This window comes from Myxocyprinus asiaticus, chromosome 11, assembly GCF_019703515.2.
Source record: "Myxocyprinus asiaticus isolate MX2 ecotype Aquarium Trade chromosome 11, UBuf_Myxa_2, whole genome shotgun sequence".
NCBI lineage: Eukaryota > Metazoa > Chordata > Actinopteri > Cypriniformes > Catostomidae > Myxocyprinus > Myxocyprinus asiaticus.
The window spans coordinates 24,446,810-24,556,202 of NC_059354.1; the positions used below are offsets into that span (position 1 = coordinate 24,446,810).

At 37.2% G+C, this 109,393-nt stretch overlaps 5 protein-coding genes, 1 non-coding gene and 1 pseudogene across 7 annotated transcripts; 2 read left to right on the forward strand and 5 right to left on the reverse strand.

The window, feature by feature from the left end:
• Positions 1-31,652: 31,652 nt before the first annotated feature.
• ndufa10 (NADH:ubiquinone oxidoreductase subunit A10) lies at positions 31,653-36,993 on the reverse strand. Its single transcript, XM_051709945.1, has 10 exons — positions 36,826-36,993; positions 36,296-36,464; positions 35,583-35,798; positions 35,347-35,433; positions 34,989-35,110; positions 34,463-34,542; positions 34,310-34,364; positions 34,144-34,229; positions 33,805-33,913; positions 31,653-31,894 (listed from the first exon to the last, which is right to left on the reverse strand). Exons 1-10 carry the CDS (start codon positions 36,898-36,900, stop codon positions 31,826-31,828), a joined length of 1,068 nt encoding a protein of 355 aa, XP_051565905.1. The 5' UTR covers positions 36,901-36,993; the 3' UTR covers positions 31,653-31,825.
• An 8,184-nt stretch (positions 36,994-45,177) lies between these two features.
• Positions 45,178-52,451, forward strand: LOC127447850 (fas apoptotic inhibitory molecule 1-like). Its single transcript, XM_051709951.1, has 5 exons — positions 45,178-45,318; positions 45,941-46,071; positions 46,571-46,799; positions 49,860-49,909; positions 50,231-52,451. The coding sequence occupies exons 2-5, from the start codon at positions 45,955-45,957 to the stop codon at positions 50,378-50,380; spliced, it is 546 nt and encodes a 181-aa protein (XP_051565911.1). The 5' UTR covers positions 45,178-45,318; positions 45,941-45,954; the 3' UTR covers positions 50,381-52,451.
• Positions 52,452-53,656: 1,205 nt separating this feature from the next.
• On the reverse strand, positions 53,657-55,715 carry LOC127448001 (protein mono-ADP-ribosyltransferase PARP9-like; annotated as a pseudogene).
• Positions 55,716-61,515: 5,800 nt separating this feature from the next.
• Positions 61,516-81,868, reverse strand: LOC127448446 (extended synaptotagmin-3-like). Its single transcript, XM_051710966.1, has 23 exons — positions 81,269-81,868; positions 80,015-80,056; positions 79,737-79,871; positions 79,540-79,616; positions 79,094-79,163; positions 78,798-78,887; positions 78,642-78,697; positions 76,159-76,279; positions 75,699-75,875; positions 75,100-75,182; positions 74,910-74,958; positions 72,516-72,605; positions 69,718-69,780; positions 69,559-69,618; positions 66,409-66,480; positions 66,199-66,285; positions 65,717-65,866; positions 64,303-64,703; positions 63,062-63,160; positions 62,820-62,951; positions 62,625-62,730; positions 62,406-62,455; positions 61,516-62,192 (listed from the first exon to the last, which is right to left on the reverse strand). Exons 1-23 carry the CDS (start codon positions 81,605-81,607, stop codon positions 62,153-62,155), a joined length of 2,589 nt encoding a protein of 862 aa, XP_051566926.1. The 5' UTR covers positions 81,608-81,868; the 3' UTR covers positions 61,516-62,152.
• Positions 81,869-87,762: 5,894 nt separating this feature from the next.
• trnal-caa (transfer RNA leucine (anticodon CAA)) lies at positions 87,763-87,875 on the reverse strand. The gene is made up of 2 exons: positions 87,838-87,875; positions 87,763-87,808 (listed from the first exon to the last, which is right to left on the reverse strand). It is a non-coding gene; the product is annotated as a tRNA-Leu (tRNA).
• A 218-nt stretch (positions 87,876-88,093) lies between these two features.
• Positions 88,094-93,866, forward strand: LOC127447948 (dehydrogenase/reductase SDR family member 12-like). Its single transcript, XM_051710199.1, has 10 exons — positions 88,094-88,252; positions 88,465-88,598; positions 88,845-88,927; positions 89,157-89,249; positions 89,351-89,432; positions 90,198-90,259; positions 91,194-91,298; positions 91,734-91,824; positions 91,954-92,091; positions 92,281-93,866. The coding sequence occupies exons 1-10, from the start codon at positions 88,197-88,199 to the stop codon at positions 92,391-92,393; spliced, it is 957 nt and encodes a 318-aa protein (XP_051566159.1). The 5' UTR covers positions 88,094-88,196; the 3' UTR covers positions 92,394-93,866.
• Positions 93,867-94,748: 882 nt separating this feature from the next.
• On the reverse strand, positions 94,749-109,021 carry LOC127447947 (WD repeat and FYVE domain-containing protein 2-like). Of its 2 annotated transcripts, none has more exons than XR_007898440.1 (12): positions 108,738-109,021; positions 102,863-102,930; positions 102,444-102,517; positions 102,203-102,257; positions 99,199-99,349; positions 98,660-98,772; positions 97,410-97,536; positions 97,204-97,309; positions 96,954-97,055; positions 95,516-95,602; positions 95,276-95,384; positions 94,749-95,182 (listed from the first exon to the last, which is right to left on the reverse strand). XR_007898440.1 is itself a non-coding variant. In XM_051710198.1 (12 exons), exons 1-12 carry the CDS (start codon positions 108,872-108,874, stop codon positions 95,153-95,155), a joined length of 1,203 nt encoding a protein of 400 aa, XP_051566158.1. In that variant the 5' UTR covers positions 108,875-109,011; the 3' UTR covers positions 94,749-95,152. The 2 variants fall into 2 exon arrangements, 1 of the variants encoding a protein (XP_051566158.1); XM_051710198.1 differs by having other exon boundaries at positions 95,472-95,602; positions 108,738-109,011.
• Positions 109,022-109,393: the final 372 nt, after the last annotated feature.

A 109,393-nucleotide genomic window follows, 5' to 3' on the forward strand; every position in this document is an offset into this window, starting at 1 on the left:
TGCAGACTTTTGAACAGGGGTCATTTCATTTTTTTTCTTTGTTGCCATGTTTTGTTTTATGATTGTGCCATTGTTATAACCTACAGCTGAATATGAATCCCATAAGAAATAAAAGAAATGTGTTTTGCCTGCTCACTCATGTTTTCTTAAAAAAATGGTACATATATTACCAATTCTCCGAAGGTATGCAAACTTTTGAGCACAACTGTAAATCCAGCCATCTCAAGGATAAAAACATACATCAGTATCACACATTTCCATTTCAGTATAAAAGTACACAATCATCAGTATACTCACTTTTATAACATAGGCTTCACCCCACACATGTTGGTTCTACATGTGGATATATATTCTCTCTGTAGAACAAACGTTCCACTTAAATCACCCCTATTGACATAATAAAACAAACGGCATCCTATCTTTAATCAAATACAAAATATTAAAATAACAACATCCTCAAATCTCATAGTTTACCCTCAACCACTAAAATAAGCTACTGACCTGCTATTTTTCCCACACAGACCCAGCAAGTCGCTCTCCCACCGTGCTGTATCAGCCCGCGCTGTTTGTTTGGCCGCACGTGTTTGTGATTGAACTCAAACAACAGATCACTACCACTTGATCTTTCCAGTAAATATCGGCCTCCGTACCTGCCGATGTCATTACGTTCAGATTGGGGTCTTAAAGGGCCATCACTCTTAAAGAAATAAGCTCAAAATCAGGTCATCCCACACACAGTAATCACCTTAAAGTAACACACACGCCGTTTTATGGACCCACCTACTTCCACCCCATTACACTTAAAATGAATTTTATGCATTTTATGCTATTCCAGTGAGTCAATTTCTACTAAAAGCAAATACTTATCTGATACAGCCCTATATAAACTTTTTTTTTAGGAATGTCAAGAATAAAATTGAAAAATATCAAGGTGCATATCATTTGCATGCCTTTCAACATCTGGCTCAGGAGGTGGAAAAAAAATATTTGGTACATTTATTGTGTATTTCACAGCACAAGTGAAAGCCAGTGGTGTACTGGAAGACATGACACTTCACATGCTTTAACACACCTGCCTGTCAGTTTCAAGTGAACCGTAACACCTGCTCTTAAAGGTTGAGGTGTGTAGATAGATCTCCCAGAGCAGGAATGATCACTTCTCTTCAGGATGTATTTCTTCCTAAGATTAGTGCCATGTAATGGTCATATGTTACAAATGCACAAAGCCTGTGACATTAACACCTGATATATATTTTAGACGTGATACAAATGTCTTTTTGCAAATGTTACTGCCAAATGAGTCCTACATAAATAATGGATTCATTGGTGAGAGAGTTAAGCATACTGGAAATAAGACATGGATGTATCATACAATACAAACCTTTCCGAAACTGAAAACTGCAGCTACATCAAGCAAACACAAAGAACTCTTTAGTTCATCAGTTTTACACAGATTTTCCACTTTGGAAGCAGAATGCTCCCTTGTGATATTTCTGATAACTTGAGTATTCACAACCTCTCTCCCGACGAAGTGCAGTGGCTCTTGCCAAAGACAAATGACTTTCTTGAAACATTTTGATGCTTTCAAGCCATCCACCTACTAAAATAACACAAAGCATAGTACTAGAGAGGAATAAAGACAAAAGATTTTCCCAGACTGAATTTAAAGCTTGACAGGCTGTTTAATTCACACATGCATTGTATATCAAAGCTACAGCTTAAATTGAGAGGCCCCTGTTGTTAGCACTTGTTTTCCCACTTCATCTTTGTCATAAGCTAGAAAAGTTAAATACTCTGCTTGTTAACCAAAGAGGAAGATCAAAATGTTCACTTTGGTATTTTCGGAGACTGTTTATTTTTTATTTTAATTTTAGATGTTGTTTTACTCACGTAGAACTGTAGAGTTTTGTAGAACTTTTAGACTGCAAATGATATTGGTTAAGTAAAAAAATTATAATATAAAAAATAAGCATATACTGTATATTATATATAGTATTATAATATTTTATGTAAACTTATTAAATAATAATACAGTATTAATGTTGTGTCTAAATGACAAATTAAAGCTGCACTACTGAAGATTATTTTTATTTAAACAAAAAAATGCCTTTATTGATTAAGCGCATGAAAAAACAGTGTTCAAAACAATGTCCATACCTTACCCCAATTCACTACGGTAAGCCTACAAAATGATTTGTATTTTGAGTTGTCGTGCCTGAATTTTTAGCACAAATTCACAGGCTTATGTCGTTCATCCTTAAATTATTAAGTCATGTCTGTAAACACAGAAAAGGTATAACTACTGTTGCATGTTCCGGCTAGAGAAACAATGCTGTTCAGTTCAGTCAGTCACTGTCATACAGTTCAGGACAGCATCGCTGCATTCTGAATGGATGTTTATCTGTTAACTGTTTGGTGAAGTTGTTTACTTACTATAATGCTTGGATATGTTGTCTGGTAGGGCTGTTAAAGCTTATATTGCCTGTCATGCTCGTATGAATCGAAAAATACTCGTGTGTTAACCAATCGTGATGTATCACATTGTTAGGTGAAGTTACTGTAACATGTTTACTAATATTCATGACTTCTGAGTATTTTATAACATTGCTGTAGTTTCCAGGTTCCCTAAGAGTGTGTGCCACTGTTTTCTCATTTCTTTTGCCCCAGCAACAGAAATGCACAAGCTACTGTGTCACTTATTATCCTTTTAGCAGTCTTTATTTACAATGTAAAATCTTCTCAAGTTATTTAAAATGTACTGATTTCATAGCACAGTAATGTACATATTAATTTGTTTATTGTGTTAACATCTATTATACATTTACTGCTAAATAAATCATTAATTAAAATTATTATTACATTTTAATACATTAACACAGAAGACACTGGAGATCGGGTAGGATCCATGTGCAGAGAATTTTATTGGAAGGAGCAAACTCAAACTCAATCAAGGCAGGCAAGAGTCAAAACCACAGGAGGCAAATATACTCTAGGCAGAACAAATCCAATGGGCTAGACAGATATCAAGGTCCAAAGAGAGAGCAAGTGGTCTAGATAACTGGACAGATAATGTACACAAGTAACACTCAGAACTGCAGCTATGAGAGGCAAATACTTTGTAGAGAGTAACTGAAGGAACCGGGCATTTATATTCTCAGGGAAACAAGCATTAGATTGGGCACAGATGTGGTGAGTATTGATTAGTATTTGAGCGATGAGGACCTCTGGTGGTGAATGGGTGTATTAGCTGGTGTTGATGTGACAGTATTTCCCCTCCTACAAGCGGCTCTTGATGCAGATCTGGGCTGCGTTTCCCAAAAGCATCGTAAGCTAAGTAGATCATAGAAACTATTGGTGCCAGTGGTCTCTACAATCAACTTAAGCTTGCAATACTTTTGGGAAACGCATCCCTGGGCTGTTTCTTTGGTCTCCGCTTAGTCCGGGGGACAACCCGACTAGGATTACACCTGTGAAAATCTGCTATTAAAGAGGGGTCAAGTATGTCATCTGCTGGCAGCCAGGAATGTTCCTCCGGCCTGTAACCCTCCCAGTCAAACAGGTAGAATAGCTGTCTACCTCATCTGTGAGAATCTAATCCGGTCCATACCAGGTATGCAGGGCTGCCATCGGCTTCCAGAGGAGGAGGAGGTATGGGCCCCTGCTTGGTGATCTGTGTCGGGGACTCAGCAGGATTGAGGAAAGAGAAATGAAAGGTGGGAGCAATGCAATAATGGAGTATAATTGTAACAGGTGAGGGAGAGGGTTAATCTGTTTGTCAATTTTGAATGGACCCACATACATAGGACTGAATTTCTTATAGGGCATTTTAAGGCAAATATCTTGTGTTGATAACCAGACATGCTGTCCTGGATGTAGGGGTGGAGCAGGTCGGCTACAGCGATCGGCTTGAATCTTCTACCTTCTAAACGCTCTCTGTAGGTGTACATGAGCTCTGTTCCAGACTTGTTCACTGTGCTTTAACCAGTTATCCACAGCCGGGACATCTGAGGTCTCTCCCGACCAAGGGACCCATGGTGGTTGGAACCCTAGCACACATTGGGAGTAATTCCAGTAGTGGAATTGATCAGAGAATTTTGGGCATACTCTGCCCAGGGAACAAATCTACTCCATTCATGTTGCTCCTTACTGCAATAGGACTGTAGGAACCATGCCAGCTCCTGGTTTAGTTGCTAAACCTGGCCGTTCGACTGATGGTGGAACCCTGAGGTAAGACTCACATTGATCTGAAGCTGGTTGCAGAAAGCTCTCCAAACTCTAAAGATGAACTGAGGTCCACGATCAGACACACTATCTTCTAGGAGGCCTGTGGCAGCGGGGGCATGGTCGAGCGTCCATCGAGAGAGAGAGAGAGCAGTAAGGGTGCATATACCTGAGCCAAATTATGACTAACACCTGTCTCTAATTGTAGTGAGATTGGGGAGAGTGGCATAAAAGTACCATGCCAGCGCCAGATCAAGAGAGAGAGACTGGGTCGAGAACTTTACTGTGAAGCTGATGAGTTATTATGAAGCTGTAAACCAGAGAAGTCGTCAATAAAAAGTTCCTTACCTGTGTTCGAAGAATCCAGTTCCCAGTGTCCTTCCTTGTTACAAAGCCATTGAAGCAAAACACAATATGAAAAATGGCCTCAGCCGTTTCAAAGTCCATAGGCAGACCTTTCATAGGAATTAGACATCAGGCCTTGGAAAATCGGTCAATAACTACTAGAATGGCAGTATTACCTTGAGACCGTGGGAGGACAATAAAGAAGTCCACAGAGAGGTGTGACCAGGGACATTGTGGAATGGCCAGAGGCTCCAGAAGACCAGCTGGGAGCTGCTTTGAGGGCTTGGATTGAGCACAGAGAGTATCATTTTTAACAAAGGTTGTCATGTCTCATGAATTTTTGCTGTGTTAACTGGACTGTTCTTTGGATCCCTGGGTGCCCAGAACTGAGAGAAGAGTGTACCTAGTGAATAAGTTGTGGACGTACCCATGCTGGAACATATGTTTTTTTTTCCAGGAGACAGGCAGAAGGAGGAGGATCTGCTAATTATGCTTCCTGGATGGTATCCATGATTTCCCAATGCACAGGAGCGATTACAACTGAGGGGGAGATGATGGCCTCCTCCTGATGGTACCCACAGCTAGGCTCATGTAACCTGGAAAGGGCATCTGCTTTGAATTTTTTTGACCCAGACCTGTAAGTGACAGAGAAATCAAAGTGGCTGAAGAACAATGCCTAACGAGCTTGTTGTGCATTTCATCTTTTTGTTGCTCGGATGAATTCCAGGTTTCGATGGCCTGTTAACACTAGTAATGGATGCTGTTCCCCTTCCAGCCTGTGCCTCCAGTCCTCAAATGCCGCTTTCATGGCCAAGAGTTCACGGTTGCCAACATCATAGTTCTACTCTGGGGCATTGAGTTTACAGGAATAAAATGCACAGGGATGTAGTTTGGGTGGAGAGCCTTGCTGCTGAGAGGGTATTGCCCCTATTCCAGACTCCGAAGCATCCACTTCCACTACTAAAGGGACAAAGGGGTTTGGGTGTTTGAGAATAGGGGTACTAGTGAATCGGGTCTTGAGATCTTTGAAGGCTTGGGAGGCATATTCTGTCCATTGAAGTTTACTAGGCCACCCTTTTAACAAGGAAGTAAGGAGAGCTGCAATCATGCTGAATCCTCAGAAAAAAAACATCTGTAAAAATGTGCAAAGCCAAGGAATCTTTGGAGCTGTTTCGATGGTTCGATGGTCATGGGTTGTGGTAAATTTGTGACGGCATGGACCTTGGAATCATCCATGGATACTCCCTGTTGAGAGAGAATGTAATCCAGGAGAGACACTGCGGTCTGGTGAAAGACACATTTCTCTGCCTTGACATACATTTGGTGTTGCAGGAGACATTGAAGTACTTGTCTGACATGAACTATGTGGCGCTCCAAGGAGGGTGAGTAGTTTAAGATGTCATCGATGTAAAAAAACCTCATTGACCAATGCCTGGTACACAGAAGGTGAGTTAGCAAGACCATACGACATAACCAAGTATTCAAAGTGCCCTGAGTTGCTGTGGAAGGCGGGTTTCCATTATTCACCCTCTCTGATCTGAATCAGGTTGTAAGCACTTGGTAGGTCTAGCTTGGTGAAAATCTTGGCATTTCTGACTTGCTCAATGGCAGTGGGAACTAAAGGAAGGGGGAAACAGCATTTCACAGTGCATTGAGGCCCTAGTAGTCAATGCAGGACTGGAGCCCACCATCTTTCTTTTCCACAAAAAAGAACCCTGCAGCAGCGGGTGAGGTTGAGGGGCGAATAAATCCTAAGCTTAATGCCTCCTCAATGTAGTCCTCCATGGCCTTGGTTTCAGGTTTGGACAATGGGTATACCATGCTCCTTGGTGGAATCGTACCAGGCAACAAGACTATGGCACAGTCCCAGGGCCTGTGAGGTGGTAACTGTGTGGCTTTGGTCTTACTAAATACCTCTGTTAAATCTCTGTACTGTTGGGGAATGTATGTTGGTTCCCTCACCTCTGGGATTTCTATGGTAGTGGCTCTACAAGACAGCAGGGGGGTTTGTTGGAGGCCGTTTTTGATGCATCTGGGGCTCCATTTCACCATCTGACATCCGCTCCAACAGATTTCACGGTCATGTTGAGCCAGCCAAGGGAAACCTAAGACTTGGGAATTCTTAGGTGAGGTGATTACCAAGATGTTTATGGTTTCTGTGTAAATGTAAGAGGCCAATTTGAAGACAGATGGGAACAGTATATCCTGTACAAGCCTAGAGCCCAGAGAGCAGCCATCCAAGGCAGCAACTGAAATGGGTGAAGAGCAGGGGATGGTTTATATGCTGAGTTTCCTGGTCATTGAAGTTTCCAGCAGCCCCAGAATCAGTTAACGCTGAAACAGGGAATTACAGGGATTGTCAATTAATAAGAGTATGTACTGTAAGCTGTCTATTTTCTAGATTCAAATAAGCCACTGTACTCACCTGGAAGGAGGGAGTGGAATTTTGTTCTGGGCGGGCAGGGCATGTGGCTCAGAGGTGACCTGACTCTCCATATTACAGGCATAACCAAACAATACCAGCCATATCACGAGTTTCAATTGATAAGTGTAGTACAATAAAAATATTATGTATAGATAAAACACTTGAATAATCATATTAAAATATACTGGTAACTGGTGGTGCTTGAGGAGAGTCCCCTGTTCTCTATGTAAAAGTGCTTTAAGTGTAGTGTCAGAAAAGCACTAAGTGTAAAATTCATTTATTCAAAATATGTAAATAAGAGTGTTGTTTATCTTTGTCAAAGAAAGACATTTTCAGTTTTAAATGTTTAATAGAATAATAGAATTGGGGCAGTGGTAGCTCAGCGGTTAAGGCTCTGGGTTACTGATCAGAAGGTCAGGGATTCAAGCCCCAGCACCACCAAAATGCCACTGTTGGGCCCTTGAGCAAGGCCCTTGACCCTATCTGCTCCAGGGGTGCTGTATCATGGCTGACCCTGCACTCTGACCCCAGCCTAGCTGGGATATGTGAAAAAGAAGAATTTCACTGTATATGTGCAAATGTATAATGTGTGATAAATAAAGATAATTATTAATTATAATTATAGAATAACATAATATCAGCATAAAAACAGAACAAATCACTCTGAATATCTCCCGGTCATGATCATACACAGGCGATGTCCAGGTAAGCTCATATCATGAGATTCATCACGCAGAAGAGCAGTGCAGAAATACAGCTCACGTAAAGTGTTCTTCTGCAAGTTGTTTGCAATTTTAAGTTTTAACAACACATGTCGTGGGAGAGCACAAATTTCTGTAGTGAAGCTTTAACATTCTTGAGTTATAAATCAAGAGTTTTAATTTAGTTCACCATGACTTTGTCCGAAACCTTGAAAAAGTATGTCTTCACAGACAGCATACAAAGGTAGGAAGACATCAAGGCATGTCCATATTTAATAGGGTAATATTTTGTCAACTAAGTTGCTTACATCTGGTTGGTATATGTATCATTTTATTTGTTTGAATGTTAAGTCTAAATGTATAGCCAAAATGAACACTATATGCCTAAAACTACTGTACATTAAATCATTCTGCACTGACTTCCCACACTGTATAAAGCTAATGTTAATGCAAAGAGAAGTTGAGAGGAACAGTACATTTTGATTTCCATTAACCCACATTCCCCTCCTAATTTTGAATTCATCCACATGTGCACTGGGATCACACTCTTTCTGGCATAATGCTCAAAACAACATAGCATCTCCAGCCACAGCAATTCAGAGTTTGCTCCAGTACTGCTCACTCTCTCCAGATGTGAGTGTCACTGGCAGGGTCAGAGCATGTGGCACAGAAGGCTGACATCTGTCCTTGGTGGGGTGGCTTGAGGGAGCTGGTCTGCACAACTGGAAATCCAGCACATATATTTAGACCATGAGGACAAGCTTGTTCATCTTGAAAATGACTGTGATTCTAAGCAACCTTGGTGCCCTCTGCAGCTCCACAGGACAGCGTGGCTTGACTCTGTTCACTGAACCCATTTAAATCCACTGCCAAGGTGCTCTGATTCCCCCTTTTTTTTTTTTTTTTTTTTTTTTTTTTTGCTTCTTTAACTCAAGATGATTAAATGAATACAGAGATGAACTAAAAGGCATTTCACTTTGATATTAAAGGTTACTAACACCAGATGATTTTGAGGGTATAGGTTTAGTTTGAACTTTTTTGCAGACAGAAATGTAATTATATATCCATAATTATTGCTGGAATTTATTAAAGCTGAAGTGTGTAATTTTGTAATATGCAGAGATAAGTATAAGTAAGCAATAAGTAGGTTTATTTCCCCACAAAGCGTGAACATTGTAGCCTTGTGGCACTATCAAAACGTTCTATTTTTTAAGCAGCCCGACCAGACTGACATAGCAACATTGGTATACCAGTGGCATGATTTTGGGCAGGGACTATCTGTTTCAGTAAACAATTACAGACAGGGGATGTTTGGGAAACCTGTTTGAAAACAGTTATTTTTGCAATTTCATTGATGCTATAGGGGTGCAGAAATTACACACGAGACTCCTCTACACATACTGGGTGTGTGCATTTTTTTTTTCTTTTGGCTGACAGAAGGCGTGTATTCTTCGAGCCTTGAAAGACAGGATTACATCAATTAAATTTGCACTTCTGATCCTTGCTAGTGGAAACAATCTGCTACAAGTGACTCTCATCCTGAGTGTGCTGATTTATTTGTCCAAATCACAGCAGTGATGTTACCCTGTCAGTGGCGGTGCTTATCTGGCAGTGTTTTAGTGCCTTTAGAAACATATTGTGACAGGAATTACTTCGAAATGACCAATGTAGAGGTCAACCGATGTAACGGTTTTGCCGATTAATTGGCACCAATAACAGATTTCTAGAACTATCGATTATCTGCAAAAATCCACACCGTTTTTTTCCCCATTGCATCCAGTGCTGGAGCGGCTGGGAAGGGTCCGCTGACATTATACAGTATGAGAGCGGCCTCTAGAGGCGAAATAAAATCACTTCACTGATGCCTTGTGGTGTTTGTTTTGACACATGAGCCTATACTCTGCATGGAGCGGAACACTTTAGATGCAGATTTAAAACATCAACAAAGAAAAGGTATGTATACAGTACACTACAGTACACGTTGTCATATCATTATAAAGTAATTAATTTGTTGACTAGATGCTGCATTTGTAGAGAACAGCAGTATGTTTGCCGACAAGGCTGAGAGGATGTTAACATTAAAGCTAACCTCAAGCGGTTAGAACAATGTAACAAAAATACACGCAAGTCCTACCCAAATGTTTAGATGTCACGATTGTCACAATCTATTACCATCTATTTGCATTAGTTTATATCCAGCTGGTCACGTTTATGCATTCATAGCCAGCTAAGATGCATATTTAAAGCTAGTGACGTGAGAAAGCAAAAGAATATCTTCATGCATCCGAGAGAAATGTATAAACAAATCAGAAGCGCTTCTGATTTCAGTTAAAAAAAATGTATCCTCACTGTAATACGATGACTTCAGATTGATCACATTCTTGTGCTAAAAAAGGCTAGACACAGCGCAACAAATACAGTTTAACAGAAAGCAGGTGTCTCAATATGCTTTTAAAGCGCTTTTTAATTAGACACATCGACTAAAATTCAGCGCTCCTGCACGAGACGCAGAATAAACAAAAACAAAGGGAAACAAAGACGTTCGTCTAACATGCGTTTACATAGAAAAACAAATGGATGGTTGTAAAAGCGTTCGGTGTGAACAGCCCCTTACTGTGGGTGGAGGTCTTTGGCTGTTGCATCTTGCTCTCTTGTAAGCATTTCTCAGATTAAGCAATGAGTTGTTTAAATGCTTTGTCAGGAAAGATGTTCAACTTGGAAATCTGTGTCTCGAGATCCTTACGTTCTGTTCCATTCTGTTGTGTTCCGTCTGTTTGAACTGCCCCTGGCCTGGGCTCATAGTCTGAGCCACTTCACCACCGAGTTCAGCTGAATACCACTGCTATCTGTGAATATTGCTACTCTACATACAACTGTACTGAATAAAAAAAAAAAGTTGTATTTCACTGTTATTATGAAGCTTGAGTCTGGAGTAGTAGGAATCAGTGCAAGTGTAACACCATGTGAACTGTCTATTGAAGCACCCCCCCCCCCCCCCCCATTTTACTTTTGAATTAACATTTGAGAATATGGACCGACTAAATCTTTTTATTTATTTATTTTATGCACATTAGTTGAAAATGAAATGCTCTTTTTTAACAGCCAGGATAGGAATGTTCTATGCAATAATATAATGGTGCTGAATGGTTTATGTATTTATTGCGCCCTCTTGTGGACTAAGGAATCAACGTCAATTAAAAAATCAGCTGACTTTAAAATTTGAATATTAGTTCATACATATTAATATTTATATATTTATTTCATTAAAAAAATTACAATACATTTTCATTGTTCAGTCAGTACTGTTTATTTTTGTAATAAAGTTCAGCACTATTTTACTTTGAGTGTTGTTTTTTCATTCAGTATCAGTTTTAAAAACTATTGGTTGATTAATCGGCAGGTGCTGCCCAACTTAGTTATCGGTATCTGTAAAATCCAATATCGGTCGACCTCTAGACCAATGGTCCTTAAAGGACACTCTAACAAATGGTACAGTGCCACATTTTTAAAAGCCTGATGAAATGTCCATATTATGTCAGCATTCTAGGACAGTATTAACTCTCCTGTGGGAACAAACGGCACACCTCAGATCATTAGACAGTACAGAGGATGTATGGAATAACAAACACAATATGGAAAAGAAAACCACTAGTAACCAAGTCTCCCACACTGTTTCCTACATCCAGGCAGGTTTATGCCTGGAGAAAGGATGTCAGCTGTTAAATGTGGTGGGGGATCTGTACTGGTGTGGGCAGTCATTACATGCGATAATTGCTCTGTGTAACAGCTAAGTAATATGAGGTTTGTACAGGATCAGGTGTATCCTACACTGTTCCCTCGTGATATTTTTGTATTTGAATATTCATGACACCATTGAGGTGCAACACTCTGCCCAATCATAGGATCTGAGCATCATTGAACCTCTAATGGAAGTTGTAAAGCAGATTTCCACCATAAAGTGGAAACAGGAGGCATTTCTGGTGCTATATCACATTACCACAAAGTTCAGGACTTGTATGACATAATTCTATGTACTGAAGCTGTCCTTTAAGGGATAGTTCACTCAAAAATGAGAATTCAGCCATCATTTATTCAACCATGCTGAAAGACTAAAGTTGTTACAAACCAAATATTATTTTTTTATATTATTTTTCTCCAAATAAAGTGAATGGTCATTGAGGCTAACATTCTGCTTTGGGATGTAAAGCCATCATATAGATTCAAGCAGAGGATAAATTCTGAGAAAGAAAATGTCTATAGAGTTGGCCCAAACCTGATGAGTCAGCCATGGTCATCTTATTCGGTGTGTTTAAGAGGGCCATTACACAGAGGCTGCAAATCCCCATAAGGCAAAATTACCTTCAGAATGATCTGATTTATCTCCACTCATCACAGTCTATTATTCCATGGAACCAAGAGTGCTGGCAGGCCAAGACAGCCTGCTCATGGAAAAGAGCAGGCGATTTGTTTGTTTATCTGGAAAGTGTTACTGTTTTTGTCTTGGTGTAATGGGTAGATGCTGCCACCCTGCACTGAAAAAAAATTATTTTGTGGTATAGTAAAATATATTAAATTAACTGTCATAATTTCTACATTGTAATATTAAGATTCAGTGAGAACTAGAATTTCTTAAGTAAAAATTGAAATATATACACATTTTATTCATGTAAGAAATGAACTGTGTGGGAAGAGTAAGTTTTATTATATATTTACTCATATGTTTTATAGTCACTGCACTTAAACCTAGAAATACTAAGTACATTTTTATCTAAAAGTATAGCATGTTTGAATCCGTGCATGCGCCTTTGGACAAGACCAGCTACCCACGCTTTGGATCAGAGATGGTTGGGGTTGTCACGGAGTTGCTGCATGGCTGGATAATCTCATGTGTAAGGTATAAATTATTGCCTTTCTGTTTTAGATTTGTGATAATACATGGGTCCGTGTGCATTTTTATATTTTGATTCTTGTTTGTTTGACGCAATATACATTACTGTTCATAATTACCTTAACGTTAGTTTTAATCACATAATCTCAGTAAATTTAAGTTGGGGTAATTTCTCTATAACGTAATGTTAATGTTATAACTCTTAGCTAGCTCAACCCTTCACAGTATAAAGCTTTATTGTCTATTTTTTTTAATTATTATTATTATTTTTTAATTATTTATTTCTTTTATTTATTTATTTATTTATTGCCTTTTTATGCTTTTTATCATTATATTTAACTTAATTGAACATTTTAACCAAGTGGGAAGCCTCTCATGCGAGTCCAGTTTTGTCAGTTAAGTCAGTTATTTCTATTACTCAAACAAGCTTAAGTTCATCTGTAATTTGTTAGTTAAAAAATCTAAGTTTTAAACATGTTTCTATCAACAGGAAGCAGAACAGTACAGCAGTGAGTAGTGGTATCACATGTCAGGCCCAGGGTACGCTGCAGGATGAGCCAGTGGAGTGTAAATTGGGGCTATGTAGGAGGAGTGATTGGTCTAATGCTCTCATTCAGGCAAGTTGAAATCTATACATAGATTTGCATGATATAATATTGCTGTTGTTTCCCTATTCTTCACTGCATAATGTAATATAATATTGTGACTAAATGTTTTAGAACATTGTTTTGATATCACAAATTGTGTCTGTTCATATAAATGGTGACCTTACTCTTAGAACAAGCCAATACAGTGGACAGTTGAGGTCTAGGGAGGAGGACAGATTGACGGTTTTCAACACTGGTGTCATCAAGGAGAAACAGTAGGCCTCCTATGTTATGAGATGGCCATGCAAAAATTGCAACTTCAGGACATCAAAACATTTAGAGCTCCTAAAGCATTATAGATTGAAACATCTACACACCGATCAAGGCCTGTCAGTACACTGCTTGTACTCAGATTGTCCTTGTTCATTTAAAGGTTGGGGTGCACTTCGCACACATTTCTCCAGAGATCATACACAAACTGAACAGTTAGGGCAAATTGTTTAATTTTCATGTCTTGTATGTAATTCATATTGTTTTCACACAGTGAGGCAATATTTAGAACACCTTGAAACTCATCTGAAAAAGCACAAAACTGTTCATTGTGTTTTTAAAGATTGTGACTACAGTACTAATATATATTCAACTTTTGCTTCACATAAAAGTAGGAAGCACAATCTTCACTGCCAGGGGCGGACTGGGAAGAAAATGCGGCCCAGGATTTTACATAGAAACTGGCCCAAAAGTTGCTGTCCTTTTCTGCATATCGCTGCCCCCTTCCGCATATGGCGGCACCGTTTGTGGCGCGTTCTGCATAACGCAGCGGCCCCATGTCGCGGCCGGCCCACCGGGAAAAGTCCCAGTTCTCCCAATGGCCAGTCCACGCCTGCTCACTGCCTTGAAGGTTTTAAACGTACTGTATTTCAGATGTATTCAAGTCAGGCAACAGAAGATAGTAGTTGGTTGGTAGATGAAACTGAAGTTACTTCTGATGAAACGCTTGTCAAAGAGAGTGAAGATTTAGTTAAAAGTCATTGTGATCAGCTTGGTTCCTTAAATTGGACTGCATCTTCAATGTGCCTAGTAGATGTATAGATCACATTATAGAGGTGCTTCAATTTATTACTTGTTCAGCATCCGCACCCGTTATCAAAAACATTTTCCATAACACATTAAAAAAACATAACTGCACTGTTGAAGAATTGGTGATCACAGATTTGGTAAATAGCATTTGCCAGTTAAATCCTCTTAGTACAGCCTTAAGTGAAGAAGGTCCTCTTGGCACAGCATACCAGAGAAATAGGTACTTAAAGGAAGATTTCTCTATTGAACCGTTAGAGTATATACTTGATGCGAAAGAGGAAATGACATTCCAATATGTACAAATTTTGCAATCCTTGTCAGAAATTCAAAAAATAGTGACATTCAGGAGAAGGTGTTGAAGAGTGCAAGACATTGTGCTTCTTCATATCAGTATACTAGTTTTCATGATGGTTCCCACTTCAAGGATAACAATTTCAATTCTGGAGAGGAGTCACGACTTTCACTTCTACTCTACTCTGATGATTTTGAAATATGTAATCCTTTAGGAACCTCCTGTAAGCACAAGGGAACAGGTGTCAATTAATAACCCACAACTAACTCTCTTTAACAGGGTAAATACCATGGCACACAACAATTTGTGAAACATAAACAATTTGTAACACTAATAATTGTACATTTACAAAATAATACCACTGAATGGCATGCTGGGCACTGCTAGCTAGCCAGGTAGCATAAAAGTCTGTTAACTGCTGGGAGACGCTCCATCACTACAGTACATTCAAAAACAGAAAAGAGAGATGGAAGATGAAGAAAGAGGGTTTTTTTAAAATTCCGACGTAGACCAACAGACTATATATTGCAGAGTTTGTCGAGCCACTGTTGTTGCCAGTGGTGGTAACACTAGCAACTTACTCCATCACCTCAGCAGAAAACATGTGTTGGAAAACCAAGAATGTAAGCAATTACAGTCGTCGGATTCAAGGTCGTCAACCAGTAGCGCCAGTGAAACTAAAGGGTCAGACTTCGCTTGAAGAGGCATTTGCTTGAGGCACTGTATATGACAGGAAAAGCAAGCAGTGGGACGACATTACGAACACAATAACAATCCACCTATGCAAGGACATCATCCCACTACAGACAGTCGAGAAAGACGGGTTCAGAGCAATGATTAAAACACTGGATTTGAGGTATGTCTTACCGGGGCGAAAATACTTCAGCAAAACTACTATTGCACATTAAAAATTGTTTACATTCTGTAACTGTTTCATGCATTCTGATTCCTTCATATATTGTGTCATTTTGTGGGGCCAAGCAAACCCTATAGTAATCAAAGCCTTCAGTGTATGACATTACAATGTTTTTATATTCTATGTACTCCTGACAGTAAAATAAGCCCCTATAAACCTATATAAAGACCCAGTCATGCAAAGAAAAAAAAAATACAGTGATACACTGTGAAATCACTAGAATCTTAAAAAATACTGTGATACAGATTTTTGGCCCAGCACTATCACCTACCCACACAGATGAAAGCATTGGTCACCTAGATAGCCTGATTGCTAAGCATAGATATAGATTTAGAAGTGTTTTTCCAGTAGGGAAATTGATTCCAAAACACCATTTTGTAGAGCATTACCCACAGCTCATTAAAGCATTTGGCCCACTGGTGTCCTTATGGACGATGAGGTTTGAAGCTAAGCACAGCTTCTTTAAGAAGATAGTGAGACTAACTAGCTGCTTCCATAACATTTTGAAGTCTATGGCAAAAAAAAAACCCAGTCCATGATCGCATACCATCTCTATGGTTCAAATGTCAAAAAAACCCTGCTGTCTCTGTGTCAGAGATGTCAAGAGTTCCATTAGAGGTTGTAAATGAGAACATACAAGAATTTCTATCACAGAAATTTCCTGAAGAGACAGTTCATTTGACTAACAAGGTACAGTTTCAGGGCACCAGTTACATTATTGGCATGATGTTGGTATATGGCTCCACTAGTGGGTTGCCCGACTTTGTTGAAATACTACAAATCATCATTGTTCAATGCAGCTTAGTGTTTGTAGTGAGCATTTTAGATATTTCAAGTTGGAGTCTACAAGCATAGTCAAAGTAATTGGGCAGTCACAACTCACTGACATATACCCATTGGCTACCTATGCAATGGAAGGCAATCAAATAGATTCTCTGAAACACTACATCTGCTTGTCAAACTATGTAAAGTATCACTTTAAATAATTTGAAACTGGCTTGTGCATTATTGTTGTGTAACACATTGTCAGGACTTATCTGTGTATTTATTCCAGATTTAAACTTGTCTTAAAACATATTTATTGTATACTTTTCTGATCTGTCTAGAGCATGCATTAATCATAGGCTCTTGTGGGAAAATATATCATTTGAAGAGGTCAAAACTCCAGCAACACTAGTAGTATACGTATAGAACAACTTTATTGTTAGACCAACGCGTTTCGGCTTGTGGCCTTCATCAGGGTCATCATGAAACACATTACAACAAACATTTAAATAGGGTAGGTATGAAGCAGAAAAAAATATACACATGCACACATGTATGATTGGTTGTCTTTTATATTTTTTTACCTTTTTGAATTTTTTTCTGCTTCATACCTACCCTATTAAATTTTGTTTGTAATGTGTTTCATGATGACCCTGATGAAGGCCACAAGCCGAAATACAAATGTTGCTGGTGTTTTGACCTGATTTTTTTCCCTTCTCCATGCACCTAGTTGAAGTTGTGCCAGAAACCCCTACTCTGCTTCTGAAATATTATTTGCTCTTGTCTTATTGAATCATGTCTATGTTCTTTGTTTTCTCTTGCAGTTCTGCTTGCCCAAGGCTGTGATGATGTCTGCCCCCACTCAACAATGTGTTATTATTGAAGAGACTGAAGTTAACAAGTTAACCCTTCCAGATGGAATCCCTAGCACTGTAGCCGAAATTTTTGACAGCTGCACAGGATAATTTTCAACTCCAAGGGAGTTTTACTGTTATGTACATGGACAAAGTTATTGATAGCTAGTTTGTGATGAGGAGGAGGGCATGGCTGGGCTGTGATGATGCACGTCAGGTGCTGAATCAGCTGATCAGCGGGAGAGCGAGATAAAGGGGAGCCGGAGGCGCCACTTCGAGAGAGAGTGAGAGACGGACGCGGCCTTGCTGCATGTGTGTTCATTTTATGTTTTATGTTCTATGTTGTTTAAGTTTATTTATACCATTAAACTTTATGTTGACTGTTCAGCCAGTTCCCGCCTCCTCCTTGCCTGTCCTTGAACTGTTACAGTGGTGCCAAAACCAGGGGGGGGGGGGGGGTTTGGAGTTGGTCAGACCGGTCGTGCCCCGGCCTGAATCAGGCAGGGGAGGTGTGTGACGAGGAGGAGGGCATGGCCAGGCTGTGACAATGCACGGCCGGCACTGAAACAGCTGATCAGCTGGAGAATGAGATAAAGGGGAGCTGGAGGCACCAGTTCAAGTGAGAGAGAGACGCACCTGGCTGCGCTGCATGTGTGTTCATCTTATGTTTTATGTTCTACTGTATGTTGTTTTTATCCAATAAACTTTACGTTGACTGTTCAGCCGGTTCCCACCTCCTCCTTGCCTGTCATTGAACTGTTACACAATTCTTCACTCTAATGTCAACAGATGTGGTTAAGGACAAAGACACAATCACTGCAAAAGCACTGCTTATGGGGCTTATTTATGCCCTCAACCTCACATACCCCCAAACACTGCGCTACATATTGAGTTGTTTCAGAAACTTTTCCTAGAACTGGATGGGATTAAGCTGTCCCAAAAAGTACAAGCTTTAAAGTTGCTGTCTTAAATGCTATCGACATGCCAAGGACTCTACAGTCTTGGCTGCTGGTACACCCCAACTCAGTTTTTCATCTTGCAAATGACTGTAACAACAACTTGCAAAGACACTGTCAGCTCCATTGGACCCTCCACTCACATACAGCAGCTTGTCTTATATGGACCTTCCACTGTCCAGACACACAGACTTGCAGCAGCCTTCTTCAGTTTTGACTCTCCAAAACATTGTGTTGGATGGGGTCAAATATGGCCAGGACTTGTTGACTTTGAAAACTATTTTGCTGTTTGTAAGATGGTTTAATGCAAAAATAATGCATAGATGCAAACATAATCGCAGTGGAATGATAATATATTGTGTGCCAGTGTGAATATCAGTATCCCTTTCATTATAAACACTTGGCCCTAATAGTATGTAAGGCACTTGACAAAAATAGTAATTTGGGGCTTTAGTGATGTTGTCCTGCTCACACCTTTGTGGAGAATTAGCACCTTTCCTTTGAGTTCAACTTCATCCAACACTCTGACACACTGGTGTCAGGAGCACAACCTCTCCCTCAACGTCAGTAAGACAAAGGAGCTTGTGGTGGACTTCAGAAGAAAAGACAGAGAACACAGTCCCATCACCATCAATGGAGCACCAGTGGAGAGAGTCAGCAGCTTCAAGTTCCTGAGTGTCCACATCACTGAGGAACTCACATGGTCCATCCACACTGAAGTCGTTGTGAAGAAGGCTCATCAGCACCTCTTCTTCCTGAGATGGCTGAGGAAGTTTGGAATGAACCGCCACATCCTCACATGGTTCTACACCTGCACTGTAGAGAGCATCCTGACTGGCTGCATCTCCGCCTGGTACGGCAATAACACCGCCCACAACCGCAAAGCACTGCAAAGGGTGGTGCGAACTGCCAGACACATCATCGGAGGTGAGCTTCCCTCCCTCCAGGAAATATATACAAGGTGGTGTGTGAAAAAAGCTCGGAGGATCATCAGAGACTCCAGCCACCCGAACCATGGGCTGTTCTAACTGCTACCATCAGGTAGGCGGTATCGCAGCATCAGGACCCGCGCCAGCCGACTCCATGATAGCTTCTTTCCCCAAGCAATCAGACTTCTGAACTCTTGATCTCCCACGATCAAATATATCAGCACTGCACTTTATTACCCTTACTCTTATATCTCACACCGGACTGTCATAAATTATATTATTATTATATTATATTCTCTCTTAACAACTGACTATCGACCGACAGCCTGAATGTCAATACAGTACAATACTGTACATTCCATATATACTATATATACTTTTTTATATATTTTTATTTTTTATTTTTATTGAATAATGTGAATCTATATAGTGTGTATTGTATACTGTACAGTGTATGTTATTATTTGTATATTGTTGAGTGTAATTATGTGTATATCAGATGTTTAAATTGTGCTGTGTTAATTTGATGTTATTGTAAATTGGTACTGTCTCATCACTGTCACGACTGCTATGTTGATCGGAACTGCACCCAAGAATTTCACACACCATTGCACTTGTGTATATATCTGTGTGACAATAAAGTGATTTGATTTGATTTGATTTGATACCTAGTTGTGGGAATTTGACTGTCTGAAATGTTTTCCATTTTGTGTCAACTAAGGCACCTGGTCTTATTGTCATTGGTGTTTATTACAGATAAAGGGTCAAGAAAATTTAACATTTTATTCTTTATCTAGAACTGTTAACACCTTTAGCTGTTGATCAAAATGTTTTAATGCATTAAGGTTTTAATGGCATTAGACCAGAGTGCCGGTTTGAATGTTGCAATTGCACCATTTCAGAGGGCTGTAAGGTTTTAATTGAATATTTGAAAAGTACCATCCCAGATCTGTGTTGGATGCAGTAGATTTCTCTTTAAGAGCAAGGTAATATTGGCACAAACAAATCTTTGCTGACATTTACTGACAAATCAAGCAGACATGAATGAGCATTCAGTCATACTTTACTTTTTCAATAGATTAAAATTGACCATTCTATATCAGTGGGGTATGCATGTTTTGTTGATTAATTCCAGTCATGCCACTGTTACATTTATGGCTGCTGAGATTTCACTTGTTTAAAATAAGGGCTCCAGTCCCCGGGGGCACAGATGTCGTTCCAAACAATCATAGGTTTTACTGAATGCACCTTTAAAAACTTGTTTCCAGACTTTACCAGGTCATGTGTACGTGACTGATTCATTGTTGATTAATGTTGACAAAATAAACTGTTTAATTGTATTGTATTTTAGTTGTGTGATTTGTGATAAAAGTATATTAAATGTATAGAGAAAATAATTACATTTATTTAGTAACATTTATCAAAAGAAAATTAGCATAATTTACATAATTATAGTGAGTAAAATAACTTCATGCAACTAAGTAACTGAAAATGTCAAACAGAAAAAATATAATAAAATCTACTTATTTACTTCATAACAGTAAATAGTAAGATTTACTTAATATTTTGATGATAGCGATGTTCCTGTCTATTAAAAAAATTGACTTTACTTACTTTAAATAAATATAACTAATAACTTAAATATAATTAAGTAATATTTACTTAATATCTTCACAAATGTTAAGTTTAGTGGTAAGTAGATTTTACTTGATACTGGCAAGTGAGCTGTACTTGCTATTACAACAGTAAAATTTACTTAAAAAGTACTCATGCAAATTGTTATGAGGATTTTATCAAGTATATCCTACAAGTTATTTTTTTCAGTGTGGACATTCAGCTTTATATGAGCACTTTATAAATATTGTGCTAAACAAGCTGCATGCTAATTTACCCTCTTTGCAGAATACAACAAAGTGTTTGTTCATGTTTTTGGAAAGAACAATTGTTGCGCTACCTCTTCCAAACACTGTGGCTTGAAATGCCTTCATTGCACTGTACATGTTGCTCACCTGCAAGTGAATTTAATGAGGCCATTATAGTGAAGACCTGAAATCTATGTTGCGAGGAGAGTTGTTAATGGTAGTAAGACAAAACTGCAGTATCACAGCAATTATTTGTGACCTTTGGATATTGCTATTGTGAAGCCTGGCATCAAACCAAAAGAATCAGAAATTGTTAGGCATTCATTAGTCTTTGGATGCATTTGGTTTCAATATTACAGCTTGTTTTATAGCGTGGCAGAACAAAACAAGCAGAATTGACACCAAGAATAGGTGCTTCATTATACAAACTAATGGTAGTACAGAACTTTGTATATAGTTAATCAGCTACAGTGTTTCAGACATTTTTTTTCTTTTTTTTTCTTTTCTTTAAAAATAGTGAAGAACTACATTATATACTTACATACGTCATGTCTCACACTTCAGGGCCGTAACCACAATATACATTGAGGGGACAAGTTCCCCCCAATAATCAGATATGGCCAGATTGTCCCCCAAAGTAATTGGTATCCTTGTTGCTGTTCTGCTGCAGTTCATTATGCACCACTGTTTAATTGTCATTAAGTTGTTGCAGGAATAACATAATGGTTTAAAAAAGTTACATTTATAGCATGCACAGTAGTCTATCACCACTCGTCAATGTCATTTGAGATGGAGCCAATCAAATCGATGAAGGCAGGACTCAAATTTAAGAAGCTGAGCGGGAACCTTGTGGATTATTCCAGCGCCACACAGCATGCACGCATCAGTGTCAGCAGTTCAGGTTAAGAGTGTTTGTGTCATGTAAGATGTCAGTATATAACTAAACGTGCAATATTTGCCCATTATTTTATTTTGTTGTACAGACTGGCAGTAATTTCCAATGGTGCAAACTATTCACCATTTGGTGAAATTTGCCATTTTGAATTAAAAATATGTCACGTACAGTATGTGTTTCGTATGTCATTCATAATTTTAAATGTGAAAATATTAACGGAGCCGTTTTCAGCATATCAGGCTCAAGATAAAAAGCGAATGTGTTTATATTGTAAAGAATTGAATGAATGTGGTTATCTGGTTTCTGAAGTACCTTTTTAGAAAATTCACTTGATATTGTCTTAGAAAATGATTTATAACACAAAGTAGAGCATTTTCACCCTCAGATTAAAACTAGAACATGGTAAGACCTATCCTTTTTCTCCCTAGTTTGGAATGTCCAATTCCCAGTACGCTCTAAGTCCTCGTGGTGGTGTAGTGACTCGCCTCAATCCAGGTGGCTGAGGACGAATCTCAGTTGCCTCCGTCTGAGACTGTCATTCTGCGCACGTGACTTGTTGAGCGCGTTACCACGGAGACATAGCACGTGGAGACTTCATGCTATTCTTTGTGGCATCCACGCACAACTCACCATGCGCCCCACCGAAAGCGAGAACCACATTATAGCGACCATGAGGAGATTACCCCATGTGACTCTACCCTCCCTAGCAACCGGGCCAATTTGGTTGTTTAGGAGACCTGGCTGGAGTAGTGTGATATATTTTTTATGTAAATATTATTTGGTAAAAATTTAAAATCAATTTAAGATTTTCTAAATAATTTCTTTGTCTTTAATTCTGAATTTTGTACAGCATCTCCTAAGAGTCTTCTTTAAAAGAGACCATTTTATTTTGAGGATGAGCACCAGTTAAAGGAGTAGTTTACTTTAGTAATTTACTTTTACTCACTCATTTACTCACCCTTATGTTGTTCAAAACCCACATGCTTACTTTTTCTTGAAACATAAAAACAGATATTTTAAGCAGCTCTATTCCATAGAATATCAGTTTATAGTGAGCAGGAGCTGTCAAGTTTCATAAAGTACAAATACTATAAATCATTATTAAAGGTTCAGTATAGATATCATAACAGTAGTCCTTATGACAGGTGCATTATATTCCAAGCTTTCTGGGTCCACACAACAGTATTGTGTTATATGGACTACATTTATGGTATATTGATAATTATATATATATATATATATATATTTTTTTTGGACCTTGACAGTAGTGCTCAATACAAACAGTCACACTACTCTGAATAACTGCAATAGAGGTTATTCAATTTTCAACAAATGTGGAGTGGAAAGAAAGGAATGAGTGCGCTGAAGAACAAACTAGAAAAGAAAGGTCCTGACCAGGTGTGAAACAGAGCGCTTGGGGTATAGAAGCTAGGATTTTTTTTTTATTTCATTGTCTTTTTTCTTTTACAGAAACAATACAATGTTTGAATCTGAGGGGCCTTTGTGTCTCGGTGGGTAAATGCTTCTGATCTTTAAAGCCGCTCTACCATTCAGGTGTTCATTATCCCTCAAAACAAATAGCTCTTTTACACCGACATCCCTTATTTGTTTAAGACAATATCATGTAATTAAAATCTAATCAGAGAAAGGAGGGAAGCCATGAATATTTAAATCTGTTTGGCTTCTGAATCTTAATGAAATGGTAATTTATGATGGCTCCGAGCTTAATTCTAGCCAGGGAGCAAATTAACTGGATTTCCAAAGATTCCCTCAAGAAAGTTCCCCCTTTTTTCCCACGCAGTGTGCTTAGCATATGGGAATATGATTAAAGGCAATTAAAGTGTATTTGAAATCAAATTCTTGTTAACAGAAGACAAAATATGTTCACTTATATATAATATCAGAGTGGTAGTGACCTCTGCGCATCTTTTGGATCTCAGTCTGGCAATATTTGAGTTTCCTTTAGCCCTATTCAGACGGCAATTATTTTACATGGGGACGTGAGGTTCCAGCATTTACAGGGGGTAGTCAGTGATTTTATTGCCGTCCGAATCCGAAATGTCGGTGTTTTTCTCCCACCTCCCGTGAGAAAATTCCCAGCCAAATTACCTACTGTTTTTTGACAAACACCAAGGTCGTGTGGTAATTTAATTACCGTCTGAATCCACATCTCTGAGTTTATAATCCAAAAGCCATTTTGGAAATCCTTTTTGACTGCTGCTAAGTGCCGTACATTTGCGCTGCGCGTGGTAACAGCTCTGGCAGTAATGGACAGTTGTGAAAGATGGAGGATTGTGTAACAGAAATTTTTGAAATAATTCACAACAATAAAATTACATCGCCGCTCCATCATAGTGAGTGGGATCTCTTAAGTAGAAGGAGGAGAAAAACGAGAGCCAGATCACGTAAACTTTTGAAATGGTCCATTATTATTGCATAAAATTGTAATATATCACATTTTAATGTAGAAAAGTTTACTAAATACATTTATACATAGGGCTTGCATGATTACTCGTTTATACGGATCGAGTAGTCCCAGAAAAGTTGCCGGGTTAATGTCTATCTTATTTAAAAGTTTTAATTTCCACATCCACTTTTTAAACACTGACAGATAATTCCAAATGATGTCCATCATTCTGATAGATAAAACATAAGAAAAACATTTTTACCATAGCTCCTCAAATTTCATTTAAACTATCTTTACTGTCCTTGATATGTGCGGCTTCTATATCTCCTGGTGATGCGGAGACGAAACATGCGAACCCCCATTGACAGATTTATTTGGCAGTTGTTAAACAGTCTTGTCCCTACAAGATTTCCAAGAATCATTTCTTGATTGCTTTAATTGCTCTTTACAAGAATTTTGGCTTGCTCCGTATGTGAAAATATACATTGTAAAAGACAGTAGCGCAGTTCCGTCATGCTTTAACATGTTTATTTTCACTTTAGTGTAATTTTCCATATAACAAGCAACCTGAAACAACTGCAATCACGTGATCGACAAAAAGTCTAGCTCGTCCCCCGTGATTTAATTGTCATCCGAACGCATGAGTATTATCACAGAGGAGCCATGAAAATGTACTTTTACAGACGCCACCCTGAGAAACAATTGCCGTCCGAATAGGGTTTTTTACTTGATGATATGACATAAAAACTCCTAAACATTAATAGTTTTTGACAAATGAATTATATTCACTGACCACTGACAGAAGTAGTACTTTTGCTTAAAGTACTAAAACATGATAAGAATATGAATGATAAGAATAGCTGACAGACAGTAAAAGTTGGGCATCTTCAGGACAGCTTAACGTCTATGTTACAGAAAGTTTTAAAAACAAGCCTCACACTTCTAACACAAGAGACTTGGATGCTGAGAGACATCAAAGAGAGTTATTTGATGTGAATATCTAAAGGTGATAACCTATGAAAGGAAACTGACCATTAAAGCAATTACTATGATGCTAGTTTGTATGTTGTCATGAGTTGCTAATTTGAATTAGCATATTGTAAGGAACTTTCCCTAGTTCTGTCATTTTCAGTCACAAATGAATAAACCCACACATTTGCTCCAACAGCAAAAGATATGTTACTATAACATTTCCGCAACTTTACTAGAGGGAGAAAAAAAAATAGAAGAGATGGATTATGACAGTCAGATGAGAGATGTCAAATTTACTGTCACTCCATCAGCAGCTGTATTTGAAACCCCATTGCAGGAGTGGTGATTAGTTAATGTCAGGGTAATGTATGTAATACACATAATAATTTGATCAGAATCAGAATCAGAATGAGCTTTATTGCCAAGTATGCTTACACATACAATGAATTTGTCTTGGTGACAGGAGCTTCCAGTGCACAACAATACAAAACAGCAACAAGACTTTTAATAAATTATAAAAAAATTGAATAAAAAATAAATAAATATTGAAAAGAAAATAAAGTATATATAGAATACACAATACATACACATACATATATATATATATATATATATATATATACACACACACATATATACATACATATACATACAGTATATACATATACATACATACATACATACACACACACAGAGACACACACATACACATAGGTAGTGCAAATCTAAATACAAATCGGTTATATACAGTGCAAGGGAATGTAATGGCAGAAGAGGTAGGATGTGTTGGATAATATAAAAAGACTAAGCTGTGTATTGCACATTAATTATTGCTCAATGGGGCAGGTTTAACTGTTTATGAGAAGGATAGCTTGGGGTGAAAAACTGTTCCTGTGCCTGATGGTTCTAGTGCTAAGAGCTCTGAAGCGTCGGCCAGAAGGCAACAGTTCAAAAAGGTAGTGGGCAGGGTGAGTGGGGTCCAGAGTGATTTTTCCAGCCTTTTTCCTAACTCTGGAAGTGTATAGTTCTTGAAGGGAGGGCAGGGGGCAACCAATAATCCTCTCAGCAGTCCGAACTGTCCTTTGTAGTCTTCTGAGACTACATTCTCAGGCTCAATTAATTGACTTTATATATATATACATACACTACCAGTCAAAAGTTTTGAAACACTTGACTGAAATGTTTCTCATGATCTTAAAAATCTTTTGATCTGAAGGTGTATGCTTAAATGTTTGAAATTAGTTTTGTAGACAAAAATATAATTGTGCCACCATATTAATTTATTTCATTATAAAACTAAAATGTAATTAAAAAAAAAAACAAAAACGTTTTTGAAATTGATGACTTGGACCAATTAATAAAGAAAAGCAGCCAATAAGTGCCCAACTTAGATGGGAACTCCTTCAATACCGTTTAAAAAGCATTCCAGGGTGATTCCTCAAGAATTTGGTTGAGAAAATGTCAAGAGTACATGTCTGCAAAATCTAGGCAAAGGGTGACTACTTTGAAGATGCTAAAATATAACACAGTTTTGATATCGTTTAGTCACAACATAATTCCCATAGTTCCATTTATGTTATTCCATAGTTTTGATGACTAAACTATTATTCTAAAATGTGAAAAAAATTATAATAAAGAATGAGTAAGTGTTTCAAAACTTTTGACTGGTAGTGTGTGTGTGTGTGTGTATATATATATATATATATATATATATATATATATATTTGTCATGACAACTCTGATTTATCATGTTCATGTGGATATGTCATATTGATAGGATTTGGTCTTGGCAGACTAAATCTTCTACGCTGCAGCTACAGAGAATCTATGAAGACTTGCTACTGCTTGAACACAGACATACTGTGTTGGAATGTGGACATGCTGTTGCTGCATAATTAGACAAAACACAAGACATAATGCATTGAGCATATAGGACATGCAGCTGCTGCACAATTACGCATGCATATATACAGATGCAATTGAAATTATTCAACCCCCCTGACCAGCAATACATTCCGGTGATGTGAATTAAAACACATCAACTAAAACCTCAGTAAACAGTCAAAGTTTTTAATACACATTTGAGTGATTTTGAGAACAAAGAGTTCAGTTTACCCAAATATTAAAATAAAAATTAACTAATTCTCTCCACAAATGTCATCTCAAAAATATTCAACCCCCAAAGTCAATCATTTGTGGAGCATCCTTTATCCTTAATAACAGCAAATAAATGTTTCAGGTAAGTGTTCTCAGGCATCGGACACCTCTCTATTAGACTTTTTACACATTTCTCATGAGCAAAAGCTTCCAGCTCGTTGACATTCTTTGGTTTCTGTGCTGCCACTGCTTCCTTGAAATCCCAACAAAGGTTTGCAATGGGATTTTAATGACGGACTGAAAGGGCCATTTAAGGACATTCCACAACCTATCTCTGAACCAGATTTTGGACAACGTGGATGTATCCTTTGTTTTATTGTCTTGCTGGAAAGTCCAGTGATCACAGAGCTTCTATTTACACACTGAAGGCATCACATTTTTCATGCCAAAATGGCCTGATACCTGAAAGAATCCATGGTGTCAGTCACATAGTCAGGATAGCCATTTCTTGCAGCCGCAAAACACCCCCATAACAGGACTGACCCACCTCCATGCTTGACTGTAGGGATGGTGTTGTTCTTGTCATCACCTTGTCATCTTACTCCAGACATACTGCTGACCCATGGGTCTAAAACTCATTTTCAGTTTAGTGTCATACGTCTATAAATCCTTCTTCTAGGACTCCACAGGTCTTTCCTAATTACTTTTTGAATATTCAAGTCAACATTTCCCTTGGTGAAGTTTTGCTTTCTTCCACACCCCAAGAAGGTTGCTGTTGTACCATATTTAAAAAATGTATGAATGGTGCTGTCAGCTTTGTCTATTGGAAATTGAAGTGCCTTGGAAATGTACTTTTAGCCATGACTTTTCTTGTGTAATGAAATAATCTCCTCTATTAGCTTTTGAGACAGCTTATTATTTTAATTGCATTTTTTGCATAGAAATACATTTTTGCTTACAACGCTAAACTTACATTTTAAAACGCGAATGCTTAAACCTGCATTAATTTGATTTCACAATGCACGTGAACTGATCTGAGAGCACCACCATGTGCATGCACACAGATCAGCGTGTCACCGGTTTGTTCTGAATCACACACAGACCATGTTTATCTGTCTTTAAATCACAGCCTTTTGTGGATTAATAATCACATATGACCAACTCGCCATTTTGATGTTATTTTGATTAATTGTGCAGCCCTGAAGGATCATGAAATTAGTCTACTGATGCACTCCTTATGAAACTTAATTGCCAAATGAAAGCACATTAAAATCATCGCAATTTTCACAATATTGGTCAATTTTACATCGTCAGCTAAATTATCTCGATTATATTGTTAATATTCAATATATCGCCCAGCCCTATGCTCTTCTATGTGCCATGCCCAAAAGCTGACTTTACCGTGCAAGTTCATAGAATAAAACCCTAGCAACCACCTGAACAAATAGCATTTTCAGAGAAAAACTCTTGTAGCACACTGCAGTAAAACCAGCCTATCTGCAAAACTGAGCTATTTAAATGTTGGACACAGAGAGGGTGCATGAGGTGATTTGTTACCCATGTCAAAGGACCTATCATCTTACACCATGCTAGCCAATTGGCTTAACATATCACATGTGAGCAAGCCGATTGGCTAACAGATATGTTCAAGGAACCTATTAGTTTGTACCAAGTAGAGTTTCATGCCTGAACTGTTTGCTAGATTTATGTTACTAAATTAAGTTGGAAATGCATCATCACAGTCTGTGAAAAGGGCCTATTCTTATACAGTAAATAAATAAATATGCTGCAGCATATTGGTTTCCAACCATTTCTGCACCTGTTTTTTAGATAAGTTTCTGTACTCAAACAAAAAAATAAATAATAATTATTAAAAATATATATATAAAAATGAATAACTCATAAACTTACACTATTGTTTTTTTTTGTTTGTTTGTTTTGTTTTTGTTTTTTTGGCTGCATCAGAAAATGAAAACACAGACAGCATGAAAGCAGTCCGAAGATTTCCACTTGAGATTGAGTGGCAGAAGTTCAAAAATTACCCATGGTCACATGACATGAGTACAGGAGTAATCAAAGCCAGCAAATCATGTTCTCCCCACGCATGTTAATGATTAATTTAACAAGCTGTGAAATATGATTAAAGTCACGTGAGAAAAACAGATTTGTCAAAAGAAGACCCACTCCTGATGATCTGACAGTAAAATTATTGCCCCAGGTTTTCTGCCAGTGTGGAAGCTTCTCTCTAAAGGACACAGAAAAGTTCTTGAACTTTCAGGTGTTGCACATCTCAGCCAGAGATAGGCTATTATTATTCATCTTCCAGCAAAATCATATGATCAAAAATCTCATTACAATGAGGACATTTGAATAAGGAATTGGAACTACAGGATTAATGTAATTATAAATGGCCTTGAGTTCTGTTTCTTTGCCGTTTCCTTATTCTTCAATGTCAAGTTAAGTAATATACTAGAATGTGAAAGACACATTTATTTAATTCATGTATGTGTTGGTTTAGCAAAACATTTATCATAAAACCACTCAGAACTGAACAAAATCTCATCCTCAGTTGTTTTGGTTGTCGTCACACAATAACACAATAGATCTCAGTTGTGCTGTTCCTCATAGACATCATACACTGCTTTGGAAGACACTTGATGTTAAATGTCCTCCGAAGTTCACACAATCACTATTATCTCTCAGGTTGTTTATTTTGTCATGGATGTTATTCAAAGTCCATTTTACCGACAGCTATTGATGTAGCTTCGAGCCATTGCTGTGTGCCCATTGTCTGTCAGCACTGTAGCTAAAATAGCTTTGTTTATCTTTCCAGCCTCCTCATTAGCAGACCACCCCTACAAGCTGCCTGATAATACCAACAATTACCTCTAATTCAAACTCTCTTCTTTCACAGCAATAATAAACACTGAGGCTTTGCCACTTCACAAGTATTAACTGGCCAAATTCAGCCTCTTTAAACTCATTTTGAAAATGCATTAAAGAAGTTTAATTCAAATGGAGCAAATTGTGGATATTGTGCACTTTTTAGTTTAGCCACTCAACTGTGCCAAATAATTAATATGCACTAAAAGAACTGGGAGGATATATGTTATGTAGGAAATATTTCTGTATTTAAAGCAGTACTGTCCAAATAAATGCTCATAATACACCAAAGAAACAAGTGAAAAAGAAAGGGAAAGTCTTCTTCCCTCTGAGGCATGATGAATCCATAAAACATTTGTAAATGTGTTTCTTTGAGATGGAAGGTGCAACAGTGCCCTCCTTTGAGGAAAGCAAGAAAAGTACGGGGCTGGTGTAAAAATACAGGATAACTTTCCTTCATCGTTAGTACTATTTAAGATGGGTAAAGTGCCCTCGGGTGGTTTAAATAATAATAATAATAATAATAATTAAAATTAAAACAACTGAAAATAAATCCGAAACGTCAAACTGACAAATATTAGCCCACCGTGTGCAACAAAACAAAAATGCCAGCTAACTGAAACACACCTCAAGCCATTCTTGGTCATATTAAAGAGAAATAAACTTGTACTTACTGCATTGTTGTCTCTCGTGAACTAATCTGGTAACAAGCCATATTTTGGGTATTTTCTCTCGTGTCCTTTTTCTCCATTCAAATATGTTGTGCTTTATAAGACAAACCAGTCTACATTCGCCATATATTATTTACCTTTAAGTGAATGTAAATTTAGGGGACGATTCCCTTTTATAGAAGGGCTCAAAAGTTTGTAAATATAGATGAAAGCTGACTGAATCTGAAGGTCGGCGCTTTTTAACCAGCCAGATTTATTTCAGCATCATTGCAGAGCTTGGTAAATCATCAGCTATGAAGGCCAGACTAATATGAGAGCCGGTGCTGATGATGGTAACATGAGAGGTGCTCAGGAATGAAGGAGCATCGGCGTACAGCAGCGGGATTCCTGGACCAGCGGGCCGCTCTCTTACCGGCAGCTGGAGCACAAACCCGCCGCAGACACATATCATCTCCTCTCATCTCGGAATGACGAGAAACTGCAGGTTTCAGATGTCTAATGAGTTGTGGCCAGGTTGCATTGTGCTGTTTCTAAAAATATAGATATATTTTAATTGGAGTGACTAGTCACCGTCTCGCCGCAATGAATCAAAATTAAATATCCTGTCGGCAAATCATTGTGCTCATGTCCCTCAAGCGGCAGTTTCTCCTTCCTCACTTAAATGCCACCACCATCAACCCACATCCATTTTTCAAATATAAATACCTATTTCATTTATAATAACAATATGGTAGTTCTTGTAAGTGAAGAATTCCTTAAAATTCAAATTAAATTATTACCAGGCCTGAAGAAAGTCATTCAGGTTTTAAGAACAACATGAAGGCAGAATCTTCATTTCTGGGAGAAATTAACCCTTTAAGTTCAAGATCCCACCCAAGGACGACACAAAATAAAAAAAAAAAAACATTTTTTTCAACATATACAGTTATTCTTTAATAGCAATGTACAATTAAATCTGCAGCTGCAGAAGAGCAAAATATCTATCGTCTCTCCCCATAGGACGTGGACTAACGGGTGAAATATCATGAGAAATCCGTCTCTCATTCAGATATCCTTCCCTTCAGCGATGCTGGTGCTTCTCACTTAAGCCAAATGCCTTTGTCCCCATTGTCTTCATTATAACCTTCAGCGTATTTCTTTCCTGGGAGCTGTAGAGACAGATTTTCATGTCACACATTAGTTTTTTTTAAAGCCCTGTTGTGCAGTGCCAACATTTTACTATGACCTTTTTTGAAATGCCTTTAAAATAAAATACTGAAAAGGGGCAGACCTTTAATATTCACATGCTACACTTCCACATGTTCTATCGGTTGAGGTAAGTCTCCATGTGGTTTACTGATGATGGTGGTCAGTAAGGAAGCACCGATCCGATAACTGGATCAGTATCGGCTCCGATACTGACGTTTTTAGATGGATCGGTTATCGGTCCGACGAGCCCGATCCAAATCCAATACTATGTGTTAGTCATGTTCATTACTGTCAAACTCCAAAAATGACATAAAGGAACCATAAAAACACAACTGAAGTAGTTCATATGACTCGTGCATTTTATTCAAAGCCACTCGAAGATGTGCGATAGCTCTGTAAATCACAAAAGGCTGTGTTTGATAAGTAAATATATATAATATGCACATGAAGCAACAGCACGTTAGTGAATGGCACTGCTCTGTTTACACACACACTCGCAGCTATTTTTAGCCTTCACGCGTAAGGCAACATTTGAGTGCTACTCATGAACAACATCTCAGATGTAGATGCTCAATAGTTCGGTTCACTTATAATATGCATTTAGAATGGCACTGGAGGTGCATTTTACCAGAATTTTAATAAGAAGCGTATTAAACTACTGTGAACTTGCTTACAAACAGACACATACAGGACTTCCTGGAGAGTTCAGAATGTCAAAATAAAAGCCCAAGGGTTTCAAAGTTAAAGGTGCATGATTGAAATATATATTACTGTTGTATTTAGAATTCTAAAAGTCAATAATAATAATAATAATAATAAATTACGTCAGGGGGCGGAGGGTGGGATAATGATTCATCACCAGGTAAAGTTTTCCCAAACAAAAACAGTAGCTACTGTCTGCAGCTAGGAGTACTTCTTCACTCTATTACAACAATAAAAAAAAAAAAAATTCAGACGTCAAAAGCGTTCATTACCTGTCAAATTTAGCGTAGACGTCATCTTGAGCAATGTAATAATGTTGGTTTGCATTTCTCTGTATGTTGAAATATGTCCTCAAAAACAAGAGTAAAGGCTGTATACAAACAATGTGACGCACCATGTTTGTTTGTGGGCAGGTGAGGTATTTACATATAACTACCACGTAGCCCATTATGTCATTGTACGGTTTTCAAGTCAGTGGAAAAGTATGTCCGGTTTACAAAAGGCTCCACACCGCTCTGGCCATGAACCAGCGATGCACAGGCTTGCCACGAGAACCATCGCCATTTCGGTGGAAAGGGACTATGAATGACCTCAGGTGACATACCTGCTCCGTTAAAACAACCAATCAGCAGGCACTTATAGAGATTTTCTAGTAGGCATTCTATTCTTTGGATCCATATGTTGTCTTTGTTGTTCTTACAGTATAAATGAAACTAACTTCCAATAATTTATCATCTGCATGTACACTGGTATTTAGACACATGTACACATATATATAACTGACAATAACATGTTTTAGGGTGGATCATTCATTACCAAGAAACCAAGTGTATCACAATTGCTTTGTTTAGTTTAAAAATTCAGTTGTTTAGTTTGTTCAGTTTAAAAAATATATATAGATTGATATCAATATGGATGGTCAAACATTGCAATAAGAGGAAATCTGGAAGAGTTAATAGGGCTCAGAAATGATACCGACAGCGGCCCATCGACCAAATTAAGTCTCAACTAAAAGCAATAACTTTCCATAAAGGGAAATTTCTTCCCAAGCAAATGAAAAGAGTAAGTGTATAATGTATCAAAACATTTGGGCACATGCATCCCATTAGATTTGGCTTATGATCAGTCTTTTACATTTAGTGGCAGAGTTCCAGTGGAAGGCACATACCGATTTGAAAGCAAAATAACCAGCATCAAACTCATGAGCACCAATCGTGATTTCTGGGAGATATCTGAGGATGCAGGTCATATTGGCTACCCTCTGCTTGTCTTCCACCCTAGTGAATGGGAGAAAAGGTAGAAAACCAAGAACTGATACATTCTCAGTTTAGAGTACTCAATTTAAGAACTACAGCATGCTAAAATGTTGGAACATATGAAAGGAGGATATCAAGAGAGATGTATTCAATATGTTCCAAGACATGACATATCAGAACTAAATCAGATATAACAATTTCAGCAAGTTTAATGAAGTGAAACAAACAAACCAGTGAAAGCAAGCACTCACATCATTCGCATATGGTGGAAAGTGACGTCATCCTGCTCCATCCATGGGCCCTTCTCAAACTTGAGATCATCAATATCCTCTGCAATCTGCAAAGACAAAGTAAATAGAGAATCAGAGAAGTCACATTTGCCAGCCTGAATGCTCCATACACTGGTTTGATGTTTACCCTTTCAATATCCTGGGCTTGGGTTGTGTCATAAGCAAGAACCTCTGCCTCTTCCCTGAAAATGAGAGTCGTTTTTTTTTTTTTAGCACTTTATTATTATTTAAAATACTTTTCTAAATCATTATTTTTGAGGGGTGTGGGAGTTGTACTGACCTGATTATAGGAAGGAAGGTCTTCTTGTATGCTGTCTCAATGCCCTTCAGGTAGCTTAAAGGCACATTCTGGAGATGTGGCTGTAAAAGTAAGAGAATGAAAATGAATTTATTAATGTGAAATTGGTCAGTGATTCATCATGCTAAAACCATCACTTCCTTTCTCAATATCCCCATATAATCAGAACACTGGAGATATTTTTACCAAGAAAGCTGGGATAAAATTCAATCACACAAACAGATCGTCTTCCTAAAAGATGCAATTTTGCAGTTTTTCTGGATTCAGCTCACTCAGGCACTCAGCGCTAGAATGGCATAACTACAGATACAACTTATTTCTGCAACTGAAGTGAATCTAAAAGGCTGACTGATTGTCAGAGCTTTTGAAACTATGCCAAAATAAGCATCCAAGCTAAACATTAAACCTAGCTATTTTTATTAATTATTTTAAGAAATTAAATATTGCAATCCTTTTGTGCCATTAAATCAAAAGACTATTTTGACTAAAATCTTCTCCCCAGACATACCTTTCCTGATGCCTTGAGTTTCTTCTGGACTTCTTCAGCAGGATAGTCCACATAGATGACGAGATGAGGGGGCAGAAACTCACAGAGACTGACACTCTTAACCTCATTATAGTGCTCCACACCTGCAGGAGAGAAACAAACACACAGTTGTCCTTAATGTGTTTCTTTTCATCTTAACAAACAAGAGACTGAAATATAGCTTTCTGTAATTGTTGGCAACTTTAGTGCGTGATTCATGCTAGGCACTTTCACTTCAAACGATTGATGTCATTGATGGCAATTACAATGACTGAAGACACAGTCACAATCAGCCTATGAAAATTCTCCAGGCCAAAGTATGTCAGACATAATCACTCACACTGCTTGCGGATGAAGCCTTCTTTGAACATGGCCTCCAAAAATACCATGTCACTGAATGGAGATCGTTCCAGGATGACTCCCTGTCCTAAAAGATGACGACAGAGAAGAGAGACAGGTGCAATCAGCATTAGATATAGGATAAATTCATGTTCTAGGGCTTTGGACTTAATCACAACATCAACCATGTGTAATATAAGTTAACAGCAATGAATAGTGTTAAACAGCTTTGGTTACCTGTTGAGAGGAGGTGCTCAACAGCATCAGAGTATTGCAGCAGTCTCATGAGGTACATCCAACACTGCAGGCGGTAAGAGTTACCATCACTGGCATTGGGCTCCAAGTAGAACTTCTCCAGACTGCAGTTTCCATTGAAGGCTTTATCCAGAGGAGCCTTCTCCTTCATCATTTTGTCCACATAGTGTGTGTCTGGCTCTGGCATGTACAGCATCCCTGATGATAAGAGAAACAAAATGCTTAGTAACTCACTAATTACCAAGCTATATATTAAGATTTGACTCCAATGAAAAACATCCCTGAAGAGAAGCATTTAAAGAGGAGAGATTTGACTCCATATAACATCTTCAGTTTATTCTGGGTTTTGCTATTCCAGCGATTGACATCTGGATATTGTTTGTTTCAGGGTTAATGCACATTTTGGCCCTTTTTAAGTTGTTTGTGATAGCTTGAAGAGCAATTTCTAGGTCAAATTTTTGAAAAACTATTATATTCACTATAGAAATTTCCATCATTTTTTTTTCTTTCTTTTTTTTTTTTTAAAGATTTTTAACAGGTCGATTTCCATGATTTATCAAGGCCTGGAAATAAATTATAAAATGATCCTATATTTTAAGGTTTTCCATGACCAGGATCCCTGTTGTTCATCGTTAGGTAATAAAAGTAATAAATAAATAAATAAAACAGGCAACAAGGCTTTATCATAAACGTACCCATTTTATCAGCCAATTTTTGTGCAAGTGCTCCTTTTCCAGATGCCAAGTTGCCATCAATGGAAATGATTTTGCTGTTTTCCTTGAAGCGAGAAGTTGTCCTCTCGCCCAGAGCATAAGCCCACCATCCATACCGCAGGTTACTGACAGCACTTGTGTGGATTTGAACCTCAAGAGTAAAAAAAAAAAAAAAAACATTTATTTTACATACAAATGGTGTGACTTAAGATGACAAGATGCAGTATCTACATATGCACACAAGACATTAATGACAGTTCTAATTAGGTAGAAAACCAAACAACAATGTTTAAAGTGGTTCTGAATGATTACACTGTTGGTGAAGCTTGAGATTTAGTTTAATTTATGACTGGCTCTAATTTGGTTATATGTAAACAAATATGAATGCAAAACGTTAGTGTGCTTTTCACAGCTGTCGCTCTGATGTTGTCCTTCAGTCTGAACTAATAAGGCCCGACACAGCAGATAACCCTTTCGTCTGGACTGTAGAGAGTTTGTTTTTTTTATCTTACCGTCGGCACAGGCGATCCTGCTTTCAAAGCTGCTGCACCCGTGGGCACAACCATCCGAAATAACCGCAACGCCATCGCAAAATTTCACAAACCCCAGCGAGTCTGATGATCCTCAATGTCGCCCTGAAGGATCCCTACGCTGCGTCGCGGGAGTTTTGCGTCATCATTGTGTCACATGTTTCAGAGAGACTCCTCTCCTGCCCCACTGTTCTGTTATTTATATGTAAATAGAAATCAGCTTGGAGAACAAAAGTATTTATCGAGAAATTGCTAAATTCCTAAACTCTCTTTTAAACGCATCATATGTTAATTTTCTATAAGACGCCAAGGGAAAACAGAGAAGGGGTATTTACATTTTGTGGTATGGCATCTTACGTTTTGGTGCCTCTGGCCAGAGTGTATTTAGCAGTGACGGGCCACTTGTATTTAAATAAATGGGAGAACTTGGAACGCCCAACCAAAAAGCTCTAGCGGGCAACAGTCAACGGATGTAGGAAGAAAATCCCGCCTTACAGGTAAAAGAGCCAATCACCTTTTAGATAGAAACATCGCCAGTCAATAGAGACAAGCGCATGCGCATTAGCTGTACAAGACTGTAAAATTGCGTGTTTTAGCAAAAGAAGCACAACGTATGATTCCAATATTGTCAGACATTATTTCTGATTTGAAATATGTTCTTTGATCGTAATCTTGACCGACCGTTTTTGAGATTTCGGTGTTCCCCCATTCAAGTGGATAGGAGCTGCACTGGCTTGCCTGGAAATATCCAGCCGAGAGAGTTCCTAAAATGGCCTACAGTGGACTGACTTGAGAGGAAGACTCTGCTCTGGCACATGCCGTTGGAAGTTGTGGCACATCCGGTGGCATATCCGCTTGTGAGTGCCATGTGCCACTAAAGTTGGTACATGCCGCTGATTTTCCAAGTACCCCTGGGTGCAGACTGTAGCGCGATGACGTAGTGGATTTAATCATCTGCAGTGGATTTTAGTGATGTCGTGGATGTTTTAATGCGCATGTGTATTCACATTTAAATGTTTTGTCATTACTATAGCATACTTAACGGTCATTAATATACAGGATTGGGAGGGTTACTTTTGAAATGTATTCCACTACAGATTACAGAATACATGCTGTAAAATGTAATTTGTAACGTATTCCGTTAGATTACTCAAGGTTAGTAACGTATTCTAAATACTTTGGATTACTTTTTCAGCACTGGTAGATTTTTTCACTTGTTTTTACTATAAAAACTCTGCCAGTACAATAAGACAAAGTACACATGTTAAAAATACATTCTCTGAAAAACCTAAATATCTTATGTAGTGTTGCTTCTAAAAAAAGATCAATCTAATTGATCTTGCTTTAAGGATTTTTACATATTTTTACAGGAAAACAATACAAAAATTATCATCAAGAATATGATTTTTGCCCTAATATCAAAGGTCTTACTAGAAAAAAAGAAATTAGGATCCAAGGTGAATTTTCTTGATAAAAAAATATGATTGTGCCTGGTAACGTGTGGATGTAAAATGGCTAGAAATAGCATTTTAGCTTAGCGTAAAGCTGACAATTTACACAAGGTTTATTTCTATTTCTTCTGCTCCAAACTTACAGCAAACTTACTTCAAACTTCTCTGTCTGCTTGTATGAATGTAACTTATCATAATAGTGTTTCACTGCTGTTCAAATGCACTTTGGATCACATCATTTATATGTATAAATGTTTTCCATCTCAAAGGACTAAATATTAAATGAAACAAATGACAATAAAATGCAAAGTAATCTCTTCAGTAATCAAAATACTTTTTGAATGTAACTGTATTCTAATTACCAATGATTTAAACTGTAACTGTAGTGAAATACAGTTACTTATATTTTGTATTTTAAATATGTAATCCCGTTATATGTATTCCTTTACTCCCCAACCCTGTTAATATATATATATATATATATATATATATATATATATATATATATATATATATATATATATATATATATATATATATATATATATATATATATATATATACACACACACACACACACACACACACAGAGATAGGGCCTATATATATTTATATTTGGGCTGCACGATTAATCAAATAAAATCACTTTAATCTCACTTTTGTGTACTTCCAAACATGTCTGGCTGCTACATGTTAATATACGAAAACAAACAATACACCCCATGTCACTGGTATTTATGTATATAAAATGAGAAGCACTTGGATTTTCTGGCACATCCAGAGGCATATCCGGTTTTTAGTGGCACGTTCCACTGAATTTTGTGGCATTTCCGGTCATTACTTTTTTTGGGGTTTTTTTTGGACAATGCAAATATACAAACAAATATGGCAATGTGATTGAATAAACAATAGTAAAACAAGGCACATAATTATAAAAAGCAAGGCACATAATTAAAAGACAGAAAAGCCAAAAGGTATTAACAGAACTGTAATGAGAAAAGAAAAGAAAAAAAGCAGCCAGAAAATTAAATAAATAAAACAAAGAGGGGTCTTTTCCTCAACAAACAAATCGAGGTCTTTTACAACTTTGACAAATTTGCAGACTTGATTACTTCTCATACACATTTAAGGTCTCTTTTAAAAACTGAAAAGTAAGGTTTTATCTTCATACATTTGCACTTGTGAATAAAAATTTACAGAGGACAAACATTACATTAACAAAAAAATCTACCTTCTTGTCCTCCACCAAAACTCCAAAAACAGTTCTAGACAATGTAAGTAGCGATTGCATCTTTGTTTCTAGCAAACTGAACCCAGAAAATATTTGAGTATGTACAGAAAAAGAAAAGATGATTGGTTGTCTCTACATCAACTTGACAAAAAATACAATTGTTGTGGTCCAAATTAAATTGAATTCTTAAGAATTCACTTGATGGATATTGTCATAAGGTCATTACCATTAAATAGAAGGGATGGGAGTTTGCATGAACCATCAAGAGACTTTACAAAAGAGTTTTGTACTAAATGAAAAACTCTTTGGCATGGCGTTTAAAACACGCTCAAATTGTTTACGTTCACAATTTAGATTGTATTTGATACAAAAATCCCTGCAAGTTAACAGATTCCCATCCCCATCCATTAAGTGGACCACTGACCAAATACCTTTTGCAAGTCAACCAAGAATGCAAAGAGACTTGTGTCTAGACAGAATGAAATGGTTATTCCAAATGGGGGTTCTGTGTGGGGTAAACTTGTGATTATACAGTAACGTCCGATACAGCAAAATCTGTTGGTGAAAAGATGATAGTTTGATTGGCAATTTAAAAAAAAATACATTTAAAAAATCACATCTTAGCAGAAAATCAATTCCACCCAATCTTTTAGAAATTTCCCCAGGAATACGAAACCAAAAACTATTTTCGTTAGTTTATGTGGTGAGCAGAGCGAGGCCGGGAAGATAAGTGGCGAATGACTGCGAGAGATGCGTGAAGCTGTTTGTGTTTTGAGCTGAAAAGCCAACAGAGTTTATGTGTAGTGAAGCTGTAAAGCAAACCTTTTGTGTACTGCTGAAAAGCGGCCTTATTGTGTGCGACTGAAAAGTGCAACAATAAATGTCTACGTGTTTTGTCAACCCAGTCCCAGGATCCTCTTTTCCACGAATGGTTTCAATGGTGCCATATTTAAAAATGATAACCTTTCACATCCTATCCTTCTTCTTTATACATTTTCAATAGCAGTGAATGTGAAGAGACAGTGAATGTTTTAAAGTGAGTTAAGTTTAATTCTTTCAGGTTGAAACCATTAAGTTATTTGTTTTACAAATAATGGAGCTGTCTGCTCTTTCAGTTTGTAGAGCCATACAGTAGAGTATATGAAGTATGTTTGGTCTCAGACATTAATTCCATAAACCATTAGAATATACCTCTAGGAGCATCACACACACAAACACACACACACACACACACACACACACAATCTCAAACAAGCCAATTAAAGTTATAACCACTGCTGCATTTAGTGGCATGGCATCTTTAACCCCATTTACACCTGGTATTAAGATGCGTTTCAGGTGATCCAATCAGATGTGGCCAGCGCTAAATAAAGGTCTAAACGGCGTCTAAAACGTTTTGTGATCGGTTCACAAAAACAACATACAAATGTTTGTCTTTTCTGACTTCGTTGCAGTTTATTATCATGCAGTAACACACTGACATAGTGATTGATGTATGTCGTCATGAAACAGAGTCCCTCTCCTCCAAATCCGATCACAAGTGGTCACAGGAGCCACATTTAAGTGATCATGTGTAAACAGTGATGTGTCTCACCTTACCACATGTGATCACCCGAGACACATCTTAATAGCAGGTGTAAACAGAGTCTTACAGTCTGCTGCCATTTGCACATGCTACTGAAAGTTGCCACATTCGGTTTTTAAACACAACGCTTTGGCATAGTAAGGTAAACATAAATGCATGCAAAGAATGCTGCATTGACCAAAATGTATTTACAATATTATTTACAAATTTGCACGTGCCGCTGAATTTAGTGGTATGTCTTGTTGTTAGCGGCACAATCAGTTTCTGGATCCAAACAGTATGAAAGTTTCATTAGTCCTTCTTTAAAGCTCATGTCTAGAAGAGACTAGTGACTAGAAGAGAGTACAAAATACATTTTGGTCAATGCTGTATTCTCTGCATGCATTTTTGTTTTGTCTGGTTAAAATCCCATAAGAACTTTGGCGGGATAGTGGCATATTTTAAGATTTCTGAGCTAGACCATGATCTAAATCAATGCTTTACACTTAACCTTACCCATCAGAAGTTTAGGGTTGCATCTTACTCTCAGTAACACCAGCAGAATCAGTGTGTGCAGCCAACCCAAACATACATCACACTGTACCCACTACATCCTTGCAGCACTTGGATACAATAACCTGTTATTGTGTGATAAAAAATATATTTAAAAAAAGTTAAAAGTGAATTACCTTAAAATGTTAGTGTTTTAAAATGAATAACGCCTATTCTTGGCCCACTTTCTAGAAACAGAATGCATGACAGTCACCAGTGATGCACTTTAATGACTTATTCCAGTTTCTTCATGTCCTATGAGGTAAATTGTTAAAAGTTAATGAACTTACAGATGCGATTACAAATGATACACATTAAATAATTAGTTAAAGTTTATTAACATTCACCTGCTTTTACATGAACTTGCAATAGACATGCAATATAACTAATAAATCCATGTACCACTCTGGTATGTCTTTCTAAAAGACCCAACAAATCATAATGTTTGATTCATGGACATAAAAAAAAAAAAAAAAAAAAAAAAAAAAAAAAACGTAAGAGCCAGACTAAACTATACACCATACATTTCAAACCCAATTGTAATCCCTCAATATTTTACACTAACCACAGGATGAAGTGGTCCCCAGCCAGGCTCAGGGCTCTCATGCTGACTGACACATCAAGGAAACAGTTCATAGTGCCTTCATGTTTAATGTCATTTAAAGTATAACGAATAAATTAGGTATTACCACGAAACTTTCCAATAAAAGAGGTAACTTTAAATTTACAACCATAAAATTTTTTAGCAATACACTATCAAATACGATAAGTTTCAAGTGGAGATATATTTCTCTACGTGGAAATAAATGCTGGGAGCATGACAAGGTTTGAAACGGTGTTAAGAATAATAAATCATTTCTGGGTGCATCAAGGGCTCATCTATTATCCAACGATATTTCTTTCGTTAGCTAGCAAACCCGATTATTTAAAACAACACCAACAGTAGCAAATTCAAACAAGCCACTTACTTTTCATTTTTTACTGCGTCATTACAAACAGCACTATACTGCATGTATTCGTAAATATATATATATATATATATATATATATATATATATATATATATATATATATATATATATATATATATATATATATATATATATATTACAGCACAGTAAAGTTTTGTGTATGTGCTGCCGACTCACGTGTTTCGACGAACGCGTTCCATAAATGGATTATCGACAGTATCAAAATGCAGCGGCATGTGTCAATGCCACAAAACCACTGGCATGTGCCACATCTTATGCCACAAATTCCAGTGGCACATGCCACTCACAACCGGATGTTGCACAAAACCCAGCGGCATGTGCCAGAGGCGCCAAAATGCAAGATGCCATACCACAAAATGTTAATACCGCTACTGGGAAAACGTCACACGAAGACTGTGTTCGAAAACTGGAAAATGCTGTCTTCCGAGGCTGTAAAGTCTCTGTCTATATACAGAGGTAGGATGGAAATAAAGTGCTGAAACTGTTCTGAGACCAGTTTCCTATTAGAGTTCCATTCATTCAAAAGCGCAGTCGGTTAGCCCAGCAAAGCAGATACAGCCGCCTTCCATTTATTAATGAAATAAACATAGGAATAGATGCAAAAATAAGAAAAAATACTGCATGTATCCCTAAAAAGGGCAAGCATAGCCTACATCTGAAAAATAATTAATTGCTATTTTTTAACACATTAGGGCCCAAATAATACACTTTCATGTTTTTAGTTTTTGTTTTTGTTTTTCTCTAAAATGTTGCTTTTATTTTCAATTTTATAGCTTGTAGAAATCATGAAAATAACATTGAAATGATAGGAGCGTTTGCCTTGAGGTCAGCTGCCTTCTCAAAAAATGCTGCCTTTTTACTTTTAAAGATTATGAGTTGATGCCAGACTCTATTAAAGGTGCACTCAGAGATTCCTGAGAAACACTTTTGATATTTGAACTCAACTGCTAAAACAAACACACCCCTCCCTTCAGTGCTCCTTTGGAAGCTTCACCCCCTTGTTGAGAAGACGAGACAGTTTTACGCACACCAGCTCCAGACACTCAGAACTCTCCTGCTACTAAATCTAACACCACAACAACAGCATAAATGGGTTCTGTGAAACATAGCGAAATTTATGTTACCCACCTATCGAGAAGAAAAAGAGCAACTTCTGCATCCGTCTTCAAGACTTTTACCTCTCTGAGGTCTGTCCACTGCTGAAAAGCCTCACCGATATTGACGCGGCTCCTAGCCCTCGACATAATCCTTCTTTTTTTAGTTTATATTCCTCTGACCTAATTCTCTTGGTCTGTTTCTCAGCCATTTGTCCTCCTTGGAGTTTAGAAAGTTCGCATCAGCCAGATTTGCCGTCGCTCTTCTAATGAATTTCCCTCTCGTTCTGCCCCCACCCCCATCCTGTGCACGCGCAAGAACCACACCCTATTGCTGATTGGCTGGAGTAGTGTTGTGTGGATCGGTCTGTTCCACTTTGTTTTTGTCCCATTTACAGAGCCAGGGCTGTATACAAATACTAGATTTGTTTTCAGCCCACCCACAGAACGGACAGCTAGCAGACTGTGAGGAGATATTTGCAGAATTTGACAAAAAGTGTATTGAATTAGAATTACTGGGTGCACCTTTAACAAAGTCGCATGTCCTCAGTATTTGCAGGGACCCCATTTCAATATTTTTCACTAAAATTTGACCAACTTACTCAATGCTCCTCTCCCCAGCCTCTTAAATGTTTGTATATCCCAGAATAGAAAAACCTTTTTATGGTTAAACTGAAGTCGATCAAGAAGTGGCAGAAAAACACATAAAAATTTTGTGCAAATTTGTTTCCCACAGTCCAGTATTTTCATGGGTGCAATATATTGAATTTATAGCTGCCCATAAGTTATAGTCATTCTTCCCTTGTTGTTCTGTGTAAGATATGATCTTATTGCCTTCAGTAATAGGCCTTTATTCTGCTTGTTCGAGATCTTTGTTGTCTTTAACGCAAATACAGATTTATAGTAATTGTACTATGCAGTACAGTTTTGTTTGACATTCTTGACACAGACACTGTTCCCTCATAACTTATTAAAGAAGTTAGATAAGGACTCAAACTATATGATTTCTGATAAGGACTCAAATTAGGATGAATCAATATATGTTTATAAAGGCTAATCGCATTGTGCAATACATTTAAAATCTATCTTTTCATTTCTATTGTAATTTACATTTAATATACAGTGTATGTGAACAAGCTTCAACAGATAGAGTAAATATCTAATTTGACACCATGTGACCTTATTTTTTGAATATATAGATTTTATGTTTTTAATTTATTGATTTTGCTTTACTGTCAGTCTTTTTTATTTTTTATTTAAAGAATGGAAATAGAAAGCATAGTTTAAAACGTAGCTACTTTACAAATAAGTGCTAAAATGTCAACATTATAATAAAAATGTATTATAATAGCTTCTTATTGTCTTTCATTCAGGTAGTTAGATATTATTAACAGTAGATGTCAGTAGTGTTTACTGTTGCTTTCAACCTGACATAAAACCAGAGAGGAAGAAGAAGAAGCTGTTGCCAGAGTAACTGTTGTTAGCTGGAGCAGATTTGAGCTTGTTGTTTTGATGTTGTTGGTATTTTCTGTCTTGATGAAAAGCTGATCAGATACACAGAGACACGCGTGTAATTCCTGCTCTGATTTGGGTCGGTAACTGTATTTACAGTCTTTACTGCACTGACTCTGTTGCTTTCAATGATCGACAGCTTATTTATTTTCTCAGGTTGGGTGGCTCTGACACATCAAAACTGGGCAGCTTTTATTAATATATTCTTACTAAATAACTGTAAATTAATATCGGGATACTAATAATTAGCATTTCGAGTGCTACGCTAGGCCATTTAACAAGACCAAAAATCATCTAGCTGTCAGTGTTTTATTATTAGTTATATTTAATGTTTAGAATGTATTAAAATTAGTGCATAAATGAAGACGTTTGAAGTCGCTCAAAATTCATAAACCTTGCTTTACAGATTTAGAGCAGTAAATTAGATGATCTCAATCATTATGAACAAGTATTTACTTGGGTGTCTGTTATATACATAATGTAACTTCATTTTTATATGAGCCATTTCCTGTGTTCATATCTTTCCTCAATCTGTAACACTGTCCTCATCCTCTCTGCCCTGCTGATAAAAGACCAAATATTTCACAACCCTTTAATATGTTTCTTTATTATTATTATTACTACTACACATATAATGCATTGTATAGTGCTGGCCGTCATGTACACCTTTGTCTTTTGTGTCTCTGTACTGAATCTGTTAGGTATTGGAGGACAGATGATGTCAGGAGATCTTGTTGCTGTCTGGGAAGTGGCTTTGAGCGACGGTGTGCACAGGATTGAATTTGAACATGGCACAACCACAGGAAAACGGGTTATTTACATAGATGGAAAGGTAAGGATTTTTATTTTTTCTGCTGCTATAGACATGCTTTATTTAAAGGGATATTTCGCACAAAAACCAAACTACTGTCATCATTTACTCACCCTCATGCTGTTCCAAACCCATATGAATTCATCTTTCGTGGAACAGGAGATATTAGGCAGTATTTCGTTTCGTACATACAATGAAAGTGAATGGTGACTGAGGCTAACAGAATGATGACATTTTTTTGGGTGAACTTTCCCTTTGAAATAATCCACTAGAGATAATTAAGTATGTACAGATTTATTCTGTAAGTATTTTAGAGTTCAATAGAACAAAGAATGTAGAAAAAAAAAAAGGAAATTAATAAGTCAGTTAGTCATGATTTGTAATATTACAATAGTATTAGAATTCATTCTCTGTCAGTAAATGTAAGGAACTGAATGATGCAGAAAACCTGTATTTGTGTATTTGACATGGATACTGCATAAGTGCATGAGCGTCACTGGTTTGCTTATGACTATCACAGGAAGTCATAAGGAGAGATTGGATGTTCAAACTGGTTGGAAAGGAGACTTTCCATGTGGGAGGAACAGACACAAAGGCCACTATTAACATTGATGCAGTGAGTGGCTTTGCATATGAGTACACTCTAGAGATTAACGGACAGAGTCTGAGGAAATACACGGAGAATCGCTCTAAAGTTACCAGCACATGGCTCCTCAACCTGGATGGCATCGACTGCAGAGTTGTTCTGGGTAAGAAATACCTGATTATAGTAGATAATAATCCTCTACTTGATCCCCACAGTACAGCTGTTCTCTGAAGATCTCAAAGCATTTACTCATCCTCAGTGACCTGGTTAAATAAGGTTAAATAATGGTTAAAAAAGATCACAAATCCCTTTAACTAATTAGTGCTTAACAATAGGAGGCGCTTCCTCTCATGAGACCAACAGAGATTTTGCAGTCTCATTAACTTCATGGGATCGCTAGTGGGCAAGTGGATTTCTGTCTTAAGTTAACATGAATCTTTTTGTGACCATTGTAGGAAGGTGCCGCCTGGAATTGCCTGACAGGGCTGAAAGGCAGCCCAACCCTTAAAGGAATGGTTTACCCAAAAATGAAAATTCTCTCATCATTCACTCACCCTCATGCCATCCCAGATGTGTATGATTTACTTTCATCTGCAGAACACAAACATATATTTTTATAAGAGTATTTCAGCGCTGGAGGTCCTCACAATGCAAGTGAATGGGTACCAACATTTTGAAGCTCCAAAAAAGCACATAAAGGCAGCATAAAGTAATCCATACAACTTCAGTGGTTAAATCTACAGTTTTTTTACTATCAATCTCCAGTTTCACTTTCACATTCTTCTTTTGTTTTTGTCAATTTACATTCTTTGTGCATATCACCACCACTGGGCAGGGAGGAGAATTGATAGTAAAAAAGGACTTAGCTATTGATCTGTTTCTTATCCACACTTATCATATCGCTTCTGAAGACATAGATTTAACCACTGGTGTCTTATGGATTACTTTTATGCTGACTTTGTGCTTTTTGGAATTTCAAGTTCTGGCCACTATTCACTTGCATTGTATGGACCAACAAAGCTGAGATATTCTTCTAAACATTTTCGTTTTTGTGTTCAGCAGGAGAAAGAAAGTCATACACATCTGGGATGGCATGAGGGTGAGTAAATGATGAGAGAATTTTCATTTTTGGGTTAACTATCCCTTTAACGCTACCCAATATCAGCCTGTCAGGCAATATGCAGAGATGTGCTCTTTTAGTCAGCTCATTCAAATGCAGTATATGGCCTAGACAGCAAACACAATATCTATATAAAGAGAGAAGGGAAACTTCCAAGGACTTTCCATACCTTTGACTAACATTTATGTGCAGTTATCTTATAATGTGATTACATACAGTTGTGCTCAAAAGTTTGCATACCCTTGGAGAATTGATAATATATGTACCATTTTTAAAGAAAACATGAGTGAGCAGGCAAAACATTTTTTTTTTTTTTTTATTCCTTATGGGATTCATATTCAACTGTGGGTTATAACAGAATGGCACAATCATAAAACAAAACATGGCAAAAAAAAAAAAAAAAAATGAAATGAAATGACCCCTGTTCAAAAGTCTGCATACCCTTAGTTCTTAATACTGTGTATTGCCCCATTTAGCATCAATGAAAGCGTGCAGTCTTTTGTAATAGTTGTCTATGAGGTCCCAAATTCTTGCAGGTGGTATAGCTGCCCATTCGTCTTGGCAAAATGCCTCCAGGTCATGCAAAGTCTTTGGTCGTCTTGCATGAACCGCACGTTTGAGATCTCCCCAGAGTGGCTCGATGATATTAAGGTCAGGAGACTGTGATGGCCACTCCAGAACCTTCACCTTTCTGCTGTAACCACTGGAGGGCCAACTTGGCCTTGTGCTTAGGGTCATTGTGGTGCTGGAAAGTCCAAGAGCGTCCTATGCGCAGCTTTCGTGCAGAAGAATGCAAAATGTCTGCCAGTATTTTCTGATAACATGCTGCATTCATCTTGCCATCAGTTTTCACAAGATTCCCCGTGCCTTTAGAGCTCACACACCCCCAAAACATCAGTGAGCCACCACCATGCTTCACAGTGGGGATGGTATTCTTTTCACTATAGGCCTTTTTGACCCCTCTCCAAACATAGCGCTTATGATTGTGACCATAAAGCTCTATTTTGGTCTCGCCATTCCAAATTACAGTGTACCAGAAGCTGTGAGGCGTGTCAAGGTGTTGTCGGGCATATTGTAACCGGGCTTTTTTGTGGTATTGGCACAGTAAAGGCTTCTTTCTGGCAACTCGACCATGCAGCTAATTTTTGTTCAAGTATCGTCATATTGTGCTGCTTGAAACAACCACACCGTCTTTTCCAGAGCAGCCTGTATTTCTTCTGAGGTTACCTGTGGGTTTTTCTTTGTATCCCGAACAATTCTTCTGGCAGTTGTGGCTGAAATCTTTCCTGGTCTACCTGACCGTGGCTTGGTATCAAGAGATCCCCGAATTTTCCACTTCTTAATACATGATTGAACAGTACTGACTGGCATTTTCAAGGCTTTGGATTTCTTTTTATATCCTTTTCCATCTTTATAAAGTTCCATTACCTTGTTACGCAGGTCTTTTGACAGTTCTTTTCTGCTCCCCATGGCTCAGTATCTAGCCTGCTCAGTGCATCCACATGAGAGCTAACAAACTCATTGACTATTTATACACAGACACTAATTGCAATTTTAAAAGCCACAGGTGTGGGAAATGAACCTTTAATTGCCATTTAAACCTGTGTGTGTCACCTTGTGTGTCTGTAACAAGGCCAAACTTTCAAGGGTATGTAAACTTTTGATCAGGGCCATTTGGGTGATTTCTGTTATCATTATGATTTAAAAAGGAGCTAAACAACTATGTGATAATAAATGGCTTCATATGATCACTATCCTTAAATAAAAGACATGATCAGTCATATTTTCAAAATCAATGCCAAAATTTCACAATTTCTGCCAGGGTATGCAAACTTTTGAGCACAACTGTAGCAGGTGTATTGCACAAGTTACAAATACCAGAAAACAAAGCTGAACAAACAAGTCAAATGACATGTAAAAAAAGACACAGCCCAAGACACAATAATGAGATAGCAAAGGCAAATAGAGTTGGGATAGTGAGTCTAGTATAAAGATTGAAACTAAAAGTTGGCTGAAGCAGGATTTTTTATTACTGTTGTTATCTTTATCACTCATCCTGCCGCATGCTAATTGCTCACTTATAAACTGTTCCTTGTTCAACAGAGAAGGACACCATGGATATATGGTGCAATGGACAGAAAATGGAAACAGCTGTAAGTTCCAGCAGTTATTTTATTCAGATTTATTTTCTAAACAAACGTTATTGCCAACCTACAAGACTGTTATTAATTTCAAACAGTTGTAAAAAAAAATTGTTTCTTGGTTAAATTGAATGTGAGACTGATTTTGATGATAGAGATCCATTTTGAGTTTCTTATTTGGGGGGTGGGGAGATAACATCATTTCAAGATAAAAATAATTCTTCCCTAAAGTTAATAAATATCTACCCTCTAAGACAAGTTGAAGTATTGCATGTTCTTTTTAATGTTAAAAAAAGCATGAATCTCTCCTTTTTACTCCTGTAACACGTGCAGGGAGAGTTTGTTGATGATGGTACAGAAACACACTTCACTCTGGGTGACCACGACTGCTGTATCAAAGCTGTAAGCAGCGGAAAGAGACGAGACGGCATCATTCACACGCTGCTGGTAGATGGTATGGAAGTTTCAGAGTCTGCTGAATGATCTGTGTGAGGGAGTATGTGCAGATTATCCATCCTTATGAGAAGACTGTGTGTACTGTGTGTGTTTGGTTGTAGGAATTGCATGTGCATCATCTGTGCTAATTTGTAAACACAAATCAGTGTTGTGTTGGTTCAGGAGTAATGGACTGTTTTTAGTCATTGAAAAAGAGAGATGTGTCTTACAAACACATAGTTTAGTTAATTGCTATATACCTTACATAGCAACAACAAATAAAAGTGTTTTAACCGTCTAGATAGTTTATTATTACTTTGTGAATTGACGATGGAACGAGGCCTGCAGCCAGTTGCATGAAACCCCTTGAGTTAAGAAAACCCTGTGACAATAGCCTTACAATTACACTACCGGTCAAAAGTTTTGAAACACTTACTCATTCTTTATTATAATTTTTTTTCTTCACATTTTAGAATAATAGTAAAGTCATCAAAACTATGGAATAACATAAATGGAACTATGGGAATTATGTTGTGACTAAACAAAATCAAAACTGTGTTATATTTTAGCATCTTTAAAGTGTTGGGCACTTATTGGATGCTTTTCTTTATTATTTGGTCCAAGTCATCAATTTCAAAAACGTTTTTTTATTTTTATTTTTTTATTACATTTTAGTTTTATAATTAAATAAATTAATATGGTGGCACAATGATATTTTTGTCTACAAAACTAATTTCAAACATTTAAGCATACACCTTCAGATCAAAAGATTTTTAAGATCATGAGAAACATTTCAGTCAAGTGTTTCAAAACTTTTGACCGGTAGTGTATATCTAAGGGTTTTCTTAACTTAAGGGGTTTGTTTCAACTGAGTCCTTGTCTTTATCATTTGAGATTCTAAGTGAAACAAAAAGATGTGACAGGTGAGGATGTCAGGACCTGGATAGTCTGGTAAGATGGACATGTTAAGTATTTGGGAGATTGTTTTGTCAAATATCTGAGTTTTTGTGCGGTAGCACAATCATGTTCTCAAAAGCATTTAATGATCCAAATAAGCATTACATTTAAACATGTTTACAAGTTTTAGAATACTGTGTCTTGAAGAAATGTATCTGACCAGCCACTGTCTGATAAATTAGGTCAGAGTACAGCAATAACGTTCTTTAGGAAATAGATGTTTTTGTGTCTGTGTGCTTTGAGACACTTTGATTCAAGACCTTGTGAAAAGCAAGAATACTTGTTTCTATCACTCAAACTCCATTTGTCTTGTGAATTCAAGGTGTGGTGATGTGCTAGTCTTTTGTTGTCATCAGTTTATTTTCTGAAACAACGATCTTGTATGTGAGGTCCAGAGCTGCTTGCATTGTATCATGACACAATGTTTAGGCTATTAAAAATTAACTGATATAAATAAATATGTAATAAATATAAAAACTAATTATGAATCAAGCTGTTCCCTAACAGTGTTTGTTTTCCTTAATGGCATTTTAAAGTGAAAGGTCAACATTCACATATTTTTCTTTCATAGAATAATTTATTTGAATTTAAATGTGCTTCTTGTGTAAATTTGTCTAATTCACTACATTTGAATGGTGGCATTAGTATTGCAATAATTAACAATTATAATCTGAACCTGATGCATTTCATCTTTTTATATGTAGAACAACTTTTACAAATGTTAAAAACATGTCTTGTTGTTATGGTAACCAATAAACATTTCCCTTGAATTAATTTTAAGTGTAAATAAATATTAACTAGTTTAAGGACAATTTGATATATATATATATATATATATATATATATATATATATATATATATATATATATATATATATATATACACACACACACACACACACACACAGTAGCTCATAATGTTGCACCAGTAAATATCACCACAAGAAAAGCTTTGGTTAAATTGTTGCATTTATTCTCCTTGTTTCAAATTGTGTAAATCACATACAGTCTATAAACAGGAAGGCTTTGGTAACTGAAAAAAATATTGAGTTTATTTGTATTGCTTAGTTGAACTTCAGCATATAGTTTGAAACCACAAACCCACCATCAAACACACTGTAAAATAGATGTCTGTAATTTTAACGGTAAGACTATGCTAAAAAAAATAAAGATATTTATAAAATGCTACAGACATTTTTTGTTTGTTTTTTTTTTTTTCAATTGGTTAACATGTATTAACTGTAAAATATACAGTAATTATTTTTTTTAGATATTTAAGACAATACAGTAGTTTTTACAATAAAATGTTGTAAAAAAAATTTTTAGATGTAAAAAGTATGATTTTCCTGTATAATTAATAGTAAAAAATGTAGTACATGTACTTTTTACAGTAAATTATTGTTAAAATTAGAGTAAAAAAACATGTTTCTTCTTATTTGTAATATCAGTTATGTACATTGGGGTGTTCTGTTTTATATTTGATGTAGTATAGTTCATGTTTAATGCATTATTTAAATTTCACAAGTGTTACCCTGATGGTGTTAAGTGTTTGTGTGACTGACACTGAGCACTGTCTCTACATGTTTATTGGTCATTGCTCCTGGAAGAGCCACTGTTGGTGAACTTCATGTCATCATGTGCTCTTCTGTAATTTCTATGGTGATTAACTATACCTTATAAAAGTAAAAAGCAGATTTTTACGGTTTCAGAAGGTTAATATAGGTTTGACATTTTTTTTACTGTAAATGTAATTATTTATTTTTTTAACTGTAAAATGTATAGGTTGTTCTGTAAAGTTGTTTACATATTTACTGTACTTTTAACATAATCTGGCAACCACAGCTGCCAGTTTTCTTTTTTTTTTCTTTTTTGTAAAAACAACAGGATTTTGTTTACAGTGTATTTATCCTCTTTAATTTGATTATGATCAACTGTTGAAGATTAACTTTTACAAGCAATTATTTTCATCTTACTAACATATTTACTGTTTACTGTATATACCACATATCTTATTATAACTCAAGTCTCTCACATAAACTTATCATTCACATAAATGTACTTAGCTGAACATTACAGCAGTTAAGGAAAGGTATTGAATGAACTATTGTAAGAGCAGTTCTAGTCAAAAGCAGGATACACCCACGTTTAGCACATTTTCAAAAAGAATTTACCAGCATCAATTATCATCACTCATCCAGTAATGTAATTAAGACTAATAATTGCAAATATTTTTATATAGGTCAATATTTGTTGTGTGAAGCCTTTTTAGTTTACATTTTGAAATGTACATCTTAAGTCAAACATTCGTCCTAATTGATTCCAAAGGGGTTTGTTAATGCATATTGCTCTGTGCAGCTACACAGCACATTATTTTTGGCATATGAACAGGTATTCAGGAAGAGCTTGTTGTCGGGCAGGGGGCAAAATCAGATCTGGTGAACCATGCGTGGATAACCCTGTGAGAACCTGGGCCTGAATAATGTAGATGTACTGCTCTTCGATGAACTGTCCCTTCCACAGTCTCAATGCCTGATGCAATGTACTGCTGAAGTATATTCCACTGCCATACTGTTGTACTAGAAATGGAGGAAACATTTTGATATGTAACCTGTTGCCAAACCTTATAGGTGAGACATATCATATGCTCCTTAAATATACATAATAAGCTGAGAACTTGCTTTCACAAGAAATATCTTCGGAGATGAACGGGGGAAAACTGTAATTATTCATCTGAATTACTTTTACTTATTTTACCTACTCTAATTTTTCCACATTTATAGGCAGAAAGACTGGATTTAATTGTATGTAAATTGTTCTGATATCCTTGAATTGGTTTTGAGCATTGATGAGAATTCAAACTGCAAGTAGATTTAATTGAGAAACATCTCCATGAAACAGGGAAAGCATCTACAATCATAACTAAGCAAGCATCGGTTACCTTCTTATCAAAAGAAATGTGTCAACTGGTGGAGCGAACTCTTTCTGAAAGCCAACTCTGCAGATAAGATCACAGAACTGAGCTGTTACACACTGGTAGAGCTGCTTTGGTGTATCCTTCAGTCGCTTCCCATTCATCTCGAAAAGCTGCTGCAGGACGATGTTCTCCATTTTCTCCACCTGCAACAACCAGTGCAACCACATACCATTAAAAGCTTTTATTAAAACAACGCTGTGCTTCATTTCTTAATTGCTGTCTTCTTATGCTATAGTTGAGTTAATTAAAAAAATACAAATGTGGAAAAGCAAATGGAAATAAACCTATGTAGACTGAAAAAAAATTGTTTATTGCTATCACAATTACATCAACCTAGAGACTGAAGCAATGTGAAAAGAAACAGAATTTAATTTTGCCACTTAATGGCAAATAATGGTTTTCATTTGTTTTACAATTCCATGTTTTCAAATGTGACACTTCCCTTAAAATATAAAGTTATGTAATCCAGTTGTGATGCTATAATTAACAAAATCTTCTTGAACTTCAGAGCCTTTTTAATTGATCACTATTGTTATGAGTGCTTGACGTATCCTCATCTTTTATTCTTACCTTTTCCTCCTCAATAAACCCCTTTTTAAGGTGTAGTGTTACGCTCCCATACTTAAAACTGTTGCTTGAAGAGAAAGTCACGCTCTGGTTTCTGCTTTTCACAGCTCCGAGAGCCAGAGGTGTTGGACATCCCTAGAATCTGCCTAGAGGCTCTCTCCATTTCCTGGACTGTGGGTTCATCATTATTGACAAGATGAATTTTTAAGTTATGGCCTTGAAACATTACAGTCATGAAACTGCTTTATAGTTTTTACAATAATGTCTACACAGAGAGGTCTTGGAAAATTGAAAAGGCCAGAACTCAGAACAGGAATTGCAACAGAGCGAATTTTTTCAGTTATAACCATTTGTAGAATGCTTATGATAGTTTTATGTAAGAGGGGTGTACAATACTGAATCTCCTGCTGGGATGGATTTGGATTCAGGCGGGGTCCAACAGCATGTATGATTCTGTTACATGGCAGAGTTCCTGAAAGAGTGACTACAGCATCACCAGTTTGCACTTTTCCATATACTTCTATGATATCATCACTCATTTTCTGGATCGTTGTTCCTCCAGCATTACTCAGTGCTAGTGCAAGACCCACTCCATGATTTAGCTTCTCATTAGCTGCATTGACCACAGCATCAACTTTATGATGTGTAAGATCATCTTTCCAGACTGATACTTCCACTCAACTGAGCAGCTTTGTAGAGTACCTCACTTCAAGGCCTGAAACATCACTTGTAGTATCACTTGTAGTAGGATTCAGACTCCTCCATATTGTGGAAAATAGCTGTGCAATCAAATTTTGCCTTAACAGCATTGCAAAAGGCATTTTTACAATGTCTGAGAATGTTAGTCTGCTCTGGGGTCAGTGGCATGTATGCTTTGTCACTCATGGTGAGTAGCTTCTCTCTGTATAAACATGTATTGTATTGAAAATGTAGAACCATAAGCACTGTACAATTTAGAAGTGATATAACTAATTATATATATATATATATATATATATATATATATATACACACACACACACACACACACACACACACACACACACACATATACATACATATACACACACACACACACACACACACACACACACACACACACACACATACATACATCCAACAGATGCTCAGTCGGATTGAGAGGCCAGGGGAACACATTGAGCTCTTCATCATGTTCCTCAAACCATTCCTGAACAATGTGTGCAGTGTGGCAGGGTGAATTATGCTGCTGAGGGAATACCATCGCCATGAAGGTGTGTACAAGGTCTGCAACGATGTTTAGGTAGGTGGCATGTGTCAAACTGATGTCCACATGAACGGCCAGACTCAGGGTTTCCCAGCAGAACATTGCCCAGAGCATCACACCCCCTCCATCAGCTTGTCGTCTTCCCACAGTGCATCCTGGTGCCATCACTTCACCTGGTAAACGGCACACACATACAAGGCCGTCCACGTGATGTAAAAGAAAACGGACTCAGACTAGGCGACCTTCTTCCACTGCTCCAAGCTCAATGGGGCCAGTGCCCTGGAGTTCTTGACTACTAAGGAGGCCCTGGGCTGCAAGGTCTCACGGCCCATCAACTATGAAAACAAATGTTTGTATATGCTTAAATATGTGGGCCCCACAGCTTATACAAGGCCCCCTCAACAGGGCCCTGTGAATATGAGGGCCCCCAGCCCTCTTATAGGACCCTTTTGCCTTCCTGTTTCTAATGAAATTTTTTGAGCAACTCTTTATCTTATAACACCACCTGGTGAAAGTTTCCATGCTCTTCTGGAAGTAGAAGGCCATGTAAAATACTTTCCAAAATAGCTACCTTCATATTTTTAATGCACTCATATTTTTTATGTGAAATCTTTGCTGATTTTGATAAAATAATGTTTATATTGTTACTGATATTTCAAAATTAATATTTATTGAATTCAAGCAACATGTGCTTATTATTTTATAGAAAAATACTAGAATTTTCTGACTATTTTTTCATATGTTAGGCTTTATATGGTTAAGCTTTATTCTTTGTATAAAAGAGCTGTCGAACAAAAACATTTATTATACTCTTCATTGCTACAACTGCATGTTTGCCCTACATTACAAAAAATAACTTGGCTTAGGTGTTTGGGGAAAACAAAATATTGATATTTACTTTAAACAGTACTTTTGAACCACACAAACTAGATACATAAAGTTTGTTGAGAAAACTATAATGTTGGTCTGACAACATTTTTACAGGTTTAACATTAAGAAAGAAAGAAAGGAGCACCTTAAAGCAGATTAAAGGCTATCATTTAGGCTATGATTCATAATGTTTGTCAGTTGAGGGCGCTAACAACAGGAACAAACAAAGCTGCTCTTTTGCTCGGTTTTGGTCTCAAAATTATATTTGGAGGGCGGGGTTTTGAAATGAGGGGGCGTGGCTAATTAGACAGCTCAGTCATGTGAAAGCTTCAGAATACTAAATCACTTACAGCACCTTTAAAGGGATTGTGTGAAACTTTTGACAGCTGAAGTTTGAAATTACGAACATTCCAAAACAGACTTGTATCTCACTTAAATATTCAGTCAATGCAATGTAGTCGAGGGGATTTTTGAAAGAAAATTGGCCCCAGGGCCCTTGCTATTCATAATCGGTGGCATCATCACTGGCACTCTGACCAGTCGGTGGCTATGCAGCCCCATAAGCAGCAGGGTGCGATTCACTGTGTTGTGACACATTCCTCCCATAACCATCATTGAAATGTTCTTTGACTTGTGTCACAGTAGACCTTCTGTCAGTTCGGATCAGACGGGATAGCCTTCCTTGCCCTTGTGCATCGATAAGCTTTGGGCGGCCAACACCCGCTTTGTGGTTTGTCCATCCTCGGACTACTGTCTGTAGGTACTCACCACTGCTGACTGGGAGCAACCACAAGCCTTGCCACTTCAGAGATGATCTGACCCAGTCGTCTGGTCATAACAATTTGGCCCTTGTCAAAGTCGCTCAAGTCTTTACTCCTGCCCATTTCTCCCGCATCCAAAACGTCAACTAAGAGCACTGATTGTTCGCTTACCATCTCATCTACCCAGACCTTGACATGTGGCATTGTTAGGAGATGATCAACATAATTCAGCTCATTGGCTCATTATTCCACATATTTACAAATGAGCTGTTATTTATAGCTTTTATTATGTATCAGAATAATACATCACGACTCACGAGCTCTTCTGTTGTTCCAAATATGAAAACTATCAACTATCCAACTATCTTGCTGTATGTCAAAAGTTTGATACAAACTCTGTATGGCCTAATGTTTTATTCATTCTCAATGTCATAAAATAGATTAGGCCTACTAAGCCTGAAACCTGCATAAGCAAAAGATCAAGAAATGACGCAGTAAAAATAAAAGCAGTAAAATATACATAAGATTGTCGATACGAATACGAATGTTTCGAGAGGAAGAGTCTATAGTTACTAAACCAGTTTCTGAAGTTCAAACAATTTCTGGGAAACCTTGTTATTCGACCTTTTACAAATCAAATCCTCTACACTGACTGAAGCAAACACATTACATTAGTCACAGGACAGTCGGCTATGGCTGATGAGTTTCCATACGCTCTCTTCGTGGAGGGCCAGTGGGACCCCAAAACTCCCAAACTAAAAAACAAACTTATCATCTATTTCCAAAGTTCTAAGAAATCTGACGGAGGCGACTGTGCGGTGCAACACGATGTTCCTGACGGACAGAGCAACTGTTCGATTAAAAACAGATGAAGGTAAAAGAACCCCTAACTCCTTAAAAAAAAAACTCTGATCTGAATATCTGCTACATATGTGAAGCGTTACTATTAGAAGTTTCATAATTAATAGCGAAATAATATGTTGACAAGGTGGATGGAGTCCAAGAAACGAAAGTGACATCTCCTCACGTCCATGGCAATATTGTCTATTCATATAGTATATCTATTCATATGTCTTTTTACACGTTTTATATGTGTGTGTTTGTGTGCGCAGTGAGACAGCGTGTTCTGCAGAAACAGACGCATGAGCTCAAGATTGGCCAAAAAACTATTAAAATGACAGTGAGTCTCCCGTCCTCAGAGGTCTCAAATCCTGAGGTGAGTATATTCAATAAGGAAATGGACTAACTAGAACAATGGCCTACTGTCACTTGAGTTCAAACAAAACTTTTCAACATCTTTGTTCAGCTCAATCACAACGGGTGAGTTCTTCACCTCCTGCCTCTGAATAAACGCGCTGTTCTGCTGCCCTCTGCTGGTCATACCTGCATGTACAGTCCTCTTCAAAATACCGTTACAAGTAGTTACATTATTACAAGTTTTTTTTTTTTTTTTTTTACCTTTGGTTTTAAATATCGAATCTCTGGTGTTGGGTTAAAAGTTAACTGTATATTCAGCACATAGCACAAATCCCACACTCACTGGATTCTGAAGTCACCAAAGCTAAGCGGAAGGCAGAAGCATGTCTGCGCAGCAGCACTCTGTGCAAGACCTCAAAAAGCCAAGGCTTTTTGGTCAGTGTAATTTACTTTAATATTCAACTTAAACATAAATAAATATCAAATACAAATAGAAGTCTTCATTAGAGTATACGTACATATGAGGACCAGGGCTTGTTTTCATACATTTTACTCCAGTGAATATGTGAATATTTATCAGGGTAAGATTATTTTTGAAAGTCAGTTTCTGTATATTATAAAGCCTTAGAGAATTGGCTTAAATTTGAAAAGAAAAAAAAAGACAAACTGTTGAACATCCTTTGTTATTGCCCAGTAAAAAAAAAGATACAGTTCACTGAACACATGTTGACTGAAAACATTTTGTGACAACATGCCCAAACAACATTTGTGCAAATAAGCAATTCATAGCAATTCAACAGCAAAAATGTTAGTGTTAGTGTTAATGCAAATGTATATTATATATCAAATCATATCAAACTCAACAAATAATTTTAAGATTTACACATTAAATTTCATAACAAAATTCCATAAAATTAAATTAAACTATATATATATATATATATATATATATATATATATATATATATATATATATATATATATATATACATATATAGTCCCTTAGAGAGGTGGGGAAAAGCCTGCCGGCAGGCAGGGCCAAAAATCAATCCATTTTTAACAAATTATAATTATAACAAAAAAGTAATTACTGCACTACAACTAAAATGGTGTAAAGATTTTTGATTATTATTGATTATTATTATTTGAATAATCATTTTTAGTTAACGTTTTTATTTTCTCCACCAGCTACTGAAAGTATCCCACAGAATTGGGATGCAATGGCTTCTGAAGTGTTGTACAAAGTGTGTAACTTGCAACCAACAAGCACCGAATACAAAGAGATATTGAGGCTCTTCAAGGTCACTTGTCCTAAGTACAATGTAGTGAATGTGTGTTTCATTTTATGGTGTTATTTTGTTACATCATATGTCCTAAAAGACTTGAACCTAACTAAATACATTTCTATCCTAAAATATTATTTTTAGCATATTTTCTGAAAAATAACTTTTGGTTATGGATAGATTCCTTATTGCAAGGTTTGTGTAAGTAGGTAGAGCTTTTAACAACATTTAACACTGACTTGCAGTATTACATTGTGTCACTTTTACACCACTTCTTTAAATTAGACATTTACCATAGCACAATGCAGTGTAAATGTGCAAGTAACTTGACAGGGAAATAAACATGTGACAACATCATACAGAAAATAGAGCCTACATAATATTAAACTTATGTCCTTTATGCTATTCTTACCTTGTTTTCACTGCTGTTTTCCATAATAGACTGAACGAATCCAGAATCCTGGCATGTGGAAGAATTACCACAATAACAAAAGTGTCATGGAACAAAAGAATGGTCATCTCAAAAATGAGAAAAGACTGTGAGCAGACTATAACTCACATTCATAAAAGTGGCTTTAATCACAGCTATGCAGGAAAAAATGGTAAATCCAGCATTTACTAGAAGAATCTAACTACTTCAGAGTTCAAAAGACCCTTTAACTTCCAAATCAATCTATGACAGTAAATTGTAAATAGGTATACTGTAGTTGTTCATCTCTTAATGTTGTTTTTTTACAGCTGAAGCATATGGAAATGGCACTCTGCACTTAATGCAGGCTATTCTGCCTGCGATACATACTCTGTGCCTAATGCTCAGAGACAAAAGCACATGTCCTTACGGGAGACTTCACTACAGGACAGAGGGGAATGATTGTCCCTCCAGGAAAAAACACCACCAGCTGTGATATGTACGACACAGTTGTGGACAACCCTGCTGTTCTGACCATTTTTGTGGTATTCCATGATGATCATGCTTATCCAGAGTATTTAATCAGTTTCACTTAAAATGAAGATTAATCAAGTTAATCATACTGTAAAGCTGAAGGCTTGAACACGTGATATATATTAGGTTGAAAATTGTAAACGACACTGTAACCATAGTATCTTAATGTACCATTTTTACATTAAAGTGCTTCAGTGTGTGTGCCTTAGAATATATAAATGAATCAATAAAGGAATGTAGGAAGGAAGTTACAGACAAGTACTGAATTTCCACTGTAAAATATTTAGCTGTAAAGTTTACAAAATTGTATCTTATTGTTAATTCAGGTGATATGGTCATTAAATAATCAAGACAAGGTGCAAGCAAATCTAAACAAACTGCTCTTCAAATAAAGTTCTTCAAAGAACTTAAAATGTTTTATTGTCATTTTTTGCAAGTTTAGCCCTTACTAATATACTGTACATCCTCAACATTAAATTTTTAAATAAATACCTTTGGCATCCAGACAAGGAAAGGACTATGTTTCTAAAAAGGAATGAATGTTGGTGCACGCTGATAACAGTAATAACTTAATTATTATTCAGTATTTAGATTTTAAATTAAACTGTTTTCAGAACACATGATTAGAACAACAATAACATTGCAATACACTTTCATGACAAGACCTGATTTAAGAAGTGTTCAATAATAAAAATGATTGTTATTGCTACTTCCCAAGTTTAGAGACAATCCAAGTAAGCTCCAAAGAGATCAGAAAGCTCTGAGCTATGTTCTTCATGTTATTTACAAATGTAAAAATAAAAGAATCCAGTTACATGTTTGTGGTATCTGCTTGTTTTGAAAAAATATGTTCTAGACCACAATAGAAAGTAGACATATTAAAAGTAGAATAAAAATGTAGATCTTAGAAGTCCTGAATACATTATAGCAACCAAACATAATACTTTATGCAAGTCTTCCAAACACATATTTGTATGTTATTCTAAAAGGTTTTGTCATAATTTTACTTGAGTAAAATTATGCTAGTTTGTCTTCTTTAGCCCAGGGAGAGTGAGTTCATACCTGTGTTTATCAGAAAGAAAAAAGTTATACATAAAGCATCTGCACAATTACTTGAGGATACATGAGGGTCAGTAATGTAAAGTATGTGTTTTCAGCTATGTAATGTAAGCTCATACTAAACAAACTTTTTGTTTAGAACAATTACAAGAAATAAAACTTAAGAAAATATAAAAATGACCTTACTGGAGGATGTAAACTTTTTGCTTTTCTTACCATTCTGTGGAGGGCTTGGTCAGATCTATTTCAGACAGATCAATCAGAACCTTTGGAAAGGAAAACATTTTACATACTTAGGCAAATTAAAATATGTGTTAAAGAACATGTTTTAATGTTGAACAATGAAAACATGTTGCGCTTTGTGGAGGGCATTTATAGTCTATATTTAATCTCCTTCATGTGTTCATGTCACACCATTGTTTGCCATCTACTTACCGTTCCGATCTCCTTTCGCTCTCTTTTGTGAAGCATTTTATTGTTTTTTACTGCAACGTCCAACTTTCTGGTCCTTGCTTCCTCCATTGACACAGAAAACTCAAATCTAAGATGTACAGGTACAGAATGTTAAAACCTTTCAACATTTCAAGAGATGGCAATACTTGGTTAATAACAGGTGAAAAACACTCTTACATCTCATAGAATTCAGGGTTAACAGTCTTCTTTTTCACTTTAGTGCATTTGCGGTGTTTCCATGTTTGATCAGGTAACAGATATATGCGGACGTAAGTATCAGAGCCACTCTCACTACAGGAGAACAGTTCCCTGTAGAGAGTCATGAAGAAGCCATGAAGGGGATCATATTTTAAAAGATTATTAAGCTGTGGTGTTAAGAATAGCTACAGGGTTAAGAAAAGAGGCATAAGCTGTCTCACCTGCAGCTGTTGACCATTACAGTGAGTCGTTTCCTTAAGGTGGCATAACGCACTGTCAGCTCAATCTGTCCAAAGCTGCCTTGATGATTCAGTATGGCCCTACAATAAACATTTTAAATAATGCATTGGTTTAAATCATATTAGCCTATTTAAACATTCAGTAGCCTCAAAAAGTATTTGGACACAAAAGTATTTGGATACAAGTCTCACTTTAAATGTCTATATGTCATTGCAATTGGAAATAAAAAAACAAACCAAGTAGCATCTGCAATTCGCTTTAACTTCATTGAACCATTTTTTTTTTTTTTTGCAAGGACTTTTACGAACCTCTGTTTGTGAAATGTTTTGCTTGAAAGTGTGTTTGTACTTTTTAAAATACATGCTACATGTGTTTTTGTTATATAATGCAAATACATCCAAACTTTATTAAAGGGATAGAATTTAAAATATAATTCTCTCATTTACTCACCCTCATGCCATCTGAGATGTGTATGACTTTCTATCTTCTGGAGAACACAAATTAAGATTTTAAGAAGAATATCTCTGCTCTGTTGGTCCTCACAATGCAAGGGAATGGTGACCAGAACTACCGTGACCAGAAGGTCCAAAAAGGACATAAAGGTAATCCATAAGACTTTAGTGGTTAAATCAATGTCTTCTGAAACAATATGATACTTTCACTTCAAAATTCTGGTTTGGAAGTGACTTTCACTTTCACATTCAGCCACCTACTGGTTGGAGCTAGTCAAAGGTGGAGATTTATATAAAATAAGAACTTAAATATTGATCCCTTTCTCTGTCACACCTTTCATTTTGCTTCTGAACACATGGATTTAACCACTGGAGTCCTATGGATGACTTTTATGCTGCATTTATGTCCCTTTTGGACCTTCAAAGTTCTGGTCACCATTACTTGCCTTGTAAGGACCAAAAGAGCTGAAATATTCTTCTAAAAATCTTCATTTGTGTTCTGCAGAAGAAAGAGAGTCATACACACCTGGGATGGCATGAGGCTGAGTAAATAATGAGAGAATTACATTTTTATATTTTTGGTGAACTATTCCATTAAGTGTGGCTTAAGTGTCTAAAAACTTTTTGGGGCCACTGTATGGTTCAACCCCAAGGGATATTTCAATGCAAAGTATTTGTAAGTTTTTGTAGGACAAAACAACATTTAATCTGTCAGTGAGGCTTTAAAGTACAGGTTTCATGAACATCAAGCAGCAGCGGATTGTACTCACTCTGGATAAGGGACACTGTCCGCTAGATCAAAGCGAGAAGATGCAATTGAGTTCTCTGACAAGAGGCTGTGGGAATCATAGCGACGCATTTGACTGGGGGTGGAAGGTGTGAAATATCGCCCCTCTGTGGCCATGAAAGAACTTCGGCGGTAGGGTGGATAATCTTCTTGGAGTCCGTTAGTTGAGCTGGCTGAACCTGCAATTTGGGCTGGTACAGTCTGTGTTCTTGAGAGTGGGACAGATGAAATGGGCATGTTTTCTTTCTGGTCGAACTGTAAGGTCTGAGCTGTTGCTGGAGTTGCAGCTGGAGCTGGAGTTTGGGGCTGAGGATGAGTTTGGGAAGATGGAGACTTCGGTGGCGGGGTGACAACCTTTGGTTCTGGTTTCTCCAGTGTAAGAATCTAGTTTGGAGGCAACAGGTGTGTAGCCATTGTTTATAAATATACCAAAAACAAATATAATCTGCCTCAGGATAGCAAAACAGTAACTAAGCGATTTCTGCTTCTCATTTGCATTAAGTTGACCATTTCTCGATTTTACGAGAGCTGCGCACACAGGATGCGCTGCAGTGCCAGGCATAAGTATAAAAAAGCCTTAACGGGGGGGCCTGGGTAGCTCAGCGAGTAAAGATGCTGACTACCACCCCTGGAATCACAAGTTTGAATCCAGGGTGTGCTGAGTGACTCCAGCCAGGTCTCCTAAGCAACCAAATTGGCCCGGTTGCTAGGGAGGGTAGAGTCACATGGGGTAACCTCCTCATGGTCGCTATAATGTGGTTCTCGCTCTCAGTGGGGCGCACGGTGAGTTGTGCGTGGATGCCGCGGAGAATAGCGTGAAGCCTCCACACGCGCTAGGTCTCCACGGTAACGCACTCAACAAGCCATGTGATAAGATGCGTGGATTGACGGTCTCAGACGCAGAGGCAACTGAGATTCGTCCTCCGCCACCCGGATTGAGGCGAGTCACTAAAACACCATGAGGACCTAGAGCGCATTGGGAATTGGGCATTCCAAACTGGGGAGAAAAGGGGAGAAAAAAAAAGGCTTAAGGAGAAAAAGGTGGAGGAAAGAAAATTGCCCACATTGGTTCTTGCATGTATTGTCACGTTTTTGTTTTGGTTTTGTGTGTGAAAGTGAATGAGATTTGAGAATGGGGCAGTCCTCCCCAAATTTTGAGAACCTCAGGTCTAAGGGACCTGATTTCGTTCATCTCGGTTTTGACAAAATGTGTTCGCCTTTGCACGAAAGTGTTCTTTTCACAGAAATAGCAAAAAAAAAATAATAATATTACAGTCATGACTTTTATGACTATGATTAATTATAGTAATTTGTGTTTTCATATAAAGCATAGACTAACATAGTTTTTTAAAAGTCAGCTGTTTAAAGTTCTCTTCACTATTAATTAGTTCACTTACCCTGAGAACAGCTTTCATCTTGATTTGGCTATTGGCTCCTGAGCGTTCAAGCTGGAAGCGCTGGTCCATGGTCATGTCGGATACATTGAGCAGTCGTCCCAGAGGCAATCTGAACAAGCCCAGTGAGGCTTTCTTATCGTGCTCTTTCACCTGAGGTCATATGGTAACGGTAGAAGAAAGAGAGATCATCTTCAGTCTCATACTATTAGACAGAAACTCATTCAATCATAAACCAGCCCATCAATCAATGTTATTCAATCGTTCGCATCTTCAGTCTAATATATTCACGCTGTTTGTTATTCTTTTCAAACTCTTTGCACTGAAGAACAAGTAGATTCAAGTAGATAGCAGCTGTACTTGCATGACTAAATATAGCTATCTGGATGTGTCACAAATATGGCCGCCAAGTGACCTGGCTTGCCATATAGTGACTGTGGTTACACATGCTGTATGTGTTAAGATTTAAAGACTGTTCTTCTTACCTCAACATTCAACACCTGGCTATTCACACTGTGTACAAAGAATGTGAAGCATTCTTCATAAACAGGGTCTTTTGAGGCAAAAACAACCTGTCAAAAGAAGATAAAACACTTGTGAAAAAACTTAAACTATTAAATATTTGACCCACAGTTTTTAAGAAAAGGGAAAACAGGATTTTGACATTACAGTTAGATTCCAAAGGAGCTATATACCTTGCTTTTTTGACTTTGTCGATCTATGGAAAACTCCACATATGAGTTGGGGTCGTTAGTTTTTCTGGTGAGCTGCAATTTAAAAGGTCATTGTAAGCCACTAGACACATTCTGAAACAGATTGTTCTTCTTAAAAATAATAATAATAATAATAATAATAATAAAAGTGATTACTGGATAAGGGTTTTACAAATAATTTTATAGAAATTTCTGGGGCACATTTCCCCAGAAATAAATAAACAAACATCCAGATAAGAATGCACCTCAATGGACAATTCAGTTTTCCCATATTCTCCTTTCCTATCCTACTGGACCACTTTGTGTCCTACAGGAAACAGTTAATAGCTTATAATATTTGCTGTCTGGATGTCAGGCAGTTACCCTCCAAAGGACAGACTGATGACACTATCAAAGAGCAATATCTAGCTGATGAAATATTTCATGACAAAGTATAACTAGAAAAAAAAAAGTATTTGCACTACAGTTTCACAAAATTTCTGTGACTTATAAGATTGTTTTAATTTCCATTACTCTCCACGCCTGGAAAGCACAATGCATTTTGAAATTCCCTGATATTTCCAAGTTTTCCATAACTGATGGAAACCCTGCATAAAGATAGCCTTCAAACTGGATGGTGTAGCCTAGTGGTTAAAGATTTGGGCTCGTAACTGGAAGGTTGCACATTCAAACACCGAAAGGAGTGATCCTTGAGCAATCATATTTGAACCCTTGATCACAGCACAACCCCAGATTGCTCCAGGGGAACCCTACCTGAACTATGATGGCACCATTTTATGGTAATGCTGCATTCAGTAAAGTTGCTTAGCAAATTTTACTTGATTCAGTCATGGGGCAAATAAAGTCTCTGTTCTATTCACACTAAATGTGTTATGTCAATGCAGTTAAGGTTTGGAGCTTGCAAAAGAGAGAGATAAAGAAGTTCTCTGTGGTGCTGGCTAGTGTTAAATGGATAATTCACCCAAAAATGAACATTCTCTTATCATTTACTCACCCTCATGCCATCCCAGATGTGTATGACTTTCTCTCTTCATTAGAACTCAAATTAATATTTTTAGAAGGATATTTCAGCTCTGTAGGTCCATACAATGCAAGTGAAAGGTGGGCAGAACTTTAAAGGTCCAAAAAGGACATAAAGGAATAAGTAGTATGATAAAAGTAATCCATAAGGCTCCATTGGTTAAATCCATGTCTTCTGAAGCAATATGATAGGTGTGGGTGAGAAAAATATCAATATTTATGTCCTTTTTTACTGTAAATCTACACTTACACTTTCATATTCAGTCCTACTCTTTGGGGCTGGTCAAAGGTACAGATTTATAGTAAAAAAAAAAAAAAAGACAAATATTGATATGATTGAATGCATCAAGAGAGCTGAAATATTCTTCTAAAATTCATTTGTGTTCTGTAGAAGAGAGAAAGTCTAGTGTGGCATGAGGGTGAGTAAATGATGAGAGAATTTTCATTTTTGTGTGAACTATACCTTTAAGGGGTGTTAGTGGTGCCAGCCTGAAATCATTTTGTGCCAAGGGCAACTCTGGCAGTTGCAGAAATGCTTTTACTTTCAGCTGAAGAAAGAATTTAGAGAATGCATGCAGGAAGACCTCAGTTAGACTTTGTGAGTTTTAGACTTTGTGAATTTTTCATATATATATTTATCTAATAAACCTCTGGATCTTTGAATAATAAAACTATGATTATGAAACTATTAGTCTATGAAAAAGCCTTGATGTTTCACCTTTTAATTTGCATGATGTATATGTGGTTAACTTGTTCATTTTCATAGTTGGGTCCCTGGAAATCAGTTGAACAGGTCATTAAAATGATTGAGAAGTAGAAACTAAAACCTGTGCCTTTACTTTATCAGGTTCACAGTTAAGATGTAATCTTTGGTATGCTCCCTTTTCCAAACAAGATGGCAAAGACTGCATTCCAAAAACATCAGATAAGAAATCAAAAAAGGAAAATACCTTGGCATTTGTTATATTATATCTAGCTCTATATTAAGTCAATGCTTTGGACTCAACAGCAGATAAAGACAGGAAAATCTTGCTTTTCTCATGGGATTGTGAGAATTTCATAGTGGCCTATCAGGATATGCATAAGCCCTATTTGACCTAAAGGAATAGTTCACCCAAAAATGTAAATTGTCTCATAATTTACTCACCATCATGCCATCCCAGATGTGTATGGCTTTCTATCTTCTGCAGAACACAAACGAAGATTTTAAGAAGAATATCCGAGCTCTGTAGGTCCATACAATGCAAGTGAATGTTGACTTAACATTCTCTTAGGCAATCATTATTTCAAGCTCAATTACACTTCCTAACGCCATCTAGCGGTCTGCTCATGCGTCAAGAACTAGGAAGTGTAATCAAGCTTGAAATCATGATCATGCCTAGAGACTGCACATAGCAAGATGCACAGTGAAAAATCTGTTACATTGTAGTCTGTTCACACCCCAACCGATTAAAATTACTTTTATAATGCCTTTAAGTGCTTAATGAAGCTTCAATGTTTTGGTCACCATTCATTTGCATTGTATGGACCTACAGAGCTGAAAAATGCTTCTAAAAATATTTCTTTGTGTTTTGCAGAAGAAAGTCATACACATCTGGGATGGCATGAGGGTGAGTAAATGATAAGATAACTTAAATTTTTTTAATGGGAAAATGTTTAATCTTTACGACATTAACTATTTTCTCCAACCCCAGCTTAATATGCTGAAACAACTATACTTAAGCCTTTCGTAGGTTGATTCCCCAAAGTGTAAACGCTGCGGTTTATCTATCTTCCATTTTAATTAAGAGTTTTTCTCCAAATCAGCTGCGATGAGTGAAATTTTTTTTTGTTGTTTCTATTTCTGCAGCGTCATGCCTCGTAGCCCCGTCCACTGTGAAGTATATTTGGTCCAAAATCCCACTCCTCATAATTGCAACTTAAACATCAAATATGTTCTGATTGGTTGTGATTGTGCCACTTTGCCCAGCAGTTTCACATTAAGTGTGGACAAAATTGATTGTCGTTAGTATCCTATTGCGAATCCAACGATAGCATTCATGAGCACTCTGCACCAGAACCATCACACAACTTCTACTCTGTGTACAATGATCAGCTGAGGTGATTTCTTACCCGAGATTCTTTGACTGGTTTTCCATGCTTATCATTTTGGGTGAAATCTCTTTGGTCTTTCTGCAAAGAAAATAGTTAAAATAAAATTTGCTGAGCCATGTTGTGGTATGAAATGCTGACAGTCTGTAAGAGATTACCACATTGTGTATGTATACTTACAGGCAAATTGGAGGCACTGTCAAGGTATACTGCCAGCATGGCACAAGCGAGACCATCAGTGGTCTAAAAAGGATAAAAGGAACAATGTAAAGCATTCTAAATCTTGTATTTGAGCCTGGCTGTTTTGTAATTAAGATCTTCAGGTTTACATGATAATAATTTTGTTAGAAAATACAGCACTTAACACCTGTCTGGGAATGTACAGTTGCAGTCAGAAGTTTACATACACCTTAGCCAAATACATTAAAACTCAGTTTTTCACAATTCCTGACATTTAATCGTAGAAAACATTCCCTGTCTTAGGTCAGTGAGGATCACTATCTTCAGAATGTGAAGTGCCAGAATAATAGTAGAGAGAATTATTTATTTCAGCTTTTATTTCTTTCATCACATTCCCAGTGGGTCAGAAGTTTACAGACACTTTGTTAGTATTTGGTAGCATTGCCTTTAAATTGTTTAACTTAGGTTAAACATTTTGGGAAACCTTCCACAAGCTTCTCACTATAAGTTGCTAGAATTTTGGCCCAATTCTCCAGACAGAACTGGCGTAACTGAGTCAGGTTTGTAGGCCTCCTTGCTCGCACATGTTTTTTCAGTTCTGCCCACAAATTTTCTATCGGATTGAGGTCAAGGCTTTGTGATGGCCACTCCAATACCTTGACTTTGTTGTCCTTATGCCATTTTTCCACAACTTTGGAGGTATGCTTGGGGTCATTGTCCATTTGGAAGACCCATTTTCGACCGAGCTTTAACTTCCTGGCTTATGTTTTGAGATGTTGCTTCAATATATCCACATAATTTTACTTGCTTATGATGCCATCTATTTTGTGAAGTGCACCAGTCCCTTCTGCAGCAAAGCACTCCCACAACATGATGCTGCCACCCCCATGCTTCACGGCTGGGATGGTGTTCTTCGGCTTGCAAGCCTCACACTTTTTCCTCAAACATAACGTTGGTCATTATGGCCAAAGAGTTCATTTTTTGTTTCATCAGACCAGAGGACATTTCTCCAAAAAGTAAGATCTATGTCACTTGCAAACTGTAGTCTGGCTTTTTTATGGTTTTGGAGCAGTGGCTTCTTCCTTGCTGAGCAGCCTTTCAGGTTATGCCAATATAGGACTAGTTTTACTGTGGATATAGATACTTGTATACCTGTTTCCTCCAGCATCTTCACAAGGTCCTTTGCTGGTGTTCCGGTATTGATTTGCACTTTTCGCACCAAACTATATTCATCACTAGGAGACAGAAAGCGTCTCCTTCCTGAGAGGTATGATGGCTGCGTGGACCCATGGTGTTTATACTTGCATACTATTGTCTGCACAGATGAACGTGGTACCTTCAGGCATTTGGAAATTGCTCCCAAGGATGAACCAGACTTGTGGAGGTCCAAAAAAAAAATGTCTGCGGCTGATTTCCTTTGATTTGCCCATGATGTCAAGAAAAGAGGCACTGAGTTTGAAGGTAGGCCTTAAAATACATCCACAGGTACACCTCCAGTTCAGTACACCTCCTATCAGAAGCTAATAGGCTAATTGTCTAAGGCTTGACATTATTTTCTGGAATTTTCCAAGCTGCTTAAAGGCACAGTTATCTTAGTGTATGTAAACTTCTGATCCACTGGAATTGTGATATAGTCAATAAAAAGTGAAATAATCTGTCTGTAAACAATTGTTGGAAAAATTACTCGTGTCATGCACAAAGTAGATGTCCTAAATGACTTGCCAAAACTATAGTTTGCTAATATTAAATCTGTGGAGTGGTTAAAAAAATGAGTTTTAATGACTTCAACCTAAGTGCATGTAAACTTCTGACTTCAACTGTAACTATCTGGCATCTTTAACATTGCACAACTGAAATCTACAGTTTATTCAATCAATGCAATTTATTCAAATTGTTCAGAGCATTGTTTAGCTGTAGTCTCTTCCCAAGATTGTTATTTTTGTTCAGCTTCAACCTCAGGTGTTCTTAGAGTTAAAAGGATAGTTCACTTAAAACTGAAAATTCTCTCATCATTTACTTACCCTCATGCCATCCCAAATGGCAACAGATCAATATTTAAGTCCTTTCTTTACTATAAATTCTCCTCCCTGCCCAGTAAGTGGCGATATGCACGAAGAATGCAAATCGACAAAAAAAGAAAAAAAGAAAAGAAAAGAAGAATGTGAAAGTGAAAGTGGAGATTGATTGTAAAAAAAAAAAAAAAAGAAAAAAAAAGGACTTATTGATCCATTTCTCACTCACACTTATAAAGCTTTTGAAGACACATTTATAGACAGTCTTATGGATTACTTTTATGCTGCCTTAATGTGCTTTAGGAGCTTCAAAAGTTTGGTACCCATTCACTTGCATTGTGAGGACCTACAGAGCTAAAATTTTCTTCTAAAAATCTTTTTTTGTGTTCAGCAGAAGAAAGAAAGTCATACATATCTGGGATGGCATGAGGGTGAATAAATGAGAGAATTATCATTTTTGGGTGAACTATCTCTTTAACTGCTGCAAAATTAAATACAGCAGCCTCAACAAATGTTTCGTTTTGGGAATTTTGCATAGATGTGTAACTCTGAATGTTATTATTATTAAATTTTTTCTCCCTGATTATTATTGGTGAATATAATTGTTATGATGATGATGAATTGTGTTTGGGTTATGATTCACTTTTTACAAAAACCTGATAAACATTTGATCACCAAAAAAAAAAAAAAAAAGAAAAAAAAAAATATATCTAGCATGACAGAGGATACAAATTGGTAAAACAAAGTACACTATTCTTAGCCAATGAATAAAAAATACAAGCTTACCTCCTTCAGTAGTGCTTGGTTTGTTTGCAGAGAAAACCACTGTAACTTCATATGTATCTCACCACTCTGAATGTCCTCCAGAGTGAACCACTGCGAATTAAAGACAGTACTGGTGTGTTCACTTGAACAACAAAACTACAAACACAGACAAGTCTAAAGAAGTTAAATGAGTATTTAATCACTGACTTAAAAAACAAATGGCAAAAAAAAAAAAAAAAAAAAAAAAGCTGTTTGCACACCACACAGACTGTATAAATGTTGTTTTTCTTCAGCATTCCTTATCACATGTGTGCTTTGCTTCCCTTACACAAAGTACTATGTTGGTACAATGTTACAGTGATAGTATTAGATGATAATACCATGGTATTAACATGATATTCCCAGGAACTTCAAGGAATAATTTGATATAACCATGGTACTGTTTTGTTAAATGAATATTCTGGGTTCAATACAAGTTAAGCTCAATTGACTGCATTTGTGACATACTGCTGATTGCCACATAAATCAATTTTGACTTGTCCTTCCTATAGTGAGGCGATTACAATGGAGGTAAATGGGGCCAATCCGTAAACGTTAAAATACTTACTGTTTCAAAAGAATATCCACAAGATGTAAATAATATGTGTGTTAACATGAGTTTAGAATCATGTATTTAGAAAGGTGTAAGAATCATTTCAAGAATTCATGAATCCTTTTATAAAATTAGAAGCTACACATTTCTGCCTTTAAAGCCTCCAAAAATTGGCCCCATTCACTTCCATTGTAAGTGCTTCTCTGTAACCTTTTAAAAAAAAAATTTATTTATTTATTTATTTTAAGAAATAATTGAGAATAAATACATAAATAAAGATTATCTATAATACGTAAAGATTCTTTACCCATTGGTCAAGCACATATTAAATTTGTATCATCTATTCTTATTACACACAAACACCTGTTGAAGGCAATTATAATTTAGCACTGAGAAAAGTCTTGCACAAACAATACTATGCATCCAGAGGCCGGCTGCATAAACATAGGCATTGACTGATTGCATCTAACAATTATTCTGACTAACTTAAGATGCCAGAGAAAGCCTGTTGCATAAAACAAGCTCACAGCTGTGATTATAAGACAGTCTAATTCACAATTTTTTGCGGGAGAAGTAAGACACTGAACAACTTAAAAAAAATGGCCGACAGTGGGCACTCAACACAGTTTTCCTTAGCTGACAATATTTGCATATTAGAAGAATACAGTGTGATTCTAATGAACACATTTAATGATTTTAATCCAAATAATATAAAACACAAGAAATTGTGTTACCAGAAGTCGGAGTCTTCTACAAAGTCTCAACTCGAGCCCCATTGAGCCCTCAACTGAAGCCCCCACAAGCACAGCTGACAGTTATTTTTCATGGCAACATAGAATGTAACCAAAAGTTAGCCTAGGGGTCGGCAGGCTTACATTTTGGTCTTAAATAAGTCTGATGTAAGTTTTTATGCAACTGACTGAAAAAGTTAAGACCAAAATATTAGACAACTAAGCTGTAAGACTATTCAAAAACAGTTTTACGCAACCGGACCCAGATCAAGTGAAAGCCTGTTATAGGCTACGCAAACTACATGTGGATATCATGGAAACGGAGCATTCATATAATCCTGGTGTGTGTTTGTGTGTTTTAGGAAGACTGTGGCTGCACGAGGGTTAGTCAGAAACTTCACTAGCTTTTCTTCCTCACACAAAGAAATCAAAGAAATTATTATTATTATTATTTAATGAAACATAAATGAAGGTAATATAATGATGAAATCTGTAATTGTCGATTTACAGTTACAGGGCTTTAAGCGACAAAAAGTTAGCCTCATTTGATAAATCAATGAATAAGTTATATAGGTGTTACACATACCTCAAGCAGCCGCATCTTGCTGTTGAAGTGCTGATGCCAGCTGAGGCTGTTTTACTTCTTTTATCTTAAAGAATTTTGAAATGTCCATTGCAATATTCTAATAAATCTCCTTACTGAGACAAGTGCACACCTATGAACTGTCTGACTAAAGCAATCGAGGTAATTACATCCAAAAGTTCAAATCTCATTGGCTCGTATGTAACTTCTTATCGACGATTGGACAGTTAACATGTCGGTCAGTAGCCTACTTGTCTGAGTGGGTGGTTCTTGTCAGGAGTGAATGAACATAAATGGACAGCAGAGTTCAGGTTCTGGATTTTATTTTACTGTGCGCATGAAAACTCGATGATTAGTACAAGGTAATAAAAATGCTGGGGCTTTTCCTGAAATATTCAGGGCTTAAGCCCGGTAAACCCATCCATAGCGCCGCCCCGGGTGTGGAGCACTTCGATTTAATCCAGGTAACTGTGCCTATTGATTCTGTAAAGGAACTTTCTAAAGCTTACCTTGTCTAGCACTCTTTCTTTCTTCACCTCCCCAAAATCCAGATTGAACCTGCAACATACAATCCAATACCTCAAACTGATTTACATACTTTCCAACTGCTTACCAGATTTTATACAAATTGTTTTCATAATATTCTGCACTCTAATCTGCATGAAATGTAAAATAATGTTGATGCTTGAACATAATCACCTGCCCAAAAAGTCATCAGCATCCGTGTCTTCATCGAAAAGTTCCACTTCCAACTCTTGCCCAGGAGCTTCATGAATGACGAACTATTGAAATTCAAATATAAGTACAGCAATGAGAGCTCTTTGCATTTCCTATTTTTCATCTGAAATGAGCAAAAACTATTATGGCCTGACACAATGACGAGGCCAGACATCTCAATGTGGGTGGACCTTGGTGTAGTGGATTAACGTCTATTCTGTGCCTATGTAATTTCGTTGTAAAAAATTATGAAGTGCACCACTTTCCTTAGACTTTATGATAAATTTTTGCTAAAGTCAAAGTTTTCCAATGTGAAATATATATTTAGTTTTTTCAAAAACTGCATATACAACAGAAGTATGATGATGATGATGAGTGTGCGACAAAATGTAGTTTCTTTCAATTTCCAAACTATTAGTAGCCTGTATTCTGGCAGTTTAAATTGGGTGGACCCGCTGTCAATCTGGGTGTATCAGTGCCACCATGGCTCTTATGTGGCCTCGCCCCTGGCTTGACAAGAATAGCAGGTGTACTATACAAAAGGATAGGGGAGTGTTAATGGACAAAACATCAGCTGTTACCTCAAAAACTTCATTCCAGCGTGGATTCAAGTTTTCTTTTATAGTCTTCGTTTTGAACTGCTTGTTTCCGACCCTCAGCACAGTATATGGATCTGACTTGCCCTTCACCAGTCCCATCATGTGTGTGTCTTTTGCTACAAGATCCCGGGCCTCCAAGATGTGGACCCGTACCACGCCCTCAAGGCATCAATAAAGAAAGTAATTATTCATTCACATGGTGATGAAATTCAAAAAAATCTATGTAAATAAAACAAAACTAGAGAATTGGACAATATTCCAGCACTGCCAAAAGAAAAACACATCAAGCATTCTTCAAATATATTTTCTGCTTATCAAAGGCTCTCAGACTACTGTACTACTTATTTTCCAATACATTTAGCATACAGTATATAGGCCTCGTCTGAAACACATAAGAAGATCTTTGATTGAGGCAATGGGAATCATTCATCCGAAGTCTTACTCGAGGCAGTGGAAACCTCATGTGGTCGACCTTGACTTGTTCAATCAAAGGGAAGCACATCCGATTGGGCAGAACCATGAGAGAGGCGATGATGTCCACAATCGCAGATTCTGACATATGACTAGAGAGTAAACAGAGATTTGGGTTTACACTACGAGAAACTCTGTGGGTTAGTTTAATTATATAGATGAACAGTGACGTGCACAGACCTTAGAAGGGTCAGGAGCAGATGGATAAAAAAGGGCACTAATTTTTTCTTCTTCTTTTTTTAATGAGTAGCCTAGTAATTATAAATACTTAACAAATTTCTTTGCTTTTTGAGTATTTAACCATTTTCTTGTATATATACTGTACATAATTATTCAATTTTTCCTTTATCACATATAATAGCCTATTCTGTTATATTTCTCACAAAAAGCTCTATGGTAATACACTTGTTAATTTATCTATTTTCAGACATGGTCTGTGATAACCCCAGGTTTATGACATGTGTCATAGTAAAACCACGGTATTTTTTATAGTACCTTGGAGTACCATGACAGTATCATAAAATATGAACATGATCAATCATTCAGTACCATTGTATTACCCTGGTAACGGCACATTGTATATATAGGGCTCTTATGTTTTTCTTGTCTCATCACTTTTTTAACTTTCTCTCATCTCTGCTCCCTCACTCTTTATATATCTGACACTTCTTATATTACTTTATCTTCATGTCTTTTCATATTCATATAATGTTATTTTCAGTATTCTGTCATTAATATTTATAAATATACAGGACCTAAAAGCAATAATATGGCAGAACCATGGTACAACGATGGAGTCAAAATGGTACCATGGTTTTGAATGGTTATCATGGTAGACTACATGTCTAAAAAATGGTAATGTATTTTTGTCTGAAAGTGATTAGTCTAATGGCTTATTAGTTTCAACAAAACCAAACTGGCTTTGGCTGAACCAGACAGCTCCTTCAGTTTATGTCAATATTCTATAAAAGACTAACTGAATGCCTATCACTGAAAGCGACATGACTGCTCCCATTATAATTAATACGTCTGTCTACACTGCAGATGTGCAATGTCGAAAATGCAGTACCAGTTGAGTATTATTCTTCCTGATGAACTTACAACACAATAAATGGAGTGGACTTTTTATCTGTTCTGTGACTTGTCTGAGGTAATGGCACTTCGATGCTCCGGGCGTCGGGACAAATTCAAAACTGCATTTTTTGCCTCCTTGAAGGGCACTGCTGCGGGAGGGGACGCCACTCAAAAGCTCGTTCAAAACGAAAGTGAAAAAAAAATTCTTGAAGGGCCCTTCCACAAGACATACATACAGTAATGCCATGTTTCCTTCAGAGTAAACACTTCAAGGGCTCTGCACTTGAGTATTGGGCATAGAGAGGATCACATGCAATTGGAATCTGCCACTGATCTGCTGTAGCACATGCTCTTAAAGGCACCTCTGCCTCTTCAAATTTTCTTTAATACACCAGCGATTTACAAAGAAATCTCTTAATCGCACATTATTACTGTTATTGTGAGATTATTATGAAATTTTAATTTTGTTTTATATAACTATTTTAATTTAATTTGTTACAATTTCTCACCTTTTTCTGGACGACCAAAAGGGCACCTTTAGATTTGTGAGCGAAAGGGGCAGGGGCTTGCGCCCTTGCTGCCCCCGTTCTGTGCACGTCAGAGTAAATGAATGAAAATGAATTGTGCCAGGCTTTCTCACTAGCTACAGCAAGCCAGTGACTGAAGGAGCCTAACCAGTCAAATCTGTCCTGACTGGCTGGGTATTTTGGTATATCTTTACTACTAATTATTAATAGAGGTTAATTTTAATGGATTTAGTAATTTTATGCAAGTTGTTCCAATAGTTTGAGACTACATGTCATGCAATGTGACAAAACCTGGCAAATAAGGAACATACAGCTTCTTGTATTGGGAGCACAAAAACAAGTAATCTTTTAACTTGTTTTAACACACCGGCAGAAGGAAACCTTCAAAAAGGAATAGTATTATCTGTCCTAATCCTATTCATCCATCATAGTATGTATGACAACATTTAATGTCCTGAAGCAAGTCTAAAAGCAGAGGGTGGCCCTACACAGGTTCATTTATCATTACATAGGTGTTTCCATTATTTGTTTAGCACATGTAGCTTTCATTTGACCTAGTTACTAATGCTTGTTACGATGCTAACTGCTGTCTTACTACCATAAAGCAAATGCACAATTTACTGCACAGCAGACAACAGTGATTAGGTTATAATTTAAATAACGACTTAAATATTACTTTAATAAAAAAAATACTTTCATTCCTCTGGGAGAGAGTGTGTTTTTAGAATAAAAATACACAATGCAAATACCTGTTATTCATAAATGTTTTTATAAATACCAAAAATTCAATGACATTTCTACACACCTATAATAAGAAATAATCAAAATCTGTGATCATAATCTGTGAATGTACCTTAGTGCTGGACTGTCCAAAACATTAGTCATGCCAGTCCAATTTATTTGCAGAGTCTGAAAATTCAATTTTACACACAACAGAGTTGCAGATAAACTCATGACACATTTATGTTTTACTTTAAAGTTGTCAATTGCATGCAATTTCCATACTCACAGGTCGACGAATAAAGAACATGGTGACTCCACCTACAAGGGGTGCCTGACCAATCAGAGGCTCAAGGATTACACGTAGCATCCCCTGAAGCTAAAAGTAAAAAAGAAATAGATTTATATTTGCTCACTTGTCTCATCTTTTTAATGATTGACTGTGCAGTGGGGACGTTCTCAGATGAATGTGTATTTACTCTGAAATTATATGATACATCTCATCTCTGTTAAGGCCAACTTTCACAATGTACTATGATGAAATTCAACTTTCAGTGTTAACATTCATAATATTCCTTCACTAACCTGAAGCCCTTTGACTCCTACTTTGATAGCTGGTTTAACATCAGCATCAATGTCCACATCAGCCTCATAACTAGAAGAAAGGTAACGAGAGTCTAAAACATTTCAGGTGTAGATGCACTTACACAACTCATTATTGGCACAACACAACATCACGTAAATGGCACATTTCATATAAAACAACCTATCTCATCCATTTACAGCATAGCCTATTATTATTGTTGAATTCTGAATTGCATACCCAAAATTAAACTTAAAATTGTTCTAACTTGATTTAATAAAAAGAATAAACTGTATTAGTACAACTCGAATTTAAGTCTTACATTCATACTAACTATTTGGAAAAGATATTGTGTGCATATAAAAATGGCTCCATGGGTTAACAATGGCATAACAACAGTTTAGCAAAATAATCCATCAATTAAATAATGTTTGTTGTCAAAGCTCACATAAAATTGAGGTCAAGGATGACCTCTCTTGTGTCCAGCTCATGTGTGTACACCCGTACGCCTGTGATAGTTGGAGCCTGAAACACAAATGTACAGTTGTAAACTCTTTAATGATTGTTGAAATATTTCTTAGAAGTGTATATTATGGTCTATTCCCAGTTAAGATCAAAGTTTCTCAGACAATGATGGAATTATACCTTCTGTCCCATGTGGACTTTAGTAAAGCTGAAGGTCTTGAGATGGGGACTAGACGATCTTACGGACGGCTGAATGTTTTCGATTAGAAGCTTCTCCATGAACACGCCAAAAAATGGCCATGCCTGCTGAAGAATCTACAACAAACAAGCACATTTAGAGATCTGCAGTTAAAAAAGAAAACCTGAAATAGGCCAACCTGTACTCTCTCAGACAGAAAAATGTATTAAACAGAGGATTGCCACTATATGAGAGGTGCAAATCCTAGATGAAGTCTTACCTTGTTGATCCAAGCAGCCTTCTCAACATCTGCAAAGTGAATCTATTGAGGACAAAGACAAAGAAACGTGGACATCTATGACAATTCATAAAAAAATGATGGCCCACCAGTTTGGTAGTACACAACTTTCATATGAGCTGTAAATAAATGTTCAATTAATTAGACAAATTAATAAATCTTCCCCATAACTGCCCATAAATAGTTTTCCTTTCTGAATTTTATGAGGTAAATATTAGATAAAAATTGAATCCTATGATTACATTTAATCCAAATGTTTTTATGCCACTGACATAGTGAGTTCAACCAAAAATGAAAATTCTCTCATCATTTTCACACCCTCATCCCATCCCAGGTGTGTATGACTTTCTTTCTTCTGCAGAACACAAACAAAGATTTTTAGAAGAATATTTCAGCTTTGTAGGTCCACACAATGCAAGTGAATGGGTACCACATTTTTGAAGCTGCAAAAAGCACATAAATAAAGCACTTGGGTGTTCGGTAACACTTTATATAAGGTTCCATTTGTTAACATTAGTTAATTACATTAGTTAACATGAACTAACAATGAACAAAACTTTTACAGCATTTCTTAATCTTGGTTAATGTTCATTTCAGTACATGCTATACTAATATATATATATATATATATATATATATATATATATATATATATATATATATATATATATATATATATTATTAAATGTTGTACAAAATTGAACATTAGTTAATGCATTACAAACTAACATGAACTCATGATGAACAATTGTATTATATAAATTAACAATAACCAAGATTAATAAATGCTGTAAAAATATATTATTCATGATAAGTTTATGATATCTAATGCATTAACTAATGTTAATAAATGAAACCTTATTGTAAAGTGTAACCAGACATTCTTTTAACTTTTTAAGCATGAAAAGGGGCTAGGTATTTTAATTAAGAAACTCTAGCTGACACATTTTTGTGTGATGTTCCCAAAGCAACACAACAAGAAACCACACCTCTGACAGTTTGCAACAATGCCAATCCAGTATTGTTTGGAAACCATGCAATATGCATTGCACAACTATTGTAGGAGAGGCTTTAAAAGGTAATATGCATAGAAACAATACTGTACACCAATACTTATTTATTATTCAGGGTGTCATCTAATTCAAATACTTTTTGCACATAGGACCTATAATTTAAACTAGTATTATTTGTTTCAAGGTAGTAAAAACTTGTGTTGAGTATCTCAAGGCAACCCACCCAAGCTGGCATGTTCATGGCCTTCAGTTCAGTGTTGATCACGGTCTTCTCGTTTTCCAAGAAGTCGATGGCGGTGTCAATCCTGTGATCTTTCCACTTGCGGTTGTTTTTCCACATGGTCCACATCAACATACTCAGAAGAATCCAGCTAATGCTCAGTCCAAGTGAGCCGATCAGGTACACGGGATAGCACAGGGCAATCGCTCTCATCATGAACATCAGGAATTCCATGATTATTTGATTGACATCCTTTACACTGAGACCGAGTCCCTCGCTTGTTCCAACAGCAGGGATGGAGGGCACTTGACCCTCACTGTTTGTAACAGCAGCAGCACTCATTTTTTTCTGATCAGGTCTGTCGATCGTTGTGTTGTGTTTGGATGTCTATTTTAGATTAAATACATCCCCCCAACAAAAATAAAAATCAAACCCAATCATCAGACCACAAGTGTAAACATTTACCCAGACGCCCTCAGCATCATCTCATCAGATCCATCGCGTTTAGTTCATCTCCATTGAAGCTGGAGCGCAAACCGCGATTTTGGAAGCTCTCTTGTCAGTTTTTGTGAACTTCCGTGTTTCCCCATCCACTAGATTTTTTTTTTTTTTTTTTTTTTTTTTTTTTTAAATCTGGCATGGCCTCGAAGGTAGACACGCCTAAATTCCACCCTTTTCTAGTTATGAGAGTTAGGCTTGCACGCACATTCATATAGTCGACAGACAGGACGATCTGCCTCCAAACCAAACAATTGCAAATGTAAGATTGTCTGTGCTTGGAGGAGAAAGACAACATCACTTTAATAATAGTCAGATTAAGAGTCCGCCACTGAGATTTATAGAAACGAATGAGAATTTGTAAACTAGGGAAGTAGGCAGGGGTTTAATTGGGATTTCAGAGGTGGGGGAACCCCAAAATCTTGTGATGTCGTCCCACGATTTAATAAAATACATGGGTGTCTAAATATAGATTTATAATTATGGAATGGAATGGAATGTACTTTATTGTCCCTGTTGGGGGAAACTTGGGGTGGGCTCAATAGGCAACATTTCTACATTTCAGCATCACCCGAAAAGATAGTAAAATAACAATACAATGGATACATCAAATACACAACAATTCAACACAGCATACATATCCATCAATCATAAAAATATATCTATCAATAAATACATACAAATTCAACCACGATAGAAGCATACAATCTAAACCACTTGGCATCATTTAACAATTTAATAGAAAAAGACACAAATGAAGGTAACAATTCATAATTAATAAAAAGAATGTGAGATGGATCACTTAAAATCACTCTCCTAACTTCCCTTAACGTACACTGTTCATACAGAGACTGGTTGCTTTAATAATCCTTCTGATCTGTCAAATTCATTGCAGTATGCGTCAGGTGCGTCAGTCTAGATTTTGATTTCACAGTAAGGTTTCCATACCATGTGGTTTAACCATAACTGATAACACTGTCTAATATAGCTTGGTAAAAAAGCAGAAGGATTTTGTTGTTCACCCCATAGTATCGTAGTCGACGCAAAAAATACAGTCTTTGATAAAGTCGACTGCATACCAAATCAACATGTATGTCCCAATTAAGTGAGCGAACTATCTATGTAGACTCCGAAATACTTGAAGGACTGCACTTGACGAATTTCCTGGCTCTGTATGAATACAGGGCTATAGTCACCAATGCCTAGGATCAAATATTATCTCCTGCGTTTTGTTTGTATTTAAATGTAAATAATTGGTAGCACACCAACCAACAAACGACTCAATTTCAGAATGATAAATAAAAGTGCTATCATGTTTGTTTAATAACCTTAATATTGCAGTATCATCTGAATATTTAAGAAGATCATTTTGGGAGTGCCTGTTTGAGCACTCATTCGTGTAAAGTGTAAAGAGGACTGAATTCCGACAGACTGTTGTTTACTTTGACGCACTGAGGTCTATTTGTTAGAAAAGAATGATACCAATATATAATCGCAAGGTTAACACCCATTTGATTCATCTTTCTAATTATGATGTGTGGCTGAATAGTATTAAACGCAGAACTAAAATCAATAAAAAGCAGCCTGGCGTAAGTATCTGGCTCTCAAGATGTTTTAAAATTAGGTGCATTAAGCTATAGATGGCATCACCAGTTCCTCTGCCTAGCTGATAAGCAAACTGGAATGGATCCAGTTTGTTTGTAACATCTATCTTTAGCACTGACACCATACATTTCTCCAGACATTTCATCACTACGGAAGTTAGAGCTATAGGTCGAAAGTCATTATTTTCTGTCATAATTATGCTTGTATGATATGTAATTCATATAACCTAACTTTCTTTTCTTTCAGATGAGTACATTTTACAAGGATAATGATTTGTCTGTCATTATTTATGCATGGCATTATTCAACTTAATTGTGAAAATACATAATTACATGGAATATTTGGTTTAGTGTTTTAAGATGTTAAAAAAAAAAAAAGAGGACAGCTGGGACAAGTTACCTTTTTCTTTTCCTATAGGTTTGGTGTCATCTTATAGAACATGCTTAACTTTTATCTAATTATGTTACAATTTAAAAGTAAATGCACTACCTTTTACTCAAATTGTAATGAAAACCTTTGCATTAAATTATGAAAGAGTTTCAAATTCTTCACTGTGGCATGAAGAAGCATTTTCACTATATTGAATCCCACTGTATATTTGCTAAACACACACACACACACACACACACAATAAAAATAAATGGTGAATCAACAAAAATGGAGTAGCTACACACACATAAATAGGCTACAAATAACAGTGGAACCTTTTACAGTGTGTTGGTCGAGCTCAAGTTGTACGATATATTCATCAATGTTATTGTTGCTTTTGATGCGAGTAATTCTAGGTTCAAGCCCCTTAGTGTATACAGTTTTTTTAACAACTAAGCAAAATCACTACTGCATATCTGTGGATCTAAAAAACGGGTGAGCAGTTGACTCAATTCTTTGAAACAGAGATCGGACCACGGCGGAACGCGCGTCAATGCGGAGGCGCAGTCTCGTGCCGCTCTAGAATATGCTGCCTCTACCAGCGTCCGCTGGCCATTGGGAAAACCGGTACTTTTGCCCCCCCCCCCCAAAGGATGTTCTTCAGTCCGCCCCTGGCGAAGCATAATTAACTTTAAAGGAGACCTATTGTGCCCTTTTTTACAAGATGTAATATAAGTCTCAGGCGTCCCCAGAATGTGTCTGTGAAGTTTCAGCTCAAAATACCCCAGGGATCATTTATTATACCATGTTGTAAATGCCTCTTTTTGGGTGGAATCAAAAGCACGCTGTCTTCGTGTGTGTCTCTTTAAATGCAAATGAGTTGCTGCTCCTCGCCCCCTTTCCGGAAGAGGGCTGTGCCTTTACAGCGCGTGCTTCGGATACTATAGCAACAACAAATCAGAACCAATATGACTGATACCGTAAATACCGGAGTTCAGCCATATATGTATGAGCAACCGTATACGACGCAGAACATAGGCATTTTGAGTTTGTGATAATGCTTCTTATGTAGAAAATAACTTCCTGCCCTCCATTTCACGCCACAGCAACGCAGTGACGTGACGTCATGTGCAAACAAGCTATAACGACATAGCTCTGGTCTCTGTCCATGAATACAATCAGAGACAATGGTAACTTTAGCTGCATTAGCCGTGGAATCAGCTAACAAGGACATTCGGAAAGGCGATTTGCAAACATTCACAAAATATAAAGTGCGATACTTAAATCTTCAGGATATAAAGCTGGAACGTGAACAGTTGGTAGTAATCCATGCTTGAGTCAAATTTTGTGAAAATCCTGATTTATATTGACCCTCATTCACCAAGCAATCCGGTGTAAAATGATTTGCACAAACATACACAAATTTCGTTATGTTTTGGGGCATTTTCTTCAAAAACAAAACTTGTCCACTGTGTCTTCAGTGGCTCTGATGCAGGGAGTACATGAAGACTCTTATGTTCAATTTTACAGCCTACAACAGAACACGTATGATGCTTATGAAGCTGAGACATTATTCTTCTCAATGTATCTGCTCCAGCGCGGAAAAAATGGCGGACTGTGTGTCGATCACTCAGAGGAGGATCTATGATAATAGGGTGGAGTCCGTCACCAGTCGTGGGCGTGGCCTGCTGTAAAGTGACGTCACTTTAGAGCGGATACGAAAACCAGTCATTTTGAGACACTGTTTTTGATTAATAGAAATATAAGAAAGAGGGCGGACACATGCTGCTGACTCACATTTATGTTCAAACACCATGTAAAAGTGAATTTTGCATAATAGGTCCCCTTTAAATATTTTTGAACAAGTACACTTGCTAAATAGAGAAGGAATGTGTCAAATGGATCAAACAAAAGCAGCCATCACTCCAACACCTTATCCTTCAGTAATCACGGTAAACTGCTAATTCAGTACAAGAAAATCACATGCCATTATATCAAACACAGTTGAAAGCTATTTGGTTCATTAAATGAAGCTTAATATTGTCTTTGTGTTTGTTTTTGAGTTGCCTCAGTATGCAATATATTGGCATATATTAAGGTCAATATTAGGTCAACAATGGCAAAAAAGAAACAGCTTTCTCTAGAAACTCATCAGTCAATCATTGTTTTGAGGAATGAAGGCTATACAATGCTTGAAATTGCCAAAAAACTGAAGATTTCATACAAAGGTGTACACTAAAGTCTTCAAAGACAAAGGACAACTGGCTCTAACAAGGACAGAAAGAGATGTGGAAGGCCAGATGTACAACTAAACAAGAGGATAAGTACATCAGAGTCTCTAGTTTGAGAAATAGATGCCTCACGTGTCTTCAGCTGACAGCTTCATTGAATTCTACCTGCTCAACACAAGTTTCATGTACAACAGTAAAGAGAAGACTCAGGAGTACAGGCCTAATGGGAAGAATTGCAAAGAAAAAGCCACTTTTGAAACAGAAAAACAAAAAGAAAAGGTTAGAGTGGGCAAAGAAACACAGACATTGGACAACAGATAATTGGAAAAGAGTGTTATGGATCTTAACCCGATTGAGCTTTTGTGGGATCAGCTAGACTGTAAGGTGCATGAGAAGTGCCAGATAAGACAGCCACATATATGGCAAATGCTGCAGGAAGTGTGGGGTGAAATGTCATCTGAGCATCTGGACAAACTGACAGCTGGAATGCCAAGGATCTGCAAAGCTGTCATTGCTGCACATAGAGGATTTTTTGATGAGAACTCTTTGAAGTAGTTTAAGAAGTTCTGAACATTTCAAATTGAAATAGCAATTTTTCACGATATTAATGTCCTGACTATACATTGTGATCAGTTGGATGCCACTTTGGTGAATAAAAGTAACAATTTCTTTCCATAAGAGCAAAATCTGTACATTATTCCAAACTCTTGGCCGCCAGTTTGTGTGTGTGTGTGTGTGTGTGTATATATATAAAATGCAATTATATAACTATATATTGTAATTATGTGATTTATCCCCTTTCGTTCTGCGCCACCTCGAGGAACTCAAAAGCCTTGCAGTCCAATTCAAGTAGCCTATAATCTTATCAGCTGTGTAAATATTGACAAGGCATTCGCTTGATTTGTGTACTTGTGAACTACACATTACTTCAATTCAAACTAGGGCCGCATGTCTCTCAAAATAGACACATAAATATACATAAAATGAATCAAAAGAATATTGAAAATCATTCACGTCAAAGAGGATTACAATTTCATAATTATACATCATTTTATAAGATCTTTTAATTATATTTTGAAAAACAAAAATACAGGATAAATCAAAGAGGTGCTCCTTGATTCACGTCTTAACATTTCATGTCAAGTTTGCTGTTATTCTTGACTTGCCATTACATACCAAATGCAAGACAATGAAATGAAAATGACTGCCACAGTGTATAATATAACAGAAATGACTGTCAGCTGTCTTATGTCACCAGTAGTGAAAAATAAATACAAAGAGTTTTATACACACACATTGCATAAAATGACAGGCACAAGTCCATTTTATTCTTGTGTGGTCTTGTGATTTTTATGTAACATCAGTGCAGCAATAATTGTGTAGTGGGTCTAGTCCAGTACTTGTTGATGATTGTTATGAATATGAATGAACACTATTGCATATGTGTTGAAACTGATGTGGATTGGGTTTGCAGGACAGGTCTCTGAAGTCACATTAGGAAGTAGATGAGTTTGTGCCATTTTCATAAAGTTGATGGTGTCCTTATATATATATATATATATATATATATATATATATATATATATATATATATATATATATAGGACACCATCAAATGTATATAATGTATAATTACAGTTTAAGCCACACATATATTCTAGTGATTTAAGCAGTTGCTGCTTCAGTCGATAAATTGTTTTACCTTCAAATATTTTTAATTGGAATACACTGACGGCCTTAAATGTAAATCGGTTTGTTTTGAAGCACAATTTAGATAATGGTAACAAAATATTTTGTCAGAAGTGGGATTCGAACCCACGCCTCCATTCGGAGACCAGAATACCCATGCTTCGCAGGGAAGGACTGAACCTTGAGTCTGGCGCCTTAGACCACTCGGCCATCCTGACAACTGTGGAAATAAAAGCTGAATACAATAATATCAACATCTATAACATTCGATAAGTAATGCGTATTAATACTTTTATTCAAAAAATATTTTTTTAAAGCACTAAGAAGCTTGGTATACTCGACCTTGCCTAAACAACATGTCACCAGAATGCAAGAATGTGGTCGAATCAGGATTTAAGCCCCGTATTAAAAACTGCGCATGCGTACTGTAACTCGCTACTCGCTTACAACACACTCGACACGTGATGTTATCAAACGCTACAGGGGCGTATAAAATGTTATGAGACCGCTCTGGAGAAGAAGCTCGTAAAACCGTACTGATGTCTTTCTATCGAAACACGGTTTGGTTCCTAAAAGGTCTACAGGAATATACAAAGTAAGTACTCGCTCTAATGTAGTTTGTTTATTTTCATATGAGCTTCCTTCCAATAACGTGACAAGCAATGCACAAATTATATACAAATAAATAACAATCTCTGTTATTACAATGTTTGAATGTCACTTTCAGTCGTTTTACTTATTTCACCGTTGTTAGTAACTGCACTGCATTGGATGAAGTGTCGTTTAATCTTTGTTTCTTCTCATCAGGTGCGGTTATGAGGCAGCGGAGAGGCGCTTCAGCGCGGCGGATCTGGAGGTGAGTGTGAGCGGCCGCTCGTTCATCATCACCGGAGCCAACAGCGGCATCGGTAAAGCCGCCGCCTGCGAAATAGCCAAAAGAGGTGAGAAAACAACTTTGTTACTAAATAATGTATGCTCCAATGATATTCCGTCCTTTAATACCCGTCAAACTATTAAGATCTTGTACCTTCCATCAAAACGTTGGAATGGCAGTTGAAATGTTAAAGTTTAACCATCAAAAGGGACGCAACAGTGACTCCTTCTGGTAAATGATGTGCAGTGCTATTTAAATTAGAGAACGATCAAGCTGAACACAAGTTGATTCAGAATTTCTTGTTTGTCTGCAGGTGGGACGGTACACCTTGTGTGCAGAAATAAAGATCGGGCGGAGGAGGCAAGAAATGAGATCGTGGAGCATAGTAAAAATGAGGTATATTTTCATAACAAAATAGAATTGTAGTGTATAAATCATTATTATTTCACAGTACACCCACACAGTACTGTAACATTTTTTTCCAGTCTGATATTATTTGATGTGCCATGATAGTAACATGCCAGTTAAATAATTCCATACCCCCGTTACCTCTACACTATACTTGTATTCCACTGGAACAGAAGCAGTGGACTCTGTTCTAAGTTTGTCTCTCAATTGCTTTTAGAATGTCCATGTCCACCTTGTTGACATGTCCAGCCCCAAGAAAGTGTGGGAGTTTGCCAATGGATTCTCTCAGAACAACAGTCTACATGTTCTGGTAAATCTGATGTGCATTGTATGCAGTATGTGCATTCGCATGCAACCTCCGCCTGTAATGCCCAACCCCTTGTCTTATCTTCTTGTTGTTTAATGCTGTAGATCAATAACGCCGGCTGCATGGTAAATCAGAGAGAACTGACTGAGGATGACCTGGAGAAAAACTTTGCGACCAACACTCTTGGTAGGAGAGTTATATCTTATATTCATGTTATATTGTGATTCAAAAAAATTTTTTAAACAAGGACTACAAAGAATTATGTTTCATTACAGTATTGTTACAAAGGTCACAGGAATCCATACTCATGGAGTATTTCCATTATCTCTGTAAAGTAAATGTTTTTAGTGTCATCCCTTTACACGGCATATATGACTAAAAGGGTATACTACCCATACTACTCTTAGTACTTCTGCCATGTCTGCCTTTGGCAGAAATAGTAATAGTACGGTAGAATGCCAATCCGAACTCAGCCTAAGTTCAAGCATGAAACTTTACATGGCGCAAGCTGATTGGTTCTTTGAACTTATCTGTTAGCCAATCAGCTTGCTCACATGTGATACGTCAGGCCAATCAGCTCACGTGGTGTAAACAATTAGATCCCACATGTAATCAGGTATCCAATTAACTTGTGTACTCTCTCTTTGCCTAACATTTAAATTTGCTCAGTTTGCATGTAAGCCAGTTTTACTTAAGTGTGCTGCAAGTTTTTTCTGAAACCCCCCTCCTCCCCAGCTCCACATGATTAGATCTGCTACAGGGGGATTGTTTTTATGTCTGATTTTGCAGCAGTATGTCTATCTGCTAACTCAGTATGTCTGTGTATGTTCTGGCATTAGTAAGTCTCAGACCTAGTCCAAAACCAATATCCTATCAATATGTCATACCCACATAAACTTGCTAAGTCTTTCTGAGAGTTGTCATAACTGAAATAATCTTGTTTGCTGTTAGGGACATATATTCTGACGACAGCACTGATTCCCACGCTGAAAAAGTCACAGAATCCGAGAGTGGTGAGTGGATCCTCTGTATAGAACCTCTGTGTATCGTTATTGTAGTAAACTGAATTAGTTTTTTATATATATATAATATATATATTATAATATTTATTAGACTGCCTTGCCAGAAAAAAAAAAAGTTGCCGTTTGGATTTAAGGCAGCATTATGATATGGGGTTGCTTCAGTTGGTCAGGTCTAGGCTCTGCAACGCTATGCGGCAATAAAATGAATGACTACCTGAAACTTCTGAATGACCAGGTTATCCCAACAATGGATTTATTCTTCCCTGATGGTACGGGTATATTCCAGGACAGCAATGCCAAGAATCATTGGGCTCAAACTGTGAAAGAGTGGTTCAGGGGGGCCTGGGTAGCTCGGCGAGTATTGACGCTGACTACCAGCCCTGGAGTCGCGAGTTCGATTCCAGGGCGTACTGAGTGACTCCTGCCAGGTCTCCTAAGCAACCAAATTGGCCCGGTTGCTAGGGAGGGTAGAGTCACATGGGGTAACCTCCTCGTGGTCATGATTAGTGGTTCTCGCTCTCGGTGGGGCATGTGGTGATTTGTGCATGGATCGTGGAGGGTAGCATGAGCCTCCACATGCTGGGAGTCTTTGCGGTGTCATGCACAACAAGCCACATGATAAGAAGCGGGGATTGACTGTCTCAGAAGCAGAGGCAACTGAGACTTGTCCTCCACCACCCAGATTGAGGTGAGTAACCGCACCACCACAAGGATCTACTAAGTAGTGGGAATTGGGCATTCCATATTGGGGAGAAAAGGGGATAAAATATATATATTTTTTTTATTTTTTATTTTTATTTTTTTTAAAGAGTGGGAGCATGAGGAATCATTTTCACACATAAATTGGCCTTTTTTGGCCAGGCAGTGTATGTGTGTGTGTGTGTGTATATATATATATATATTTGTCACATTATTCTTTGTACAGATCACTGTGTCTTCTGGTGGCATGCTGGTTCAGAAGTTGAACGTTGAAGACCTTCAGTTTGAGAAAGGCTCTTTTGACGGCACCATGGCGTATGCGCAGAACAAGGTACTGTCTGTTCTGGTTCTTCATTCAAAGTCTTGAGCTGAGACCTGCATTTTACACTGTGTCTATATTAAGACTTGACCAAAAAAAAAAATCCAGATGATACGAAACATACAAAAATGTAGCCGCTATACTTTTGCCATAGTTTTTAGTCCATCACAAATGATCGTGGCAGAAAACAACAAATGCCAGCTGCATCACCCATGCTGCCCCTGTTATACTGACCATATGTTTGTTAACCCAAAGCTTTTTTTGTCACTCATGCAGCCTGCTTACACTGGCTTTTGTTTTTGCTGAATTTATATGGATTTCTTGTTCATTTAAAACATGATTTATATTGTTTTATAGCAACACAAAATTTTATGTGAAATGCTGATGTTAACATTGGTGTCAGTAAAGATACTGGAGTTGTTTAGTGTTTACGGTGAACTTTCTCAGAGACAACAGGTGATCATGACAGAACAATGGGCAGCTCAGCACAAAGAAATCCACTTCTCTTCCATGCACCCAGGCTGGGCAGATACCCCAGGTGGGGAATGTGTGTTTGTGTGTACTAGCTTCAGTAACATTTGCAAGTAAATGTCTTGCTTATAAAATACAGACATTGTTGGAGTCTTAGCCACCGAATTTCTGTGTGTGTCTTTGCTTTTTCCCACAGCGGTGCGGTCATCCATGCCAGACTTTTATGCTAAAATGAAGAACAAACTCCGTACTGAAGCGCAAGGTGCTGACACAGTGGTGTGGCTGGCCGTATCAGATGCTGCCAGCAGACAGCCCAGTGGCCTGTTCTTCCAAGGTCAAGCTACTTTTATAATATAGAACTCAATGGTGACAGAGAAGCTCTATAATGTATTCTGCTTTTATGTGCTGTACAGTTTTAAACATGTTTTGTGACCAAACTCTCCTTGACTTTGCAAAGGATTTAATAGTCTATCAAGAGTTTTTTAACCTGTAACTGAACTTTCACACACTGATTCATTAACAGACAGAAAAGCTGTTTCTACGCACCTGCCCCTGGCCTCCTCCAGGTCCTCTCCTTCTGATGAGGAGAAGCTGATGAGCACACTGGAGGAGCTTGCTGTTAAATTCAAGTGCTAATCGCTTAAGTTCAAAATCAAATGGTGGTCAAATCCAGAGGCTTGATGATCAATACATCATTCCACCGAGAGACCGTGATACTCATTCCTAATCATGGGATTGCAGTGACCAGAGGAGTTAATGAATACTACACCAAAAAGGCTTAAATGTGCATGGACTTTTTGTCCCCTCTCCTATGCAAATACACTCCTCAAGAGACAAGGCAAGAAACAAATACATCCACCTCTGCAGCTAATTAAATGTGCACCCTGTAGAATTGAGTTCTGAATGTTTTATATAAGATGGTTTGAATTTTTGAATAGAAATTACAACATGCTTAACAATATTTCCCATGAGGACACACAAGTACTGTAGAGTTTTGACCAGCCCATGCAGACAAAGTTATGCCATCATCCTGTATAACTATAAAGAAAATAAATGACACTATAAATGTGAAAGGAAATTTATGAAACAATATTATAGACAAGGGGTTTCCTCTTTATACACACAAATGAGTTTACAAACTGTTAACAAGCAAATTATTAAATGACCATTTGTGGCTGATGAGATGATTCTTAATAAAATACTGAACACTAAATCTCTCTCAGAATCGTTTGGGAGTTTTAATTGGTTCTTTAGTTAAATTGTATGATTATCACAGATACTTTTTAACCACAGCAACTAAGAGAATCCATTTATTGTCTTTATAAGGACTACATTGACAAGTATCTAAGGATAAGTGCTAAGCCACAGGGGGTGGTTTACTATTTTCTGTTTTATAGAATTGAGCAATTGCAGAACTGAAACTCTTCTTTCTCTATGAATAGTATTAATGTAATAGGGAAAGTTAATATAGGTTGTGTGTGTCTGGATTTATGAGTGCCAATATAGTAAGGGAACAGAGATGAAAAAAATTACATATCTATGAACATAAATGTTTGCAAGGACATGGTAAATGGTCTGCACTTATATAGTGCCTTTTTTAACCTTAGCGGTTCTCCAAAGCGCTTTACAATGTGTCTCATTCACCCATTCACACACACACACCAATGACAGCAGAGCTGCCATGCAAGGCACTAGCCTGCCATTGGGAGCAACTTGGGGTTCAGTGTCTTGCCCAAGGTCACTTCGGCCTGTGGGCCGCAATTAGTGGTCAACCCGCTCTACCACCTGAGCCATAGCCGCCCATCACAGACAAACTACCTGTGATAATATTTTTTTACATTTGTTTAAAGAAAACAACAAAGGAACCTGCTGCATTAAGACAGAAATAAGAACAGACAGCCTGCTACATGTTCTGTACAACCTTTATTTCAATCACATTGAAGTACTGTCAGAGATAAAAGAAAGGATCAAAAAGACACTTGACTACCATTTCTCTTCCCTGAGACGAGATCTCAGAAATACACTTTTTGGTCAGTTGGGTCAATAAACATGTAATTTACTGAATTTACATGTAAGAAAAATTTCTTCTCAATAAAAAAAATATATATATCTATGAGCTTTTCATTCAAGGTCAACAAAAAGTTTATTACTATTTACTTTGAAATGAATCCCTTTTCAATGAGTCAAAATTCCTTTCACAGTTCATTCACTGCATTTAGCCTCTTTGGAAATCTCTTAGTTGCATTATGTTGCTTTGAAAACTTGTGAAAGCGCAGACACACTGCTGTTTGGTAATCAAAAATGTGATTTAGTTAAACATGGAAAAAGTTAAACTTCTTTATCATGCGGAGTTTATTATCTGCCCATACCCTGTAACCGCTCAGCTATTGTGTTTTACATATCATTGCTTCACAATGAGCTTTGGAAATCCCAAATGTCCATATTGTGCTATGGGAAACTTGCTGTGCACAAGTCACTGATTAGGAAAAGCATTGCTTGTTTCAACATTCAGTGAAAAATGGTGCCTGGGAAAAGAAGTCAAATTATGTTTCAAATAACGTGATATGTTCTGACGAAATGCTGTTTTTTTTAAAAAATTTTATAGTAATCAGATGTCTATGGAACATTAGATCTTAAGATCAAATTAAATATTTTTTTTAAATGAAGCACAATTGATCACTTATAATCAAATGATTATTTAATTGTCCCATTACACTATACCAATAAAAACTACAAGTGCTATGTTTTAACATGTTAATGGATTGTGACCAAACAGCAATAGTACATACCTTCCCATGCCAAATCTGACCACTGATTAAGTTGTGGTGAAGGCACTTAAATATACAACAGTTCCAACATGCTTTGATGTAATATCAGGATGATTAAATTAAGTATAAGATGACAGTGGAATATAGACACAGACAATATACTGTATAACAACACTGGTTTATGTCAGTATAAACAACCTCAAATATTTACATAAATTGGGCCTTATTCACGAGCAGAACAAATTTGTGTATAAATCGTAAGTAAAACCATTCCTACATAAATTCTTCCGTTCAATTCAATGGGACAATTTATATAAGAATGCATTTACACACAATTGTTCTATTCATGTTTCATGAATAAGGCCCAATATAGCCAAGCAGATTTAGACCATATTTACACTTTTCCCATAACCCATGTGTACATTCACAAATGCACATGTTCAGTTCTGTTGTTTTGTTTTTCAAAGCATCACTTTTCAGTGTCACTACATGATGTCCTTATGTTTTTCCCATGGGAAGCGATATCAGCATTCTCATTTGTCACTGTCACAAACACACAATTCTTTGTTCGGCTTCCAGAATGAATACACCTTCAGAATACCTGTACGCTTATGGTGCCGAGAATTCTCAAGATACCACTGGAGTCATGTCCCACAGCTGCATGTTCAAGCACACAACATAGATTAAAATAATTTAAATCTTATTTACAAAATACACTTTATCAAACATTTGTGTGTGAATGGTACTGACCTTGATGACTTTGTCAGTCCCAGAGGTGAGCAGCCAGCCCCTGGTTGGTTCATAATGAATATGTATGATGCTGTGCTTACTGTCATGGAATGTTGCTGTGGGTGCCCGTCTGCGCAAAAAAAGGTTGATTCTATGTCATGTAGAGACAGGAAGACATTCAAAATATTCCAAACATTGATGACAAAGTCCGACTTACTCCTCATCCGTAATGGAGTCATAACAACTGTCACAAACCCGCACCTCAAACTCAAATCCCATGAGAGGTATAGTGGAACGCTTAGAGGAGCACTTTCCACACACGGCTTGGCCACACTTCCTACAGTGATGCTGAAAGAGATGACAAAACATGTTTCTTCATACAGTTTAGTGAAAATTCTGAACTTGTATGCTGTTATTTGTTCCGAGGAACACAAAAGTAGATATCTTTAAAGAATCGTTAAGCAGCTTTTGCTATACAATGAATGTTCATAGCAACCAGGCACTGTCAAACTCCATAAAGGCCCCATAAAAGTAGTCCATATGACACTCCTCCTATATTCCAAGGCTTCTAAAGCCTACCTTCACCTCTGGCAAAACTTGTGTCTAGCTTGCGTTTGTTTCCAGAATTCAAAGATGCAGTTCGAATATTACACATGTGAAAACCTATTCCATTTTGGTGTCAATAATGTTGATGTGGCATTTTTTTAATGTGGAAACGGACGTGAACTAATAACAAGCTTTGGCAGAGGTTAAGATTATCAGTGAATAAAGGCTAACGTTTTGGTCTGTTCAGCTATCACACGGCATCTATACTTGGAATATAGAGTGCAAGCCGTATGGTGCTTTTTTGTACTTAAGGAACAGTTCACCCAAAAATGAAAAATTCTCATCATTTACTCACCCTCATGGCATCCCAGATGTGTAAGACTTACTTTCTTCTGCAGAATACAAATTAAGATTTTTAGAATAATTTTTCTTTTGGTCCATGCAATGCAAGTGAATGGGTGCCAACATTATGAAGCTCCAAAATCCACATAAGGGCAACATAAAAGTACTCCAGAGGACTCTGGTGGTTAAATCAATATCTTCAGAATCGATATGACGTGTGGGTGAGAAACAGATGAATATTCAAGTCCTTTTTTTTTTTTTTTTCTCCTATAAATTCTCCTCCCTGCTCAGTCAATCTCCACATTCACATTCTCCTCCTGTTTTTGGTGATTCACATTATTCATGCATATCGCCCCCTACTGGGCAGGGAAGAGAATTTGTGATTAAAAATGACTTAAATATTGATCTGTTTCTCACCCACACCTATCATATCGTGTCTGAAAACATGGATTTAGCCATTGGAGTCATATGGATTACTTTTATGCTCCCTTTATGTGGATTTTGGGGCTTAAACATTTTGGCACCCATTCACTTGCATTTGAAGGACCTACAGAGTTGAGATATTCTTCTTAAAATCTTTGTGTTCTGCAGAAGAAAAAAATGTCATACACATCTGGGATGCCAGGAGGGTGAGTAAATCATGAGAGAATTCTCATTTTTGAGTGAACAACTAACTCTTTAAGAACTTGACAGCCCCTGGTCTCTATTAACTGTCATTTTCCCAGTAATGATTCTTCAAAACGTTCTACTTTTGTGTTCCGTGAAATAAATCATATCAGAGATACGCCTGCTCACATGTGCTGGGAATTACCTGCCGCAGGCCAATTTTCTTACAGTCCCACATCTGTTTGAAGTTCCAGAAGAACGGCTGTTCACACTTTTGACACGAGTCACTGTCCAGCCACTCAGGGGTCTGAGACAGAGAACATGAAATAATGAAAATAACACAAATATGTAACTGATATAAACAGGTATAGCCTGTTGACAAGAATATCCATTTAGTCCTAGATGCTCCATTTTCTCTATATATATCCTTCCACCCTCAGTGGGTTTTTGCTCACCTCTTGTCGTGTGACATCCATGTTCCAGATAACTATTCCTCCATCTGAGCCACAGGAAATGAGTTGACGAGTGTGCGGAGCATAACACAAACCTTGCACTTTATCACTGCATCACACACAGGAACACACACAAACACACACATTACATGCTTCACTTATACTAATATCTTGAATATATAGGCTGACAAAAATCAATCATTTCCTACTTATGTCCCTGCATTTCGATGGCTGTGCCTTTACGGCCCCCGATGTCCCACATGATGATTGAATGATCAGAACTTCCAGAGAATAAAACCCTTTGAACGGGATCCCAACACAGAGCAGTAACATTGCCTGCAAACATAAACATTCACAGGGGCAACATTAACAGATTCAGTAAGCTATTAGTGTATGCTTTTGGTACTCTGTGAATGTCGCTTAAATAATGAATATTGCCTTAGGGCCCATTTCAGTGTGCTTAAGTAATGAAATACGGGAATATGAGGATATTTGCATGAGGAATAGTGTGTTTGTGTGTGTTGTTTGTTTGCATGTCGTCTTGGATTACACTGAGCTCTCGGGGCCTGGATGCAGCATCATTCAAACACAACAGTTTTCAGTTATAGATGCCATTGTAGAAATTCTCTACTCAGTCATCCATGATGAATTTAATCCATGAGTGTAAGTGTCCAGTAACAGGACAGTTTCTGAGATTAAGCAGTATTCGGGGAGGCCTGGGTAGCTCAGTGTTAAAATACGCTGACTACCACCCCTGGAGTTCGCTAGCTCACTAGCTTGAAACCCAGGGCGTGCTGAGTGACTCCAGCCAGGTCTCCTAAGCAACCAAATTGGCCCAGTTGCTAGGGAGGGTAGAGTCACATGGGGTAACCACCTTGTGGTCGCTATAATGTGGTTCGTTCTCAGTGGGGCACGTGGTGAGTTGAGCGTGGTTGCCACGGTGGATGGCGTGAAGCCTCCGTGCGCGCCATGTCTCCATGGCAACGCACTCATCAAGCCACGTGATAAGCTGCACGGGTTGACGGTCTCAGACGCGGAGGCAACTGGGATTTGTCCTCCACCACCCAGACTGAGGCGAATCACTACGTGACCGCGAGGACTTAAAAGCACATTGGGAATTCCAAATTGGGAGAAAAAAAAAAATAAATAAATTGCAGTATTTGGCTAGCCCCCATGTGGGGATCCTCTCCATGTAGAATAAAACAGCTTTTATAATGTTACTGATATGACTGTGGGTCTTCATCTCATGTGAGAGTTAATGATTTCATTCATGTTTCTAAATTACTATTAGTTTCTTTAGTACAACTTTATTAATACAACTTTTGCTTTTTTTTTTTTTTTTTGAGTGCAACTTTGAGGGATAAATTATGGTATTACTAATACTCTGGCACAGTATCATATTGTGTGTGGATTTGTAATACGTTTATCATAATCGTGTGCATTTTGTGTGAGTGAGCACCTGTGTGGCCTTTAAAGGTGGTGACCAGGCTGCAGTTGTCCTGCTCCAGTTTAAGGATTGTCACTTGACCGGAATAATCTCCAACGAAAGCATGTCTGGTCTCCACATCAAATCTTACACGGAGATCGTGAAGGAACCCAAGCTGTATAAGTCCTTATCTCCTGAAATGCTTCTATCTACACAATAACAGTACACACACAAATATACCAACTATATCCCTATATTTAAAAAAAACCATTTAACTATTTATTACATGTGTAATAATTATATTAACTTCTAAATTAGTAAACTATTGATGTTAATTGGTTAACTATGTGTTTTTTTTTCATGCTTTCAAAGACAAAGTGCAAAAATTTAAAGAATCACATTCACTATGATGATGGCATGTCAAGATTGCATTCAATCAGATTGACTTTTGTCATTGCCCTGTACTTTACTGACAAGATACAAAGCGATCTGAAAATGTTTTGTATGATCTGAAATTTGTGAGATGTTTTGGGTTGAAGCAGGCCACTTGGCTGTAGCATTTGAATGGATACTGTAGTCCAGACACCCATGCTGTAGTTCTGTATGTGCCCAGCTGCTGTCCACTCTCTGAGCAGTGCCACGTAAAGCTCTTGTCCTGAGCTGTGCTTAGAACCCACTCCATCTCTAAGACGAACAACACCACAGTCACAGCACCCTGATGAGCTAAACACAAACAAAAGAAAAAATACAATGAGCAAAGGGGAGGATCAAATTACCAGCACATACACTTTGAATATCTGTACTGTATATCAACTGCACCTCTACATCAACAATATTGTTTTCATTTACCTTTGTAAACAAAGCATTTTGCCATGTTTTCAAGAAGGTTAGCTAGTTGTATCTTATTCATGTCATTCATGACTATAAATGGCACACTCTGATTGAAAGCTGAACGCTCAGAGAAAAACTTCCCTGCACCTACGTTGTACTTTTCTGTATTTTATTTGGCCTTACTACATCTATGTACACATGACTATTAAATGAGCTGCCATCTATTGTTCTTTGATTGCTGTTACATAAATGGAACTTTCTGAATCATCTGTATGTTCTAGGATAACCATTCATTGAAAACCAGGAAATAAACTACCAATACAGTGTCCCGTTCACTTAATCAAAAAGAAACGTAAGCTTCAGAACTAAAATTTCCTTTCTAAAATTTGAAAGAATATTTTTGTTGTTAATATTCTTATTTGTATTGATGACAAATAAGAATATAGACACCTAAAAAAATAAGAATAAAGACACCTAAAAAAACCACTAGCAAAAATGATAGAAACCTAAAAAAAAAAAATCATGTGACCAAACTACTCACTAATTATGCTTTTCTGTAAATATTATATAAAGCCATATTTGACTTGACAGTTTTTACCTTAAATCTCAAATCACAGGGAAAGTGATCCTTCCACATGTTCATATGATGTACTGTATGTTTACCTTTAACTAAACATACAGTTAAAGTGATAGTTCACCCTAAAATGAAAATTCTCTCATCACTGACTCACTCTCATGATATCCCAGACATGTATGCCTTTCTTTCCTCTGCAGAACGCAAACAAAGATTTTAAAAGAACATCTCAGCTCTGTAGGTCCAAACAATACAAGTGAATCGGTGCCAAAATTTTGAAGGTCCAAAAAAAAAAAAAAAAAAGACATAAAGGAAGCATAAAAGTAATCTTTATGACTCCAGTGGTTAAATCAATATCTTCATAAGTGATATGACAGGTGTGGATGAGAAACAGATCAATATTTAAGTCCTTTTTAACCATAAATCTCCACTTTCACTTTCCTCTGGAGTTTTTGGTGATTTGCATTCTTCGTGCATATCGCTTCCTACTGAGCAGGGAGGAGAATTTATAGTTTATAGGTCCATTTATGTATGGACAAAAGAAATATTACAAAGCTGAAATATTCTTCTAAAAATCTGTTTGTGTTCAGCAGAAGAAAGTCATACACATCTTGGATGGCATAAGGGTGAGTAAACGAGAGAATTTTCATTTTTGGGTGACCTATTCCTTTAAAGATGATGACGATGAGTCTGCATACAGAAGGGAGGATAAACAGCTGGCTGTCTGGTGCAGTCAAAACAACCTTGAGCTGAACACGCTCAAAACGGTGGAGATGATTGTGGACTTTAGGAGGAACCCCCCAACACTTTCCATTCTGAACAGCACTATGGCAGCAGTGGAGTCATTCAGGTTCCTGGGCACTACCATCTCACAGGACCTGAAGTGGGAGACCCATATTGACTCCATTGTGAAAAAGGCCCAGCAGAGGTTGTACTTCCTTCAACCTGCCACAGGCGCTGCTGATACAGTTCTACTCAGCAGTCACTGAGTCTGTCCTCTGCACTTCAATAACTGTCTGGTTTGGTTCAGCTACGAAATCAGACATCAGAAGACTACAAAAGACAGTCTGGACTGCTGAGAGGATTATTGGTTGCCCCCTGCCCACCCTTCAAGAACTATACACTTCCAGAGTGAGGAAAAAGGCTGGAAAAATCACTCTGGACCCCACTCACCCTGCCCACTACCTTTTTGAACTGTTGCCCTCTGGCCGATGCTTCAGAGCTCTGAGCACCAGAACTGTCAGGCACAGGAACAGTTTTTCCCTCAGGCTATCCATCTTATGAACAGTTAATTTGCCCCACTGAGCAGTAACTATGTGCAATACACAGTTTAGTCTTTCTTATATTTATCCAACACATCCAACCTCTTCTGCTATTTCATTCCTCTGAGAAAAAAACAAAAAACATTTGCACTGTACATAACAGATTTGTATTTACACTGTACATAACAGATTTGTATTTACACTGTACATAACAGATTGTATTAGATTTGCACTACCCATGTGTATGTGTGTATGTATGTATGTGTCTGTACGTATGTGTATAATTAGTTTTTATTTTTTTATTATTATCTATGTCTTGCTGCTGTTTTTGTATTGTTTTTGTATTGTTGTGTACTGGAAGCTCCTGTCACCAAGACAAATTCCTTGTATGTGTAAGCATACTTGGCAATAAAGCTCATTCTGATTCTGATTCAAGGTGCACTCAGTGATTTTATTTTATTTATTTATTTTATTTTTTTTGCTAATTGCTAAACCTTATAAACAAAATGAAATAGTAACAGTAGAATAGTATTTATGAAAAAATATGTTTAAAATGATGTACACACATATAAATACTCAAGTTGTCAGTTTTAGTGAAAAAGCTGCTTTTTTCTGCATATGATGCTGGGCAGACATTGAGTACCGGCATGTTAAGATCTGACGAATATTAGTGCTACTAGCTTTATCTCAATAATCCCTTTTAATTGGATGCTTTCATTTGCATAATAAATTCATCATTGCTGAACAAGAACAGTGCATTTCTACAGTAGCTGAGAACTTCTGTTTTTTTGTGATGCTGCATCTACGCCACAAGGTATCAGTGCACCATAAACACTAATATTACTGAATGCACCTTTAAGAAAACAGACTTCATGCATGTGACAGTCTGTCAATAGATTTGTGACTCACCCTGATATGTTTGTGCAGGAGTCATCTTGTTGTAGTCCTCAGACAGGACAAACTCCTAAGAGATGAAACACACAGAGCAAAGACAAAGAGTGAAACATAAGTGAAGCTCAGGCCATGGCTTCAAGAAGCTTTAGATTTAGAATGTATTAGTACCTGCTAGAGACATATTACTAGGTGTGTGTAATACTATCTCAGCAGTTCAGCTTATGCTGCGGTTGGCGATTATGTTTTATCAACATACCGACACAACACCATTGTCCATCCCAACAGATATCCTCCTTGTCTCTGGGTTGAAAGACATACATGAGCATGGAGCTAAAACATAAGAAAGACGAGCTTTGTGTATTAGCATCTCTAACAAAATCTATGCCAATGGCATTCAGCCATACACAGACACATACTCATTACATGAAGCCAGTGACCTCTGCAATAGTTAACTAGAAAGCAAGCTAATTACATCATTACTGAGAAATTAAACTGATGAATGTGGGATTCGGTCTGAATCTGAACACTAACAAAAGCAGAAGTTCATGCCCACACTGGTTGCATTTAGCCTTTTAACTTTAATAGTAAAATTCCTAAAGTTTTTGGTTGATGTCCCACAGTTGTGGCTCTCAGAAAGCTGCCAGCAAACAAAAGTATGTTGGGCAGTAAACTCACCAGGCATTGTGTGATAGACACTGGGCCAGTACTGACCACCATCCCTCTTCAACCACACACGGATTGTCCTTAAAAAAAAAAAAGAAAAAAGGTATGTATGTATATATATATATATATATATATATATGTTATATATATAAAAATACACAGTCATGTGAAAAAATAAGTACACCCCATGGAAATTGTTGGCTTTTTTTTTTTTTTTACATATTTGGACAAACAAATATTTATCCTCTTTGAAACAGTGCCTATAAATAAAGTTGATATACTTGAACAAAACCACAAGGAAAATAACCTTTTTCAATCATTTATTCAACAAAAATATCAATAGATATGATATTCTTCTGTGGAAAAAATAAGTACACCCTTGGCCTCAGAAGCTAGCATTGCCCCCTTTAGCAGAAATAACTTCTTGTAGGCGTTTTGCATAATTGTCCACCAGTCTCTAACATCGGCTTGCTGAAAAGTTTGACCACTCTTCCTTGTAAAATTATTTTAGTTGCAAGATGTATGAGGGTTTTCTTGCATGTACTGCCCGTTTCAAATCTCCCCACAACATTTCAGTGGGATTCAATCTGGGCTTTGACTAGGCCATTCCATAACCCACCATTTCTTCTTTTAGAGCCGTTCCTAGGTGGATTCGCTAGTGTTTAGGATCATTATCATGTTGAAAGGTCCACTTTCGGTTCAACTTCAACTTTCGGATAGATGGCCTCACATTATCTTCAAGCACTCTTTGATATGATGCAGAATTCATAGTTGAATCAGTGACTGCAAGCTGTCAACTACCTGAGGCAGTGAAGCAACCCCAAACCAGAACATTTCCACCACTGTGCTTCACAGTTGGTATGAGGTTCTTCTCCTGAAAAGCTGTCTTTGGTCTGCACCAAACATGTGTACTTTTACTGTGGCCAAACCACTCTCTCTTTGATTCGTCTGTCCAGAGCACATTATTCCAAAAGGCCTGGACTTTGCCTATGTGTTCATTGGCAAACTGTAGTCTTGCTCTAATGTTCTTTTTAGACAGCAAAGGCTTTTTACAGGCACGCCTCCCATGCACGTCAAATTTATGCAATCTCTTTCTGATTGTAGATGCACGCACTTTGACACCAACAGTTGCAAAAGTTACCTGCAGATCCTGTGATGAAATTCTGGGGTTCTTGGAGACTTCTTTTTTTTTATCAAATGGTCTGCTCTTGGGCTGAATTTGTTGGAACGGTCAGTCCTGGACAAATTAGCATCATTTAATATCTACGCCACTTGTAGATGATTTTCCTTACAGTGGAATGATTTATTTCAAATAATTTGGAGATATTTTTAAATCCCTTGCCAGACTCATAGGCATTCACAATTTTTTTTCTGAAGGCCTCACAGAACTCTTTAGATCTTGGCATGATGACACCACACACCTCAAAAGCAAAGAGAATATCAGACACTAGATATAAAAGGTTTAATTAAAACAGGTTCTACCTGCACTCCCTAAGGAGGTTCTAATCATTGGCACCCAATCTTGAACACTTGATTCTAATTTTATGGATTTGAAGGTGTGATAAATGTAGGGGTATACTTACTTTTTCCACAGAAGAATATCACATCTATTAATATTTTTGTTGAATAAATGATTGAAAAAGGTAATTTTCCATGTGGTTTTGTTCAAGTATACCAACTTTATTAATATACACTGTTTCAAAGAGGATCGAATGTTTGCTTGTCCAAATATGTCAAAAAAGCCAACAATTTCCATGGGGTGTACTTATTTTTTCACATAACTGTGATATATAGTCATATATATTTTTGGATTAAAAATCAATATCAAATCGCTCAAATAAAGATCACGATTAATCTGAAAAACTATATTTTTATCCAGCCCTAGGTGCATTTGGTTGGGGTGCTGGCTGTTCTCACAGGTGTTGGGACTCAACTTGGGAATTGGCTTCAGTGTTGAGCAGGGCCGTAACCGCAATATGTATTGAGGGCGACAAGTTCCCCCCAATAATCAGATATGGCCAGATTGTCCCCCAAAGTAATTGTTATCCTTGTTGCTGTTCTGCTGCAGTTCATAATGACAATTAAACAGCGGTGCATAAAGTTGTTGCAGGAATAACATAATGGTTTAAAAAAGTTACATTTATAGTATGCACAGTAGTCTAACACCACTCGTCAATGTCATTTGAGATAGCCAATCAAATCGATGAAGGCAGGACTCAAATTTAAGAAGCTGAGCCGGAACCTTGTGGATTATTCCAGCGCCACACAGCATGCACGCATCAGTGTCAGCAGTTCAGGTTAACAGTGTTTGTGTCATGTAAGATGTAAGTATCTGACTAAATATGCTAAATTTGATCACTGATTTATGATTAAAATGTTGTACCAACTGTAAGTAATTTCCAAGTGTGCAAACTATTCTCCATTTTGCGAAATTTGCCATTTTGAATTAAAAATATGTCACGTACAGTATGTTTCGTATGTCATTCATAATTTTAAATGTGAAAATATTAACGGAGCCGTTTTCAGCATATCAGGCTCAAGATAAAAAGCGAATGTGTTTATATTGTAAAGAATTGAATGAATGTGGTTATCTGGTTTCTGAAGTACCTTTTTAGAAAATTCACTTGATATTGTCTTAGAAAATGATTTATAACACAGAGTAGAGCATTTTCATCCTCAGATTAAAACTAGAACATGGTAAGATCTGTGACTTGTGGCTTCAATTGAGTTTTTAGGTGGTGGCAAGGACATTGTCATATATTTTTAATGCAAATATTATTAGGTAACAATTTAAAATCAATTTAAGATTTTCTAAATAATTTCTTTGTCTTTAATTCTGAATTTTGTACAGCATCTCCTAAGAGTCTTCTTTAAAAGAGACCATTTTATTTTGAGGATGAGCACCAGTTAAAGGAGTAGTTTACTTTAGTAATTTACTTTTACTCACTCATTTACTCACCCTTATGTTGTTCAAAACCCACATGCTTACTTTTTCTTGAAACATAAAAACAGATATTTTAAGCAGCTCTATTCCATAGAATATCAGTTTATAGTGAGCAGGAGCTGTCAAGTTTCATAAAGTACAAATACTATAAATCATTATTAAAGGTTCAGTATAGATATCATAACAGTAGTCCTTATGACAGGTGCATTATATTCCAAGCTTTCTGGGACCATAGAAAAGCTTAGTGTTGTATGGACTACATTTATGGTATTTTAATGATGATTTTTTTCCCCTCTTTGGACCTTGACAGCAGTGGTCAATATGAAGTGTTTTTGTATGTAAAAGAGCAGCGTTAGGATTCTTGAAGAAAAGATTGTGTTAAGAGTCTATGGGGGGGGGGGGGGGGGAAACAATGAGGCACAACTTGAGGACAGTAAATAATTTTGTGTATTTTCTTTTTGCAAGCCAGCTGATGTCATGTCATTTTACAGATACATCAGTGATGAAAAGAAAATCAAATTATATTTGTCTTTTCTTTGATACAGCACAAAAAATAAAAGATGACTGAAATAGGCAAACTGCAATTCAGACACAGTGTTTGTCTTGTACTGTGTGAACTTAAAAAAAAAAAAAAAAAAACAATTTAAAAGATTTTAAAAAAATTATCGCATTTTGGTCACATTTTAAAAAAACGTTAACGCATTTAAAGCCTTTATTCAGAAAATTATTGCATTTACTATTTTAAAGGACCGAGGACACCCCCCAATGTTCAAGACATGGTTACGGCCTTGCAGATGAGGAGCAAAAATTTTAAAGTTTCTTGGCTTGGACAAGTGGGAACCCTTCATGGGGACACAAGGGAGGGCTAAACAACTAGAAGTGGCTGATCTGCAGGGCAAGTCTGCAGCTGCGTAAGACAGAGACAGGATTTTGAACAGGCAGCCAATGAAGAGACTTGCTAAGAGGTGTGCCATGAGAATTTATTGAGATACAAAAAACAAAACAAAAAACAAAAAACAAGTGCATGTGCTCAAGATGTGGAAGATAACTAAACGGTCATAAATGTCTACTTCAGGGGTTTTCAAACTGGGGTCTAGGGACCCCAAGGGTGCCGCAAGGAGGTGCTAGGGGGTCCGCTGGAAAATTGTTTTAATAAATTGTAAAAATGTTAAAAAACAACTTTTTTTTACATTGCTTAATTTGACATTACTGTTTCATTTACTAAACACTGGCTGGAAATCATGAGATTAATCATGATTATTTTATTCAATGGCAACCACAGTTTTTAACCATAAGAAATGCATATAAAAACAATAAGCATATAGGTTTGTGATAAAAAATATTTCTTGAACCTTTAGCTGTTATCTTTAGTTTGCTCAAATGAGGGTTGTTAGGTCACAGTAAAGCTGCTTTGGAACAATATTTTTTGTGAAAGCGCAATAAAAGTACATTTGAATGGCAATTAATTGTACATCAATACAGAAAATAAGATAAAAAGAAAAAAGATACACTGTAAACTTAATTCAGAATATTTTGGAGATTCTATTTTGCACATAATATTTTAATCATTTCTTTTGATTTTATTACAATGACAATATAGCCAATTATTTAATTTCACTACCATGCTATTTTATTAAAATATCACTGTTTTTCTCAGAAAGTAAAATTGTCTCTTCATACTTGAAAATATAAAGCTGCCTTTATATTTTGAGAAGGGGGGGTCCCTCGCAAGGGTATCATCCTGTTTGGGGGCCCTTGGCCATCAAAAAGTTTGTAAACCCCTTATCTACCCCATATAATTTGTATTAGCCTATATTCAAAAAGCAGTGAAATACAAATTAAGACAACATCTGTCTTTAGATCTTGCATCCTATCATCCCATCCCAGATCATCATATAACTTCTTAACTTTTCTAACAACAAAGAGAATCATAACTACCCAGCTGCCTTGAACATCCCACTAACCCATATATAAAAGCAGCATGCAAACTAACATTACCATGTGGGAGGAAACATGAGTTCTGACATTGACTGTGAACCCTGGGGCTTTTTCAGGGTGTTTACTTGCTTGAACAGAAGGTGTGCTTGCACAGCCAATCATATGACTCGCATTACACTGTGTAATGAATCATAATTCAGATTTAATCTGAGCACTGAAAGGAAGATTAGATCTGATGTGGTGATTAGGAAAATAAAGACACTGCACTGTGTTGTCGGTTTTTACATGAAATGGAAATGAGGGCGGAGAGAGCGCTGCTGTGTTGGAACGGAACCGCAATCAAATGCTCGGAATACTTTACAGCATGAAGAGAGTTGTACATGTAAGCACACTACGTTCTTCGATATCAGCGGTTTAGGGGGCGTTCACAACGAATGCATTGATTAGCTATGCATAGCCGGAGCGGAACGAATAGAACAGACCGCATGTGTCTCGAGACGCGTTTTTAACAGCTAGTTCTTGACTCGGCGTCTAAAAAACGCCACGCTAAGGTCCGTCTTTTGCATGTTTATATAGGAAAAGAATTAAAAAGCAGCAAAGACGAAAGCAAAAATACGCGTTCGGTGTGAACGCTCCTTAGGGATGCCGTGTTTGCATATTGAAAGCTCTTTATTATTATCTTCAATTTGCGCTATGAAATGTGATCATTATTAATGGTTTTTCCTTGGACCATTATTAGTGCTGCACAATAGTCTATCGATTAACCATCTCGTTTTATGACACGAGCCGAATAAGAAATTAAATATATTTGTTCTTGCGCAACAGAAATTGAACATCTTATATTGTAACTGTTACTTGTGACAAATATATATATATATATATAAACGTTATTTTTTTTTTTTTACATTTCAGTGCCGGTTACACGATTAGCCTACTGTATAAATAGCCTAGTTGATTGTTGGGCATCGTGTTGTTTCTAATCATGCATAGTGGTGGGCTGCTAACCTGTCCAGAGATATGCTGATAACACCATCCTCTTTGGGGATGATCACAGCCGTGTTCACCACATCTTGGAGACCCTCGATCTTACTCAGCAGGACGGGCTTTCGTGTCTGCGGACGGGGATGAATCTCTGCCGCCATGGTGCTGTGGTTTCTTCTCCGTCACATGAATTCCCTCTCGGCAGCATAACACGCGGAGCGCAGGTCGATTATTAAACCAACAACACGGTAAACTGCAGCAGTCAGTCAGTCAAGGATGCTGCTGGTCAGCTGATCGCCCCTCGCTGTCGATCTCTTTACAATGAGACGCGATCTTTATGTCATGTTCTGTACAGAGAGACGCTTATTCTCACGATCCTCTCTATGTATCAGACGATCCGATTAATGAATGAATCAGTGATACTTGCGTTTGCGATGTGCAGTGTTGACTTCAACGAATGCCGAATGTCTATAACAGGAAGTTGAACGTCATTCCTTTTTTTCTCTATTGCATAAAATGTTTAAACATTTCTACATGGTTCATTCATTGCACCAAAGTTGGGTAGCAATTGTGTGGCTGCCATGTGGTCTTTGTTTGAAATAGTTGAATTAATTCCTTTACGCTGAAATTAATTTGGAAATTTTAGATTAGTCCATTGTATTTCTTTGAAGTGCTTTTTT

Excerpts from the sequence above, each read along its gene's own strand:
- ndufa10 (XM_051709945.1), bottom strand. The coding sequence starts at position 36,900 with ATGGCGTTGCGGTTATTTCGGATGGTTGTGCCCACGGGTGCAGCAGCT. Across the intron at positions 35,799-36,295 it reads AAAATTGGCTGATAAAATGG|GGATGCTGTACATGCCAGAG; the intron begins GTACGTTTATGA and ends TCTTATCATCAG. Across the intron at positions 31,895-33,804 it reads GTTATTTTGCTTTCAAATCG|CTCCCAGGAAAGAAATACGC; the intron begins GTATGTGCCTTC and ends CTGTCTCTACAG.
- LOC127447850 (XM_051709951.1), top strand. The coding sequence starts at position 45,955 with ATGATGTCAGGAGATCTTGTTGCTGTCTGGGAAGTGGCTTTGAGCGAC. Across the intron at positions 46,072-46,570 it reads TTATTTACATAGATGGAAAG|GAAGTCATAAGGAGAGATTG; the intron begins GTAAGGATTTTT and ends TGACTATCACAG. Across the intron at positions 46,800-49,859 it reads CGACTGCAGAGTTGTTCTGG|AGAAGGACACCATGGATATA; the intron begins GTAAGAAATACC and ends CTTGTTCAACAG.
- LOC127448446 (XM_051710966.1), bottom strand. The coding sequence starts at position 81,607 with ATGAGTGCTGCTGCTGTTACAAACAGTGAGGGTCAAGTGCCCTCCATC. Across the intron at positions 75,183-75,698 it reads GCTGGAATGAAGTTTTTGAG|TTCGTCATTCATGAAGCTCC; the intron begins GTAACAGCTGAT and ends GAATTTCAATAG. Across the intron at positions 74,959-75,099 it reads GCTGATGACTTTTTGGGCAG|GTTCAATCTGGATTTTGGGG; the intron begins GTGATTATGTTC and ends TGTATGTTGCAG.
- LOC127447948 (XM_051710199.1), top strand. The coding sequence starts at position 88,197 with ATGTCTTTCTATCGAAACACGGTTTGGTTCCTAAAAGGTCTACAGGAA. Across the intron at positions 88,599-88,844 it reads CTGCGAAATAGCCAAAAGAG|GTGGGACGGTACACCTTGTG; the intron begins GTGAGAAAACAA and ends GTTTGTCTGCAG. Across the intron at positions 88,928-89,156 it reads TGGAGCATAGTAAAAATGAG|AATGTCCATGTCCACCTTGT; the intron begins GTATATTTTCAT and ends AATTGCTTTTAG.
- LOC127447947 (XM_051710198.1), bottom strand. The coding sequence starts at position 108,874 with ATGGCGGCAGAGATTCATCCCCGTCCGCAGACACGAAAGCCCGTCCTG. Across the intron at positions 98,773-99,198 it reads GCATGGGTGTCTGGACTACA|ATTTGATGTGGAGACCAGAC; the intron begins GTATCCATTCAA and ends TCTCCGTGTAAG. Across the intron at positions 97,537-98,659 it reads CACCTTTAAAGGCCACACAG|GCAATGTTACTGCTCTGTGT; the intron begins GTGCTCACTCAC and ends TTATGTTTGCAG.